The sequence below is a fragment of the Schistocerca gregaria genome, chromosome 6 (assembly GCF_023897955.1).
Source record: "Schistocerca gregaria isolate iqSchGreg1 chromosome 6, iqSchGreg1.2, whole genome shotgun sequence".
Lineage (NCBI taxonomy): Eukaryota > Metazoa > Arthropoda > Insecta > Orthoptera > Acrididae > Schistocerca > Schistocerca gregaria.
This window is the reverse complement of record NC_064925.1, coordinates 157,864,763-158,008,941: the sequence shown is the minus strand read 5'-3', so window position 1 is coordinate 158,008,941 and position 144,179 is coordinate 157,864,763. Positions and strand designations below refer to the sequence as shown.

At 41.4% G+C, this 144,179-nt stretch overlaps 2 protein-coding genes, 1 non-coding gene and 1 pseudogene across 3 annotated transcripts in view; 3 read left to right on the top strand and 1 right to left on the bottom strand.

The window, feature by feature from the left end:
* The window catches only part of LOC126278194 (digestive cysteine proteinase 1), a 73,507-nt gene extending 46,318 nt beyond the window's left edge, over positions 1 to 27,189 (top strand). Inside the window, exons 9-11 of the mRNA XM_049978109.1 lie at positions 7,079 to 7,210; positions 21,208 to 21,397; positions 26,378 to 27,189. Of these exons, the coding sequence (XP_049834066.1) occupies positions 7,079 to 7,210; positions 21,208 to 21,397; positions 26,378 to 26,562 (507 nt within the window). The 3' untranslated portion in view covers positions 26,563 to 27,189. The remainder of the gene's footprint in view (positions 1 to 7,078; positions 7,211 to 21,207; positions 21,398 to 26,377) is intronic.
* Positions 27,190 to 52,722: 25,533 nt separating this feature from the next.
* On the bottom strand, positions 52,723 to 139,574 carry LOC126278197 (protein ATP6V1FNB-like). Its single transcript, XM_049978113.1, has 3 exons — positions 139,198 to 139,574; positions 112,463 to 112,577; positions 52,723 to 53,453 (listed from the first exon to the last, which is right to left on the bottom strand). Exons 1-3 carry the CDS (start codon positions 139,435 to 139,437, stop codon positions 53,194 to 53,196), a joined length of 615 nt encoding a protein of 204 aa, XP_049834070.1. The 5' UTR covers positions 139,438 to 139,574; the 3' UTR covers positions 52,723 to 53,193.
* On the top strand, positions 120,983 to 121,057 carry Trnas-uga (transfer RNA serine (anticodon UGA)). Its single transcript has one exon. It is a non-coding gene; the product is annotated as a tRNA-Ser (tRNA).
* LOC126279757 (U6 spliceosomal RNA) lies at positions 132,901 to 132,999 on the top strand (annotated as a pseudogene).
* Positions 139,575 to 144,179: the final 4,605 nt, after the last annotated feature.

Sequence of the window (144,179 nt, the reverse complement as noted above, 5' to 3'; positions counted from 1 at the left end):
CCTACAAGCTCTGCATCTGAGGATGAGGTGGAGATTCTGGCGTCCACTGAGGACCTCAATCTCACCCGTCCCTCAGACGCCATGGAAAGCACTATCACAGGTGTTCAGTTGGAGGCAGCAGGTGACCCAGCGGCGTTATCTCCCTTCCCAGTACCGTCACGCCTTTCTCAGCCATGGACAACACCATCCTCCAGTGGAACTGCAGCGGTTTCTTCCACCATCTAGCTGAGCTCCGCCAACTTATCAGCCTTCACCCTTTCCTCTACATTGCTCTGCAGGAAACTTGGTTCCCAGCAATGCGAACCCCCGCCCTCCGTGGCTACTGGGGTTATTATAAGAACCGGGCTGCTTATGAAAGGGTGTCTGGTGGCGTCTGCATATATGTCCTGAACTCTCTTCACAGCGAGTCTGTACCTCTCCAAACACCTTTAGAGGCTGTCGCTGTTCGGGTGTGGACGCCACAGGCTGTTTCCGTCTGCAGTCTTTACCTTCCACCGGATGGTGATGTCGCGTAGCATGTCCTGGCTGCTCTGATAGCCCAATTGCCGCCACCTTTCCTGTTACTGGGCGACTTTAATGCCCATAACCATCTGTGGAGTGGGTCAGTGGCAACAGGTCGAGGCGCCATCGTTGAGCATTTATTGGCGCAGCTCAATCTTAAATGATGGCACCTTCACACACTTCAGTGTGTCGCATGGCACATACTCCGCCATTGACCTTTCCATCTGTAGCCCTAGCCTCTTACCGTCTGTCCAATGGAGAGTGCATGACGACCTGTGTGGTAGTGAACACTTTCCGATCTTTCTGTCACTGTCACTGCCACAGCGTCAGTCTTCTGGGTGCCCTAGCAGATGGGCTATGAATCAGGCTGACTGGGACTTGTTCTCCTCCACTGCCGCTATTGAGCCTCTCTCTAACTATGACATTGATGCAGTGGTTCAATCGGTCATCACCGGCATCGTTACTGCCGCCGAATCTGCCATTCCCCGTTCTTCTGGGTCCCCTCGGCGGCGGACTGTGCCTTGGTGGTCGCCTGAGATTGCTGAAGCGGTTAAAGCTCGCCGGCGGGCACTCCAGCATCACAAGCGACATCCCTCCCTCGAACACCTTATCGCCTTCAAACGGCTGCGTGCGTGAGCCCGCTGCATTATCCGCCAACGCAAGCAGGAGTGCTGCGAGTGGTATGTGTCCACCATTGGCCTCCATGTCACTCCATCGCAGGTCTGGACCAAGATTCGACGCCTCTATGGCTATCGGACCCCTGTCAGTGTCCCTGCGCTCTCACTGAATGGAGCGGTTTGTACTGACTCAGACGTCATTGCAAACCTCTTCGCAGAGCACTTTGCTCTGAATTCCACTTCTGCCAACTACCCCTTGTGCTTCCGCTCCACTAAAGAGCGGATAGAACGTCGGAGTCTTTCTTTTCGCACCCACCATCTTGAATTGTACAATGTTCCATTCAGTGAGTGGGAATTTCACAGTGCCCTCGCTGCTTGTCCTGATACCGCTCCTGGGGCAGATAGCATCCACTCTCAGATGCTGAAACACCTTTCAGTGGACTGCCAGCGATGCCTCCTCGACCTTTACAAACGTATTTGGGTTGAGGGTGAGTTTCCGTCGCAATGGCGGGAAAGTCTTGTCCCCATTCTGAAACCCTTTAGAGGTGGAGAGCTACCGTCCCATTAGCCTCACCAACGTTCTTTGCAAGTTGGTTGAACGGATGGTGAGCCGGCGCTTGAATTGGGTACTGGAGTCTCGGGGCCTTCTGGCTCCGTCTCAGGGTGGGTTCCGTAAAGGCCGCTCCGCCGCCGACAATCTGGTGAGCCTGGAGTCGGCCATCCGTACTGCCTTTGCCCGCCGTCAGCATCTGGTCGCTGTCTTTTTCGACATGCAGAAGGTGTATGATACGCTTCATGGATGGGGTCTTCGGGGCCCTCTGCCGATCTATATCCACAATTTTCTGTTGTATCGTACCTTCCGCGTGCACGTCGCGGCCTCATATAGTTCCTCCCAAGTCCAGGAGAACGGTGTGCCACAGGGTTCTGTTTTTAATAGCCATTAATGGGCTCACTGCGGCCGTGGGAAATTCTGTCTCCGCTTCCCTGTATGCTGACGACTTCTGCCTTTACTAAGCTCTATTGGCATTGAAGCTGCTGAACGTCAGCTACAGGGTGCAATCCGCAAGGTGCAGTCTTTGGCTGTAGCGCATGGTTTTCAGTTTTCGGCAGTCAAGACCTGCATTATGCATTTCAGCCGGCGACACACAGTTCACCCGGAGCCGCGGCTTTATCTTGACGGCGAGCTTCTTCCAGTGGTAGAGTCACATAGGTTTTTGGGGGTGGTTTTTGAAGCCCGGTTGACTTGGCTGCCTCATATTTGGCAGCTTAAACAGGCGTGTTGGCAGCATCTAAATGCTTTGCGATGCCTGAGCCACACCAGCTGGGGTGCCGACCAATCTACTCTCCTACTGCTTTACCAGGCGTTAATCCAGTCCCGTCTGGACTATGGGAGTCTGGATTATGGCTCAGCATCCCCATCTGTGTTGCGGGTGCTGGACCCAATACTACACAGCGGGATACGACTTGCCACTGGTGCCTTCAGGACCAGCCCTGTGGACAGCATACTAGTGGAGGCAGGTGTCCCTCCCCTGCGGTTACAACGCCAACGTTATGCTGCCCATGTTTTTAGCTTGCCTAGGCACCCCAACTATTGTCTCCTGTTCCTGTAATCGGTCGTCCATCTGCCAGAACGTCGGCCTCGGTCAGGTTGTACGATCGCGGTCCGAGTCAAAGAGCTTCTTTCCGGGCTTAGGGTTCTCACTGTTCCACCTCCTTTCCGGGCCACATTGCGTATACCCCCATGGTGTGTTCCTTGCCTTGCGTTCGGCTCGACTTGGCACAGGGCTCGAAGGACCTAGTCCCTCCAGAGGCCTTCCGCCGCCGCTTTTATTCCATTCTGGCCACGTATCAGGGCTCTGGCGTTGTATACACTGACGGTTCGATGGTTGCTGGTTGTGTTGGTTATGCGCTAACTCTAGGCAACCATTCTGAACAACGCTCCTTGCCAGATGGCTGCAGCGTTTACACTGCTGAGCTGGTCGCCATCTTTCGAGCCCTAGAGTATATACGCTCCTGCTCAGGTGAGTCCTTCATTATCTGTAGCGATTCCCTGAGCGGTTTACGAGCTCTCGATCAGTGTTTCCCTCGTTCTCGTCTGGTGATGGCTATCCAGGAGACCCTGCGTACTCTTGCGCGTTGCGGCCGCTCTGTGGTCTTCGTGTGGACCCCAGGCCATGTTGGGATACCCGGCAATGAGAATGTTGACCGCCTGGCGAAAGAGGCAACCAGTACACCATCTCTGGACATTGGCCTCCCAGAGACAGATTTGCGAGCATTCCTACGCAGCAAAATTCTGGACCTTTGGGACACTGAATGGCGCGCCCTGCCCTCCCGAAACAAACTTCGGGCCATCAAGGAGGCTACTGGTGTGTGGCGCTCCTTCTCGTGGGCCTCTCACAAGGAGTCTGTTGTCCTCTGCCGGCTGCGCATTGGGCACACATGGCTGACCCACGGCCACCTATTGCGACGTGAGGACCCACCTTTATGTCGCTGCGGCTCCGTTTTGACAGTGGTCCACATTGGACTGTCCACTTTTAGCTGTGCTCAGGCAGTCGTTCGCACTGCCTGACACGCTCCCTGCACTTTTAACAGATGACTCTGCTATGGCTGACAGTTTTAAGTTTTATTCGGTCAGGGGGTTTTTATCGTTTAATCTGAGTGTTTCTGTTTTATTTTATTGTATTTTGTTGATTCTGGCCTTTGGCCTACGATTTTAAACAGAGTTTTTAATGTGTTCTCGGTGGTTGGCCTTTTCTTTTTTTTTTAAAATCATCCCTATGGTCGGCCAACCACTGCCACACACTGTGGTTTTACTTTGTTTTGTCTGTTCTTTGTCTGAGTATTTCTTGTGCTGTGTCGTCTGCCGTCTTTCCTGTTGTTCGTTCTCTCTCTCTCTCTCTCTCTCTCTCTCTCTCTCTCTTTCTCTCTCTTTTTGAAAAAGGGTCCGATGACCGTAGTAGTCTTGTCCCTTTAATCCCACAAACCAACCAACCTATAAAACTCACACTTCAACTTGCAGATGAAAATATCTGACTGCCTGGTACACAGCCAGGAGCTCACGGTCATCTGTACTGTATTTCCTTTCTGAAGGAGACAGTTTGTGTGAGTAATATGCCAGTGGCTGGCAGGCTTTGTTCATCCACTGCTGGAGTGCAGCCTCAATAGCTGTCTGGCTTGTATCCACAACAGCAGCTAGTGGCGCATCAACCTTTGGGTGCAATAAACGCTCTGTGTCAGGCATGCTCTTCTTTGCAGCCTTGTAAGCGGAGCACATATCTTCCCATGCACAAGAAATTTGCCATTAACATTATCAGCCAACAATGCTGCCACCAAAGGTTCTTGTAGCTCTGTTGTATGGGAAACATATCTCCTGTAAAAATTAAGCACACCCAAGAAATGTTGCAATTTCTTGACTGAGACTGGTCTGGGTACCTGTAGCATTGCTTCTACCTTCTGTCAGAGAAAGGGAGCCTGCAGCTGAGATCTTATGACCAAGAAACTTCACTTCTGGGTGCCCAAAATCACACTTGACTGTGTTCAGTATAACTCCATATTGTTCTAGTTGTCCAAAAATTTAAAACGGGTGCTGACGATGTCATTTCAGATTGGCAGAGAACACCAGGAATGCAAAGCAGAATGGTAGGCCTATAGAATCTATAAATCTCTGCCCAGTTTGAGCTGCATTGCATAAGCCAAAAGTCATAAACATGCTCACGTATAAGCCAAAAGGCATGATTATCGCAGTCTTTGGTATGTCTTCTACAGCTACACATATCTGGGTGTAAGCTTTTGTGCAGTCCAAGACGGTGGAGATAGTGACAACATGTAGTGCGTAACTGAAGTCCCTTAACAGCAATACAGAATATCTGTCAGGAACTAGTAGAGAGTTAAGTGTGCGACAGTCACCGCATGGGCACTAGGCTCCACCTTTCTTTGGCATCAAGTGCAGTGCCGAGGACCATGGGCTCTTAGATGGCTGTGTTATGCCTTCCCATAACATCAAATATAATTCAGCCTTTGCAATTGCTAAATAGCCTGGGGCCAAATGTCTAGACCTGCATGCCAAAGGGGGTCCATCACGGTGCACTGTATTATGTGGTACGCGTTTCAGGGCACTGAGTGGCCTGCTCAGTAGTAACTCAGCAATGCAGTGTACTCACCACATGAAGCCTGTATCAACTTGGCACTGTAGACTGCTGTGCTGCAATGGAAGCCAGTGACAGTGAAGCTGGTGATGCTGCCTGCCTACCAGGCATTCATGACATCGGGTAGTAGCCAGTAGTGTGCCAGGTCTGCTCTTATGATGCCCTCTGTGATGTTCGCGAGGGTGAAATCTTGCAGTCCAAGGTTACCACCAACCACTGAATGCTGTATATTGCAGTTTAAGAGTTGTTTGCAGCTGTCAGATGGAATGCAGTTGACAGCCCGTAACAATGCAATGACATTCGAGGCAGGATGTATACATCTGACCCGGTAACTGTTAAGAATTTCATGTCTGAACATCTGTCAGTGAAAAACAGGCTCTTCGAGGATGTCTGGCAATCGGTTGCCTACTGCCAACCACTGACATGGTGATGAGCACCTCTTCGCCTGATCACCGAACCGGTGTTGGTACAAACACATCTGTGTGTCATTTGATTGAGTTGTATTGTCCTCTACTGTTTATAGCGCTTTCACGTGATGACAGTGTACTAGCTTGGGTACACAATATTTTGCTACAAGTGTGTCACTGCTCATACCATTGGTGTGGTTGTTACACAGTTATGATACCACGGCTTCATTGACCTGAGTGGGTACGATTGTGTCTTGAATGCAGTCAGCTAGCTTTGCTATGGCATCCAGCAGCATGTCCATCTGTGAGGCGACAGTTACCTTGATCTGTGATCTGTGGTGGCATGTGCCTACTCCATGATGTGCATACAAAGTTATCTGGCACTGTGCCTGTGTCAACTGCTGCACAGATGATGCAGGTGCTGTGATAGCTTCCTATCACTGATTTCTTTCTATGTTAGCACTTGCCTTATGTGATCTTCCTGGGAGGCAGCCACACATCGTATCAATTCTGTCTTGATCGTCATGTATGAATCCAGAACAAGTACTGTCGTAATGATGTTCTGTACCTTGGCTACAAGTCTGTGGTCCAATTGACTTACGATGAGGGCGGACTTAGTCACGTCAGCTGTTACTCCTGAGCAGCAGACACTTGCCTCTGCTTGCACAAACCAGAGGACGGATTGTCTGTCCAGAAAGGTAGCAAGCAACTGCTAATCTTGAAATGGGGCACTGTTTGACCATTGCACAATTCATAGAGACTCTGGCGCAGTACTGTTCCTCTCAATCACCCATGTAGTTAGTCAGTTTTATCCAAAATTCAAAGACGCAGGACAGGAAAAATGTATTGTTTATTTTTCACAGTGATAACAAACAGAGAAATTCCATACCACGGTGTCTGAGATTAGTCGAGTAGAACAACAACAACAGAGCATAAATTTAAATCTGAGAGTAAATGTGAGCATGGAGAAATGAATTGTATATACAACACAGCATTCCTGGTGGCCAGGCTTGGAAATACACAACAGTGATTCAATTGGTATGCACGTGTAACACCTTAGCATCACTGCACAATACTGCACTTCACGTGAACCTGTGAAGGTTGATGTGTAGGGAGCTACACTTTCATTTTATGTTTCGAATAATTTCAGATTTGCTGCCAACTGATTATGTATAGGCTTAAGATGATGATGATGATGATGATGATGATGATGATAATAAAGTCATGGTGGTAATTGTGAGCCATACCAGGATACTCAAGTTCATAAGAACACTCTTGACTAGAAGTCCAGCACACAGTTTTCGTTTAGTAGGAAGTGAATACGCTGCTGTGCAGCAAAGAACTCATTCCAGTTACAGTAGAGGTGATGAGCAACGTTTGGCTTTTAAATAACAATACTATGTTTCAGGCACTGATAGACTGTAGTTGGGGTTATGGCAACAATGGCTGCGATGGTGGTGAAGATTTCCGCTCCTACCAATGGATGATGAAACATGGTGGACTTCCTACGGAAGATGAATATGGGCCATATCTAGGCCAGGTAAATATTACCAGTCTTTCACTAAAAGATTTTTGTATTAATTGCAAATATTTTCAGATTTTTTCCTCGTTGTCTGTGCAGTTTGAAATATTGTAAAACAATAATAAGTGTTATAGTAAAAAACATGGTTTATAGCACTTTTGAAATATACAGCAGTTGTCTGAGCACAAGTAAAAACATCACTACACCTATGTGTAGCAAATGTGATAGCTAGGAATGGTTCGCCACTTCCCTCCATCCTCCCCACTCCCCAAATCACAGTATTATTTTAGTCCTCAGTTTCAAGACAAGAAATATGAAATATCCGGCAAGTAGTATTTTAGCTGTAATTATTTCCAAACGGTGTGACCAAACTACTTAGTGAGATTACAATCAAAGAGTGAGGATAGCAAAATACTAGGAAACTAATGTTTGTGTACATTTCAAAACATTAAATAGTGACTTGTCAGAGTACAACAGAACAGTTCTGAGAGGCATCTCTTGTCTGTGTACATAAACTGAAATCACCTGCTTGCTTCCGTATGTATATTTGTGCAAATCTCAGGAACTACTCTAAGGATTTTGATCCTGTTTTGACCAACAGATTCATGAGTAGGCTTGTGTAAATAATTTATAAATATTTTGTGGAAATCGTGAATTATTAAGCATTAAAGTACCTGCTGTTGTGGAAACAATGCCATTGCCACCTAGTGGTACAGCTCGAGAGAGGAGCAGCGACTCGGGAGCAGGGAATTTTGACTAACAATCGAACTCCAGTACGAATCTCTCCCCCCCCCCCCCCCCCCCCCCACCAACCCCCCCCCCCCCCCCCACACACACACACACACACTTTTGTCTTTTAATCTAACATTCATCTCTGTGATGTGGAGATTTAACAGAAGTGAAATGAGGTTAAATCCCACATTACTCTGTAGGTATCCTTTTTCTTAATTGGATAACTGATTACAGGCATTCAAGTTGCCAAAGTGACATCCAGTTTATTGCAATTGTTTCAAAGCTGTGTGGTTTCAGTTGACTGAGACTGCAGCCGTGTGTGTGTGTGTGTGTGTGTGTGTGTGTGTGTGTGTGTGTGTGTGTGTGTGTGTGTGTGTTCATTGTTAATGAAGGCCCTTTAATCGTGAGAGTCTTTTTGTTGTTCCTATCTGCGACTCAGCATCTCCGCTGTTAGTGAGTTGCAACTTTACTTTTCATAATATTGTTTCAGAACAGTTACATAGTGGAAAAAGAATGCAAATCCAAAATCTGTGGTTTTATATTTTTTATGCAAAAAGTAAAACGTTTTCTGAAAAACTACTTCAGCATAGGATGCACCTTTGCTTCATTTACACAAAATAACAATTTGCCAGCAGTGTAGCAGATAACTCAACTTTCAGCTTCCTGCTTTCCTTGAATCAAACATGGATGTGAATAAGATTCCTTGCACGATAGGGCAAAAAAATCTGTCACAAATGGTCCACAACAAAGAACTGCAGCCATGAGTCTTAACAATGAATCGGTGGGTACTAAGCTTTACTAGAAGGGTGCTGTCATCAAGTGTTTTCTTTTTTGTTTTATTTTCTTTGTGGCCTTCAAACCTGGTCCTCTCAGCCAGCCTCAGATACATGATGTGCTACAAATAAAAAAAAAATATAGGCTATCTAGTCACATGCTTGCACCAATTATCCACATGGAATATTTATGTAGATAGTAAATTAATTAATTACATCATGATCTGCTCAGAGCCATTTGATTTGAAGTCTACAGAAAAATCAACACTTCCCCCCCTCCCAAAAAAGGGAGGAGAGAGGGAGAGGGAGAGACAGAGAGAGACCACACCAAGGGGGAAGACATCATAACAAACCAAAATGTACCTTGAAAAAGGCCTTATTATGGAAGCTGCTTTGTTCATTTAACAATTTATGTGCATTTCTTTTATTTTTTTCCTCCAAGCACTAAATGTATTCTGGCAGCATCCTTTAGAAGCCTACTAACAGGTATCAAGGTATCGGTGGATGTAAAACACTATGATTAGTTTCTCCTTATTAACTGCGTACTGGCTGTTAGTGACATAGTCTCATTGTGGGTTGATACTCTAGACTAATTGACAGATGCTACTGAAAAGTTGAATGCATTTCAGGATTGAATAAACTCTATAGATGGGAAAGGAAAAGAACAAAAAAACAGCATTGATCGTTCTTTCCGTAAGAATAAAACAGAAGTAGTCTTTCATACTGAGATTCAACTTCAACCCAAAATTCGGCATAAACAAAAATAAATACTCAGTCATGTGAGCATAAAATAAAATGTGGTGCCTGGTGAAAATTTTAAGTTTGTCAGGCAGGCAGCTCCTTTGTGTCCGCTCTGAAGAACACTGTAACATAGATAGTAATAAAACTGCTTTTGGTTCAAGTAGCATACACTAGACATCATTAATATGTAATCATTCTCTTAAAGGATGCCTTTCTGATACTCTTAAAGATCTTGAAATGTTGTCTAAAAACAAAAATGTCCAAAGTGTTCTATTCTGTTTTTCTTTCTTTTAAATATGTCATGTAATGTTGACATGCTAAGAAGTTGAAAATCAGTAATACCATTTATGTGATCTGAGGCTCAAATACAGTTAACAGAACATCATTTTAAAGGTGATTACTGTTTTCTCCTAAGACCGCAGGCCTAGACTGTTTATACTTTAATTTTCCATGGGTCAGTTTATAAAGCAACTTCAGTGTGGAATACATTAACTATTTGAGTGTTCATTAGGGCTAAACATGGGTCCAGACATTTATTCAGTTCGCATGGCTCCTGCCATAGTGACTTAGTGGAGGTTGAGCTTCATTCCTCTGCTAAATACTTTCGTAACTCAGTGTTGCATTAAAACATGAACAAGGAATTCTTCATTAAAATTCTGCACTTGTTTAATTTTGAACATATAATTTCTGTTTGCTCTCTTTTCTTACACCACCATTCATATCCTTATTTTGCTGCCTTGTGGCCTCAGCACTTTTTGGTGGGTTCCTCCAAAGTTCAAAATTCTTGCAAAGCTACAACATGTTCTTTACTTTCTACAACATCTCCACTTTTGTATAGCAGCACAAAGTTAAAATACTTTTTCTTCTAGTAATAGTGGAATTTATTCTCTCTGTGTTCAAGCTAGAATGGCCATTCACATTTCTCATCATTGCACCTTTTCCTATAAACTGCGCAGTAAATCCAGACATGGTGAAATTCACAATCAGTTTAGTTTGTAGAACTGCTGATATATCTTTAGTTTTGAGCCAAGTAGGGGGTATCAAGTTATAAATGCAGTTGCAAGGAATCTACACCTGCATCTATACTCTGCAAAGCCACCTTAAGTAATGTGGTGGAGGGTGCTCGTATATCGCTGCTGCTCCCCCCTTTTCCTGTTCCAGCCACCACCCTCCTACTCCCAAGGGGCTCACAGCTCTCTTATGAGATCGTGTGTGGTGCACATGGGGTTCTGAGCTATTGCAGCCCTTGCTTCCTTACCAAGCTCCATTCCCTTCCGCGTGCTCCTTCCTCTCTCTTCTCGCTCCTTACCCTCTGCTCCCTCCTTCCCATCTCTCGGAGTTGTTGCTTATGTTGGCATGGCTATCCTTGTGGTTTTGGCTGTCTCATATGCTTTTTTTCCCTTTTTTCTGGCATTTTTGGTCCCCCTTTGGGTGTGATCTCCACTTCTAAATTTTGTCTCCGTAGTATGAGCTAGCCAGGGAAGAACACCTTGCTTAATGTCTCTGGTGTGTGACCTCACCACCTCTTCCATCTTTTCCTCAATGCTGCTGTTCTTCAAAGCTATATAGCCAGCACGGTAGTGTCTGCGTGGTGGGCTCATTATGTACCCTTTTTGTTGAGCTGCTTGACAGCACAGGATTCACACTTGTGATATCTGGGCTGCTACCTCCCTGTGTACAAAGGTGGTTTGGAAAGTTCTCGGAATCACCACGAGAGGTCAGCGCTAGCGCGAGTTGTTCACGTGATATTCATTGGACTGTTGGCTGTAAACACGGGCGACGTCAGTGCTCTTGGAAGAGAGCTGTGGTGGTGATGTGGCTCTATTGTTGTTCCTGCATAGTGATTTGCGAAGATGGAAAAAATCGACACAGGGGGACTCTGCTCCTTCATATTCAAGTGGACAAATGAATTTAAATTTTGTCAGAAGATGATCCATGCAATGGTCAGCCAAGATGAGTCACTACTTCAGGAATCTTTGTAAAAGTGCATTAAATGGTCATGGAAGATCGCTGATTGGAAGTGCATGGAATTGCTCACACTTGCCAGATGTTATCTGAAAGAGTTTATCACATTTTAACTGAAAAATTAGAAGTGAAAAAATTATCTGCAAATGGATGCTGCGACTCCTGACACTGGATCAAAAACGCGTGAGAATGGGCATATCTGAAAAATGTTTCTGCCATTTAAGGAGAAGCAAACAAGATTTTTGTGCTGGTTTGTGACCACATATGAAACTTCAGTGCACTGCTATACCCCAGAGACAAAACAACAGTCAAAGCAGAGGGAACATGCTGATTGTACACCACCAAAGAAAGCAGAGACAATTTCTTCGGTGGGAAAGGTCATGGCATCAGTGTTCTGGGATGTAAAAGAGATTCTGTTTGTCGATTATCGCCCCACTAGACAAACAATTACTGGAGAATACTATGCTAACCTCCTGGACAAATTGCAACAAATGATATGCAAAAAAGGCCAGGTTTAGCAAGGAAGAAAGTCTTCTTCCATCAAGACAATGTGTGCTCACACACTTGTGCTGTCACCATGGCAAAATTACGTGAACTAACGTATGAATTGTTGCCACACCCACCTTATTCATCTGATATGGTTCCGTCAGACTTCCATCTCTTTCCAAAATTGAAAATTTTTCGTTATAGACAAAGATCCACTTCAAAAGAAGAATTGATAACTGGAGTTGACAACTATTTTATAGGCCTGGAGGAAACTCACTTTCGAGATGAGATCAAGGTGCTGGAACATCCTTTGACCAGTGCATTAATCTACAAGGAGACAATATTGAAAAATAAAAAGAAGTTTCAGTGATGTAAGTAATTATTTTTTTCTATTCCATTCTGAGAGCTTTTTAAACCACCCTTATATGTCCAGGAATGGTTGCTTGCCATCAAAACCCCTGGCTGCGGCTGGCCTGCCAGGTGGCCTTAGCTGTGGCTGTTAGGCACCCATGGGGAGAGCTCCTGGTCAGAGTGGTTGGATCAGAGTGGACACTTTATTAAGCTCAAAAAAACTAGCCGTTCCTCTAAGGCCATCTCTTTAGTTAGGAAAGGATATTTTAATGCCGGTTCATATGACCCGGCGGCCTTCCCTTCCCCAGCTACCACTCAGGAGGAGGGCCACACTCACCGGCTTGGAGTGAAATCATTCCCTACTACCTGGGCTGCAGCAGTACTGACTGGTTCACTTTTACCATCACCAAGCCGTTATTTTTCATGGAAACTATCGAAGACAAGTTTGGCGAAGAGGTCTCACTGGGTAAGATGTGGTTGGGTTCGCTGTTATTCAGACCTTATCTTGCTGCCCAATCTGTGTCCCTTCGTGCGACCATCTTGGCAACTTTCCCAGTCATTGAATAGGTTCAGGGAGTCATTTTTTGTAGGAAACTTAGCCTTCAAATTTTCAGTGTTTGTGTTTTGGGCAATGTCTTCGCACTATAAAGTGCGCCCTTTATACGATGAATGTAGACATCCACTCCATGAGGGCGCATCCCCCTGTATTTCACAGCCCGTGTGTGTTAATTGTCATCTCATGACCATCACTTACCATGATCACTGTGATTGCATGTTTTATAAGAAGGAAAAGAAGATACAGGTGTGTATGTCCATTGATTGTTTATCTTGCCGTGAGGCTCATCATAAATATTATCAACTTCACCCTGGTCTATGGTATCTGACTTTGTCTTTGTTACATCCTGTCCCACTCCCTCCTCCTCACCCCAGTCACACTGCTTTCTTTTCTTCCCTTCCCCTGCGGTTCCTACTCCCCTCTTTTACCCGCCCTCTCCCTCCACCCCCTTCTCAGTGCCACTTCCATTACATAGCAGGAGAAGTTCCCCCCATCTTTGGCACCTGTTAGTCACTGCGGACCCCCTCCCGGGTCTCTCCCCCTCACCAGCTACAGCTGTATCTACATCCGCAGTTATACTCTGCAAATCGTCCCATTGTACCAGTTATTAGAGTATCTTCATGTTCTGTTCGCATATGGAGTGCAGAAAGAATGATTGTTTAAATGCCTCTGTGCATGCAGTAATTATTCTAATCTCATCCTCAAAATCCCTATGTAGGCGATATGTAGAGGATTGTAGTATGTTCATAGAGTAATCATTTAAAGCCGGTTCATGAAACTTTGTTAATAGATTTTCTCAGGATAGTGTACGTCTATCAGGAAGATGTCTTCCAGTTCAGTTCAGTCCAGTCCAGTCACTATCCTACGGATTAAACAAACCTATGACCATTCATGCTGCCCTTCTCTGTATATGTTCACTATTCCATGTTAGTCTTATCTGGTACAGGTCCTAGGAACTTGAGCAATGTTCTAGAATGGGCCACACAAGTGATTTGTAAGCAATCTCCTTCGTAGGCTGATTGGACTTCGCCAGTATTCTACCAATAAACTGAAGTCTACCACCTGCTTATCCAAGACGACCTATGGGATCATTTCCTACATAGTGTTACACTCAGGTTTTTGGATGAGTTGGGCAATTCCAACAGTGACTCATCGGTATTATAGTCATAGCATACTGTGTTTTTTTTTCTTTTTTTCCATTTTGTAAAGTGAAAAATTTTACATTTCTAAACATTTAGAGCAAGTTGCCACTCTCGGCCCCACATTGAAATATTAACAAAATCTGGCTGAATATTTATGAAGGTTTTCTCAGACAGAGATTCATTATAGATAACTGCATCATCTGCAAAAAGCCTGATTTTACTATGACCTGTTGTCTGCAAGGCCATTAATATACAACATGAACAGCAAGAGTCCCAACCCACTTCCGTGGGGCACACCTGAAGTTTCTTCTATATCTGACGATGACTCTCCATCCGAGATAACAATCTGTGTCAGATTCATTAAAGTATAGGGGGTGGATCTCGGGCCACACATGGACAAATACCTGTTGTCATAGGTAGGAAAAGTAAGTCGTGTTTTTTTTTTTTTAAGGATAAATCCAGACAACAGGTTCCACTGCCTAAAGAGTATCTCCAGCAGTTTTAAAAAAAACTGAAACAGTCACTTACAAGACAGATTTTAACGCGTCAAATATCACACTTACCAGATGTCATAAAGAAAAACAAGCCATTGGAAAGTGTAACATGGGGCATTTCATCAGACTTAAGGCTTCCATCAAAACATGCAATCAATAAAAACTAAAATAAAACTATTAGAAGTTGAGCTCCAATCTTTGATCTGCACAGTAGTTTGGATTACTGAGCACTGGTGTAGAGAGACAGAAATCCAACATGTAGTATTACCATTGTGTGAAAGGGCAAACTCTTACTGCAGAACTACTTCAAGGAGTGGAGGATCATGCATTTACAGGGTGTATATGACCCGGGAGATACGGGAAAAACCCGGTAAATTTTCATCCGGGAGAAAACCGGGAAAAACCCAGGAATTGTTTAGAATTCTGGGAATTTTTCATTGTTTTAGTTTTTTAAATTCTTGTGATTTTGACAGGTAAGAACCAATACTCTAACAAAGTATGTTACTGTATCCTGCTACTGCAGAACAATACTGCAGCAACAAAACATGAACAGGCAGGGGGGGGGGGGGGGGGGGGAGGATAGAGAGAGAGAGAGAGAGAGAGAAGAAAAGAAAACTTTAGTAGCAAAGGAAATGAACCATATACAACAATAAAACAGTGCTCATACAAGCGTCTGCTGACAGCAAAGTGTGTCAAAGGCTTTAGGAAGACTGAAATGCTTCATAACAACAAATTGACTCCGATGAGCGTGATGTGACAACTGTTTAAATTAGATTCGTTTGAGCAGTTGCGAACGGGCTCTTGTGCATGCGCAGTTGAGTCATGTATGAGTAGTATCTTCTCCTGCTTCTGGTTACAAAAGTGTGGCTGGGCGTCACTACTTAATTGCCCCAGTTTGGAAATAATAGTAAATCTGGGGCTGATGTACACAGCAGTCAGAGTTGTGGTGGGGAGGTGGGTCGTCTCCACATGACCTGTGTTTACGTTCAGTGATTTTGTTGCTCTCACTTTAAATGATAACAAAATGGATTTTTGTGGCTGGGAGCTATCAAATGAATTAAAATACGTTTGCATAATTACAGAAGACCAAAATATGTTGTTAGTTTCAGATATTATTTCCACCTTTCTGACAGTCAAGTATTAATCGCCTTGCAGAACAATGAAGTTTTTTTTGCCGGTTTGCTAAAGATATTTGGCTTTCATTAATCTTTCCTGCTTAGTCAGTCAATTTATTTGAAACGAAGTACACTCCTGGAAATTGAAATAAGAACACCGTGAATTCATTGTCCCAGGAAGGGGAAACTTTGTCACATTCCTGGGGTCAGATACATCACATGATCACACTGACAGAACCACAGGCACATAGACACAGGCAACAGAACATGCACAATGTCGGCACTAGTACAGTGTATATCCACCTTTCACAGCAATGCAGGCTGCTATTCTCCCATGGAGACGATCGTAGAGATGCTGGATGTAGTCCTGTGGAACGGCTTGCCATGCCATTTCCACCTGGCGCCTGAGTTGGACCAGCATTCGTGCTGGATGTGCAGACCGCGTGAGACGACGCTTCATCCAGTCCCAAACATGCTCAATGGGGGACAGATCCGGAGATCTTGCTGGCCAGGGTAGTTGACTTACACCTTCTAGAGCAAGTTCCCTTGCCGGTCTAGGAATGGTAGAACGATGGGTTCGATGATGGTTTGGATGTACCGTGCACTATTCAGTGTCCCCTCGATGATGATCAGAGGTGTACGGCCAGTGTAGGAGATCGCTCCCCACACCATGATGCCGGGTGTTGGCCCTGTGTGCCTCGGTCGTATGCAGTTCTGATTGTGGCGCTCACCTGCACGGCGCCAAACACGCATACGACCATCATTGGCACCAAGGCAGAAGCGACTCTCATCGCTGAAGATGACATGTCTCCATTCGTCCCTCCATTCACGCCTGTCGCGACACCACTGGAGGCGGGCTGCACGATGTTGGGGCATGAGCGGGAGACAGCCTAACGGTGTGCGGGACCGTAGCCCAGCTTCATGGAGACGGTTGCGAATGGTCCTCGCCGATACCCCAGGAGCAACAGTGTCCCTAATTTGTTGGGAAGTGGCGGTGCGGTCCCCTACGGCACCGCGTAGGATCCTACGGTCTTGGCGTTCATCCGTGAGTCGCTGCGGTCCGGTCCCAGGTCGACGGGCACGTGCACCTTCCGCCGACCACTGGCGACAACATCGATGTACTGTGGAGACCTCACACCCCAAGTGTTGAGCAATTCGGCGGTACGTCCACCCGGCCTTCCGCATGCCCACTATACGCCCCGCTCAAAGTCCGTCAACTGCACATACGGTTCACATCCACGCTGTCGCGGCATGCTACCAGTGTTAAAGACTGCGATGGAGCTCCGTATGCCACGGCAAACTGGCTGACACTGACGGCGGTGGTGCACAAATGCTGCGCAGCTAGCGTCATTCGACGGCCAACACCGCGGTTCCTGGTGTGTCCGCTGTGCCGTGCGTGTGATCATTGCTTGTACAGCCCTCTCGCAGTGTCCGGAGCAAGTAAGGTGGGTCTGACACACCGGTGTCAATGTGTTCTTTTTTCCATTTCCAGGAGTGTATTTAATTTAACACTATTGGCTAGTTTCAACTGTTCGCTGCATCTCAAGTGCACGTATGGCATTATACTATTATAAAGAACCAGACATGGGATAATATGGTATTGGTACTCCAAGAAAATTTACATACGAGTGTGCATTTTAAGCCGAATTATGCATTTTGGTATGGTTCACGAAATTCCGATGCTTTTGAAGTATCCTCTGATGTCTTGTTTCTTTTATGTCATAATGTAAGATCTTTTAATGTTTTACATGTACGAACGTATATATGGGCTTCTTACGTCGACATACCTGCGTGAGCACGGTGATGCCCGTTATCTAGTGCTCTCTTGCAACTGCTGAAACAAACCTATTTGTAACAGGTTGCGGGAAAATATTGCGAACGGTGGTTTGAAAAGTGTTACATTCAAAGCAAATTTCCTTTTGCGCGAGATGAACCATGTGCGACAATGTACGACGAATTTCTTAAATCACATAGTGTTTGACTCTGATTTAAAAATCAACTCTTTGAGGATGACCATTTACAAAAATTTCGAGCCCAGAAGATCAGACATTTACGCTGTTATTAAAAAATTTACTGGCACATTTGTTTGATGTGTCTCAAAGTGTAACACCTGCAAAAAAAATCAACATTATATGTGGAAGTTTAACTTTTCTTCCAGCTTATTAATCTTAGAGACCAATATTATATGTGAATGCTACATATATTAATTTAAACCATTAACTTTTATTATTTGTATGTTTGCGCTACTTAAGTGTGATCTTGCTATTGGCTGACTATGCTGTCATCAGTTGGCGACATCATGTGACATGAGCTATGACTGGCTTACAAAAGCCCATCATAATCTCGATTTCAATGTTTTGGAAAGTGACATGCGTTGTTTCGCGCAATTCAAATTTATACCTTTGTAATTTGAAAATATGCAGTACATCGTGCTGCACATCAAAGGTCTTTTTCCCCCCCCTTTCTTTTTTCCTTTCTTTAAATACTTACTCCCAAGCTATGCATAGCACAATACTAACAACTCTTATTCTTTCTGAGCTCAACACCTCACTCATTATGGAGGGAGGCTGACTCAGTTTTTCAGGGTAGCAATTGGGAAGTTGCAGTACAGGAAATGGCCCAGAGATCACCAATGTGTGTGTGTGTGTGTGTGTGTGTGTGTGTGTGTGTGTGTGTGTGTGTGTGTGCAGTGACTGATAGTGTGGTATGAGTGAACAGTGTGGTATTACAGTATTAAATAATTTTTTTTGCAAAAAAATCTAATGATTATCTCTAACTAGAGGTTTGTAAATGTATGTGTATACAAATTAGCTTATATTTAAATTCGTTTAAACTTGTAAATACGTTGACATGTCCTATATCCTTAAAAAATATATATATAATAATTTACGGATGAATAAAGCTGCTGCTGCTCCTCCTCCTCCTCCTCCTACTACTACTACTACTACTACTACTACTACTACTACTACTACGATCGTCAGTATAAACCCGTCCAGGCAGTAGCAGCATCACCTGGTGAGAAATGACTTCTAGTTACACATACGCACGGTGCGTGTGGTATATCAGTGGACATGCTGCCCGTCTGTAGAATGGGGAAGGCGTGTGATGTATCCGAGTTTGACACTGGGCAGATTGTGATGACCCAGAGGCTTGGCATGAGCATTTCGGACACGACTTGTCAGGTATTCAAGGAGTGATGTTGTGAGCGTCTTCAGCATGTGGTGAAACACATCCAAACATAATGGGGCCAGGCAGATGTCGGACATTGTAGGCTGGGCAGATTGGTAAATCTGGACACATGGTGAACTGTATTGGAAATAACATCAGACCTTAATGCTGGGCATAGTGCAAGTGTATATGAACACACAGTGCACCAAACACTCCTAACAATGGGCGTCTGCAGCCTACGACCCGTGCATGTGCCAATGTTAACACCCTGACATTGGCAACCACGACTGAAATGGACACATGACCATAAGCACTGGACTTTGGTGGAGTGGTAGAACGTTGCATGGTCTGATAAATCCTGATACCTTCTTCACCATGCTGGTGGAAGGGCACAAATCTGTCATCTTCAAGTGGAACATTTTCTTGACATCTATACTGAGGGATGGAGATGAGCTGGCAGCAGCTCCATTATTTTCTGGAGAACATTCACATGGGCATCCATGGGTCCAGTGAAGCTCGTGTGAGGCATGATGACTGCCAGGAAATATCACACACTGATTTGCAGACCACATACACCCCTTCATTACGATCATATTTCCCAATGGCAGTGGCGTTTTTCAACAAGAAAATGCATGTCACAAGTCCAGGAGTGTGATGGAGTGGTTTGAGGAACACAGTGTCGTGTTCCAGTAGATGTGCTGGCCATCCAACTCACTAGATCTGAACCAGGGATGTGATAGAATGTGGCGTCAAAGCTCATCGCCCCTTGTGGGAATTTACGGGAATTAGGTGACTTGTGTGTTCAAATATGGTGCCAACTCCCTCCAGCAGCCCACTAAGGCTTCATTGCTTGCATGCCACAACACATTGACGCTGTTATCCGTGCCAAAGGTGGACATACCAGTTGTTAGATTGGTGGTCGTAATGTTCTGACTTATCAGTGTATGAGGTAAAACATGGTTTAATTAATTAAAAATGGAAGAAACTTTCATTATATCAATTTTTTGCTGTGAGCGGATGTTCCCGCACTGTAATGACCCACTCAAAGTATTTAACAGCATCGTTGATTCAGATCCCAGCCAACCACCTACTCGATTATTAATTGTCTTGTAGACAACTGCCTCGTTATGAGAATTGTACTGTTAGTTCTTAATTTGGGTCATTTTCTTGACAGATCTTCAATCTGTTATCGTGTAGCTCACTATTTAGTTTGTTACAGCTGTTCACTTTGATGCATGACAGTATGACTTATCATTGTGTCAGCTGATGCAGTAATGAAGAAATAGGTATGGGCTCACAATTATTAAACAGCAATGGAACAATACAAGGCAATATTGTTTTTATGCTTAGGTGTGCCCACTCAAGGATTTGGAGAGAAAGAAAGAAAGAAAGAAAACTGACCCATGGCACTTAATGTGTAACCACCAAACAATTACAAAAACTTGTACCCCAAAAAGCAAATCGCACAAGAGCAAAGTGGAAGACGTATTTTTATGCTCTGACAAGGCCATTAAAGCTGCAGAGTTTTAGAAGAGAATTAAGATGACCTTGGTTGGACAGTGAAAGGAAAAAAAGGGATGGCAAGAGTGCGAACAGGCTCAAATGTTGCCCACATCTGTCATTATTGAAAAATGAAGCAACTTAGCTGGCATTTGCATTTCTTTATTAAAAAAGTGTAACTAAACTTCCAAAATGCACTCCGGTTTTTTTGTTTCTGAGGACAGTCAAGCACACTTGTTCTTTCTGAATGTCAGTTTTGAGAAGTCACATTATATAAGTTGCGTAATAACAATTTAGATCTCATTTCATTTTGGTCTGTTTCACTTCCTGTTTCTTAATTATTTTTTTTTCTGTAAGAACCAGGAATGAAGTGCATTAGCATATAAGGCATGCCTACTGGTCAATAAAAAAAAGAAGGGCTGTTGAAATACTGATATCTTGTAACCAGCAATTCCTTTATTTGAGACAAGTGTAAAGGATCTTTGTAGACTGTCCTCCAAGCATTGTTTGCAAACATGCTTGCCAGTACTGCTTGTAAATTTTGTGTTCCCCCATTTCTCTCGTTGCACCTTTTCATGTAAGCAAATAAATTACACATTCCAAAAGTCAAGAATTTATAATGTTCTGTCTTCTGTATTCATCAGTGCAGTTAGTGTCAGGAAAGATTATTTAGTACTCTGGTCTTGTTTTAATATAATACTAATGAAAGTATTCCAATTATTTTATAAAAACTTAGAAGAAATTAATGTGAAATTTCTTGTTTTGTTCCAAAAATATGCTACTGTGTTCTGAAATGTAAAAACATAAATTTATCACAGTATAAATAACTATTATCCGTGATGGATCTTCTCAGGAGCAGAGCAGAATACAAAATGTTTAAAAAGTGTTTCCAAGAGGTTTTTCCTCTGAAAGAATGCAATGTGTTGCTTGTATTCATGACAAAAAAAAGGATGTCTTCATTGATACACATCTATTGGTTTTACTGTTTACAGGATGGATACTGTCATGTGGATAATATAACTCTCACTGCCAAGATTACAGGCTATGTAAATGTTACCCCAGATGATGCAAATGCATTAAAGGTTGCCTTACTGAAACATGGGCCGATATCTGTTGCTATAGATGCGTCCCATAAGTCATTCACATTTTACTCTAATGGAGTATATTTTGATCCAAAATGTGGTAAGTAATTCTTTATTGCGTGATTCTTCATGTTCTTCTGGCATATTTATTGATTGAACAGTCCCACACAGGTACTGCTGCTTCATAGTGTGCAGCTGGCACCATATTTCAGCATATGACATGCCACCATCATCAGGTGCACTGACAAACCGACCTGTTGGGGGTGCATACCCGAGCCTTTTACCCAGAGCCCCTCCCTATGTGGTCCATGCCCTAGAGCCCTTGTTGGCAACTGATGAGGTGACAGCATCTCCGCAGGGACAATCGTATCAATTGGGACTAAGACTACAGTATCAACAAGGCTTCACAACCAGCACTGGGTCTAATTAAAGAGACAGACAGGGCATTGTGTACACCCACAGTACTGCTGCCAGGCCCCCTGCTTTGTGTCACTGGTCACAAATACTGATGAAATTGCCTTTTCAGCCCCTATGGAGAGCATCCTGTAGTGGGAGAGTGTGTAAGTTGGCCATGCACCCCAGGAGGTCAGTTTGTCAGCATACATGATGATGATGATGATGATGATGATGATGATGATATGCCTGATTGCTGAAATTTTGTGCCCACTGGACATCATGAACCAGCAGTACATTTATAGTTTAATTTTATAGGCTAATACGTACATCTAGCACTAAACACTTGTAAAAAAAAAAAAAAAAAAAAAAAAAAAAAAAGGTTTTTAAAGATTTACTGTTCAGTTGTTTTCTGTTCTTATTGTAAGAGTTCAAAGAAGGATTTTCTCTTGCTCAAACACCTTTGTCGCTCACATGTAGCATCTTATAGTGACAGGATTTACAGCTCCAATATAGTTTTAACATGTTTGATTTAAATGCTAGAAGTCACCTAAGGATGGACAAAAGCAACATCTACACAATTCAGTTGATGGTAGGTAGTGTTTCTTGTAACTTAACATACATTCTGAGATAGCTTGACAGTATGTCAGGTATTGTGTTTCTCGTGCAGTTATCAAAAATACGTACCTGTTCTCAAATGTTTATAGTAGTTGCTTTTTAAGGATTATCTCAGATCATAATTATGGATACTAGCACAGCATTCCGTTCCTGCTGATGCATGCTTTGTTTGAGAAGGGGACATAACATTAAATCTCAAGTGTTCTCAAAATGTATGCCTTGTTCTAAAAGTTAGTACTCTACTAGTTTGCCTGAGTTGCAGCACTGCAACAGCTTTTATCTTTATAGAGATGTAGGTATTTCATTGTTAGGTACGGTACATCATGTAATTTTGAATGGTGAATCATAACTATTGTTGCTTTTTACAACATCTCGAAGCTTTTTTATGCAAATATTGTAACAAACATCTCAATCATCTGTGAAATAATGCAAAATCAATTACTGACATTACCATGTTCAGCATAAGTTGAACACAAATGTGAACGTTGCATTGTATATTCCTCTGCATTTTTGGCAGCTCATTGGAGCTATCTTGCCACAGAACATAATTGTCGTGTACGATAGTTGCGGTACATTTGTGCTGCAGCCTCGCAGCTCTCATGTTGCCTTACAGATGCTTTTACTCCCACCTACACTGCCATTCCCATTGCTGGGATCTCTGCCAGGTTTGAGCTACAGCTGTAATATGACTGTTGTGGTCTTCAGTCCAGAGACTGGTTTTTTGCAGCTCCCCATGCTACTGTATCATGTGCAGGCTTCTTCATCTCCCAGTACCCACTGCAACCTACATCCTTCTGAATCTGCTTAGTGCATTCACCTCTTGGTCTCCCTCTATGATTTTCACCCTCCGCACTGCCATCCAGTACTAAATTGGTGATCCCTTGATGCCTCAGAACATGTCCTACCAACCAATCCCTTCTTCCAGTCAAGTTGTGGCACAAATTCCTCTTCTCCCGAATTCTGTTCAATACCTCCTCATTAGTTATGTGACCTACCCATCTAATCTTCAGCATTCTTCTGTAGCACCACATTTCAAAAGTTCCAAACTATTTATCGCCCATGTTTCACTTCCATACAAGGCTACACTCCCTACAATTACTTTCAGAAATGACTTCCCAACACTTAAATCTATACTTGATGTTAACAAACTTCTCTTCTTCAGAAACGCTTTCTTTGCCATTGCCAGTCTACATTTTATGTCCTCTCTACTTCGACCATCATCAATTATTTTGCTCCCCAAATAGCAAAACTCCTTTACTACTTTAAGTGTCTCATTTCCTAATCTAATTCCCTCAGCATCAACCAACTTAATTAGACTACATTCCATTATCCTCGTTTTGCTTTTGTTGATGTTAATCTTAAATCCTCCTCTCAAGACACTGTCCATTCTGTTCAACTGCTCTTCCAGGTCCTTTGATGTCTCTGACAAGAGTGCAATATCATCGGTGAGCCTAAAAGTTTTTATTTCTTCTCCATGGATTTTAATTCATATTCTGAATTTTATTTTCTCTCCTCTACTGCCTGCTCAGTATACAGATTGAATAACATCGGGGATAGGCTACAACCCTGTCTCACTCCCTTCCCAACCACTGCTTCCCTTTCATGTCCCTCGACTCTTATAACTGCCATCTGGTTTCTGTTCAAATTGTAAATAGCCTTTCGCTCCCTGTATTTTACCCCTGCCACCTTCAGAATTTGAAAGAGAGTATTCCAGTCAACATTGTCAAAAGTTTTCTCTAAGTCTACAAATGCTAGAAACATATGTTTGCCTTTCCTTAAGCTAGCTTCTAAGATAAGTCGTAGGGTCAGTATTGCCTCATGTGTTCCAACATTTCTATGGAACCCAAACTGATCTTCCCCGAGGTTGGCTTCTACCATTTTTCCATTCGTCTGTAAAGAATTCACGTTAATATTTTGCAGCCGTGATTTATTAAACTGATGGTTCAGTAATTTTCACGTCTGTCAACACCTACTTCCTTTGGGATTGGAATTATTATATTCTTCTAGAAGTCTGAGGGTATTTCACCTGTCTCATACATCTTGCTCACAATATGGTAGAGTTTTGGCAGGACTGGCTCTCCCAAAGCTGTCAGTAGTTCTAATGGAATATTGTCTACTCCCAGGGCCTTGTTTCAACTTAGGTGTTTCAGTGTTCTGTCAAACTCTTCACTCAGTATCATGTCTCCCATTTCATCTTCTTCTACCTCTTCTTCTACATCTTCTTCCATTTCCATAATATTCTCTCAAGTACATTGCCCTTCTATAGACCCTCTATATACTCCTTCCATCTTTCTGCTTTTCCTTCTTTGCTTAGAACTGGGTTTCCATCTGAGCTCTTGATATTTGTGCAAGTGGTTCTCTTTTCTCCAAAGGTCTCTTTAATTTTCCTTTAGGCAGTATCTATCTTACCCCTAGTGAGATAAGCCTCTACAACCTTACATTTGTCCTCTAGCATCCCTGCTTAGCCATTTTGCAATTCCTGTCAATATCGTTTTTGAGGCTTTTGTATTTCTTTTTGCCTGCTTCATTTACTGTATTTTTATATTTTCTGCTTTAATCAATTAAATTCAATATATCTTCCGTTACCCAAGTATTTCTACTAGCCCTAGTCTTTTTACTTACTTGATCCTCTACTGCCTTCACTATTTCATCTCTCAAAGCTACCCATTCTTCTTCTTCTTCTTCTTCTGTATTTCTTACCCTCACTCGTGACAATTGTTCCCTTATGCTCTCCCTGAAACTCTGTACAACCTCTGGTTCTTTTAGTTTATCCAGGTCCCATCTCCTCAAATTCCCACCTTTTTGCAGTTTCTTCAGTTTTAATCTACAGTTCATAACCAATAGATTGTGATCATAGTCCACATCCGCCCCTGGAAATGTCATTAAATTTAAAACCTGGTTCCTAAATCTCTGTCTACTATTATATAATCTATCTGAAACCTTCCAGTATCTACAAGCCTCTTCCATGTATACAACCTTCTTTCACGATTCTTGAACCACGTGTTAGCTATGATTAAGTTATGCTCTGTGCAGGATTCTACCAGGCAGCTTCCTCTTTCATTTCTAACCCCTATTCCATATTCACCTACTGAGTTTCCTCCTCTTCCTTTTCCTACTATCGAATTTGTCACCCATGACTATTAAATTTTCGTCTCCCTTCACTACTGCTGTGGGCTTTGTGTGTTTGTTTATTAATTTTAGACCAATTTTAGACACTTTGTGGTTGGTTTTTATCTTGGCCACAATAATCCTGTAGCACTACAGCAACAAAATGTCCCTATCAATGTGCTTCATAAAAATGATCGACATTTAGACAAACAATTAACCTCAAAATTCATTTTGTGCAACTTAAAAAGCAATGGAATAATATGCAGTAAAACTCCTTAATACACTTCCAGAGGGGCGGGCAGAAAGTGAAAGTTGTGAGAGGGAACAAGCTGCAGGAACAATGTTGCGTTCGTAGGGACTTTATCAGCATACAATATGCGTGATGTTACAGAGATTTCACCATTCTTAAAGGAAAGTATGGAGCAAACTCAAATTAATTGTATTTATACAGTTCCAGTGCAGGTACTTGCCTGTGCATTTTAATTAGAAATGCAATTAAAAGAAGAGAAATTTATTGTTATGTGTCCATGTTATGTTATTTGCAAGAGAGGATTTTACATGGCTTCTTTTTCTTCCACCCTCATGCCCAGGCACATTTCCTCACCTTTCAGTCAACAGTAGCATGCTAATATTTCATAGTGTAATTATTCCACCATGCAAGACACTACAAAAAATATTTGTCAGTTTTGAGTGAACACAGATCAACTACACTAGAGTTTCTTTAACAAAATAGCAATATGCTCAAAATTAAGATTCTCATGATTGTTTTCTTCTCTTTTCCACTTCATTTCGTTCGGAAGATTTTTATTTGGCTCTCATTTGTTATTTTGGCAGCAGTATTAACAGTATGTAGTATTATCTTTCTTTTTCTGCTAGCAAAGTAAAGAATTGTGTGATAATGTTTCGCATGTTTTCTCCTTATAATTTCAGCCTGTCTCTGTATGTGTTTGAAATGTTTCAGGTAACACTCCAGATGAACTTGACCATGCTGTCCTGTTGGTTGGTTATGGAGCACTTGGTGACAAAAAGTACTGGCTTGTTAAAAACTCGTGGTCAACATATTGGGGAAATGATGGTTATATTTTGATGTCTCCCAAAGAGAACAACTGTGGTGTTATGACTTCACCAACATATGTCACAATGTAATCTAGTGTGATGCTTAATAAGGAAAAAAGTTGATGTTGGATGATTTGTTCAAGCAGACACTTGAGCAGTAGACACACTGTAAAGCAAAGAGTGATTCGTTATAATGTGCATTATTTCTGTTAGATATTAATCACATGGTTCTTTATCTGTAATGTGAATCTGAAAGGTGGAGACTATTAAAACTGTTCTACAGACTTTTATGTAAAAGAGCCGGCAATCACATGTAATATAACTAGCTTAACATTAAAAAGCTATGCAAATTTGAGTTCCTAAAAGGTGGACATTTCAAATCACTAGTGTCTGAGAAATGTTAACATAATATTTTGTATTTAGTCCTGCGTGGCTGCTGGCATATACAGATCTGTGATACAAGAAAAGGAAACTGTGATTATTTGATATTTTTTTAACTGTTTATTTTTGTTTATTTTTTCTCAGCCTTTCAGAAGGTTGCTGAAGTATTGTGTGTGTTGTTATACAGACACTTCACTTAACATGCTTGGGTTCAATCAATTAGGATTATGTCACTTTTTCTACAAGATGATTCTTTTCGTTTTTACAATTTCATTTTCACTGACATTGTATGCTAGCTTCTTAAGTAGTGTGATATTAAAATCACTTGAACCCTTATTTTTGTGTGTGTTGATGAATTTAATATAGTAGGAAATTGTCATGTAAATTGATGTGGAAATTGTGAATCTTTGTGTCATTGTGTTATCCAGATTTTTTTGTGTGATGTCAATTTTACAGCTGTAGGAAAGAATCAAGTTGAGGAGTAGAAAAATTTCCTTATTTATAAGTAAAATTCTGAACTAGCAAGGGGACTTAAAGGTATGAAATGCTCCAGTATAAAAGTTCAGTGCATTAATCTAAGCATAAACTCAATGCATTATAAGACCTGCTGCCATTTAATTTTGTCTAGCAAGTACAGTAGCCACAGATTCTAAGTATTGTGCAGTAACAACAGGCATTCACTTCTAAATCAAATACTGGAACAAGGTTTGTGTACTCTGGGGCAACTGGGAAATCAGTGAAAATGCAGGAATCTTTTCATGTGTGATAAACCCGAAATATTTCAGATTTTTAGTTTTCAGTTAAATTTTTGTAATTTTGACTGGTAAGACCTGGTAGCCTAACAAAGAATTTTACTTTAGCCCACAACTGCATAATAATACTGCAGCAATAAAACATAAACGAGAGAAAACACCAAAATAAAACTGCAACTGCAAAGAAAATCTACATCTACATCCACACTCCGCAAGCCACCTGACGGTGTGTGGCGGAGGGTACCCTGAGTACCTCTATCGGTTCTCCCTTCTATTCCAGTCTCGTATTGTACGTGGAAAGAAGGATTGTCGGTATGCTTCTGTGTGGGCTCTAATCTCTCTGATATTATCCTCATGGTCTCTATCAAAAGCTTTAGGACGAAGCCTACACAATACTTCATAACAACAAAGTGCGTTTGGTGAGCATGTCATTACACAAGTTTACATCTCTAACAGGTCTTGGGAAAATATTGAAAATGGTGGCTTGAGAAACGTTACTTCTAAAGTAAATTTCCTTTTATGCTAGATGAATTGTGTTACATGGAGAATGTGTGATGAATTTTTTAAATCAGTCTCATTCAAAAATGACTTAAATGACTCTCATTCAAAACGTAACACTTTGAGGACTAGCCACTCAAAAACATTTTGGCCTGGAAGACCAGTCATTTATGCCATTATTTAAAATTTTACTGGTACATTTGTATTTGATTATCTTAAAGGGGGACACACTAAAAACAGAGCAAGCTTCAAGGTAGTTTTTCATATTTATTTTAGTTCTTTCAAAGATTAAAAGTTATGCAATAACAATGGCAAAAAGTATAATTATCTTATAAAAAAGTGTAGTAAGTTCTTGAGTAATTTCACACATAATTGGCTTTTCTATGGAAAAGTCAAAGTGCTTACTGGAATATGTATTCAGCCTGGTAACCCACAAATTGTCCTGTGCACCACAGTGAAATTTATAATCATACTTGTCAGAAATATTCAGTTGCTGCAATTTATGCTGTGCTCGTAGGACATGCCTAACCAATCCCTCAGAAGAAAAAAAATCAAACACTTTTTGATGACCAATAATATATGTGAAAGCCTAGCTTTTCTTGTAGCTATATCGTATGTATATTAATTTTAACCATTAACATTTCCTATTTTTGTGTATGCACTACTTAACAATGATGTTTCTGTTGACTGACTGTCACATGTCCTAAGCTCTGATAATCTGATGTCATTGGCTGGCGAGATCGTGTGACATGAGCTGCGACACTCTATCAAAAGTGCATCGCACATCTCAGTCTCGATTTCAGAGCTTTGGAAGCTAGTGTGCTGTATTTGGTGGAATTCACATTTGTACTTTTGTACTACAAAAATATGTACACGGTGCCATACATAAAGGATGCTTCCAATACTTTTTTCTCCTGGTGGGCTTTGTTTCCTAAAGTGACAGGAAGTTCTAAGTTGGTATAAAACCTTTACTATTCGAAGGATTGATAAGTTTTACAGCACCAAGGGTGATTATATTGTCACTTAATACATAAGAAAATGTATCTGCACGCAACGTATTTTAACCAGGAAAAAGTGTGTTTTTAACTAGGAAAAATGCGCACACACCCTGTGGTAGACCCCGCGGGGGCTCGCCACTCTTTGGCAGGTTCGTGCTTGGGTATCACGGTGCAGAACTTTATCGCTTCCATGCTGCATGTCTATCCTCTTGCTATTCTTTTTCCCCTCCCTTGGGGAACATGTCTGGGGTATTACTGGGAATGTTCTGCATTCTGTTGCTGGCCTGTGAACAGTCTCAACTTTCTTTTTGGCTCTTTTTCTTTCTTTCTTCCTTTCTTTGTTTCTGTTCTCCTCTCATTCCTCCACTTCGGTGTTTGAGGATCCTCTTTTTTTTTCTTCTTCCTTCCTGTGTGCTCCTGAAGGCCAGCCCACGTGTCTGGCATGTAAAAGGTGACTGGGCAATGCGTAATTCCCAGCCCCAGGTTGACAGGTAGGGTTCGCGCATACCCTCTGGTACAGGCCAGGCCCAGGGAGGGGTGACTGCATGAGCTGTAACCTTCCCAGATTACCCATTGGTCCCTCTGTCAGTTGTTTGGGAGGTGCGACCTGATGTGTGATCAGTTACCTAAGGCGGGTTGCTCCCTTGTGTAAGGGGGCCCCCCATTTGGAAGGAGTGCACCATCGGAGACGCTGGCAATCGTGGGGGATTTCCTCATGATGAGTCACTCGTCCTCTCCATTGATGTCGACAAAACGAAAACGTAATGAGGGTACTGATTTGAAGACTCTTTTCATGGCACTGCGGTTCTTTGTTGTATCACTTACTGAAGATGGTCAGTCCTTCACCACGGTCAGTCCGTTTATTATTCAGAAAGGTGTTGATGCCGTTGCTGGCTGTGTGAAATCCTGCTCTCGTTTACGGAATGGCACTTTGCTTTTGGAGACAGCTTCTGATTCTCAAGCACAACTACTTTTTGCTGCCTTGCTTCTCCACGGCTACCCTGTTCGTGTTGAGGCACATAGAACTTTGAATTCGTCCTGTGGTGTAGTTTACACTGGGCTGCTTGACGGTATGACCGAGGCTGAAATACAATCTTACCTTTCTGATCAGGGTGTCATTGCCGTTCATCATGTTATGAAAAAGGTAGATTCTTCCTTGGTCCCCACTTGCGCTCTTTCCCTCGCCTTTGATAGGGTGGTGCTGCCGTCCAAGATTAAAGCAGGTTGTGAAATCATCACAGTCCGGCCATACATACCAAATCCGATGTGCTGCTACCAGTGTCATTGGTTCAATCACACTAGAACACCCAGCCAAATGCGTAACCTGTGGCAGGGAGGCACGCGAGGGCAAATGTCCGCCGCCTCCTCCTCCTCCTCCTCCTCCTCCTCCTCCCCACTGTATCAACTGCAGTGGCGGCCATGTTGCCTCCTCTCGGGATTGTCCCATGTATCTCGTCAAGCGAGCTGTTCAGGAGATTCAGGTGAAGGAAAAGGTGCTTACCCAGTAGCTCACAAGTTACTGGCTAGCCGCAAACCCTGTATTCCCCTGTCTGGCACTTATAGTTCAGTTCTTGTTAGCCCTCGCTCAATGAGGGACATGGCTACACAGACATGCAACCTCAGATTTGGCGTTGAGGGTGTGAAGTCCCCCAGCGTCAAGGTAGCATTACCGTCCCCCCGTCTTGCTGTGCAACAAACTGTCAAACTGTCGCCTCATGAGTTGTAGCTACCCATTACACAACCAGCAGGCAGGAAAGGCCAGAAGGGGTACTTCCGGGAAGACTTCCTCCATCCCTCCAGCCAACCAACACCCAAGTCTTCCTCTAATCAGAAGGGCTCGAAGATGTCCGCTAAAGACAAATGGTCTTCCCCTTCACCAACTCAAAGATCCTGCTCGACAGTGTCGCCACACGGTTGCTTAGCCCAGCTGGCCTCTGTCTCGCTGGTGCGCAGCACCAACTGTTTTTCAGCGTTGGACTCCACTGACTGACTGCACAAGCACGCCAATGCTTGTGTGGACCCCATGGAGCAGGATCCTCCTGCTTCTGTGCCCTGTAGTAGTGACTCTCCACCGGCTGTCCCTCGGCGGACACTGAGTTGACACCCCTACATCTCTTCCTTCTCATGACTGTCCTCCAGTGGAACGTTCACGGCCTTCGGTCCCACAAAGAGGATTTACCACTTTTGAGCTTCCACATTATTTACCAATTCGTTTTGACCTTCCCCTTGAGGTAGACATCCCATCTCATGGGGGTGTCATGCTGCTTATACAGGATGACCTTCATAGTCAACCCATCTCCCTGACTGCCCGTCTTCAATCTGTTGCTGTTCGCCTCTTCCTTCCCCACATGACTTTCTCCCTCTGTACCATTTATGTACCTCTGTCTTTCGATGTCACCAGGGCTGACACCTTTCAGCTTATTGGGCAGCTACCTCCACCGTTTTTGCTGCTCAGTGACTTTAATGTGCATCATCCCCTTTGGGGTTCTCCCAGGGCCTGCCAGAGAGGTGCCCTATTATCCGACATTCTTAACCAATTTAACCTCTTCTGCCTTAACACTGGCGCATGCACTTTCCTTTCTGACTCCTCGCACACTTATTCCCATTTGGACCTACCCTTGCGCACTGCCCAGCTTGCCTCATCTCGAATGGTCCGTTCTTTCTGATGTCTACTTGAGCGAGCACTTCCTGTGTGCTCTCTGTCTGCTGAATCCTACCCCATCCACATGCATACTCAAATGGTTGCTTAGTAAGGCTGACTGGCAGCTTTACTCCTTCTTGGTGACCTTTGCGGAACAAGATTTCCTCAGTTGTGATGACCAGGGGGACTATCTCACAAACATTATCCTTACTGCTGCAGAACGTTCCTTTCTTCACACCTTGTTACGTCATGTCCCAGTCCCTTGGTGGACTGAGACATGCCGCCACGCAATTTGCACACGGAGAAGTGCTGCCCACATTTTTAACTGCCACCCTACAATGGAAAATTGCATTCATTATAAACAGGTGCATGCAAAGTGTCGTTGAGTTCTTTGGGATAGCAAAAGAGCTAGTTTGATTTCATTCACTAGTTCTTTTACCGGTTCCACGCCTTCCTCTGTTGTGTGGGCCAACCTCCAACGGCCCTCTGGAACCGAGATCCATTTCCCCGTTACCGGGCTGACAGTAGGTGCCGATGTCATCGTGGATCCTGTTGCTATCTCCAACATCTTGGGCTGCCATTTTGTGGAAGTTTTGAGCTCTTCCCATTATCACCTTGCCTTTATTCATAGGAAACGAATGAAGGAGGCTCGGGCAATACCCTTCTCTTCTCCGAATCATGAGTGCTACAATGCTGCCTTCACTATGAGGTGAGGGAGCTAGATCATGCTCTCAGTTTATCCTGGTCCTCTGCCCCAGGACCAGATGCTATCCACATTCAGATGTTGCAGCACCTATCTCCTGCGGGCAAGTACTTTCTGCTTAACGCATACAACCGCGTCTGGGTTGAGGGCACATTTCCTGGACGCTGGCATGAAGGCACAGTCATACCCTGCCTAAGCCCGGTAAGGACAAAAACCTTCCTTCCAGCTACCACCCCATTTCTCTTACCAGCTGCGTTTGCAAGGTGATGAAACGTATGATTCCTGTCCGGCTGGTGAGGTGGCTCGAATCTCGCCATTTACTCACGAATGCGGAGTATGGATTTCAAGCGCGGCATTCTGCAGGTGACCATCTCATTACTTTGTCCACCCATGTCATGAATGGTTTTCTGCGGAAATCCCAGACTGTGGCAATGTTTTTCGATTTGGAGAAGGCCTACGACACCTACTGGAGAACTGGTATCCTCCATACTCTTTACATGTGGGGCTTCTGTGGACGCCTGCCCTGTTTTCTTCGGGAATTTTTACAAGACCGAGTTTCCAAGGTGCATGTGGGGTCTGCTTTGTTGGACACCTTTATTCGGGAAAATGATGGGCTTCAGGGTTCTGTCCTGAGTGTCATCCTCTTTGCTACCACCTTTAACCCTATCAAGGCCTGCCTTCCGCCAGGTGTCTCCAGCTCCCTTTCTGTCAATGATTTTGCCATCTATTGCAGTTCTCCATGGACCTGTCTCACTGAGCAGCGTCTTCAGTGCTGTCTTGACCGTCTTCACTCCTGGAGCATTGCCAATGGCTTTTGCTTTTCCACTGACAAAACCATCTGAATGAATTTCTGGTGGTTCAAATGGTTTCTCCCACCATCTCTACTTCTTGGGGCTCTTGCCCTTCTGTTCTTTGACACTTTTAAATTCCTGAGTCTCGGACTAGATAGGAAACCCTTTGTCCTCCCAGGTCTCTTAAGTGTCAGCCTACTGTACACAGTCCTTCAATGTCCTCCATGGTACCTCTTGGGGGTGCTTATTGAACCACCCTCCTCCGTTTACACTGGTCCCTTGTCCGTTCGAAACTTGACTGTGGCTGCTTTGTTTATGCATCTGCACACCCATCCCTTTTACGCCGTCTCAACACTATCCACCATCGTGGCATCCGTTTGTCCACGGGTGCCTTTTACACCAGCCCGGTTCAGAATCTGTATGTTAAAGCTGTTGAACTACCACTGTCCTACTGCCATGACTTTCTCCTCAGCAGGTATGCATGCCGTTTGTCTGACATGCATGGCCACCCTTCCTATGCCTCCTCCTTTGATGATTCCTTAGATCATCAGTATGGGGCTCTTCCCTGTTACCTCCTGGCATCCGCTTTCGCCACTTGCTATGGCGGTTTAACTTCACACTACCTGCAACTTTCCCCATTGGTGTGAAACCCTCACCACCTAGGCTCCATTAAGCAGCCTTTGTTAACCTTGGCCTTCATTCACTTCCTAAGGACACTACTCCAGCCTCAGTCTATCACCTCCAGTTTCACGACCTTCACAAGGAACTTAGCGATAGTACCTTTATATACACTGATGACTCTCTGACTGACTGTGCAGTTGGGTGTGCATTTGTCATTGGCACCCATGTCTTTTGATATCAGCTTCCGGCCCACTCCTCTGAATTTACAGCCGAGCTTTTCACCTTGTATCAGGCCGTGGAGTACATCCAGCAACACAGCCTTCTCAATTGTGCCCTCTGCTCAGGCCCACTCAACTCCCTCCAAAGTCTGTGCACTATACACTGCTCATCCCTTTATGCAGTGGGTCCAGGAAAACTGTCATTTGTTCACTCTTGGTGGAGCCAATGTCATGTTTCTGTGGGTCCCTGGTCATGTCGGTCTGCCAGGAAACAAGGCTGCTGATGCTGCTGCCAAGGCTCCAGTCCTCTTACCTCAGCCTGTGAGTACCTCTATCCCCTCCGATGATGTCTGCGTTGCCTTCTGTCAGGCAGTGGTGTCCCTTTGGCATCGACAATTATCCTCCCTTCATGGGAATAAGCTTCGGCTTCTTAAGCCTCTCCTGGTGCCTTGGATGACCTCCTCTTGGCCCTCCCGCCAGGAGGAGATTATTTTAACTCAGCTGCGTATTGGGCACTGCCCCACCACTTTCTACGCATTGCGCCCAAATTTTAACTGTCCGCCTCTACCTGCCGTAATGCCCTTTTTTACTAATTTACGTTCCATCTTGGGTTTGTCATCTGATTTATCAGCTGTTTTGGCAAACGACGCACGGGCTGTTGCCCGCATTTTACTTTTTATCTACCGAAGCAATATGGTGAAGGCCATTTAATTTTTAGTTTTGTATCTCCATTTTTTATGGTTTTTTCCCCACTTGCCTTGTTCAGATGTCTCCTATTATTTCCATTGGGACTGACATAGTCGTTTCCCTTGTCTCTGTGTTTGCGTTCTATAGTTTTGACTTGGTACGTATGACCTCAGTTGTTTTTTGTGCCCTAAAACCAAACAAACAAATCAACCCTATGCAAATGTTCTAAATGGGTATGGAGAAAACACTCTGTGATAGTTTGCAAGTAAATGCGTAACATTTATGGGTGAACGTTTACACTGACTCAAAACTATTTTCGGTTGAATTCATAACATTTTCCTATTTAATTACAGCCACCAAAAACAGAAGAAAATCAAGTTTCTGAGTGTAAATATATGTTTTGAAGAAAAAAAGAAAAAAAAACTGCAATGGAATGGTGCACAAAGCTCCAGTATCCATAACAGAATAGATAAAGTAATAAAGGAAAGGAAAGAGAAGTGCATTGGTTGATGAGGGGGAAATGACACCAGCTTCCGAATGATGTAAGCTACAAGATGTGTAAGTGCAAGAGAATGTACTCGTGAAATAGCAAAACTTGAGCTAAACTACTGTCAGAGTATTAAATACAGCTTTATTATATCTACTGATAAAATTATACACACTTCAAAAAAAGTTTTGTATCACCTCAGTTAGAAAGAGTTCCAGAACCTGTACAGAAAATTGGAGTAGAGATCAACATAAAACATCATTTCAGCCCTTTTTATTGCTCGTGAAAGCCACACTTAGCGAGACATTCACAGGCGGTGGTCCAGATTGCTGTACACATCCTCTTGCATTGATGCATGACTGTCTTTGGCACGACATACTATCCACACGTTCATCAAGGCACTGGTGGTCTAGATTGTCTCACTCCTCAACGGCAATTCGGCATAGTTTCCTCGGAGTGGTTAGTGGGTCATGTCCATAAACAGCCCTTTTCAATCTATCCCAGACATATCTGATTGGGTTCATGTCTGGAGAACGTACTGGCCACACTAGTCGAGCGATGTCGTTATCCTGGAGGAAGTTATTCACAAGATGTGCACGATTGGGGGCATGAATTGTCATCCATAAAGACGAATGTTTTGCCAATATGCTGCCGATGGGGTTGCACTGTCATTTGGAGGATGGCATTGACCTATACATCCGTCCGGCGCCTTCCATGACCAACTGTGGTGTACGTTGGCCACACATGATGCTACCCGAAACTGACGCGACACTCATCGGTGAAAAGAACATGATGCCAATCTTGAGCAGTCCATTTGGCATGTTGTTGGGCACATCTGTACCGTGCTACATGGTGTTGTAGTTGCAAAGGTGGACCTCGCCATGGAAGTCGGCAGTGAAGTTGCACATCTTGTAGTCTATTGCGCACAGTTTGAGTCGTAACATGACATCCTGTGGCTGCACGAAAAGCATTAGTGAACATGGTAGCATTGCTGTCAGTGTTCCTCTGAGCCATAATCTGTAGGTAGCGGTCATCAACTGCAGTAGTAGCCCTTGGGCGACCTGCGGGAGGCATGTAATCGATAGTTCCTCTCTCTCTCTCTCTCTCTCTCTCTCTCTCTCTCTCTCTCTCTCTCTCTCTGTCCGAACAACATCGCTTTGGTTCGCTACGAGACGTCTGGACACTTCCCTTGCTGAGAGCACTTCCTTGCACAAAGTAACAATGCAGATGCGATCGAACTGCGGTATTGACCATCTAGGCATGATTGAACTACTGACAACATGAGCCATGTACCTCCCTGGTGAAGGGGGGAAGCAAGCAGATGGCAGGCGGACACACATTCCTGGGCACAAACAGACTCATTGATTTTTTGTGATATTACAAATATCTTTTACTGGCTACTAATTTTAATTTTAATACATGTCAGTAGTTGAGACTGAATACTGTATTTACTTACAAAATGGTCTGTAATTGTAAAAGGAACACAGACAGATGCTCTTGGACGGAAGAGAATACACACTTAGCTGTGAAGGCTTTTCAAAAAATGGCATGATGCTGGCCTGAGCAGCTGCAACCTTTTCAGTTTCACACTGTTCATTAAGATGATGGGTTATTAGCAAAATTCTGGCAGCATACAATTTTTCCCACAGAGCAGAACTGCATTTGGTAGAACACCTCATGAAACCAGACTCCATTGGAGATGGGTTAATGTACAAAGACTTGGGCAGTCTGGCATATTGTTATGCATTTGTAAATTGGATAAAACACCCATTTAATAATGACTTACAAATGGCAGGTAAGGATTGGATTCAAGGACTTTTTAGTCAACAAAAGAATATTGGTCTAAGAGTTTTTGAAGGTCTTTCACATGCTCAAACAAAAGAAATGATGAAAGAGAAGGTTGCTGTGTTTTACAACAATCTACAGAAATGTTAGATAACCTGAGCTTGTGGAAAAAATCCTCAAACATTTACATCTGTGAGGAGACGGGTTTACAGCTCATTTACAAACCAAAAAAAGTTATGTCACAGCATGGTAAGAGCAACATTGTTAGCCAAACTAATTACAGAAAAGGAGAAACATTAAGTGTAATGGCATTTATTTCTGCTACAGATCAGTATGTTCCACCTTTCATTGTTATGAAAGGGTTATGCTTCCTGTTACAAAAGTAATCCTTCAGAGAGTGGCTACATTAATGGGAACAGTTTTCTCAGTCCTTAGACCATTTTATTAATGTGAAGCCTCCTGAACTCTTTGTTCTCTTTTTGGACGGCCATAGCTCTCATTGTTTACATCCTCCAACTCTGGAGGAGGCTATAGCCAACAGTGTGCATCTTCTGTGTTTGCCCCCTTACAGTACTCACAGGCTACAGACCCTTAATGTCTTTTTCTTCTCTCTGCTACACACATTTTACAGTGATGGGTGCAGGGTGTATACCAGAAGAAATCCAGGGAAAGGCATTACTGAAGTGACATATGGAGCTATTTTTGCTGAAGTATGGAACCATGCAGCTACAAGCTTCAATGCCTCATTGTTTACATCCTCCAACTCTGAAGGAGGCTATAGCCAACAGTGTGCATCTTCTGTGTTTGCCCCCTTACAGTACTCACAGGCTACAGACCCTTAATGTCTTTTTCTTCTCTCTGCTACACACATTTTACAGTGATGGGTGCAGGGTGTATACCAGAAGAAATCCAGGGAAAGGCATTACTGAAGTGACATATGGAGCTATTTTTGCTGAAGTATGGAACCATGCAGCTACAAGCTTCAATGCCTGTGAGATTCAGCCGGAATTGCTATCCTGAGCAAGTTTTTGCTCCTGCTACTGTGTGTGAAGACCCCACTAATTCCACAGTACAAAATCTTGACACTAGAACAGCAGATCCACAAGTGATAACTGTACCAAGAGATAATTGGGTGGAGGAACTGCAGGCACAATTAACAACAGGTCACCAAAGACACTGTGAATGGGACAAGTAGCTTCAAGGACCTCAGTCCTATGGCCATTGGCTTTGGGGTCTCCCAAAAACAAACAGATGATGGGAACACAATTCGTTTTGACAGTTCCTACTTTTATTACTGATTTAAAAGAGAAAAAGGCTAAGAGAGCAAACAAGAAGGTAGTGAAACATACGAATATGATACCCATAAGAATGATGTGTGTAAGAAAACTATACAGATGCAGTGAAAAATTGGGTGCAATGTTGTGTGTGTTTCAAATGAAAAGGATCCCTGTTTTGCTTGCCAGAACTATTCTAATGATGAAAGTGACTAAGAAGTCAGGGGTTCATCTCCACCTGTAGTTGGTGGGATGTTGTGGCCTAAGAGATCCCAATGCTGGACACACAGACATGATGTTCTTGCAGGTATGGCCAAATGAAACTATTGTGTAATGCAGAAATCCCCTGCTTAAAAATTATGAGGAGGACTTTGTGATGCTATACATTGTCCAAAGTACAGGAAACCTCTGTGAAAATGTCTATGAAGAAATTCCAGTGATCCACTACGTCCATAACTTCCTCAACCAACAGCAAAAATTGATGTGTAATGCTTACACTGAAATCCGTAAAGCTCCTCCACATTGATAAAGAGATGTGGTACATTCCCGACTTGCGGAGGCCTAAATTGTTTTTATGCCATGCAGGAGCGATGTAGTCTTCAAATGCAGGGATGATATGTATTATCCCTTGTACTTAGTGTCAGTGTATGGAAGGATAGCAGTTGTTCATAGCTTATTTACCTCCTCTCCTGCATTGTATCCTATAGTTCATTAGCGCATGTCAGAGGGTGCAAGGAGTTTACTATTTTAGTGTGAAATACTGTTTTCAGATGATCAAGTCTGGCTGCTAAGTTTTCAGCATCTGATTGGGTAAATGTGAGCCCTTGAGAATACCATTACGCTGTGCTGAATGGTGGTGATTGTCAGCGTTTAGAGTGGGTTTAGGGTAAACACTATGTCCTATTATGCTGACTTCTCTACTCCTCTTTAGGTTATGTTGTAGCAAGTCTGCCATTTTGTTTTTCCAATGTGGCCAAAACACAAATGTGTTGTCTACATAGTGAAAGAACCAAGCTGACTTACATGTAGCTGATTTTAAGGCTTCCTATTTGAAGTGTACCATATAAAAGTTTGTGTCAGTGGTGGAAACAGAGTTGCCCGTGGCTACCACATTAGTCTGTTTATAGTAGTCTTCATTAAGAAGAAAATAGGTAGAGGTAAGAATGTGCCTAAATAGATCTGCCATCTTGTCATTGAATTTCTTGCCAATCAGGTATAAACACTTAAAGTGGCACCTGTGGAAGAGGGGAAACTATGTCAAAGATGACAAGAATGTCAGCGCAGTGAAGTCTGAAATGCCTGTGTATGTAGGCATGACAACCAGCAAGCTGTCTGCCCAAATGAATGGCCACCAACGAACTGTGGCCGAGAAACAAATGGACCACCCTGTTGCTGAGCATGCAGCCAAAGATGATTGCTTCTAGCCTGTGCCATATGGATCCTTCACACCAACACCAGCTTTTCTGAATTGCGCAGGTGGGAACTTTCCCTGCAATACATTCTACGTTACCATAACCCTCCTGGCCTCAACCTTCATTGTCCCTGTCCTCACCCACCCAGCCCCCTCCCTGCTCCTATTCCAGCACTACACAGCTATCATTTTGCCACCACACCCAGTCTCTTTATTTCTCTCCTCTTCCGCTACTTCCCCCACCACCAACACCTCTCCCCTCCCCTCCGGCTAAACTGCAGCACTTCGCTGTCCGCCACCCCCAACATACTATCCCTCCTCCCCACACCACCCCAGCCTACTCCTTACCCCCACCTGGTCACCACTCCCAACATGCTGGTGCTGCTGCTCGCAGTCCCCGAGACTGCGGTCGTGTGCATGTGCATGTGCATGCGTGCCCGCAAGTGTGTGTGTGTGTGTGTGTGTGTGTGTGTGTGTGTGTGTGTGTGTGTGTGATTTTTTTTTCCTTCTCTAATATTGTTACATTCCATCCTGGATTTTCCATTGTTTGATTAGTTCTTTATCTTCTTTAGGTATTGCAAGGTTGTCCCCATCTGTACCTGAAGTGTCATCTTCCGTGGTCGCACATGGTTGAGAATCCAACATGTCTCCCATATGATCTCCTCAGTTGTTTGGAAGGAAGTCTAGTAGCAGCTTGTTCAACATGCTAATGAGACAGTGGATGGGTGTAGGAGCAAAGTTGAGACCCTTCTCTAGCACTTTTAGGGCATCCCCCTGTAGCCAAATTGGTTGAGCTAGTGCCACCACAAACCAAAGATGACTAACATCAGAAGTTATTGATAATGACATATATATTCAGTGGGTAACATAACATTAACTCATCCCTAAGTTTTCTTGACGAGGAGGAGAGTGGAAGTCCATGCAGAATTTGAACTAAAACCACCATCTGTATTTATAAAGTTATTTGCTAATTTAATTTCAATTGATTCCTTAATAACTCTATCTCAGTGTCTGGAAGTGCATGTCAGAAAATCCATGTTATTATATTGCATAGGATGAATGATGCAAAGACAATGTCCTGCAATGGAAACTTTTCTTGGCTGTTGTAAGCATGTGTAATGCTTTAGTCCATTGCATTGCTTCTCAACAGCCCTGATAGCCTGACCAATATAATAAAAAAAATTTATTCAGGTGTTCTAAAATGTCATTCAAATTCACACTGCCATGAGGCCAAACAACAAAAATATCATTTAAATATCTGAAAAAGTATGCAAATTTCAAAACTGCTGTCTCAGGCACATTCCTCAGTCTCCCGTAAACAAATTGGCAGTAATAGGTGACAACAGACATCCCATACATCTTCACCTGTCTGCTCATAGTACTGTTTATTGAATAAAAAGTAATGGAAGGCAACAATCAACTGTAAAGAATCAAGACAGATGAACATGAGTGAAAAGAGAGACCACATCAAAACTTACTAGAATATCAGAGTCATCTACACTCATTCCCTGTTATCAGTGTAAGAGATCTGCTGAGTTCTTAATCTGATGCTCACACCGACCTGCTATAGGGATCAATAGAGTAGCAAGGTGTTTTGCTATATGATATATTGGAGCACAATTGGATGAAGAGGAACTCCTTCCTTGTGGACCTTAGGAAGGTCAAATAATTTAGGGGTCTGCGAGTAAAATAAAAGTATTTGGATCAACTGTAAGTGAACATAATGCAGCGCTTTCAGCTGCTGTGATATTACTCTTGGGTGGCCATGCCCAGTCAACACACTAAATGCCTCCCTCCTAGCCTCCTCTGCAACTCAAGAGGTAGTTCAAAAATAGCCTGTTCAACAGAACTAATGAGATCAACCATTGGAAAACACTTGGGCACTGGTGCAAAACTTAAATCCTTCCGTAACACGGATAAAGTTGCATTGTCGAAAGCTTTCTCCTCGAGATTTATCACAGAACGTCAAGTTGTGGTATTACACTCTAGAGTCACGCAAACGTTCAGACATCACCAAATGTCGGGCAGTTACAGAGTGAAATTCCCAGTCAGACTGCGACCATGAACATTGTTCAGCCAATCCCAAGAAAAAGCAGAAATTTTTGAGACAACCATTAAATGAAGCCCAAACAATTCCTTGGAAACAAAATCCATCTGTCAATGAGTGCAATGGGTCCTTTCATGAACAAGAGCTGGGTCAGCACATTGCTTGATGCAAATGGTGGCAGCAGAATTAATGATACACAACATGTTCTGTTGAACAAGCTGTTTTTAAACTACCTCCTAATGTTGCAGAGGGAGCTGGGAGGGAGGCATGTCATGTGTTGACCAGGCCATGTCCATCCAAGATTAACATCACAGCAGTTGACAGCATTGCTTTACATTCACTTAGACTCGATTCAGGTGTAGTTATTTTACGTGCAGACAAGGGCAATGCTACTGTTGTTTCAGATATGCAGGATTACATTCAAAAGATGCAGTGTTTACTGTCTGATTCAGCATATCACAGAATCAGTGCTGACCCCAGACCCCATAAGAGGTGTTAAGAGAAAAACTAACAGCCTTCTGAAGAAAAGCTCCTATTCTAAGTCTTAATTCTTATTGTGCTGTTCCTTCTACATTATATAGCCTTCCAACCTTCCTAAGGTCCAAAAAGAAGGGGTTCCTCTTCAACTGATTGTGAGTAACATTGGTGCTCCATCCTATCTTGTAGCAAAAAAACCTTGCTACTCTGCTGACCCCAATAGCAGGTCGGTGTGAGCATCACATTAAGAACTCACCAGATTTCTTACATCGATTAGAGGGAATGCATTTGAATGACTGACATTCTAGTAAAGTTTTACGTGGTCTCTCTCTTAAATCATCTTCCTCTGTCTGATTCATTATGGTAGACTGAGGTTAGATTTGGTGTCGAATTAACAAACCTACTTCAACATGGGTTGACTTCCACCTACTTTTTATTCAATGACCAGACTACAACCAGACAGATGGAGTTGTGACAGGGAGCCTGTTGTCACTTATTGTTGTTGGTTTGTTTATGAAAGACTTCAAGGAAAAAGTCTTGGAGTTAGCAGCTTCAAAATCTGTGTTTTTTTTTTTTCCGACATGTAGGTGACACTTTTCTTGTTTGTCTCATGGCAGTGTGAAATTGAACGACTTTTAAGAACACCTGAATTCAATCCACCCAAATATTTATTTCACAATGGTCGTAGAAAAGGATGGTTGTCTTCCCTTTCTTGATGTATTGGACAGGAGGAAGATTGATGGTACATTAGGATGCGCCATTTATAGGAAGCCTACTAACTGACATGTATCTGCAAACTCACATGTATTTGCAGTTATCACCATACAGCTCAATGTGAAGGGGTACTACATTCAAAATTGTAAAGGTTTTTGTGGTCACTTGCTGACAGACAGCCTGTTTGCTTCTTCTCAGGTTCTTTGGCTGATATTTGTTTCATGATTTTTCTGATGTTTCACTAGCATGAATGGCTGGCATTATCAAAACTTCATCGCCCATTGCTGGTGGTTGTGTGGAGTCAAGCTCACAGCTGTAGATTATATGTAACTGGTGCACAAACATCCAAGGGCTTTTCTGTTGCCATTTCCACTGCCATTCTCCCTTTGCTACCTACACCATGGGAATCCAGGATCCATTCACTTTAAAGCTTTCATCGTTATTGCTGAAGCTATTGTCATGTGTGTGCCATTCTATAGCTTCTCTGAACAAGTGTGTATGTAGCTCTTCTCTACAGCAAGAACTTCCATGTTGGCGAATTTTACTGTGTGATGGGTATTACAAAGTGTGTACTCCACCAAGGCCAATTTCTCCACCTACCCCAACCTGCAATATTGCTTATGCTTGGTGATCCTGATCTATATTGATCATCCAGTCATTCCAAAAGAGACCTTTCTGTATGTACATGGTATGCGGTATATTCCTGACATTGCAAGTGGGAACTTTTCTTCTTTGACAATTTGAGGCACTTTTGATCTTGTTTGTCAATTTGTGAATAGTCTTTATGTCATGTTTGCAAAACGTGTGGCCAGTACTGTTCATCACCTTTGGTATGGCAGAAAGTCCGTTCCCAATATTTCTTTTTCTGATGTGTCACTCTGTCAAGCATTTGACCTGTAACTCTTCTTATGTAACTTGTGGAGTATTCACTGCTCGTCAGACCATTTTCTATGTATTGCATCTCGCATCTGAGATGCTGTGGCGCATGTTACAAGTGTATTAATATTGCTTCTTTGCTGGCTTGGATGGTGATTTGACAGTTTTTGCAGGTATTGGTCCTTGTGTGTTGGTTTTCAATATATGCTGTGTCCCAGGTTTCCACCACTCCTTATGACCAGTGCATCTAGAAAGGATAGCTGTTGCTCCCTTTCTACCTCCATGGTAAATTTTATGTTGCCATGGAAGCTGTTGAGATGTCTTAGGAATCTCTGAGCTGTTCCTCAGAATGGCTCCACACAACAAAGTATCATCTATGTACCCACACTACACCTTAGGTTTAAAAGTTGCAGAGTCCAGTGCCTGTGCTTCAAAATGTTCGATGGAGAGGTTGGCCACCACTGGAATGGATGGACTACCCATGGCGACGCCTTCCAGCCGTTCGTAGCAGTTGCCATTTCCCATGAAATAACTTGTGGTGAGATGTACATGAAAGAGCTTGGCGATGTCTTGCAGGAAAATGGAACCAATGTACTTGGTAAACAAAGAAGCAGGGCTTCTGCTTTGGACAGTTTCCTCTGTATGTCTGCTGAGAGAGAAGATGCCTGATTGACCGATTTGTATCCTATCTGATCTGCTGCATCATACTTCATACCCTGGTCCACATGTCATCTTGTGCCCTGAGAGTTTGTCAGCTGAATTAGCTCATCCTGAGGTCATCTTTCATCAGAAAGATTATAGTGAAAGACAGATCGGATATGTGTTGTGCTATTGACCAACTGTGCACCGGGTGAGTGATGATAGTACCAACGTGGCACCAAAGTCTATGGCCATTTTGCATTACGCAGGGAGTATTTCGAACAGGAATGGTCATAGTTTGTGGAAATATGATGTTAAATGTGTTTTTCAACATTTGTCTAAGATCAGAGGCCTTTTAGGTTCTGTAAAGGATGATCTTGGTTTGTGTAAGGGGTGTGTCTACCATATTCCTCCCAGTCGAATCGTACGTGATCCTCCCATGTTATATATTGATCATATTATCAGGAATGTGGAGGACCTGTTGAAATGTCGATGATTGTCAGTGATGTCACCTGGCTATATTCCCGTAATTTATTTGACCTCTGTATATGTTGGGAGAAATTCCTGCCTCATAAGGTTAGCTTATTTCATCAAAATATTAGAGGACTGAGTAATATGGTAGAAGAGCTTCTAGTCTGTTTGGAGAATGAAGGAAGCTCTGAAAAAAATAAGACATCCTGTGCCTATTTGAGCACCACATAAGCACAGGGTTAGTCAAGTCACATATAAAATATTACACTTCAGCACCTTACTAATGCTGAACTAATAAGAGAAAAAAGAAGAGTTGTTCCATATATTGTGACAGACCGCAAGTTCAAAAGTACTGAAACGTGCAGATTTTGTAGTGATCAGTACAAAGAAGTGTGTGCTTTTGAATTAATACTGAAAAATAGTTCACTCGTAACTGTACATATACAGAAGTGCCAAAGAAACTGGTATAAGCATGCATGTTCAAATACAGGGGTATGTAAACAGGCAGAATATGGTGCTACGGCCAGCAACGCCTATATGACGAGTGTCTGGTGCAGTTTTTAGATTGGTTACTACTACTACAAAGGAAGGTATCAACATTTAAGTGAGTTTGAATGTGGTGTTATAGTCTGCACATGAGCAGGAGTATCTGTGAGATAGTGATGAAGTGGGGATTTTCCCATACAACCATTTCATGACTGTTCCATGAATATCAGGAATCCAATAAAACATCAAATTTCCGACATGGCTGCAGCCGGAGAGAGATCCTGCAAGAATGGGGCCAATGATGACTGAAGAGAATCATTCAGCATAATAGTAGTTCAACCCTTCTGCAGACTGCTGCACATTTCAGTGCTGGGCCACCACCAAGTGTCAGCAAGTAAACAATTCAACGAAACATCAGTGATATGGGCTTTTGGAGCCAAAGGCAACATGGGACTGTTGATGACTGGAAACATGTTGTCTGGTGGGAAAAGTCTCATTTCAAATTGTATCATGTGGATGGATGTGTACGGGTATGAAGACAACTTCATGAATCCATGGACTCTGCATGTTAGCAGGGGACCGTTCAAGCTGGCAGAGGCTCTGTAATGGTGCGGGGCATGTGCAGTTGGAGTGACATTGGACCCCTGTTAAGTCTAGATGTGACTCGGACTGGTGACACATATGTAAGCATCCTGTCTGATCACCTGCATCAATTCCTGACCATTTTGCATTCCAGTGGACTTGTGCAATTCTAGCAGGACAATGTGACACCCCGCATATCCATAATTGCTACAGAGTGGCTCCAAGAACACTTTTCTGAGTTTAAACACTTCTGCTGGCCAGCAGGCTCACCAGACATGAAAATTATTGAGCATATTTGGGGTGCCTTGCAGTGTGCTTTCATAAGAGATCTCGACACCCTCATAATCGTACTGATTTATGGGCAGCCGTGCACGATTCATGGTGTCAATTCGCTCCAGCACTACTTCAGTCAAGTCCATCCACATTGTGTTGCAGCACTGATGCATGCTTGTGGGAGCCCTACATGATATTAGGCAGGTGCACCAATTTCTTTGGGTCTTCAGTGTTGATCCTAACTGGGAAATAAATGGACTTTTTATGAAGAGTCTGGCTTCCTTTCAGTGTTATCTTTCAGACAGCAACAAACAATTAAAAATTTGTGCTGACTTCAATGTAGATTTTTTTTTAAGGGTGCTAATAGGAAAAATAATCTGGAAACTTTATTTGGATCCTACAATTTGATCTCAGTAATTAACTCTACAACCTGGGTGGATAAAGACAGTAGGATCCTAACTGATAATACATTTGAAAATACATTTAATGTATTTCATAACAGCTATAGTCACCACAGTGCTTTAGGAACTATGCATTGTAATCAGGATAACACACTATTGTATTTATCTGCTAATACTGGGCAAGTGACTTTCAAGTACATCTGCATGGTTGATGATAAATGGAAGTTTGGAACTGGCCGTGAACCATGCATGGTTAGCCAATGTTAAGCCTACTGCTCATGATAAGTGGGAAATTCAGGTTCGAGTCCCAGTCCGGCACCAATTTCATTGTCATCATTCCATTCTATAGCTGATGGTTGTCCTTATTCGCAATTGTGAATTCATTTAATGCATTATCATTTTGTCTGTCATCCCCAAAATTACTCTACATTTCATTGCTTGATCTTTGCTTTTCCATTCTTATACCCTGGTGTCAGTTTCTGCTGCTTCTTTAGCACATCAAAAGCATTATCCCATACTTTCCTGAGGCAACAGTCCAAGTTACAGTTAATGAGGTTACCTGTGACCTAAATTCAGTAGATTCCATCACAGTGGAATTCCAGATGTTGGGGGTATGTGTTAGCACCTTTTTGTGGTTGAAATTTATGCAGTGTCCCATTTCCAAGGACTGCTTTGTGATTGCCGACTTTCCCAACTGTCTTATAGGTATGTGTGCTCTTAGTTTTCAGTACATTGTTCTTCCACAAATCTAATAGTTTGGCCTACGTATGACAATATGCTCTGGAAACATGTCAGTGTGTAACATGCAATGTATTTTAGTTACATACTATTCATATGTACACTCAGTTCTTAGCTATGGCATTCTTTTTTGGGGAACAAACACACAAAATATGAACACAATTTTCAAACTCCAGAAAAGCCATAAGAATAACAACCAAAAATAGTACTTGAGCTCATTGTAAAGATCTGTTAGAAACACTAGGGATTTTAACTGCTCCATGTGAATACATTTACCAGTCAGTTGTACACATCAAAAATAACATTGGTAATTACTGCACAAACAGCTCTACCCATGACCATGAACAAGAGCTAGACTCAACTTACAATTACCAAGAAAAAATAAACATAAAACTCAAAACACCATTTTCTACAAAGGAATAAAACTGTGCAATAAATTACCAACAGAGATTAAGAAATTGCAAAAATACACTTATTTAAAAAGGTAGCTAAGAAGTACCTGTTATGCAATATATTTCGTACATTGAAGGATTACTTAGATCAAACATAGTAGGTATTTGATAAAAAATGTTATACAAATAAATAATAATAATAATAATAATAATAATAATAATAATAATAATAATAATAATTATTATTATTATTATTATTATTATTATTATTATAAAACATCCTACATAAAACCTTCACACTATGTTTTTTCCTTCTTTTTTCCTTTTCTAGAAAAACTTACCCCCAAGCTATGCGTAGCACAATAGTACCACTTCTTCATCATTCTGAGCTCAACATCTCACTCATCATAGAGAGATGCTGACTCAGTTTTACAGGATAGCAAATAGGAAGTTGCAGTACAGGAAATGGCCCAGGGATCACCAGTGTGTGTGTGTGTGTGTGTGTGTGTGTGTGTGTGTGTGTGTGTGTAGTGAGTGAAGTGTTAAGAAACAATGTGTGCATAATGTGTGCCGTGAACTGATGGTGAAATATGAGTGAACAGTGTTGTATTACATTATTTAATAAGTTATTTGTAAAAAAAGTATTGTATACCAGGAGTAAATCTAATGATTGTCTCTAACTAGAGGTCTGTAAATGTATGCATATATGAATTAGCTTATATTTAAATTTGTCTAAACATGTAAATACTCTGACATGTCTTATATCCTTGTAAAAAGAGATCTACGGTTGAATAAAGCTAGTACTACTCCTACTTATTTAATGGCAAGAGACTTAGTGATGAATTTTTATGGCACCAAAATGAAGAAAAGTAAGATATTGTGCCAGAACAGCCTGAAAAATTGCAGTTAAGTGTCAAAAAGCAGCAACAAAGCAGCACTTCATTGATATTGATAAAATAACAAATACTTGCAAAACTTTCAAGATAATGAGTCAAAACATTCAGTGTCTCAAGGTTAAAGTATTAGAATTAGACATTACCATAAAAAAAACCTTTGTACATATCTCTTGTAAGTTTCCATCAGAATATTGGTGCAGGGTCAGTGAATTAAGTCTTATAAATACAAGCAGGGATGGCTAGAGGACAAATGTAAGGATGTAGAGGCTTATCTCACTAGGGGTAAGATAGATACTGCCTACAGGAAAATTAAAGAGACCTTTGGAGACAAGAGAACCACTTGTATGAATATCAAGAGCTTAGATGGAAACCCAGTTCTAAGCAAAGAAGGGAAAGCAGAAAGGTGGATGGAGTATATAGAGGGTCTACAAAAGGGCAATGTACTTGACGACAATATTATGGAAGTGGAAGAGGATGTAGATGAAGATGAAATGGGAGATACGATACTGTGTGAAGAGCTTGACAGAGCACTGAAAGACCTGAGTCGAAACAATGCCCCGGGAGTAGACAACATTCCATTAGAACTACCGACGGCCTTGGGAGAGCCAGTCCTGACAAAACTGTATATTGAGGAAGCAGTAAAGGAAACAAAAGAAAAATTCGGAGTAGGTATTAAAATTCATGGAGAAGAAGTAAAAACTTTGAGGTTCGCCGATGACATTGTAATCCGGTCAGAGACAGCAAAGGACTTAGAAGGGCAGTTGAACGGAATGGATAGGGTTTTGAAAGGAGGATATAAAATGCACATCAACAAAAGCAAAACGAGGATAATGGAATGTAGTCAAATTAAATCGGGTGATGCTGAGGGAATTAGATTAGGAAATGAGACACTTAAAGTAGTAAAGGAGTTTTGCTATTTGGGGAGCAAAATAACTGATGATGGTCGAAGTAGAGAGGATATAAAATGTAGACGGGCAATGGCAAGGAAACAATTTATGAAGAAGAGAAATTTGTTAACATAGAGTATAGATTTTACTGTCAGGAAGTCGTTTCTGAAAGTAATTGTATGGAGCGTAACCATTTATGGAAGTGAAACATGGACGATAACTAGTTTGGACAAGAAGAGAATAGAAGCTTTCAAAATGTGGTGCTACAGAAGAATGCTGAAGATTAGATGGGTAGATCATATAACTAATGAGGAGGTATTGAATAGGATTGGGGAGAAGAGTAATTTGTGGCACAATGTGACTGGAAGAAGGGATCGGTTGGTAGGACACATTCTGATGCATCAAGGGATCACCAATTTAGTACTGGAGGGCAGCGTGGAGAGTAAAAATTGTAGAGGGAGACCAAGAGATGAATACACTAAGCAGATTCAGAAGGATGTAGGTTGCAGTAGGTTCTGGGAGATGAAGAAGGTTGCACAGGATAGAGTAAGATGGAGAGCTGCTTCAAACCAGTCTCAGGAATGAAGACCACGGCAACAACAACAACAAATATAAGCAATTTTGAATTAGCATCTCATTATTGCTCCAGTGTTTGTAAAAATGGTGGAGTGTGCATATACACTAGGGCTGGGCTGCAATATGAGATTAGATCTGAAACATACCATCTAAATATCGAGAAACACTTTAAATCATGTGCCATAGAGCTAAAATCTGAGGAGAAGCATAAAAATCTAACTGTCATATCAATATACAGGTCACCAATAGGGATAAAAACATATTTTTTAAAAATTTTGAAGCAGTGCTAAACATTTTGTATAACAATGAAGTGAACTTAATTACTATGTGGAGATTTTAACATCAACTTGTTAATTGAAAATGAAGAAAAAACAGCAGTATCCTAAACAGCTTTCACATGAAACCACTCTTCATAGACCCTACTAGAATAACAGAGTCATGGTCATCCTTATTAGATAATAAGATCCAAGAGTATTGCCCCTGCTTGCCTCGCAGAAATGCAAAGATGAATGATACAGATTTAGAGTCAGCGATGTTGAGGGAAAGCTGAACTCAATAAAACTTCACAAAGGTGCACAACCTGATTCAATCCCTATCAGAATCCATAAAAAAATTGTGGCTGATTTATCCCCTCTTTTGATCTTAATATACCACAGGTTCCTCAAACAAAAAATTGGGGTAATATTTGTGCAGAGCAGGGATGGAATTTGCCATGTGAGCAGTGTTCTTGCTTGTATGCCATAGTTCTCACGCCAGGTTGCATACTTTCCCCAGTGGCGTGCCAAGCTAGTGTGAGGATGGTGAAGAGGGGGAAACTGTGAAAGTGCCTCATTTAAATGTAATGCAGTTGCACTGCATACAACTTGGGTTCCCACTTATTGAAAACATAGATAACAAACAAACAAAATGTTCAGTATTATTTAATTGTTTTTGGTGTTCTGAAGATTATATTATATCTGATATATTATATCTGTATCTGGTACACAAGGACAGGAGTGGAAAATTTCACAGATTTTTCTCAGGTTGTCACATAATCATTACTTACTTAGTCTCAAAATAGAAAAAAAAAGCTTTTCACATATGCGTGCATGCACACACATACATTGATCAAAATATTTTACCATATTTGTTGCAATCTCATTCAAGAGATGGGGAATCCCTTCCTGAGGAAAACAATGTGGACCTCCCAGACAGTTTCAATGTAAAAGAATTTGTCTTTTAATCCAGAATTACATTGCATGTCAACCTATTCCGTCTGCACATAACTAGGGGCACTTTCAATTCAAATGGCAAATGACCTCAAAAACAGCTTGAAAACAGATGCAAGACTGGGAGTATCCTCAAAATGTTTAGAAAACCATCCTTGTAATTCTTTCAAGGCCACACTGAATTCTTCAAACCTCGCATTTTCTTTAATGCCAGTTAACTAAGGGAAATGGATGATGTTTTTGCCAGAAATTCCCCCTTTCACAATGCAATTTTCTTTTTAAATGCATCCTCATCAAATCAGAAATAAGTTGTTTTTCACTGTACAATGTCATATTGTGCACAGTGTGCAGTCAAACCACTTGAAATATGGGGTCATTCTAATTTTTGTTCCTGCTCTCCTTTTTCCTTCTCAAATTCAAAACTAATGGGCTTTAAATCAATTATTGTTCCAGGCATGCCCCCTTTACTTAACCAACATACTTTGCAGTTTATATATAAAGTCTCCATACTCTACTCAGTTCCATCAAAAACTGTTGCAACAGACAGTGGAATAATGCATGAGTCTTAAGAAAATTTACTACCACCCATTTCATCATTTGCCTCCTGACTGAAAATTTAGCACAAGGTGCTTTTCGATGTCTGGGACAATAAATCTTCTCTGTCAATCATATTTTTTTGCCATTTCATCATCAACTGAGTCTTTAAAATTGTTTCTACATAGTATAGCAGATGGTATCTGAATGTTTAACTGAATGTTAATCAGCAGTTCAGCAGTTTTTTTTATGTGGTGGTACTTTTAATGTGTTACAGTGATTTCATTTAATCATAAAATATAAGCAGTGTAGAGTATGTTGTATTTAGACCTGTAGCTTGCCTCAGAAATCAATTGGGAATTTCACTGATTTTGTGGAATATACCAGTGGCACTGGAGGTAGGTGTAGTATCAATATATGAGTCACTGTTGTCAACAATAGGAATAGGCACTTGCTGGTACAGTATATTAACAGAGTTAGTCTCTTTCCAAAAGAGTCACTTAGCTAATGGGAATCAGTTGTCTTTTCCTCCATATGGTAATTAATTTTTTAGTACCAAGTTTTGATTATTAGCTTTGGTTTCTGTTTATGTATTCTTAATAGTCAGTGTGATAAGTTTTAAGTACTTTTAACTGTAAATTGATTTAATAAATGAAGCAACTTGTATAATATAAATTTTCTGATGAAAGTGTGTTGATTGCTACTCATTTTAGCTACCAAGGCTGTAGGTTTAACAGATACAGCAACAAATAAACAAGTAAATAAAATAATACTGATGCAGTCATCCTGGAATTCAAACCAGTATGTGTGTTTCATTTATATTTTTATTGGAACTGCAAGTGAAAAACATAAACAAACAAACAAACATTACACAAAGTGTTTCGGTTATTCATTGGTAACACAACCGTTATATAACCTCAGACACCAAAAGAAACCATAGACATACACCCCATGACAGAACAGACAATATGAAAATTATTAGTATAGCCTCAGGAGGTGTGAAACTGGGAATCTAAAAATGAGTGTTCATGGAGACTTGTTTACTTGCCAAAAATTAACCTTGTGTTGATCTCAGTTCAGCATGAGACATGATTAAGTTCATGTGTGGTGACCTTTTAACCTGAAAGGGAACATAAAGCAAGGATTCAGTCCACTAAACAAAAGTTAGGAACAAGAATGTGGTGTTGGTACAAATTTTGGTATAACAGGAGCAAACAGTATTCAGTACATAGTGGAGAAAAAGTGGCATTGAGGGTTGGGAGAGCAATAGACTAGGACTAGAGTTCGGCACGTTCCGGTGGTTTAGTAGTGAGTGGCCTCCGGAGTCCAGGTGGGTCTGGCCGCACGTCCTTCCTGCGCAGTGCAGCACGCCGTGGCTGCTCACTCCTCGCACACTCTGGCCGGTTCAGCGCCTGACGCATTGCTGGTGCCAGCCAGCCGTAGCGCTGGTTCACCGAGGCAGGGTAGTAGTACCGGTCAATGGGTGAAACCTTCTCCCGCAGTGACAGGTACTTCAGCCTGCCGTCTCTTGTTGGCCCTGAAACACTCACATGCCATTAGGGTGATCCACAGTGGAGTTCAACAGAATAGGAGACAACATCACTGTCAAAACAGATGAACATCCTAGGTTCGATTCTGGGATGGGGCACAGTTTGTTAAGGACATTTTTAACATGCATTTCATTCTTGCCATCTCTGTTTAGATCAAGGGGGAGTGGGGCAGATGGAAATTACAGACAAACAAATGATTACAATTCTAGAAAAATTGGATGGTTAAAAGAGCTTTACAAATTGACTAAGTCAATAATGCGGTCATCCACATCTGGTCCCTATGCAAGCAATTATTCAGCTTACCACATACTGACAGAGTTGTTGGATGTCCTCCTGAGGGATATCACACCAAATCTGTCTGATTGGTGAATTAGACCATCAAAATTTCGAGCTGGTAGGAGGGGCCTGCCCATAATGCTTCAAATGTTCTCATTTGGGGAGGGATTTGGTGACCAAGCTGGACAAGGGACGGTTTGGCAAGTATGAAGACAGCAATAGAAATGCTCACAGTGTGCAGGCAGGCATTATCTTGCTGAAATGTAAGCTCAGGATGACTTGTCATGAAGGGCAACAAGCACAGAATACCATTGATATACTGCTGTGCTGTAAGGATTCCACAGATGAGAGCCAAAGGGGTCTTTGTGCTTGTCAAATCCTACCTTGGCCAGGAATGTCACTGGATCTCTCCCCAGTTCAGAATGTTCAGATCATTATGAGCAGGGCCCTCCAACCAATAGGGATTTTAATGTTCTAACCTGCCAAATGGTCAGAATTTGGCACAGTATCCTTCAGGACTCCAATAACTCTGTCAACCAATGCCAAGCCAAATAAGGGCTTGCATAAGAATCAGAGGTGGACCAATGTGCTACTGAATTGTTCAATTTGTGGAGCTCTTTCTCTTGAATAAATCATCCAGTTTTTCTGGAATTGTAATAATTTGTTTGCCTGTACATGTATGTCACATCTACAGATTGCCATCCTATTCGGATAATTCCTTCATTGTGCATCTGTTTTTGTTTTAGAGTGTATATCATTTGAAAAGCACTTGTGTCAAAAGTTGAAAAATAAATCAGTCATAGTCTTTAGTTTATGAACACTAATAACAACAAACTTTTTCAACTTTGGAAACATAATAATTTACATAGTACAAAATACAACATATACTAACCATTATTACTTTTCAGCTGAAAAGGGGGACCGCTATCTTTTTTGAACATTTGATGAAAATTAATTGTCAAGGACACAGGATATTTTTTCATCATCATATTATGTGAAAGTCAGCACCTGTTTCTTTCATGCACTGTTTATTTTACATACATTTTACACTTTTATACCTTATCACAGTTAATGTAGAATACTTTCTAAACAATTTACAATAATTTTGAACAATTCAGTAAGTACTGATGTTTAAAAAAATAACATAAAAATCTATGTACAAAATCTTTAAAGTGCTTTCTCAAAAATCCAGGTACCTCTTAATTGCATAATACATATATTAGGAAGCCAAATTTTTACCAAATGTATATCACATGATGGATGTAATGCCAGATATGTTCAGTTCTGCACATTACATGTATTAACATGAAAAATATTATTATTCCTTCCTTATATTCTAATTTTCAGAAAATTTGTCCTAATTAAAAATTTTCTTTCTCTGCAATTAACCTGAAGCTACAATAATGTTTGTATCTACCAGAGAGATATAGACAACTGCAAGCTGCAGAAAAAATTTGTGTAATGCTTTATAGCATTCCAAAAAACTCAACTTACTGGAAATTGTGAATAAAATAAATTGCACCTCAGAACATTGTGACTGGAAGAGCAAACCTCTCAACCTCCTGCACCTGTATTCTGTCACCAACAAGCAACTGGTCTTTCATGTTAGAGCTACATTTAATGCTTATCATCGAATGTGTCACACACAAGATGGCGGCAAATAGTAATGGTAAAGTTCTTAGCTTACGTAAAAACTCTTGTTTTGACGGGGAAAAGTGTAAAAAATGCGGAAAAGTACTGAAAACCGGAATCATGTGCTAGGAATGTAATAACTCATATCATTTTCGATGTGCAAAAGTGGACTCATCTCTGAAAGAAAATAATGAATTTATAACATGCTGGAACTGTAGTCAGTGCCGCGTTCAGAATTCAGATAACAATCATAAAGCAAAAATTTGTGAGTGTAGGTGTGAATTATCTGTACTAGTCGGCAGTATGGTAAGTGAAATCCAGAGCCTAAAGGCTGAAGTTACTCTCTTAAATAAGAAGTTGTGCGAATTTGAACAACAGAGCCTGGTGAATGAATGTAGGCCTAAACTAAAAACCAAGGAAAGCTTTCCTGCCGTTATTACTCAAAACAGGTTTCAAATTCTCGACGAAATAGTGGAACAAGAACAAGTTCAGTCCGTGCAAACTAGAAGTAATCCTTCAAGCAGCAAAAAAACTGTCAGTGATAAGTTCAGAAAACACCAAGTCCCAAACTCGTGCGCAAAACTTGAAACTGAACGTAAACAAACCATCCAAGGAAATGGAATCTGTGAAATTACACGCAAGAAATCGTCCCTAGAGAAAAACAGAAGAAACGACTACAATCAGAAACACAAGCAGGGCCGGATTCTATTATATGGAGACAGCCATGGACGTGAAATAGCGCAAAACATCGCAAATATGGAAGACAACTTTGCAGCGGTAGGCCACATCCAGCCTGGAGCCCTTCTTTCTGCTGTAGTGAAGCCGTGCCTGCAGGGTTGTGACTCCTTCTCATCCAATGACTGTGTCATTATTATGGGAGGTTCATATGATGTAGCAAGAAATCAAGCAAATGATGCAATTAGACATATGAAAATGGTACTGGGTAAGTTAAATGACACTAAAACAATTGTCAACATTCCACAGAGGCATGATCTTATGAAACAGTCTATTGTGAACCGGGAAGTTCATAAAACAAACGACAGGATTAAAGCTCTATATTAAAGCTCTATGTAGTAAATTTCAGAATGTGTCTCTAGTAGATGTCAGCTATCTAGAAAGGGAGCTGCACACATCTCATGGTCTGCACATGAACAGAAGAGGCAAAAAGATTGTTAGTAGCAAAATTATTGAGGCAGTCAGGCGACATTGTTCACAAAGTGGTGAAAAGAAGTCCATTGCCATGGGGTGGTACAACCCACCTCAACAAAATCTGCCACAACACCAGCCACCGCTGGCAAGCCAGGGAAACTTGTAAAGCCTGCTGGCCTCATTGCTTGTCCAAAATTATCCTCTAAGGTCCAGCAGGTAAAACTCAGCCTTAAAATCATACACCAGAATCTTGGTAGTCTTAGAAATAAGCATAATGATATAGATGTAATTTCATGGATTGACAAACCCGATATATTAGTTGTAACTGAACATTGGTACAATGAAGCTCTGATTAGCATTAGTCAACCATTGTGTATGAAATTCTGCACAGCCTTCATTAGAAAAGACAAGACTGGGGGAGGTGTAGCAATTTTCACTGTAAATGAAAGTAATTTTAATGTTATTGATGTGAGTGCCTTCTGCTTGGAAGGAGTCTCAGAATTTGCTGCAATAAACCTAAAATGGGGTAGAGATAACATAACAGTTATCGGTGTTTACAGGCCACCTGCAGCAAATACAGATACCTTTTTTGTAAATCTTTCTGACTTGCTTGTATATATAGACACAACATTTTCTGGGCCAAATGGTCATGTAAATATTATAGTTACAGGGGATATAAATATAGATTTATTAACAAATGATGTCAGCACCAAAAAGTTACATCGTCTGTGTGATGAATTTAACCTGACCCCCCACTCATTTGGGAACTCACTAGAGAAATTGGCAGTAGTAAAACATGTCTTGACAACATAGACCCACCTATCCCACAGTGCATCGGTTTTAAAACTAGCCATCTCAGATCACCATGCAGTACAGCTTAAATTGGAGCTCCATGAGGCCCCCACTGTCACTACAAAGCAACAGAGTGTAACTAAAAGAATAATGTATAATGACAACATAAACAGACTAAACTGCATGCTGTTGTTGTTGTCTTCAGTCCTGAGACTGGTTTGATGCAGCTCTCCATGCTACTCTATCCTGTGCAAGCTTCTTCATCTCCCTGTACCTACTGCAACCTACATCCTTCTGAATCTGCTTAGTGTACTCATCTCTCGGTCTCCCTCTATGATTTTTACCCTCCATGCTGCCCTCCAATGCTAAATTTGTGATCCCTTGATGCCTCAGAACATGTCCTACTAACTGATCCCTTCTTCTAGTCAAGTTTTGCCACAAACTTCTCTTCTCCCCAATCCTATTCAATACCTCCTCATTAGTTACGTGATCTACCCACCTTATCTTCAGTATTCTTCTGTAGCACTACATTCCGAAAGCTATTCTCTTCTTGTCCAAACTAGTTATCGTCCACGTTTCACTTCCATACATGGCTACACTCCAAACAAATACTTTCAGAAACGACTTCCTGATACATAGATCTATACTCGATGTTAACAAATTTCTCTTCTTCAGAAACGCTTTCCTTGCCATTGCCAGTCTACATTTTATATCCTCTCTACTTCGACCATCATCAGTTATTTTGCTCCCCAAATAGCAAAATTCCTTTACTACTTTGTGTCTCATTTTTTAATCTAATTCCCTCAGCATCACCCGATTTAATTTGACTACATTCCATTATCCTCGTTTTGCTTTTGTTGATGTGCATTTTATATCCTCCTTTCAAGACACTATCCATTCCGTTCAACTGCTCTTCCAAGTCCTTTGCCATCTCTGATAGAATTACAATGTCATCGGCGAACCTCAAAGTTTTTACTTCTTCTCCATGAATTTTAATACCTACTCCAACTTTTTCTTTTGTTTCCTTTACTGCTTGCTCAATATACAGATTGAATAACATCTGGGAGAGGCTACAACCCTGTCTTACTCCTTTCCCAACCACTGCTTCCCTTTCATGCCCCTCGACTCTTATGACTGCCATCTGGTATCTGTACAAATTGTAAATAGCCTTTCGCTCCCTGTATTTTACCCCTGCCACCTTTAGAATTTGAAAGAGAGTATTCCAGTCAACATTGTCAAAAGCTTTCTCTAAGTCTACAAATGCTAGAAATGTAGGTTTGCCTTTTCTTAATCTTTCTTCTAAGGTAAGTTGTAAGGTCAGTATTGCCTCACGTGTTTCAATATTTCTACGGAATACAAACTGATCCTCCCCGAGGTCCGCATCTACCAGTTTTTCCATTCGTCTGTAAAGAATTCGCGTTAGTATTTTGCAGCTGTAACTTATTAAACTGATAGTTCGGTAATTTTCACATCTGTCAGCACCTGCCTTCTTTGGGATTGGAATTATTATATTCTTCTTGAAGTCTGAGGGTGTTTCTCCTGTCTCATACATCTTGCTCACCAGCTGGTAGAGTTTTGTCATGGCTGGCTCTCCCAAGGCCATCAGTAGTTCTAATGGAATGTTGTCTACTCCGGGGGCCTTGTTTCGACTCAGGTCTTTCGGTGCTCTGTCAAACTCTTCACGCAGTATTGTATCTCCCATTTCGTCTTCATCTACATCCTCTTCCATTTCCATAATATTGTCCTCAAGTACATCGCCCTTGTATAAACCTTCTATATACTCCTTCCACCTTTCTGCCTTCCCTTCTTTGCTTAGAACTGGGTTGCTATCTGAGCTCTTGATATTCATACACGTGGTTCTCTTCTCTCCAAACGTCTCTTTAATTTTCCTGTAGGCAGTATCTATCTTACCCCTAGTGAGATAAGCTTCTACATCCTTACATTTGTCCTCTAGCCATCCCTGCTTAGCCATTTTGCACTTCCTGTCGATCTCATTTTTGAGACGTTTGTATTCCTTTTTGCCTGCTTCATTTACTGCATTTTTATATTTTCTCCTTTCATCAATTAAATTCAATATTTCTTCTGTTACCCAAGGATTTCTAGCAGCCCTCGTCTTTTTACCTACTTTATCCTCTGCTGCCTTCACTACTTCATCCCTCAGAGCTACCCATTCTCCTTCTACTGTATTTCTTTCCCCTATTCCTGTCAATTGTTCCCTTATGCTCTCCCTGAAACTCTGTACAACCTCTGGTTCTTTCAGTTTATCGAGGTCCCATCTCTTTAATTTCCCACATTTTTGCAGTTTCTTCAGTTTTAATCTACAGGTCATAACCAATAGATTGTGGTCGGAGTCCACATCTGCCCCTGGAAATGTCTTACAACTTAAAACCTGGTTCCTAAATCTCTGTCTTACCATTATATAATCTATCTGATACCTTTTAGTATCTCCAGGTTTCTTCCATGTATACAACCTTCTTTCATGATTCTTAAACCAAGTGTTAGCTATGATTAAGTTGTGCTCTGTGCAAAATTCTACTAGGCGGCTTGCTCTTTCATTTCTTAGCCCCAATCCATATTCACCTACTATGTTTCCTTCTCTCCCTTTTCCTACACTCGAATTCCAGTCACCCATTACTATTAAATTTTCGTCTCCCTTCACTATCTGAATAATTTCTTTTATTTCATTGTACATTTCTTCAATTTCTTCGTCATCTGCAGAGCTAGTTGGCATATAAACTTGTACTACTGTAGTAGGTGTGGGCTTCGTATCTATCTTGGCCACAATAATGCGTTCACTATGCTGTTTGAAGTAGCTTACCTGCATTCCTATTTTCCTATTCATTATTAAACCTACTCCTGCATTACCCCTATTTGATTTTGTGTTTATAACCCTGTAGTCACCTGACCAGAAGTCTTGTTCCTCCTGCCACCGAACTTCACTAATTCCCACTATATCTAACTTTAACCTATCCATTTCCCTTTTTAAATTTTCTAACCTACCTGCCCGATTAAGGGATCTGACATTCCACGCTCCGATCCGTAGAACGCCAGTTTTCTTTCTCTTGATAACGACATCCTCTTGAGTAGTCCCCGCCCGGAGATCCGAATGGGGGACTATTTTACCTCCGGAATATTTCACCCAAGAGGACGCCATCATCATTTAATCATACAGTAAAGCTGCATGTCCTCGGGAAAAATTATGGCTGTAGTTTCCCCTTGCTTTCAGCCGTTCGCAGTACCAGCACAGCAAGGCCGTTTTGCTTAATGTTGCAAGGCCAGATCAGTCAATCATCCAGACTGTTGCCCCTGCAACTACTGAAAAGGCTGCTGCCCCTCTTCAGGAACCACATGTTTGTCTGGCCTCTCAACAGATACCCCTCCGTTGTGGTTGCACCTACGGTACGGCCATCTGTATCGCTGAGGCACGCAAGCCTCCCCACCAATGGCATGGTCCATGGTTCATGGGGGGGGGGACTGCATGCTAGCACAAATAAAATGGTTCAAAAATAGTAGCTTTTCATATGATACCTTTGCTGCTGACTTCTATTACTTCCTTGATACCACATGCCCAGTTGTAATCACAAAAATGAAACAAACAAAAAATATAAACAAAAATATTTGGGTAAATAGTAATGTCACTGAAGCGAGAGAAAAATTAAAACTACTCCACAGTGCAATGCTGAATAATAGAGAGATTCCTGAGGTAAAGGAAGCCTTCAAAATATATCAAGCACACTATAAGGACTTACTCTCACAGACCAGGAGCAACTATGTCGCAAATAAGCTTCAAAACTCACACAACGTAACTGCTGGCATCTGGGCAGTCATAAACAGTTTTAGAACCTGCAATGACAAATCCTGTATGGACTTTACTATTAACCACAATGGTATGCTCATAAAAGACCAACTGGAAATTGCAAATATTTTTAATGAATATTTTTCTTCCGTAGGGGAAGTCATAAATGGCAAACATAAATACATGCACTACAGTTTTAAAGGTAATACATGTGACCATAGTATATATCTAGCCCCCACAAACTGTGCAGAAATAATGGGCATAATTAGCTCTCTAAAACTCTCTAATTCAGCTGGGCATGATGGCCTAAATACTAATGTTTTAAAAGCCTGTAGCCAAAATGTCTCTGTACCTCCGTCTGCAGCAGTCAACAATATAATAGAATCAGGCACCTTTCCAGACAGACCCAAAATAGCACAGGTAACACCCATTTTTAAGAAAGGTGACAACAACAAAATAGAAAACTACAGACCAGTCTCAATCCTCCCTGTCTTTTCCAAAATAGTTGAGAAAGTTATATACAACAGGATTATAAACTTTCTTAACAACACAACCTGATGTTCAAAAATCAAAATGGATTCCTAAAAGGTAAATCAACTACCAGTGCAGCTGCTCAACTAATTGAAGAAGTGATAGGGGGTATCGAAAGCAAGGAACATGTGGCAGGTGTATACCTAGACCTGGAAAAAGCCTTTGATTGTGTGAATGTTGACATCCTATTAGACAAGCTATGCAAAATGGGCATTAGAGGCACTGCTTATGACCTAATAAAGTGTTATATGAGCAATAGAAAACAATTTGTTGTACTTAGAACGGTAAGTGGTGTCTACTAATCTGAGATCACTTGCATAAAATATGGTGAGCCCCAGGGCTTGGTGTTGGGCTCCCTTCTGTTCTTGATCTATGTAAAAGATATTAAATACTGTACTATAAATTCCAAAATTGTTCTGTATGCCGATGACACGTCCATTGTATGTAAAAAAGGAATCATGTAAAGAACTAGAGGCTGAGTTCAATAATGTGACAAAAGAAATTGTTCAGTTTTTTAATGAATGCCATTTAAATGTAAGCACCAGTAAAACATGTTTGATGGAGTTTAATAAAAGTAGTTTGAATACTGAAATTAAATTATACATGGGCAACGAATTGGTGAAGAAAGAGTCTAGTGTAAAATTCCTTGGCATAACAATCCAAAGCAACCTGAAATGGGACACACATATTGACTCCCTAGCAACTAAGTTGTCAAAAAATATATTTGCAATCAGTACTATTAACAAGTTCTGTAGAGACAACGTAGTCCTAAAGACTGCATACCATGCTCTTTTCTCCTCTCACTTGAACTACGGTATTGAAATTTGTGGGGCAACAACCAAAGCTAATCTAGATAAGCTACTCATTCTTCAAAAATGGGTTGTGAGAATAATCTGTGGAACAAAATATAGGGAATCTTGTAGCAACTTGTTTCCAAAAACAGAGGTGTTAACTGTTATAAACACATACATTCTAAAAGGCATACTGCTTGTGAAAAGACTGCACCCAAACACTTATTCAGATTTCCACCAATACAATGCTAGAAATAAAGAAAGATTTTACATTGGCAGCCACAGAACAGCACTTTACGAAAGGGGGCCTCAGTACGCAGGTATAAAATTAGCTAATGCACTGCCTAGTGCATTCATGGCTCTTCCTACAATTAAACTGAAACATCAACTTAAGAAATTTTTAGTAAAACACTCTTTCTACTCATTAGAAGAGTACCATACTTATATGAAGAACAACAAATGCTTTGTGAAATTATGTGAATAGAAATCAGTAAACATCTTATTGTAATTTTGTTGTAAATGAATGACATATTCAGAAGAATGTGTCTTGCATATTGTACAAATAACTTTAATCATTACTGTTTCTTTGTACATGTGCAGTGTAGCATTCGATGTTGAATAAAGCTATTATTATTATTATTATTATTATTATTATTATTATTAATATTATTAATATGTACACCACAAATATCTGTAGCACTTATGCAACAGACTTTCTGTAAGACAGAAACCAATTCACCAGAGCAGATGCTGGACGTCAGCAGTGTTGCCAACATATATAGAATATATCCCAAACAGAATCACTGGAAGAAAAAAAATTTCCAGTTTTTTGCAAAATAATAATGATTTTCTGTAATTGACATACAGGGATGTGGCAGTGTACATGGCCCTAACTCCAAAATTTAGTATCTAGCAATCATTTTTTATTCTAAACCTAATAATGTGTATATCAGTGTAATAAGAAAAGTGTATAGAATTTAATAAAGTTTTACAAAATTCAATTTTTTTGTCACTCAGAAGTACCCTGTGGCCTTAAGTCATCTTTTTTTCTTAATGAAAGGTCTTTCCACCTATTTTTATGTTACATTATTCTGTACAAGTTCATTAAAAGTTTGGGATTCAATACATGTAAAAATATAAATGGTTTTGGTAAACTGTTCTCCCCTTGGGTCTGTACATGCATCAAATGTTGGTGTGTTCACACATTGTCACTCCCCTTAACCCAGTAACAAATGGTGAAAGTGATAGTCTGAGATATCATCCATTATACAAGAAGTCAGAAGTTACTACAAAATTATGGAAGTAGCAATGATGGAATGGACAAAGCAATGTTCATAACATTGGTTTTTGACAAAGTATGTGTGGTAATCTGCTGAAAGTTAAAATTAGGGAAATTTTTGCCAAAAACACTGACAGAAAAAAAATTGTGTAACCAAGAAGGAGATGTCCAATATAAACAAAAGTTGGTAGGCATGTTTCTACATCTGAAGGATGACGGTTATTCAAATTTTGCACCAGTTGTAAAAGTCATGAGTATTAGTTAACTTTGAGATTGGCCTTTGTAAGTTGACAGTCAAAAATGCATTTAAGGCAACAAAGATGGCCTTGTCAACACTTCACTGAGGTAGAATGGGGTTGTGCAACAGGGCTACAAGAAGCTACATATTTATGTGCCCCAGGAATTGCATGACAACAACTTTGAACTTCATGTACAGTTCTGCCACTGGCCACAAGAGAAATTACAGGATGATGCAGATTTTTTGCACGCATTCTATTTAGCGATGAAGTGTCAGTAATGTAAACCAGCACAATATGCACTACTGGGCAACGGAAAATCCACGATGGTTGCAACAAATGGAACATCAGCGACCTTGGCGGGTTAATGTATGGTGCGGCATTATGGGAGGAAGGATAACTGGCCCCCATTTTACCGTTGGCAATCTAAATGGTGCAATGTATGCTAATTTCCTATGTAATGTTTTACCAAAGTTCCTACAAGATGTTTCACTGCATGACAGAATGGCGATGTACTTCCAACATGATGGATGTCCAGCACATAGCTCACATGCGGTTGAAGCAGTATTGAATAGCATATTTCATGACAGGTGGATTGGCTGTCAAAGCACCATACCATGGCCCACATGTTCACTGGATCTGATGTCCCCGGATTTCTTTCTGTTGAAGAATATTTGTCATCGTGATCCACCGACAATGCCTGACAACATGCGTCAGTGCATTGTCAATGCATGTGCGAACTTTACGGAATGTCGTTACATGTATTGCCAAATGCATTGACGTTGATGGACATCATTTTGAGCATTTATTGCATTAATGTGGTATTTACAGGTAATCACACTATAACAGCACGCATTCTCAGAAACGATAAGTTCAAAAAGGTACATGTATCATATTGGAACAACCGAAATAAAATGTTCAAACGTACCTACGTTCTGTATTTTATTTCAAAAAACCTACCTGTTACCAACTGTTCATCTAAAATTGTGAGCCATATGTTTGTGACTATTACAGCGCCATCTGTCACAAAGCAAAAAAAAAGTGGTCCAACTAAGACATTCATATTTCTTTACACACTACACGAATATGTGATAAAAATGGGGGTTCCTATTTTAAAAAATGCTGTTGATATCCGTTTGACCTATGGCAGCACCATCTAGCAGGCCAACCATATCGCCATCTGGTTTCCCCCTTCAAGCTAGACAAGTTTTGTTCTTTGTAGTTTTTTCGTTTGACGCTTATTTCATGAGATATTTGGCTCGGTCACGATCAATGGACCACCCTGTATAGCATACTGGCATGACTACCAGAGCACCATCTGTGGGTACCTTTTAATGGTGAACACTCACAGCCAAAAGGCTCAATGTGGTGCAAACATGTGAAGCGACTAGGTAATCATGCCATGGAGCTGCACTCGTGCTTCCAACAGCCAACAGAGTGAGTTTGAAAGGCATCAAATAGTGGCCTTCCGAGTGTCAGATAGTCCTTTCAGTGAACTGCTAAACAAGTTGGATGTACTGTGACAGTTGTGCAGTGATGCTATCAGTGGTCATATGAATATTCTCACACACACAGATGAGGTCCTGGATGTCCATATAACACAGATGCCTGCCACATCCATCATATTGTAAGAGCAGCAGTGGAAGATTCTACAGCTACCATAGCAGAGATAAGAGGGCTTGTGATCCAAGTTGTGTCAAAACGAACTGTTGCAAACTGGTTATTTGCAGGCATGCACACCTCTAGCCTGTCTTCCACTCACACCACAGCATCAATTTGCATGGCTCGACTGGTGCTGTCGATGATCACTTGGAAGATGGAATGATGTGTCTCGGTCTTCAGCTCTGAAAGTAGATTGTGCGTGCATGCAAGTGATGCTCACTAGCATGTATGACTTAGCACTGATGAGCACTGTCTCTTAGAGTGCATTCATCAAAGACACACTTGTCCCACCCCGGGCCTTATGGTCTGGGATGCAATAAGCTACAACTCTTGTTAACATTTGGTATTTCTGGAGTCGATACTAACCAGTGCCCAGTATGCTGTTCTTGCAACAGGAGGGTGATGTGTTGTTTCAATAGGATAATGCTCACCCGCACACTGACTGCGAAACTCCACATGCTCTGCAAGATATGCAGCAACTTATCTGGCCAACATGATCTCTGGATTTGTCTCCAATCAGGCATGTGTGGGCTATGATGTGACAAGAAGTGACTCGTGCAACCTGTCAACCAATGACTCTTACAGAACAGTGTGAAGAGGTTGAGAAGGCATGGCATAACGTATCCCAGGATAGTATTTGCCATCTGTGTGATAAACTGGATGTACCCGTGTAGTAATATGGGTGTTTCAGCATGGACTGATACCTGATACCTCAGAGTTGCGTGTGCTATTGATCTGTAAACATTTCACATATTCCAAATGCACTTTTGCAATAATAAATCTTGAGGAATTGGAAGCCTCTACAAAGTGTACATTTCTTCTGTCAGTGTATGTTATCTAGACAAATGTAGTCCCAGAAATTCATTTGTCTGCATTAATTACTTTTTTGTGCTGTGATCATTTTTCATGTCAGTGTATTTCAAAACATTGACATTTATTTACAAGAGAAACTGTATACATGTAAACAATATTTAGAAAGCAATACATAGTCTTTTTACCTTATCCAAGGTGTTTTCCTTCTTTATAAATACCAGTAACATCAATACAGTTGAATTTTTCTATGTTAAATTAACTCTTCTTCTTCTTTCTTTCTATTCTTTCTTTCTTTTTTTCTTTCTTTCTTTTTCTTTTTTCTTTTTAAGTGGAAATTGGTGCAGTATAGGCTTTCTCTTTGTCCACATACTGCAAAACATGAATCAATTTTCACTTTAAGCTATCTGGCCTCTTAGGGGAGAACTATCATAGGAAAAATACACAAGTCCTCATGGAACCTTTGCAATGTGTCACCAAAACAAACCAAACAAAAATACAAAGATTAAGAAGAAACAAAAGCACAGAATCCATTACTATAATATAAGTGAGTGTGGTGAGAATAGGTTAACTTCCAATGATGATGCCACCACCCCTTCCTTCATCATTATCCGTATCAAAACTTTCTTCCCATGTGTCTAAGCACAATCTAACTTCTGCACCATTTCAGTGTAGTAATGTGTTCATTGTAAATAAATATTGTAGTAGTTCTGTTATATGTTTATTACCTTATAAATACAAAAAAACATTTTTTTTAAATTTTAAATTCAGTGCATTAATGTGATATTATTAAATGCATGTTTGCAAAATGATTCTTTGATATAGTGTTCATTATAAAAAATGACTATCATTCCACTTGGGACCTGTGGAAGGTACATTAGTTTATTTGTTTCAGTTGTAAATATTTGTCATGCATTATTGTTTTTCTGACACTACGGATCAATTGGAATGGAAGTAAATCTAATATAATTTAATCTGTGTGAATGATACCATTTGAAATGCATGAGGGACTGTTTTGAGGTTATGTTTCATCCAATGTGGATTGATCTGAAAGCTGGAAATTGATCCTGATGTATCTACTCTCTTGGTGGAGGTTCAGCTTACAAGGATGGTTTGTACATGGTACACTCTTTGGCCTCAAGTATAAGTTGAGATACACCTGGAGTTAGCAGTCAGGGATGACATGACTTCACAAATAAAGGAAGACAATGAGGTCATTAGAGACAAAACACAAGCTCAAATTGGGGCAGGCATTGGACTATGTCCTTCCCAAAGAAACTTGCCTTAAGTGATATAAGGACATCACAGGAAACCTAAATCTGGATGAGTGGACAAGGATATGAACTGCTGTCAATGTCAGTATGAGTCCAGTGTCCTACCTGCAGTGTACTGGGACTAGGACACCATGATGAGTGCTGTTCTGAGGTCAGGAGGCCGATGGTGCAGCACCCCAGGTACACAGGTTTTCTGACATAGAGGGTAGATACCTGGCTGATGCCTGAAGAAGTTAATGAAATACTATTACAATATTAAAAATTTATGGTCTGCAAAACACAACAGTTGATGTTACAATATTTGTGCAACCACTATGGCCAGGGCTTGTGGTAGTGTACAACAGTGAAACACACAAACACACAGGTGAATTCTCAGCACAAAGACAGTGGCATGTGTGCCAAGCATACGTGATATCATGAGGCTGGTCACCTTGCCTGCATTAGCGCTCAGTCATGTCTAGACCAAGTGCAATAGCACAAGACTTCTCAGAGACAATGACCAGGGTACCCATAGACCATCATAGAACACACACAGGGGAGACATATACCAGTTCTGCACATATGTTTCACATGCATCATAAAGATTTGCATTCTGTGTCTAGAATGAACTTGAATTACAAATTTGAAGAGAGAAATGCTCAGTCATAACGTTTTCAACTAGTACATTTTTTATGAGAAAGAAGAGAGAGCTACCATTGTGAGGGCTGTTCAAAAAGTTCTGGAACTTTGTCCACAAAGTTTTTCTACACTTATCTTTTACTTATTGTGTATGGTCTCCTTTGAAATACTCTGCCCAACAATTGATACACCACTCCCAATACTGTTTCCACTTCCAGAAGCAGTATTGATACACCTCTTCCTGCTAGTTTTCTTTTACCTCATCTATCATTGCAAATTTTTATCCTTTCTATGGGGTTTTTAACTCTGCAAATAAAAAAATGTCCACAGGGGCCAGCTCTGGTGAGTATGGAGGATGAGGCAGCACAGTGATTTCAATTTTTGTGCAATAGTCACACTCCAAAAGGGGTGAATGCGTGGGTGCATTATTGTGATGCCATGGCCATGAATTGTCTTGCCCCATTTGAGGCTGCTCTCACGTTTCCTTGCAGGTATCACAACACATCCCAGTAATACCACCCATTAATCGGTTTATTCCTGTGTCAAGAATTCCTGATGAAGTAATACTTTGAAGCAGAAAAAAAAATCAGCTTGGCTTTGATTTTTGACCTGACCTGACAAGCTTTTTTTGGTCTTGGAGAACTTTTCCTGACCCATTGTGAAGTTTGAACTTTGGTCTCAACATCATAACCGTATACCAATGTATCATCACCAGTTATAATTCTCTTAAGAAACATCTCATTCTTATTTGTGCGGTCCAAAAGCTCTTCACAAATGTGAGGCAAAGGTCTTTCTTGTTATGACTCAAGAGGCATGGGACAGACTTGGTAACAACACAATACATCCTTCTGCAACCTCTCAAACAGTCAGTCTTCAACTAGTATGCAAAATTTTGTGGAGGTTCCTGACATTAATGTCGTTGGTAGATGTCAAAGGGTGTCCTGAATGAGGGTCGTCGTTAACATCCATCTGGCCAATTTTAAATTGTGTGAATCATTCGTAACATCAAGTATAGCTTAAGCACTCATCACTGTAGGCTTCCTGCATCATTTGTTGTGTCTCTGTAAAGGTTTACCTCAATTTAACACAATATTTGATGCAGAGGCGTTGCTCCTCTAACTCTGCCATCTCAGAATTCACAAACTGTGTGACACATTCTACTCAATACAGCACTGATTAATAACTAACAAACATACAACACTAAAACTCCTGACAGCTGCAAATTAAACACAAACGTGTATAGGAGTGCCAGCTCCATTTTGCTCCAATACACCATTGGCACGAATTTATGAATGTTCTGGAATTTTTTGAACAGATCTCGTATTTTCTAGCAAGCATGGCATGGTTGCATCTGCCCTGATGCAGAGTCACTGGTGAGCTACCACTGCTAGCCACAGTCCCAGTGGGATCAACCAATGGTAGCTAGTGGATCCACCACACGACTCCTTGGAGGTAGGGGCTGAATGCAACCATAAGGACAGACAAAGTATTTCCCCGCCACTCCCTCAAGGTCAAACTCACCCCCACCATCTCCCAAACCCTCCCCCCCTTAACCATAGGAGAATTTTGAGACAGAGAGCCCCTATCAGAGGTGGCTGACTGTAGGACAGGAAAAGGACTTCCTCATTTCTTCCCCCACACCTTTAACAAGATGGCAGAAGCAGCACAATTATATATGTGTAACATTAAGACATTTTAACATAGCATCAATTTTATGTAAATGATTATGGCATTTAAACAGTTACATTATATAGGTGTTTAAATCAATTACTAACACCACAGACCTCAACACGCACACCATCCCTGCTGCTCCAAATGCCCCCACTACTGCCAAGTGTTTGTGTAGTGTTCAGTGCTATAGCAAGAGTGGGATTGACATTTGGTTTTGTTAAACAAAGAGAAAGGATTTTTTAAAACATTTACAATGAAGTGAGGACATTTGGCATTTTTATTCAAGTGGTAATAATGGAGCAAGAATGTTCTTATTTGACCATTATGCTGGAGTAATATAGATACTTTTATTTGAACACTATAATACTGAAGCAGTGACGTTTTTATTTAAACATTATAACATGTTACTTAAACCATTACACTGCAGTTTAAGATTCAGACATGCTTGAAAGATTGGGACTTATGTGAGGAGAACTAGCAGCTTGTACAGGACTGACCACATCCTACCCTTTCCCTACAGTGTTGGAGCACTGAATCAGGCAATGACCAGTGTGCAGCAGCTGGCATTACCTCCCTTCCCATCCTCACTATTGCAGGCAGTGCATTCTTGTTGTCTCCCACCTGCCTCCCTGCACGAGGATTGCCATATGCCACAGACCACACCAACCCACAGTGTCACCTCTCTGGCATTACTTACAGCAGGTCAACAGGACTCCAGGCAGTTACCTGCATCCCCCATCCATTGCTGTCTCTAACTTGCACATGTGAGAGTCCTCCAGATGTTCTATTGGTGCCAGAAAAAATTTCCTCATTGAAACTGATAACCAAATATACACTAATTCCCATGCTTCATCTCTAAAGATAGACAGTTTGCAGGTGTTCCATGCTGTCCCGATGCTGAGAACCAGACAATATACATGTTCCCATGCAGTAACCTGACTGCATATGTGCAGAAGATGAGGGACTACTGCACTCTTCACTCTTTCTTCCAAACAAGTCTTGACCCACATGCTTCGGTATATTGTGTGTGTGTGTGTGTTTTGTATTGTTTACAAGAAACCAAATGACATTATGTCCCATTGAAAATGTCCTTTTAATTGTGGCTTGATGAAATAATACGAAGAATGAGTGTAACATGAGTGTGAAGTTAAAAATATGTATAGGTGTTACAGCTCAATCAGTAAAGTAATCATTTTAAGCAAAAAATACCTGATACAAAAAATAACATACCTCCATTACCATACTCCCTAACTGACTGTTAACTAATGACCACACCTTTTGTTTCAAGTCACAATGCATATTTTTTAAGTTACCTACACTAAAATACAAAATAATTTATTTATGAACAATAACTCAGAAAAGAATATTTTCAGTTCCAAATGAGCAGCTGGAGAGTTAAACCATGAACTGTGCAGCACTAAAGTAGCAAAAACCTACACTATCAAGGTACTGACAATGAGAGCAGACAAGTTTATGTATGTATGTGTGTGTATTCGTTTTTTAAACTCATTATTGTCATTGTCATTTCAGGTAACATAATCAAGCACCTACTGCCAAAATCATCACAAGGGGGCATACCAGAGGTGAAAATATAAATTTTCAGCACATCATACAGTTTACATGCCAGCGACAGTAAACATGTTATGGTCAGAATGGTGCTGGATTGTGAGGTCAACCCAGGGATGGTTTTCAAAAATCCTCGATATTGCAATAGTAAAGTTACATAAATGGAATCATCTGTGTGATAAGTCAGAGCTAATTACATCCATGTTCATCTGAAATTCTCAGACTTACTCAGAAATATTATGTAACCATACAATCTGTGCCAGTGATTTTCCATGAATGGTGATATATAATAGAAGCCTGATACAGCATGGTCTGATATACTGCAGATTCAGATATAACATGATATAAGGTACATACCCCAAAATAGAATATCATTTACAAATGATTTTTGAACTCTCAGTATATCAGCCTTTGGTTTGTCTAAATATATAAGGATTGTTGCTGGACAGCATCTCTGAATACACATCTCTCAGTTAACGTTGTGATGCAGTCAACTAATGGACTATACAACAGTGCTTGGCAATAAAGGAAATGAGCGCAACCATCTGGAAGATCATAAATTATTCATTAATTGTTTTGATTTCTGTGTGGTTGTTACAATGTCACAGAAATGGAAAGTGTATACTGTGAGTGATAAACAAAAATTATTGGTTGTGTGAAGAATGGTGAAACTAAAGCAAGTTTATCATTTGAGTGGAAAGAAGAGAATGAACTCAGAAGTTTTGCAAACACAGTTGAAAGTGATGTGGGAATGTACAGGAAAAGGACTAAACTAGGAAAACACAGTGAACTTGACAAATGGCTTTGTAGGTGGTTTTTAATAAACAGAAGTGAAGGTGTGCCACTTTCTGGGCTGACTATTAAAGCCCAAACTGAAAATTTCACTTCAGTTTGCATGGAAACAAAGGTCTTACAGTTTCTGTTGGATGATTGTTAAGACAGAAGAGTTGCCATGGAATTCACCAAACGGCCATTGAGAAGTAACATTTTGTGACACTGAATCTACTTCACAGTTAATTCTACACAACGTAAAGGTAGATTAAAATTTAAATGATCATCAAGTGTATAACTGTGATGAAATAGAGCTTTATTATTGTTTCCAACCAGAACTCTGAATACAAAAAAAAAATCAGGAAATAGGATGTTTTTGAAAATGAATAATGACAGAATACCCTTCTCTTCGCCACAAATAAATTAATAAATTGGGCAGCCATAAGCTGAAACCTCTTTGTTTAGGTAAAGGTTCTAATGTTTTCTTGGGTGACAAGAGACAGTGAGGAGTTGGGTTGCATGACTCAAATGTTTCTTCCAGTTGACTTATACATTGTGCGTGCAGTTGATCCTCTTCTTTGGGTCATCATCAGCTATGTCGCTCTCACCACTTAATTCTTATCGGAAGACTGTATCAGGTTACAGGGGAATAATGTTAACCAACTCTCTATTCTTGAAATAAATCATGTACTCATAGAACCTTGTTAGTTCAACAACACTGTATTTTCAACTATCATCCCAAAGTAACAATTATTCTGTTCAAACTCCAGCAAGCCATCTGGTTCCAAGATAAATATCAGAATCAAATAAACACTCATACAATTACATACATTCTGCCTCACACAGAGCCAAGACATGAAGTAAGAGTCTCTATACAATATAAGCTTCATCTGTCTCTGTAACAATCCTCATGACACCTCAAACCACAGAACATTACACAGACACTCTTTGACTTCTTAATATAAATTCCAAGACCCTGTTGCTAACCACTTTTCAGGGCCACTCATCTGACGCAGCTCCTGGCTTCTCATGGCAGCTGTCCCTCCTGCACACACAGATATGTGTGGTGCAGTAAAAAGGCTCTCTCACCCTCATCATTAAAATATCGGGTGTTCGAGACGGTGAAGAGCCAAGTGTTTCTAGAATTTACCCTGAAATTCTCGAAGTACTACAAGGTAAAAGCCCAAGATGTTTCAATCATGTAAACATGTCATCATTACAATTCACTTATAGGCACTCAAAGAATTCTTAGATTACATGTGACATTTTACCAACTAGTTTCAAGAATAGTTTGTTCCATCATCAAGAAAGAACCTACAGTCACTTAAGCTGAGACAAGGAGCTCTACTAATCTTGATCACTGTCCAGCTCACCTGCCTGTTGATGTGTTACAGACCCAAGATGGAAAAATAAAAACTTTGTTTTTGCCAAAAATCAATGGCATTAATTCAGCTGCTGGATCAGGGAATCATACAAGCTTTTAAGGCTCAGTATCTCTGTGAACTGCTCACTTCAGTAGTAAATTCAGATGAGAAAATGGAAATGGTTTTGAAATCTGTGTTGTATATTCAGTAGGCCCAGCTTTGAGAAGTATGTGTCCAACCACTATTACAAATTGCACGAACAAGTGTTTCACTGAAGAAAATGCAACAGAAGGACATTGTAGTGACATAGATTTCAACATCTGTGACTTCCAGTCTGTGTGTAATGTTCTATGGTGCAATATTGATCTTGAAGACTTGAACCATTGAGTAGTCATCAACAATGAATAACAAATTTCAATCACAGATGACAAGGACATTATTGAAGAGAGTAGTGAAAAGTTGAGGATGAGGATGGTGAAGGTGAAGAAAGTATAGATGATGTTCCCAGTACACTTGAAATAATGGAGATACAAGTAAAATGATTACGTGGTGGAGCAACAAAGTGAGCCAAATCAAATCGAGTTGCTGCACCTGATGAGCACAAAACAATACACACTAAAGGCACTAAAGAAAATGTGTGAAATGACTCACCAGAGATAGCTAAATGACTTCATTAAAGCAGTAAAATAATGATGTACTGTAGCTGGCAGGTAGTGTTGTAAATTAGCATTCTGTATTTGATAGTGTACCTCATATACCACATTGACACTTGTGTTATTGTTTGGGTGATGTTTGAATGAAGTTTGCCTAACTGCTGTACCATACTTGACAAGTTTCTGAAATTTTTACTTCTGATGTTCTTTATATTTAAATACAATATAGTAGAGTATGCATAACATTGCATTATGCATTCTTCCTAATTTTCCATGTACAGTTTGTCATTATGTGGCTCACTATTGATATACTGCAGGTATGCTATAATGTGGCAGTAGACATTTAGGAAATTAATGTAGGCAAGCTATATTGTTAATTGTACCCTTGATCAAAGAAAAAAGTGGCAACTGTATATGCATAGCTTATATAAAAATCTATGTACTTTGTGCATTAGAGTCTACATCCTGTGCAAGAAGTCACTGCACAACATTCTCATGCATGCTCTGCATCCATATTTAGCAAATGTACAAGTGCACCATACCTGATGTAGTCATAGAACTACATTCTTATTTAAGCTTGTCCATATATCCAGCTATTAATAAGAGTTTATAAATAAAAAGTGCTACTCGTGCGCTTGTTTCTTCTCCCTTTATAAGATCCCGTGTATGCTCATGCAAACACATACTCATTACCATGGTTGCTGGATGGGCAAAACACCATATTCACAAGGACTTCTTAGGAACTGATTGATACTGTGATACTATGGAAGAACAAAGTCTCAAATGCCTCACAATGAAAACCAAAATGATCAACAAAGTCTTCTGGGGTTTCGCTCAAGAAGAAAAAAAAAAAAAAAATACTCTGACCATTGAATTTAATGAATACATATGTTGCAATGACCGATGGAACGGAAAAACAGAAAATATGAAAAAACCCTCCATCACCTGCTAGATATAAATACCAGAGCAGAAAACCACAGTAGAACTTCATGCATGAAGTAACAGTTGTAAGCAAATGGCTGTTGATAGGAAACAGAGACTGAAGAATTAATAGAACCTCCACCTCGACATCTGCATCTACGTGGATACTCTGCAAATCACACTTAAGTGCCTGGCAGGGGTTTTATCAAACCATCTTCACAATAATGATGATGTAAATAAAATAGAAAGAAACTTCCACTTGGGAAAAATATATCAAAAACAAAGATTCCAAGACTTATCAAGCGGGAAAGTGCCGGTAGATAGGCACAATAAATAAAACACACACACACACACACACACACACACACACAGAATTTCTAGCTTTCACAATCGACGGTTGCTTCTTCAGGAAAGAGGGAAGGAGAGGGAAAGACGAAAGGAAGTGGGTTTTAAGGGAGAGGGTAAGGAGTCATTTCAATCCCGGGAGTGGAAAGACTTCCCTTAGGGGGAAAAAAGGACAGGTGTACACTCGCACACACACACATATCCATCCGCACATCCACTTACACTGCACGAATTACTCCTACAAAGAGTGATACAACAACACAGATAGCAAGTAACTACAAATATATGAGAAGGTTATTATATCAAATTATTTTGGTTTAACTTATGTTAAATCTCCCTTTCATTAATCTGTTGCACTATGAGAAAGTTCCTGGTCACTACTTTAAAGTTAGTCAGATCACATTGTTGTTCACTTAGAGTCAAACTTTGTTCAAAAAGGGGAATGTTTCAGGATTAAAAAAGGAAATGAGTTTACAGTATTTTATGAACCCACAGGTTAAACCTTAAAGGTAGTGAGTGACTTTCAACATCATTTTATGAATTGCATGTAATTAATATTTGCCTAACATAGTATCTAATTTATAAATTTCCACTCCATCTCATAGTTTTGTTTCCTACCATAATGAAGTGAGTAAATAAAGTATAAGTGAAATTAATGCTGGATTAATTTTCTAATGTCAATATCTGGATTACTCTCTAGTTTTGAAATGATATAGCAGGGCTATTATCATTATTTTCACTAGTTTTGAAACAGCTGATCTTGTCGTTTTTCAGAAACCTGGCACATTTGATGTAATAAAAGTCATGTGGATACCGAATCAAAAGAATTTTGTGGTCACCATGCTGTAGATGGCAAGAAATGAATTATGAAACACATGGATTTTTGGCTGGGACTATAGAGCAACTTTCAGTTTAGGTAGAGACCACCATGGCAAACTTTTTGGCTGCAGGCATGAAGATATCTCTGGAGTGTGCTCAAAGAAGTATAGAACACTTTTAGTTGTGTGTATGATGGAAAATGTTGCTCTTTACTGACAATCTGTTTAAGGACACACAAGAAAGCCTTATGTTATAGGATCTCTGGTCTAAAACCTAAACAAATAAAGATAGTGACTGGAGGACTTACCTATAAACAAATCACTGTAATAGATTTGGTCCATCCTTATCACAAGTGTTTAAACTATTTGTGCAGTTCTAAATGCAGCACCATGAAACTGAATCAAGAAGGCACTGACCCACATGGCAATGGAAAGATCGGGCAGTGCCACACCTCCAGGAAGGTAGAGTTCAGCATTCCCTGTTTACTCTGACTTAACGAGCCAACCATTGCTCATTGGCCCCAGTTCAGTCACAGTCTTCAAGGGCTTCAGTACTGAGTAATAAGAAAATGATACTTAGTCTGTGGTCTGTGCGTAGTAATAGAGAGTAAATGTAATTGCATGTAGGAGGCACAGGAATCCACTTCATAAGGAAAAGTTAAGTTACATTACTTTACTTCTTAGAAATAAAAGTGTTCTATTAATCAGTATGATATATACAGATCATTTTGGATACATGCCACTGGTCATCACAACTTCTCTCCTTCCTTGTTTGTGTCAGTGCTGACTGCCACAGTAGCCAACAACATCTGGTGTTGTGGATTCCACAGCCAGGACTGCCTTCGCTCTTTGCTTCTCTGTCACAGCACATCACTAGTATTTCTCTCATTTCTTTCAGAGGAGCATTGCTACTGATTGTGTTCTTTCTTGCAGATTAGCTGCAATGCTTCCACTTTTTTTGTATTTGCCTTGCCTCTAGTTGTTTTGTTGTGGCTCTCCTCTCAATAAAATAGCCTCTAACCTGCCTCCCACACCACAACCTCCAGTTGCTGCTGGCTTTGATCTAATGCAATTAATTCAGTGTCAGAACCACCAAATGTCACAGTTGATGATGGCAGTCCAACAGCTCATTAATGCACAAGCCTCTGCTGCGTCACCTCCGCCACAACAGCTAGCCACATCCATGGCACTATCTCCATGCATTCCGCCATTCCGAGCTTTCAGTGAACAATAAGAGAAATGGAATGAGTGGTATGCTCAGTTCAATGCTCGTTGTGCTACGCATCAAGAGCAGAATACTGTGAAACTTTGTCAATGGCTGACACAGGAGTTTTCTTCCTTGCTCAGAAGTTATTTCCAACTCGTAGGCCGGAGTTGTTAGTTTTTGAAGATTTTGTTTTCACCCTCTTAACATATTATGAAGATCAAGTAAAGGTTGCTGCAGCTTGTTACAGGTTCTTTTGCTTATGTGAAAAGCCAGAGCAGACATACTGTGAGTGGGTCACTGAACTTAAGAATTTGACATGACAGTGTCATTTTCAATGTAGCTGCGGACAGTACCATAGTGATCCAATGAGTCATGATACAATAATGTACAATGTGTCAGACAGTAGGATTTATGAACAAGTTCTCACTCTGATACTACTTTGAAAAAGTGTTACAAATTATTGAATGTAAGGACTTGTTTGATGATGCTGGGGAAAACTTTGAGATAACTCCCATCTGCAGTGTAACATGACTGATCAGTGTGCACAAACAGGCCACTACACTACGGACAGAGTAAACAAGTACCAACAAGAGGCTCTGCTATGAAATCAGGTCCCTGCTGCTTTTCCACACATAGAAGACAAAAGTGCCCCTTAAGGGATGCAGCTTGCTTTACCTGTGGAAAACCAGGTCATGTCCAGTCTGTGTGCTTACAACAGAAAAATTCACTATCGTAAATGTGAAGCACCTTCCACTCAGTGAACGTAGCTTTTTATAAACCAGCTACCAGTACTAGCAATGACCAAATTCAGGCTGTGCCTTCACCTCACCCTATGCAGTGCAATGACTATCAAACAAACTGTTTGTGAACTTAGTCATTGGCGGATGCTGTGTGCAATTTCAATTGGACACTGGAGCTTCTGTTACATTGTTTAATCATGCCACTCATGAACAGTTGTGCTTGCCACAGTCAACAAAATCTCACATTGAACTTACTGTGTATAATGCTCAGAACATTCCAGTGTTTGGTAAATGTAGTTTGCATGTTAAATTCCAGTCTCACACTAGAACAGTGACATTTACAATTTTGCATTTGTGAGACTGTCGAAATAATTTTGGGTTAGATTCACTTGATTTGTTTGGTCTTCATATTCAGGATGACATCCTTTCTGTTTCTGCTTTCAATCCAAAACAGAGTACAATTCATTTGATTGGTTCATATTCAGGATGACATCCTTTGTGTTTCTGCTTCCAATCCAAAAGAGAGTGTAACTCATTTGATTGAGGAGATTCCTGATCTATTTTCTGAAGGACTTGGCAGAGCAAACAATTTCGTGGTGCACATTGCAATGAAGGACAATGTGCAACATAAGTTTTTCTGGGTATGTCCCGTCCCTCATGCACTTTGAGACAAAGTTGCAAGTGAACTGAAAGAATGGCAAGAAAAAAAGGTGTTATTACTCCAATCCAGGTTAGTCAAAGGGCCTCTTCCTTCTTACCAAATCCACTGTGAATCCACAAACACTTATCTACTACCTTGCCCTGATGAATAAATGGACTGGCTTCGTGCAGGCCACTTGTTCTCAAAAATTGCGTATTTGCAAATTCTGTTAAATGAGGAGATTCAGAAAGCGATTTTTGGTCAACATACATTTACAGTTGTTCAGATTTTTGTGCTTGTCCTTTGGCAGTGCTTCCGTGCCTGCCATATTCCAATGCTACTTAGAACAGCTTACTGCAAAAGTTCCATTCTTAAAATTACTTGGACCATATCATGGTATCAGGACATACACTGAAAGAACATATCAGTAATCTTTGTATGTTTTTTCAAGAACTTTCAGTTGTGGGTTTGAAGTGTCAGCTGGACAAATGTGCCTTTTTTCCAAACTGAAATTGAGGACTTAGCCCAAGTTCTTAATAGCCCAGGTATTCATCCAATTCACTCACATTTGCTAGCCATCCAGAGCCTCTCTGCTCTGTGCAACATGACAGAATTGCAGTCAGTTCTTGTGAAGATGACATATTGTATCCTGTTCATACCCAATGCAGTCCAGGTTGCTTCTCCATTGCACCATTTGTGCTGGAAGAATTTGCCTTTTGTTTGGATAAAAAAGTGTCGGGATGCATACCGGAAACTGTGTTGAGTGACTTATTGAGTGACAGATAACTTGTTGATTTCGATCCCACTAAACCTGTGGTTTTGGCAATTGATGCTTCTTCACATGGAATTGGATCTGTGCTTTTGCACAGATTTTGTTCTCAGGACAGGCCATTTGATTTCGCTACCACATTATTGACCAAGACTAAATGTAACTATTTCCAAATTGGGAAGGAAACACTTACTATTATCTATGGCATGACAGAGTTTCACCATTATCTGTTTAGTTGGAAGTTTTATATATAGACAGACCATAAACCACTTCAGTCTTTGTTTCATCCATCCAAACCTGTTCCACTATGCATGGCCCAGGAGCAATATTGGGCTTGGTTATTGTCACAGTATCAGTATGAAATATTGTACTGGCCCATGTCAAAGCATGCAAACTGATGCCCTTTCTCTCCTTCCTGTTGGCCCTGATTCTGAATTTGATGTTGCTACTGCATCTTTTTGTCAGGTTTATGCGCAGGACACTGAACTACAAACTTTTCCACTGCACTATAGGAAATTTGCACATGCTACAGAAGCAGACCATGAATTGAACCTTTTGTTGTGCTTTGTCAATACTGCTTGGTCTCATTCAGTGAAGAATGTTCAGAATTCTTTTGTGTACCAATACTTTGCTTGTTGGCATAGCCTCCCCATCCAGCTTGGTGTGATTTTATTGCAAAGTACTCTGGACAATTGCGTGTGCTTATTCCTAAAGCACTGCAAAAAAGTGATTGCTCCACCAAGGACATTGGGAAACTGTACACACAAAACCGTTAGCATATTGGCACTGTACTTGGTAGAGCATGAATGCACACATTGAACAAATGATGTAACAGTGTCACACTTGTGCTGAATATCTATTGGCCCTGCCGCAAATGTTTTTATCTTGGCCAAAGTCTCAATCACTGTGGCGATGAGTGCATATTGGCTTCGCTGGTCCCTTTTGGAACACTTGTTGGCTTAATGTTGTGGACTCATTTAGCAAACATCTGTTTGCTGAGCCCGTAAACTCGACTATATCACATTGTACCATTCAGGCTTTGTCATCTATTTTATGCTTGGAAGGTTTGCCTGAAGTGTTGGTTACAGGCAATGAACCATAGTCTACAGCTCAGGACTTTGAATGGTGTTTCACAGCCAATGGTATCACTCACCTTACCAGTGCTCGGTTTCGTCCCCAGCAGAACGGAGATGCTGAATGATTTGTGCACACATTCAAGCAACAGATGAACAAACTACATGCCTCCCACACAGGAGAGCAAATGATACTGCTGTTCTTCACAACATACTGCTCCTAGCCGCGTGATGTCCGATGACTGGAGAGCTTCTACATGGTTAGCACCACTGCATGCTGCTCCAGTTGCTCCACTGCAACACAAGGCACCTCCCACACTCTGCAACTATCACTTTGTGCCTAATTATTCCATTCTTTCCACAATTTTTTGTCGCACCAGGCAGTGGGAGAGAGGGACAATTGTTCGAAATTTGAATGCACACATATAATTCAAGCTCCCACTGGGCTGCTGCACCACCATCAGAACGAGATTCTTGATTGTTGATTGTGTGATTCTTCTGCAGATTTTCTGACCCAGATTCACATCACCAGGATCTTGCAGCTGGTGCAGCTGCCCACAGGAGGCCTCTTTCGTACCATGTGAGGAACCGATGGAGCTGGACCCACTGCCTTCGCCACCACAGCAACTCAATTTCCTGGCACACCTCTGAGCACCTGCCATGGACCCGGTACCATCATCGTTGCCCTCTCCATTTTTCGTTGGACCGGCTCAGCAAAAGGGTGGGCATCTTTTTGGAGATTTTCCAACCAACATTCCCTCGGAGCACAGGATGGATGTCAGGGCATGGCTGGGGGGGTTCAGTGTTGACACCAGTTGCGGCTCCTGGTTCCTAATGTCATCCAGCTTCCTGCCTGGCCCCATTCCTCAACACTGCTGTCATAAGTTGGTTCCATAAGCAATGGTGCAGCACTCTGTGGGGGAACAATGTGCAGTCCTAAAGCATTGACTGCACACTGACCAGTACAGTATCGTGAAATGGCATCAAGAATGTGCTGACCCGCATGCCAATGGAAAGAGCAGGCAGCACCACACCTCCAGGAAGACTGTTCAGCAAACCCTGTTAATGCTGACTTAACCAGGCACCCATCGATCATTGGCCCCAATTTGGTCTCAGACTTCGAGAGCGTCAGTACTGAGTAACAAGAAAACGATATGTAGCCTGCATTCTGCGAATAGTGATAATAAATGTAATTGCAGGTAGGAGGCACTGAAAGGCAGGAAGCCACGTCATAAGGAAAAGTTAGGTTATGGTTCTTTCCTTCATAGAAATAATGTCCTATTAATCAGCATGTGATATACACAGATCATTTTCGACTTCTGCCATCGGCCATTGTAACTTCTCTCTTTCCTGGTTTGTGCTGGCCGTGACTCCCACAGTAGCTGACACAGCACTTCTTACAACTTCACTCTGAAATAAAAACGCAATGGGACATCCACAACTGGAAAGTGACAAAGATGATGCCATTAGTGACCAAGATGATGCCATATATAGCCTTTGTTGAGTCTGCACTGTTGCCAAGAGTTGACTTATTTCAGACTGTTTGTTAGTTTTACTGGAACATAGCGGCCTTGTTCATTAAGTCAGTTATTTAACTACAGCCAACATATTTTTCCAGAGAGAATCAGGAACTGTATTGATATTTAAAATAATTCTCAGTTGTACATTTTTAATTACATAATGTATTTCGGTCGCTCTGGTTGACATTCAGATCTGAAACAAAGTAAAACTAAATAGGTACTGTCCAAAATTTTACAATAAATAGAAAAGTGTTGTATGTAAATGTAGAATTTAGCCAAGTAGTTGGATGAGCAATCTGCCTTGTTGGTTCAGTGCTTCATAATTAGAGTTCTGTGGTTTCCAGCTGCAGTCAGTGTTTTAAATAGGTATCTGGTGGCGGTAGGAGAGAGGGGAAAGGAAGCAAAGAGGGGGAGTGGTAGGAATGTCATGGGTTTAACAAGGGGGGTCTTGCTAAAATTCTAATAAGTCTAATCATGCAAAAATTCTCGTTCAAATGTTCAGTAGTGTGGAACAATGGGTGTTAAAGAAGCATAAAGAGTTATCAGCAAGGCAGATTAAAGCCGCCCTGTGGTCATTATGAGTGACGAATGTTATGTTAATAAAATAGAACAATTTTTCTCTGAAAAAGGATTTAATGAAGTGACCAGAGATTCAACAAAAAAGTTTCATGCACATCTAAAACACAAAATTCAAAACTCTGACTTTTTGACAGGGAAAGAAAAGGCATACAATCATGAACCTGCAAACTTCATAAGTGCACACGTAGGTACAGCTTAATAAAAAGGATAAATTTATGAGGCTTATATTCAGCACCAGACATTCCTGATGCCCCAATAAATGTTACATAACACAAAGGTTAAAAACGATATACACATATTATGAGCAATGTAGTTTAAAAAATATGTACTAGTTTGAGGACAATGTTAAGGATACAGTCATACTAGCTGATTCCATATTTTCATCCCTAAATGTGGTGAATTTACACACTAACATGCCTGTCCGTGAGACATTAGAAAGAATTAAGAACAATTTTATAAAACACAAAGAATGGGTACAAGAGAAATAATTGTATTAATGAAGGTTCTAGAACTGACGTTATCCTATAATTATTCCACATTTGGCAGCAAGAGATACCACAAAGCAGAAGGGAAATTCTCTAGTGGCATTATGACTGAGATTTTCCTTAATCATTTGGAGAACCAATTTTTTACTAATAATCCTGCAGTAGGCAGCAAAGCTCTTTATTATTACCGCTATGTTGATGATACCTTCTTTTTTTTCCCTTCTAAGTTAAAGGAGATCAAAGCGATGTTAATTACATAGCAGATAGAACAAATGCTATTCACCCAAAAATTAGATTTACAGTTGAGCATGAAAACAAAGGATCCATCAACTATCATGAAATTATGGTCACGAGAGAGGTGAGCAAATACCTTTTTAGTGCACACAGAAGACCAACCTGTGTGGACATTATTATTGACTCTAAGTCAAATCGTTCACTGATTTAATGTGTGGCCAGTCTGTTGCAGTCTTCTTCTTCTTCTTCTCCTTCTTGGTGTCATAGACTCGTAGTGCTTTGGCTGCTCCCTTGCTTCTTGAACCAGTTCTTCAAAGTAGTTGATGCCAGTCCATGTCTTAATATTCTGTGACCACGATTGCTTCCTTCTACCTGGTGGGCGCTTTCCTTCTATTCTGCCTTCTAGAATTAATTGAAGAAGTTCATACTTCTTTGCTCTCATAATGTGCCCCAGGTACGATGTCTTTCTTCTTTTGACCGTCCCCATTAGTTCTCTATCCATCCCGGCTCTACACATCACTTCAGCATTGCTCACTTTCTCAATCCATGGTATTTTTAGTAATCGGTGCAAGAACCACATTGCTATTACTTCTAATCTCTTTACAGAAGCTGCTTTAATTGACCAAGTTTCCACTCCATAGAGTAGGACGGGTATAACACAGCAGTGTACCACCCTTATTCTCAGATGGAGAGGCATGTCTGTGTATATCAGCACATTTTGTAGCTTTTGGAACATTTCTTTGGCAATCCCACAGCGAATCTTAATTTCCTCATCACAATGAAGTTTCAAGTTTATCACAGAGCCTAGATATTTAAATATATGCAGTTCTGAACAGAGAAGATGAATTCTTGACACAAGAACCTAGGTAAAATCTACATTTATGTACAGTTCTTTTCTACTTATTGTAAAATATTAGACAGAACACATTTAGTTTTACTTTGTTTTAGATCTGAAAATTATCCAGAGTGATCTATACATGTCTTGTAATTAAAAATGTGCAACTGAAACTGAAAATTGTTTTCAGTTAGTTGTTTTCTACATCTGCATCTACATACATACTCTGCAAGCCACCATATAGTCTGCGGCGGAGGGTTATCTGTACTACTACTAGTCATTACCTCTCTACTCAGGAACAGAGTAAGGGAAAAACGAGTAAACGAGTATCTACATGCTTTTGTACGAACCCTAATCTCTCTAAGCTAATCCTGGTGATCCTTACACGAAATGTACATTGACTACAGTAGAATCATCCTGCAGTCAGCCAAAAATGTCGTTTCTCTAAATTTTCTTAATAATGAATTTAGAAAAGAACGTCATCTTCCATCCAGTGATTCCCATCTGTGTTTCCAATGCATCCCCTAAATAACTGTATGTTGTTTGAACCTACGGGTAACAAATCTAGCAGCCCACCTCTGTCACGGTCAGTGCAGCTTCCCCCGTTGGGGGTCCGAGTCCTCTCTGAGGCATGGGTGTGTGTGTGTTGTCCTTAGTTTAAGTTAGATTAAGTAGTGTGTAAGCTTCGGGACCAATGACCTTAGCAGTTTGGTCCCATAACAACTTACAAAAAATTTCCAATTTTTTGCCCTCCTATGAACTGCTTCAGTGTCTTCCTTTAATCTGATCTGGTTCAGATTCCAAACACTCTGTGCTTTGGTAGCTCAGTTGGTAGAGCACTTGCCCGCGAAAGGCAAAGGTCCCGAGTTCGAGTCTCGGTCGGGCACACAGTTTTAATCTGCCAGGAAGTTTCATATCAGTGCACACTCCGCTGCAGAGTGAAAATCTCATTCTACTCTAATAATACTCTACAATGGATCGCTAGCGTCATACATGCGGTCTCCCTTACAGGTCAACCACACTTTCCTAAAATTCTCCCAATAAACCGAAGTCGACCATTTTGCCTTCGCTACCACAAGTAATGGGACAAAGTTCATACGGCTCCACTCTCCATTGTTGCCAGATGTATCCAAAATAGCAGCGATGACATAATCCAAGATAGCTGATTTTGGCAGCAACATAGGTCAATTGAGCTAACTCCACTAACCTAACCTCCCCTCCCCCAGAAAATGGTGGGAAGTTCAAATTCCATCAGGACAATGCAACACACCTAAGAAAATGGCGGGAAAATAGGTCACTTGGGGTACCTCCACTAACCTGTCATCCAACCACCACCTCTTCCTATGGATTGGTGGAAAAGGACTTGGCCGTGTTGGAGATAAGTCTTTATTATTTTGCGTGGACTATTTACTTAAACAATTAGAGGCAGTACAGTAGGTCACTTGGGCTATCTCCGCCAACCTAAGTCATCCGACCACCACCTTGTCCCAGCAAATGGCGGGAAAAGGACTTGTCCTGTGCTAGACATAAGTCTTTATTACTTTGCATGCACCAGTCTTCATTTAAACAATTTTATGCAGTACAGCCATACAGTGTGTTCACCATGAGGTCTGGACTCCAACTGACCTAGTACAGAGTACCACCAGCAGAGAGCACTCTCATCTCTGACGTAATCAAATATGGCGGCCATGATGTCAGCTGATGACGCAAGTACCGTTATCCAAGATGGTGGTGAACAGTGTGTTTGCCACAAGGTCTGGGTCTAGTACACAGTACCACCACCAGAGCACACTGTCGTCCATTCTGTTCCGTATTCCAAGATGGCGGCCATGACATCAGCCAATGACGCAAGTACCGTTATGCAAGATGGAGGAAAACGGTGTTCACCACGAGGTCTGTGCCTAGTACACAGCACTACTGCCAGAGGGTGCTCTCATCCGTGACATAATCCAAGATGATGGTCTGGGGTGGGGAAAATGGTGGGAACTAATAGGAACCCTTAATCCAATCATGTGTTAGATTTCAGCCAGTAGGATGGAAGTATCTGGTGACGTCATTGGAGGGGGTATAGGGGTGGCTCAGCAGCTCTGGGACCTCAGACTTGCTCAGTCAGTCAGCAACATCAGAAGAAGAAGAAGAAGAACCATGAAGCGTGAACAGCAGTCACAATCCAACATGGCCATGCAGAACAGGAGGAAATGGAAGAGTAAGTATCCCATATCACATCTTTCTGTGTGGTGAGCATTATTATTATTACTATTATTATTCACTGTTTTATTGTATTGGTCTATGTCTGATGCTTCCTCATCTTTGTTCAGCAGTAGCCCTCGACACATCCAAGCCAGCAGGGCCGAGCGCCAACATACCAATCTCTGCTACATCCGAATCTGTAGCAACCTCAGCTATCATCCTGTCGAGACCTGCAACTACCTCTAGAGCTGTGGCGGTAGAAACCTCCAGCATGTCTGAACCTGTAAAGGCCTTGTGGAATCCTGTAGCACATTTAGTCCACTTGTGGGAACAGAACTAGAAGCTGCTGTTGTCCATCCCACTCATCGATTTGTGTGATGAGGACACACAATCTGCCTCCCCCCCCCCCCCCCCCCCGCACACACACACATCAAACACTGCTGCTAGTGGTCCTAAACAACATCAAGATGGAGGATAGTACTGGTCACTGATGTACGACCCATCCCAGCAGAACATCCTTGTGATAGTGCAACCAGAGTGCAGATGCTGTGGATAAGAGGGCATCGAGTGTACCTATGTTTTTCACTTCCTCATACAATTTAACTACCAGTGGAATGAGACATGTGAATGTTGGTATAGAAGCACATCATATCTGGTGCTTGCATGCGAGAAAGTAAATTGAAAACTCTTTGCCTTTACAAATTTCTGCTTGTGTCTGTGTATGTGCAGATGGATATGTGTGTGTGTGTGTGTGTGTGTGTGTGTGCGTAAGTCTTTCCGCTCCCGGGATTGGAATGACTCCTTACCCTCTCCCTTAAAACCCACATCCTTTCGTCTTTCCCTCCCCTTCCCTCATTGCTGATGAAGCAACAGTTTGTTGCGAAAGCTTGAATTTTGTGTGTATGTTTGTGTGTCTATTGACCTGCCATCACTTTTGTTTGGTAAGTCACATCGTCTTTTGTTTTAGATATATTTTTCCCACGTGGAATTTTTCCGAAAGCGCTGGCAGGTCGATAGGCACACAAACAAACAGCTGCTCATTTGAATGAGGTTGTTTCAATAATCTCTGAGCTCAGAGAGAGAGGTATCATCGAATAAGTATGGAGACCGTAGTTCGAGAACTGCACAAACCAACACACAAAACATACCCCCATAGGCATGTTATGATTAAAGGTTTGGATGATTTATGGCAAGCTGATCTTGTAGATATGAGGGAATATTCACATGAGAATAATGGATTCAAATATATTTTAATGGTTATTGACACATACTCCAAATTTGCCTGGGCATTACTGGTCAAAACAAAAATGGGTAAAAATGTTGCAGATGTTTTTGAGCATTTGCTACAGACAGGGATGAATTGATGCACAGACAACCTCCAAACTGATCATGGTGTGGAGTTCTACAATAGGTATTTCAAGACCGTTATGCAACGTTACGGAATACATCACTACTCAACATTCACTCGCTTGAAGGCAAGTATCGTGGAGCGTCTGAGCAGAACAATAAAAGGTGGCATGTGGATGTGTTTTAACCTTTGCAGTTCATACAAATGGACAGAAATCCTCCCAGAAATAATTGCTCAGTATAATTGAACCAAACATACCACAATAAAAACGAGACCAATCTATGTTTGTGATAATGGACTCATGGATACAGTGTACTATCACATTAAAATGCTGGATCCAGGCAGACAGAAATTTAATGTAGGTGATTTGGTGTGTATCTCAAAACATAAGATGTCATTTGAGAAATCATACCTAGTGAACTGGTCAACTGAGACCTTTACAGTTTCAAAGGTGCAAAGAACGAATCCTAGAACTTATATATTGAAGGATAGTAAAGGTGAAGAATATGCAGGGTGTTTCTACACCGAAGAGTTGCAGAAAAGCTCAGAACCAGATGTTTTTCATGTGAAGAGAGTCATAAGATGATGTGGAAATCAAGCACTATTCAAATGGCTTGGTTTTACTGCTACACAAAACAGTTGGATTGATGCCAATGATTTGTTATATAATGGGAGTGCATAGTCCACAACCACCGCATTAGCATAACATTCCTGCTAGGAGACGCATTAGAGGAGGTGGTGATATTCTAGACAAACTGAAGTGGAATGTGGACCTGGGACAAAGCTTCAGAAACACTTGGCGCACGGTGATAAGGGGTTAATCTGCTCAACGAAGTGTGTACAGAATGCGACATTGCATAATCTGCAAATAAAGATCTATCAAGTCGTCACAGTGCAGATAGGACTTTAGCTAATAAGGCTAAGGTGATACAGAGAAGAGGAGATATGGGTATAGGTCAGCGCTTCGCAGCATTTGCACCTGATAAAACCACGAAGGAAAAATTAAGTTGGGTTTAGGAGTGATGAATTTAAGGGGGGTAGGATGTCAAACAGGCCGACTTGGAGCAGGAGAGGCACCACAGACCATTTTAATTTCTGCTGTCTATACTTTTACAAATAAATTCATAAAACTTTGTCAGCATGACCAGGAAGGATTGAGGACTAACACTCATAGCAGTGGAAGTTCAAAAACGTAGCAAAATGCCTCTTTTTTACATGTGAAATTTCATCATTTTTTCACTTACTACTGGCTGCATTTGTTTCTGTAGGTACACTTTTCTTCCTAAGTAAGAGAGATTCTTCAATGAATTTTGCACAGCATACAAGCAGTACTTACAGGTGTATGAAACTCTAGAATTTTCCATATCTATTAAAAACTGTGGTAAAAATTGAGATAATTAACTATAAAATTTGAGTTTTTTCTAAACATGAAGTTTAAAATGTAACAGTTCATTCATTTTCTCATAAATTAAATAAACTCTAGAGTTTCATACATATGTAACTATAGTTTGTATGCTGTGCAAAATTCATCGAAGAATCTCTCTTACTTAGGAAGAAAAGTGTACCTATAACAACAAATGCAGCCAGAAGTAAGTGAAAAAATGATGAAATTTCACTTTAAAAAAAAAAATGTATTTTGTTGCATTTTTGAGCTTCCACTGAACCCTTCCTGATCATTCTTTCAAAGTTTTATAAATTTATTTGTAAAAGTATAGACAGTGGAAATTAAAATATCCTGTGGTGCCTCTCCTGCTCCAAGTCAGTCCGTTTGACATCCTACCCCCTTAAAGTGAGTTATGAATGTTGCACATTGTGCACTAAACAAGAAGAAGGACAAGGGCGGTACGCAAGGACTTTGAAGAACTGTATCCAGACAGTGATGTATGCAGCTAACAATGCAGTGAAGCAGAAAGATGCGGGAAGAAGAAGAAGAAGAAGAGGAGGATTGGTTGAAACACCTCGAGTTCTACCGATACCCAAGACATCTGGTGGTTTTATTCTGTTTCTCAACCTGGCCCTCTCCACACTATCGATGATAGGTTCCCTCGCTGGTGGTGCTGCAGCTATCACTCAAATAGTCAAGAATGCACAAAACTCCCAAGCACAGTTAGAAGAGGCAAGAAGACCTAACCGCATGATGGAAGCTGCAGCCATCGGAAAAGGACTACACTTGAAACCGTACAGGAAAGGGCTTTGTCTATTCATAAATTAAAAAAAAAGCCCATTAGCGGTCCTACTAGACTGAGCACTCACAGATACTGATCTTCTTAATTTTGTTAGAAACAAATTCACGATCCCAAATTCCGTGGTGGTGGTTTATGCAGGATTCATTACCAAAGACTATGTGGAAAAGTGGTGAATGCGGTATTTGCGCATTTAGATGTTGCTGGAGTCCCTGGCACCCACTGGGTATCATATGTTATGAAAAATGCGGATACCATCTACTATTTTGACTCATTTGGTGACCTGCAATACTTCACTCACAGAAGACGTGTGTTCTACAATTGTTGATGCTATAAGGACTTTAATACATACCTCTGTGGATATTTATGCATCATGTTTCTCTCAACATTCACAAAGAAGAAGAAGAAGCATGCTGTATAAGGAAGAGCTTTAAACATTCCTTCATCAGTTGAGGTTCAGGTGCAATGTCATATACTTTGACGTTAAAAGAATGATCATCTGTATTGCGTGCAAATTACTTTCCGCCAATTGATTTGAGCATTGCTGAATGGAATATAGGATTGATTGGACTGGAGATGTACAACAATATCACTAATTTCACTGGGACTAACAACAAACTGCATCTGGATATTAATGGTGAGAAAGATATTGTCGAAATAGAACTGAGTGCATACGATATAGATGATTTAAACGAAGTCTTAATACAGTCTGGAAAAGGTATTGAACTACATGCAAACATTAATACACTTAAATCTGAAATAAGGACTGTAAATGGAGCCATTGACTTCAACCAGAAAGGTTCAATAGGCCGCCTGCTGGGTTTCACAAAAGGACAGGTTTTGAAGAAGGATCCAAGTAACTTTCACAAGTCTGATCAGACTGTGGACAGACTTCCCATCAGCACAATTCAAGTCGAGTGTAACATTGCGTCAAACTCCTATCTCAACGATAGTCTGATACACATTATTTGCAGATTCTTCCCCTCAGTTTGAATGGGGTATAAGTTTGTTGACACCCCTGCCAATGCAATACACCTTCCAGTGACAGCTCAGGCATTGGACTATTTGGAGCAGTGTGTTGTGGACCAGAATAATCGATTTGTTGACTTTCGTGGTGAGGAAATTGTTGTATGATTACATCTAACACAGGATGGGCCTACAGTATAAAGTGCACGCAATCCACAGCATTCCACTTCACTATCGAACAGCAAAGTGATAACACGTGCAAACTATGAGTTTATTAGATCAGTTGGCTTGAAACCGCGCAATGACATGCTCACTCAATACAATCAGTCCAGTAGAGTATGATGAGAAAATTGTATGCTGGAATACTTCTCTCATAAACCTTGCGCTTCAACCACATTTAACAAGAATGATGAAATCAGGATTGTCATCCAGCACCAAGATGCACTCACACTTCCATGCAAGAGTTTCATATATCTAGAGGAGTCATTCAAGAAAACTGATGGCAGCGATACAGTGGGATCCAAGCTTACAAGTAATGCTTTAGCATACCTGTTCCAAGAGATATGCTATGAACTCAATGGATCTGAGATTGACCGCACACACAATGTCGGCATAACATCAATCCTTCAAAGATACATCTCTGCATCACCCACAGATTTGCGTAGTTTAGAAAATGCAAGATGGTTCATAGACGATCCAGAGGATAGAACAGTTGCAGAGTATAAGCTATTTACTGCATGCATACCTCTAAAAATGCTTATGAGATACTTTGAGGACATTAAACAAATTATTATGAATGCTAAACAGGAACTCATTCTGGTGCAGAGTGCGGCGGACAATAACTCATACATTCAAGGAGCTCAAGAAGAGAATATGATCACAATCAGCAAGATAATATGGAAAATGCCTCACATAAGTGTATCCGACAAGGAGTGTTTGAAGCTTTTAAAAGTGCTTAATTCTGGTACGTTTCTGCCACTGACATTTCACTCGTGGGAGGCTTTCGAGTACCCAATGTTACCGACTGTGAGCAGACAAACATGGGCTATTAAAACATCCTCCCATCTAGAGACACCTAGATTCATCATGCTTGCGTTTCAGACTGATAGGAAAGGTAATATAGCAAATGATTCCACCATGTTCAACAACTGCAAGTTAACTACTGCCAAAGTCTACCTCAATTCAGAATTCTACCCATATGACAATTTACATCTGCAGTGAAATCAAAATGTATACAGTCTAGCTTATTACTTGTATGCAACATTTCGTGCTTCTTACTATGAAATAACTGAAGGAGAGGGACAAGGGTGTCTACTCACTCCGTGTAAGTTCAAGGAGCTTTCACTGATCATCGTAATAGACTGCTCGAAACAGAACAAGATAATTAAATCTGGACCTATAGATGGGAGAATTGAATTAGAATCATCAACAAATTTACCAGAACACACTGCCGCATATGCTCTAGTTCTACAGGACCATGTGATCAACTACATCAACTACTGCCCGCTTACTGGTGTTGTGCAACAAGCTGTATAAATGAATAGATGCTGCATGATACCTAGAGCATTTCACAATGACGTCTCAAGGTGTGAACATCATTGCGGGTGCTCAGGGTTTCTATGATGGTGGATGTAGACAGTTTGTATTTAAATATGTTGTGTTTGTAGTGTATACACAAGATGCTGGAATAATAGAGACAGTCTCAGCAAACATTGAATCACCAGGATCTTTCAAGTATGTGAGGTGTGCTAAGGCACTGAAGAGTGCACAGTGGTTAACACATTTCTACCATGGAATTCACCGGGATGATCCTGGCATACCCTATAAACATATGGTGACTGCGTTTAAATTATTCAATCACATGGATACCGTTGTCTACGTGAAGGGGAAGGAGAAGATCTCATGGATGCATCAAATCTTTAAGTTTGCCACTATTCAAGACCTAGAATTCTACAGGTGTCATTCTTTCCATCAACTCAAGAACAAGTATCAATCAAGTGTTGCTGTATCTGCTTATGAAAATGTAAAATTACTTTTAAATGGGATGAGAAATAAATGAATTTTTACCTCAGAACCTGTTTCCGCTTTGACGATGTACAATTTTTGAACCACATGCTATGTCTGTGCTTTTCTTCAGGCACAGGAGATATAATTTTAGACATGTCTGCTGTATATCTTAGGAAGCAGAGAGGGTCACATGCCCCCTGCTCCCATAACCCAATTCGTGCTGCATGGTGGGCTTAATTCCATGTAACCATTCTATATATTTTGTTAAACTTCACCTCCTTAATAGCACTCATCTTCAGCAAAGCTAATGTCATTTGAGACATGCACAGCCTTTATATATATATCTAGCTTTCACAACCAACGGTTGCTTCTTCAGGAAAGAGGGAAGGAGAGGGAAAGACGAAAGGATGTGGGTTTTAAGGGAGAGGGTAAGGAGTCATTCCAATCCTGGGAGCGGAAAGACTTACCTTAGGGGTAAAAAAGGATAGGTATATACTCTTGCGCGCGTACACACACACACACACATACACACATACACACACACACACACACACACACACACACACACACACACACACACACACACAAGCAGACATATTTAAAGGCAAAGAGTTTGGGCAGAGATGTCAGTCAAGGCGGAAGTGCAGAGGCAAAGATGATGTTGAATGATAGGTGAGGTATGAGTGGCGGCAACTTGAAATTAGCAGAGATTGAGGCCTGGTGGATAACGAGAAGAGAGGATATATTGAACGGCAAGTTCCCATCTCTGGAGTTCAGATAGGTTGGTGTTGGTGGGAAGTATCCAGATAACCCGGACGGTGTAACACTGTGCCAAGATGTGCTGGCCGTGCACCAAGGCATGTTTAGCCACAGGGTGATCCTCATTACCAACAAACACTGTCTGCCTGTGTCCATTCATGCGAATGGACGGTTTGTTGCTGGTCATTCCCACATAGAAAGCGTCACAGTGTAGGCAGGTCAGTTGGTAAATCACGTGGGTGCTTTCACACGTGGCTCTGCCTTTGATCGTGTACACCTTCCGCGTTACAGGACTGGAGTAGGTGGTGGTGGGAGGGTGCATAGGACAGGTTTTACACCGGGGGCGGTTACAAGGGTAGGAGCCAGAGGGTAGGGAAGGTGGTTTGGGAATTTCATAGGGATGAACCAGAGGTTACGAAGGTTAGGTGGACGGCGGAAAGACACTCTTGGTGGAGTGGGGAGGATTTTATGAAGGATGGATCTCATTTCAGGGCAGGATTTTAGGTTGTTGTATCCCTGCTGGAGAGCCACATTCAGAGTCTGATCCAGTCCCGGGAAGTATCCTGTCACAAGTGGGGCACTTTTGGGGTTCTTCTGTGAGAAGCTCTGGGTTTGAGGGGATGAGGAAGTGGCTCTGGTTATTTGCTTCTGTACCAGGTCGGGAGGGTAGTTGCGGGATGCGAAAGCTGTTTTCAGATTGTTGGTGTAATGGTTCAGGGATTCAGGACTGGAGCAGATTCGTTTGCCACGAAGGACTAGGCTGTAGGGAGGCACCGTTTGATATGGAATGGGTGGCAGCTGTCATTTTTTCCATGTGGAAGTTTCTTTCTATTTTATATATCACACAAACACACACACACAAAAGTTCTGCTTTCGCAACCAACGGTTGCTTCTTCAGGAAAGAGGGAAGGAGAGGGAAAGATGAAAGGATGTGGGTTTTAAGGGAGAGGGTAGGAGTGTAGGAGTGTGCGTGTGTTTGTTTGTTATTTTATTGTGCCTGTCTACTGGCGCTTTCCCGCTTGGTAAGTCTTGGAATCTTTGTTTTTAATATATAAAAGTTTTGGAATCTTTGTTAGAAAGAAACTTCCACATGGGAAAAATATATTAAAAACAAAGATTCCAAGACTTACCAAGTGGGAAAGCGCCGGTACATAGCCACAATGAATAAAACACACAAACAGAATTTGAGCTTTTGCAACCGGCGGCTGCTTCGTCAGGAAAGAGGGATGGAAAGATGAAAGGATGTGGGTTTTAAGGGAGAGGGTAAGGAGTCATTCTGATCACGGGAGCAGAAAGACTTACCTTAGGGGGAAAAATAATATGTCTGCTTGTGTCTGTGTATGTATGGATGGATATGTGTGTGTGTGTGTGTGTGTGTGTGTGTGTGTGTGTGTGTGCGCGCGAGTATATACCTATCCTTTTTTACCCCTAAGGTAAGTCTTTCCGCTCCCGGGATTGGAATGACTCCTTACCCTCTCCCTTAAAACCCACATCCTTTCATCTTTCCTTTTCCTTCCCTCTTTCCTGACGAAGCAGCGGCCAGTTGTGAAAGCTCAAATTCTGTGTGTGTGTTTGTGTGTTTTATTCATTGTGCCTATCTACCGGCACTTTCCCGCTTGGTAAGTCTTGGAATCTTTTTTATACACAATTGGGATAAGGTTTTTGTAAATAACAACAAGAAAGATGTAGGGTAACTATTTTTTTCCTTGCTTTATTCAGTTCACATAAATACAATATAATATTGTTGACGTACAATATAGTATTCTTGATGTAAAATATAGTATTCTTGAGGTACAAATTGACTCTGCTATTCCAATGCAGAAATACTTTTAACTTAAACGCTACAACAGTAACAGAGGTATGATTTTTTTTTAAATAAATCTATGCTAAAAACTAAATTTGAGATACTTTCTTAACTATTACCTACTACTACTAGAATTAAATTCGACAGCCTCATTAGCATAGTTTTGACAATAATTTTGATGGACTGCACATGCTTAGAATCTAATTTCAACGCTCTACAATAGCAAAGGGTTTTTTTTTTTTTTTTACAATAAGAATTCTGATGGACTGTGAGCTATATATATAGACTCAAAAAAAAACTATTCTGACTTGGATGGCTAGTGGCAGGTGAAAAACTTAAAAGCTATTCTGTTTATATATATATATATATTAAAAAAAAAATGCACCTGGTGCGTAGATATATTTTTTTACAGTATAGAAATACACTGTATATCAACAAATAAATGAATATAAAACTTTTTTCTATTTTTGGCTTTTTGGGTTTTTAATATTTTTTGTGCTTTTTCCTTTCCTTTCACACACATGATGTGCATATATAAACATAAAATTTTATTATTTTTTCCATTTAATCCTTTTTTTTCCACACATTCTCTCTCCGTGATACATGTGTACATAGTACACACATTCTCTCTCTCTCTCTCTCTCTCTCTCTCTCTCTATATATATATATATATATATATATATTGTACACAAAAATATTTACATCACACACACACACACAAACAAAATTAATTACAATATGATAAAAGGGTCATACTACTACTCTGCAGACTCTCTCTCTCTCTCTCTCTCTCTCTCTCTCTCTCTCTCTCTCTCTCTCAGTCAATCAGAGACCCCCACCCCTTCTTTAGCTACAAGTGAGTAGTGTGAGTATGGGCGAGTTTTTGTCCCATCATCACAAATGACACTTTTATTGTCATGAGGCTACAGACTGATTTTAGACTGTAGAACAGGTGCACCTCGTGTCCTCTCAATTGAATACTGGTCTGCCGTACCACACGCTGTTGCTGTGGTGCAGCACTGTGAACACCACTGCACAGACACTGCAAATAGTCTTCAATAGAGAGGGCTTTCGATGCCTTGTGACGCACACCCTTAGCCCACCTCTGGGTGGCACCTTGCAGTGCATACATTTCTGAGTGTAGACCGACAAACTCCACAATCAGCAATCCACTTAACTTGTCCTTCATGAGACTGATAACCTTCTTGTTCTGCAGAATAATAGCATAAGGATTATTGGCCGCATATGAAGACATGTCGAATTCATTACCATGGCACCTAATCACTTCAAATGGATCACAGCTCTTCACCCAATAGATGAAGCTATCTGTATCCATATGAAGTAATTTAGGATCTGTGAAATCAGTTTTCGCAAACTCATAATGAAAGCTGTACATGTGGAGTTTGGATAGGTCTAGTATGCACATCCCCATATAAATAGGTTTCATAAGCTCTACAGCAGTCTTTGCCCTCTCCATAGCAACAAAGTTCTTATTGAATATGATGACCTGCTTAAAATTTGGTCTGGCAGTGCATTTTATTACGCCATAACTCCCATCGCATTCGGTTCTAATAAAAATGTCATGCGACCGCTCAAATTCTCCGTAGTTTTACTGAAAATTGAATTTTCATTAGTTTATAAAAATCTTTCTCAAAGTCACACATCCAGAAGCTCTCTGTCTTGTATTCAAATCAATATACTCCTTCAACCAGGGGGACTGCTTGAAGGAGATAGCCCGGGTGATTCTAACCAGCTCCACTCCCAAGCTGAGGCATTGCTGGAGGTTATGACAATGAATAATATATCTCCACTTATCCCCCAGCATTGCCATCAGTTTTGGTGTGGAGCCTCCTTACAGAACTAGTTGCTCTGGACGCAGCGGCAAATCGGTATGCACATCATGCAAACTATTAAGGTATGGAAGTTCTGCCTCTACCACAAACCCTACATCAGAATCAGCTGCCATACCCCCCCCCCCCCCCCCCCCATGGTATTTCCACCTAATCCTTTGCATTTGTCTTCGGCCACCCATCAAAACTCGACAATCAGCAGTGATTGCTGCATGGCATGCCCGTATTAGTTATTCACATCAAGGTACATCATATAACTTGAATCAAGGGATGCGTTGAACCTGTCACCCATCTGTGGGTTATTTGCCTTCGCATGCCTATGGACACATTGGCAAAGTCCCCCATGGATCCCTCACTCAGAGAAAAGAAGCATGTCAGGATTGGTCAATAATTTGATGCTGCACTTTGCTTTTTTGAGCATTGCATCCCAAGACAACCCAGGTGCCATGTAATAATAAAAGGCAGGATCCAGAGAATATGTGGTCATGCAAAGACTCCGGAATTTCTCGAAAATGTCCACAAGCATGCGCCCGTCTGTGTCTGTGTAAACCCGTGCATACTCTCCTAAAGTGGAAATATTGAATTCCCACCAGACTTTCACGGCTTGCTCATACTCTGCATTCATTGTAGCATCACCTGTGAGATTTCTGGAGAATGCAGTTATGTCAGGTAGCCTGGTTTCGTTGAGTTTCGCCATACTATCCACAAGCTCATATGGGAAAACCCGCTTCCTAGTTGCAAGTTGAAACTTTTCCGCTGGCTGGAGTGGCTGTGCGGTTCTAGGCGCTACAGTCTGGAGCAGAGTGACCGCTCTGGTAGCAGGTTCAAATCCTGCCTTGGGCATGGATATGTTTGATGTCCTTAGGTTAATTAGGTTTAATTAGTTCTAAGTTATAGGCGACTGATGACCTCAGAAGTTAAGTCGCATAGTGCTCAGAGCCATTTGAACAATTTTTGAAACTTTTCCTCGTCAGGAAATGCAGCTCGAGTTATATGCATATCCCCCCTCCGAGGTAGAGTTTCTACAAGTTTCTGGAGTGGTGCCTGCATAAAACTTAGCGTCTCAAGAAAGCGGAGTGTAATTCTTGACTTCATTCGTTTGGAGAATGAAATATACTTCTCGACACCCTGAGGTAGGACACTGGCCTCATATTTCTCTAAAACGAAACCAGCTATATCTTTAGGGAGCCTGATACAGCTAGACCCTCCATTCGCCGGACCATAGACATATATATTGATGACCAGGTGTAGAATTCTGCTGACTGCTTTAGCTGAGCCATTCACTTCCATCTCTGAAAACCGGCCCAATATAGCACTCAAGGTGGATTTACAAAACCACTTGCCGATTGATGTGCTCCACATTATCACGCCATTCTTTCCCCCAAAGATAATGAATACTCGTCTCTCCAACGACAGACTCAACTTTGGGGGGGGGGGGGGGGGGGGGGGTGATAATTCAGTGCAAAGCACAGCACTGCATTTAATGGCGAGGTACTGCGGATCATGACTACCTCCATTTCCACAACAGGAAGGCACGCAGTTAGAAATCCAGCAGGATCACGGTACCCTCCTGCCATGTTTTCGATCCTGGTGAATGAGATTCGCTCCTTAAAGGCGTCAGAAATCACCGAGTAATGCAACTGCAGTATGGTATCACTGACTTGATGTCCCTCACTAAAAGGATGGGGGAGGGGACTGCCACTAGCCACAGGATCTTCACTAATATTATAACTAGAACTATTCGATGGAGTTGGCGAGGTGGATAGGTGTGTGCACTGTAGCTCACGTGACGGTGCAGGAGGAGATAGTGATGATGAATTGAGCCACTGCGAGAGGGTGGCCTGTGGAGAGCAGAGCAATGATGTAGCGGCCAGGGTAGCAGCAGCTGCAGTGGTGGTGGCAGGGTGGGATGCGCTTCCCAGTGAGAGTAGTCCAAGACAGGGTCGCCCCCAGGTGTGGCAACTGTGGCTGCTGCGGCACGCGCTTCCCGTGCAGCAACTAACGGCGCCCATGTAGGAGATGCATGCCTTTCCGGACGCCACTTTGATGATAATGAGGATGGTTTAGCCGCTGCCGGTATGCGCACAATGCCGTGTTATCCATGACCGCTGTCCCAGATCGTCTAGAGCTGTTCCTGTAACAGGATGAGAGACAATTTGTTTATACCTAGTTACACTGAAAGATCACACATATGGATATTTTTCTATACTTACATAGTGCTGTTCTCGGTTATCCACAGCTGGGGGCTGAAAACAATTATCTGCTGTAGCACTGCTATGTCAGACATCTCCCAGCTCTGAAACTGCATCTCCAACTGCATCTGAAATTGTTTCAAGTGATCTACATTAAAAAAAAGTGTGAAGTAAGAAAACAAATTGAATGGCTAATATAGAAGAAGTACAAATTAGAATGAAAATTATACTCACAAGACAATTCCGACTGTGTATCGAACACAGGAGGCTGGACTTCTAGAGCCTTTTGCAGTCCAGCCCGCTCCTCATACTCGAGGACAAAATCTGCGAGATGTACTATAACAAGGAGACATAATTAATAGGCCTAAGGCGAATTTAACATAAACACGAAAATTTACAATCACAATAGAAATTATTTTTACTCACTTGGCAATCCCATATCCTAGACTCTATGTCTCTTACCACTACGCTCTGAGATGTTGTTGGAGTTAACTCTCTTCATCTTCGTAGGGATAAAAGAAATGGCGAACACACACACGAACAAATGAATGATGCGACGAACAACGGACGAGTGAGAAAGACAGTTGGAGAGCGATTCCTTATATAGATGTGATGATGAAGTATCACGTGATCTCAGTGGGTGTTCAACATTTTGGGGGGTGGGCTCACTAGCGGTCCTAGTGACTGAAAGCTGAACAAGCCAGATGCTTCCAGTACCTCGAGCAGAACCGAGTCTATGATAATTTTTCGATTTACAGCAAAAGAATTCATATTATGAGTGAAGGTGGTATTTGGAATACACACTGGATGATATTGAATTCAACCTCTGAACCTGAAGTCATTATGTGTATATTACGAACTCATCTGAGGAAACTGCAATTGGGTATATTCTTGATCAAGGATTTATTACATCTCGCTCAAAGTCTGTGAGCTTAGTGATTTTTTCGAAGTGAATGCTATATACGTGTAATTCTAGGTTGCTGGTACTAAGACTAGTGTTTGTTAGATTTAGGTTAGCTTCGTAAATGCTGAATCAAATCATTTAGAAAGTCCTGAGATGATAAAACAGAGAATTTTTCTTTTTAGTAATAAGGAATGGTGTGCAACAGAAAAGATGAAATTCTGGGCTATTTTGATTAACAGCTTATGTTAGGGCAGGAATTTTTCTATGGAGACATCAAGAAAGCGAACGTTAGGCATTCGTGGGACACTATACAATTTCCGACCTGGCTCTTATTTGTACATACCAGTAGTGATGTAACTTGAGAACTTTGTTAGAAGCGCGATGCGTCAGCTACATGTCACATGTGTTCCGTTAGAACAGCTAGCATATTTCTAGAACACGAGGGAAAAAACGGTGGAGCAAGTATCAGAGGTCAACATGTAACGGAAGGTGGCGGCTCAGGGGTAATTAGAATGAACTACCGTTGTAATATCTTTGTGGGTCAGAGGTTAAATTACAAGAACAAAGACGGCGAAGCAAGTTTCAGATATTCCACTTCTGCGATATTGGCGCTAAGTGTGGTACACAGGACACACTATGAGAACAAAGACAGCAGAACAAGGATCAAAGATCGCACTAGCATGGCAAGTCTGGGAAACATTAATTTTTTTTGTGGCATAGCATTCGGGCGCTCTCTCCTCGTCGCAGCCCCCCCCCCCCCCCCCCCCCCTTGCGTGTAGGCAACCCACGCATGAGATGTCACAGGGAAAGTGCTAAGGATGGTATTGCCTATACTACTGATGAATGCAGTTGCCGATTAATTGGTTTATCAGTACAGACTGTCCAACATGTCTACAAGATATAGCGTAGCATTCACAATCATGTAACAAGTCCTAAGGGAGTGGTCATAAATGATCCTAACCAACATCGGCCGGCGACGAGTGTCCTGCATTCTCAATGAAAATCAGTATCGAATTCGACAGGAACTGCTGTTATTAGTGAAGGCAACTCCGTCTCGTCCAGTTTCCGAGCTGAAGACTGCAAGGGAACGGCATGAAATGGACGTTTGGAGTCTCCGTAAAAGGCCATTGCTCACAGAGCCACTTGAAGCTGTATGTCTTCCGTGCGACAAAAAATCTGTACAGGAGCGAGTAGGATTCGTACGTTGAGGGTTTCGAACAAACTTAATTATGAGTAAAAATACTTCATCCATTCCGAGAATCAAGAATCTCGACGATTTCTGCCTGATGTCGACGTTGGTACTGGCATCATACCAGTCCTGGGAACTCCAAGACTTTCAAGAACGTTTTTCGTGTGATATATTTATAAATTATCAATTTTTGGATTTTGCCCTTTACTTGTATTGTGAAACTTTGCTTCCTGCCTAATGTGACCATTCTAGGTCAACGGGAAGTGCTCTTCACTGAGGTGAAAATGTCATGGGATAGCGATATGCACATTTTCAGACAGCGGTAGTATCACGTACCCAAGGTATAAAAGAACAGTGCATTGGTGGATCTGTTATTAGTACTTAGGTGATTCATGTGAAAAGGCATCCGACGTGATTATGGCTGCACGACGGCAATTAATAAACTCTGAACGCGGAATCGTAGCTGGAGCTACACGCATAGAATAATCCAGTTCGAAAATCGTTAGGGAATTCAACATTCCGAGTTCTACAGTGTCAAGAGTGTGTCCAGAATACCAAATTCAGATATTATCTCTCACCACAGACTATGCAATGGTCGACGGACTTCACTAAACGACAGAGAGCTGCGGCGTTTGCGTAGAGTTGTTGGTGCTAAGACACAAGGAACACAGTGTGAAATAACCACAGATATCAATGTGGGATATACGACGATGGAATATGTAAGGGAAGTGTGGCGAAATGTGGTGTTAATGGACTGTGGCAGCTGACGACCAATGAGAGTGCCTTTGCTAGCAACATGGCATCGCCTGCAGTGCGTCTCCAGGGCCTGTGGCTATATCGATTGGACCCTAGACGATTGGAAAACCATGGTCTCGGCCAGATGAGTCCCCATTCCCGTTGTAAGAGCTCATGGATGGGTTCGAGTGTGGTGTAGATCCCCGAAGCCATGGACACATGTTGTCAACAAGGCACTGTGCAAGCTGGTGGTGACCTCACAATGGTGTGGGCTATCTTTATACGGAATGACTGGGTCGTCTGAACCAACTGAAACGATCATTGACTAGAAATGGTTATCTTCGGCTACTCTGAGATCATCTGCAGTCATTCATGGACTTCGTATTCCCAGACAACGATGAAATTAGTGCCATTTCACTGGGCCACAATTGTTCCTGATTGGTCTGAAGAACATTCTCGACAATTCGAGCGAATGGTTCGGCCACCCGGATCACCTGACATAAATCCCACTGGACATTTATTGGACATAATCGAGAGGTCAGTTCAGTCACAAAATCCTTCACCGCCAATACTTTCGCAATTCTGGATGGCTATAGAGGCAGGATGACTCAATATTTCTGCAAGGGACTTTCAACTACTTGTTGAGTCCATGCTTCGTCGAGTTGCTGGAGTGTAGAGGACAAAAGGAGGTCCCACACGATATTAGGAGATACCCCTTGACTTTTGTCACTTCAGTGTATAGATTTTGATGACTGAGTTTGCGAGTGTCAGAGTAATAAATGGCCGTATCTTTTGATTTCACTGACTTAACTTTACATTTGGTACAGTATTAAGATACTTTAGACCTTAGTATGTGACATAAATTTCAACCTGATACGTCGACATGTTCCTGAGAGAAAGGGGTCTTAACAGACGGTTGGATAAACAAACAGTTGGATAACAAATAAAAAAAATCTTTCGTGTGATAGAGTTACAAATTAACAGTTTTCGAATTTTTTCGGTAACTGTACTGCGAAACCTTGCTTCTTTCCAAATTTCATTACTCCAGATCAACTGGAAATACCCTACAGGTTTTGATGAGTGAGTTAGTTTTTGAATGTCAGAATTTTGACATGTTGTTTGTTGTTGTGGTCTTCAGTCCTGAGACTGGTTTGATGCAGCTCTCCATGCTACTCTATCATGTGCAAGCTACTTCATCCCCCAGTACCTACTACAACCTACATCCTTCTGAATCTGCTTAGTGTATTAATTTCTTGGTCTCCATCTACGATTTTTACCCTCCACGCTGTTCTCCAATACTAAATTGGTCATCCCTTGATGCCTCAGGACATGTCATATCAACCGATCCCTTCTTCTAGTCAAGTTGTACCACAAACTTCTCTTCTCCCCAGTCCTATTCAATACCTCCTCATTAGTTATATGATCTACCCATCTGATCTTCAGCATTCTTCTGTAGCACCACATTTCGAAAGCTTCTATTCTCTTCTTGTCCTTACTATTTATCGTCCATGTTTCACTTCCATACATGGCTACACTCCATACATATACTTTCAGAAACATAACATCGGGGAGAGGCTACAACTCTGTCTCACTCCCTTCCCAACTACTGCTTCCCTTTCGTGTCCCTCGACTCTTATAACTGCTATCTTCTATTTTGACATAAATAACAGTATCTCTTGATTGTATTGACTTAAGAAGCTTCAGTTTCTTCCAGCTGAGTGATGGTCTGCAATGTAGTTCGACAAGTCGCGATTTTGGCCCCAGTGATACTTTGCTTCGCGTTAAGGGCACCGGAAACCCAATGAGGCGAGTAAACTGCATTGCATGGATGGTGTAGTTAAGGTCGGAGATGGTTCTGTGATGCTTTAGGGGTGTTCCGTACCACGATTTTGGGCCACTCACTATAGTAATTGTGGACACGAGTCAGGATTAGAGCTGTAAAACTACCATAGGCTACCGCACACTATCGTAAGTAAGCATAGACTATGGTAGTTTTCCTAATAGCTTTAGTCAGATAAGATCGTAACTGAATTACCTGCACATTAGGTGTGTTACACACCTATTGGACGTTACTTCATTTCGATCATTTTGTCTGCATATGTCATCAGTATCTTATTAGATTCCCCAGAAACCGACGCGGTGAGCTGTCCAGAAACGGAATGAGGGTGTGTAAAGGGCTGCATAACCTAGAAACATTTTTGTTTTACATAATTATCCTCCGGTGTGTTAGTTAGAAACAAGCAGTATTTATATCAATATTGAAATTTTCAATGTTTCATTGAGGTTTTATTCGAAAATTGTTGATCTCTAACGTGAAAGAGACAGTGCCGGGATAAAAATAAATAAGAAAATACAGGTTTATCATATAGCGATAGAAAACGCAATTTCCTAAAAAAGGAAAAATGTGAAGAAAAACGCAAAACGAAAACATTTCATAGCTTCAGTACTTCGTCGAGTTTACATAAAACATGTTCCTGTTATTGTTAAACAACTTTCTCAGTCATCAATAATAACAGGAAATTCTTGCCTATTGCCATGATGAAGAACGTTCCATTGAGTTCAAAATAAGAACAAAGATTATATAGATTAGCACGTTCCATTGAGTTCAAAATAAGAACAATGATTATATAGATTTTTTGTGTTTGTACATGTAAACTCCCCTAGCATCAAAAGTAATTGCTTTGGTTACATAAAACTGCACAGGTTACGTAGTCAACTAATTTTTATTACTTATAAAATGCAATCTGTATTTTGTACAGAAATAAAATAAACAATAGAGTAACGCTGAACGGTGTGCGATTGTAACTACGAGAAAAAAAAAGAAACGCGTCGGCTCCCAGTTTTTTACCCATTCATTTACGTTTCTTTCCTACCACTGCTACCAATACCACCCACTGTCCTACTACCTACTACGTTATTTATGTACTGTACTGGATCTACCGAACCGTAGTTTTGACGGAGAGCAACTCTAAACAGGATGTTTATTTCAACATTTTCGGCGACCAAGTGTTGCCCTTTGTGGTTATTACATGCCCCTCCATACCGCACGATGCAGCAAGGCAGAGGATGACACAGAGGCCGGTGGACATCCATTGGGCCTTCATGGCCTGGATGAAGAGCTCAATAAGTGTTGCCCTTTCTTCTACATCTTCATGACATATACGTAGTGGACGTATACATTCTGCACGTATACATTCTATGGACTGATAAACATTCAAATACCCTATTGCAGCTCGACTGGCCCTCTAAATCACCCAATCTTAATCACACATTAAATTTCGAGGGATATTTGGAATAGCAGGTGAAATGTGGCATCATCATCCCTGCAAGTTGTTTGATTTATAGGGGCTTTTCCTGTCTGGTTTGAGAATATCGAAGAACAAACAAATTATAATAATTGATTGGTGACTCCATCGAGTGCTGTGTGCAAAACGACCATATATGTAAAATTAAAAGGAAGATCAGCTTCTCAGTTTTGGTTATTGATAACTTGATACCAGTGTCTGAGTTTAATTTATACAGCACTAAAGATGATCACTATGTGATCGAAAATCGATTCTCCTATCAATAAAACATCAATATTTTGGCCAACGCTCACCTTCCTTTTAATTTAAATAATAATAAGAATGACAATAGTATGTGATCAGTTTATACAAACTTTGTGTGCTTGACAATGGCTTTTTGCATAAGGTCCATTCATTGTAAGTTTGACCGTGAGTGATTTTTCTGTAAATATTGCTTTATTGGATTTCGTAGATTGAATAATTCCAAAGCTTTGGTTCGTACTGGACCTTTGATATAATTTGTAACACGGAACCTTAGCCTTGCCAAGACGCCTTTTAACTGGAACAATAGCTTGCAACATAAATGAAACACAAGATTACATAATATCACAGTATTCACAAAATATTATACTACAGTAAATTACACAGACACTTACATTAATTCTGTTGCTGTGTGCAACTATGAGTACGCCTAATGAGACTGCATCTCATAGAATAATGGCGGTGTGCCAAATAATTATCTACAGCAGTGGGAGATATGCACGCCACAATCGATACAACCGCTTATACTGATTAATTCTTAAGTAGTCCTTTATTTATATTCTGAACTTATATCTACGTTTTTGCCATCAGCTGGATATGGCATACGTGATGGGGTGATGGACACTTTTCCTCGCTGAACTAAAACCATTATCAAGGACTAGTTGTGCCCAGCCACACTTCGCTGTGGCTTAATTTGCTTAAATGAAGAAGAAAGAAAAGAGAAACACAATCCTGTACTATGTATGGGATCTGGACATACATCCTAATCTCCTTTTACTCCCCTGTCTCTGTCCATCTCCCTCTCATCCTTTTTTTTTGCTCATCTTCTCCTCCTTCCCCCTCTTTCTTTCCATCATTTCCTCCCCCTCTCTATGTCCATCCTCTACTCCCCCTACTATTTCTCCATCTCCTACTACCCCCTCTCTCTACTCCTCTCTAAGTCCATCACCGTCTCCTCCTACCCCATCTCTCTCTCTTTCTCGATCTTCTCCTGTCCCTCTCTCCGTCAATCTCCTCCTTCCCGTTTTGTATGTCCGTTTTCTCCAATCCCACTGTCCATCTACTCTTCCTCTCTTTCTCTGATCTTGAGCTTTGTTTATTGTTATTGCAAATTCAGATTCTGAAGTAGTATTCTAATCATAAACCAATAAACCATAAAGACAACTTTCTTGTTTGCTAACAACGTGTCTAAACATTTATTACAGCAATGTGTAAATCAGAAAGGTGTGTCTTGAGATTTTTGGTAAGAATGATTTCCCTGTGTGTGTGTGTGTGTTAAAAATATACATGTATTGAAGAATTAGGCAACATGCCCACCTGAGAATTCAATTGGTCAAGAACATTCTGAAATTAACGATTTTGAGAAAACCAACATTTACATTTTTATAAAGTTGCCCCTTTTATTACGTACATATTACATATTTACCAGAGGGCCTTTCAGTAGGTATAACAACACGCGAGTGTTCGAAAACAATGTTGTGTCAAAATATGAAAGTAATCCATGAAGAACTTCTGGAGATATGAGATTTTGAAGAAACGAACATCTGAATTTGTACTTACATAGATACGTAATGTTCGTATTCACAAATCTCATAATGTTTTTGACCGAATGCTTTGAAATTTTGAAACAACGTTGCATTGAAATACAAGTGTGTTTTTATATACCTATTGTTTAATATGTGTAATACATAATTTTTTTATAAAGTTAATAACAGGGAAACGCCGTTACAGAAAGTCACAACGTTGCAGAAATAGGTACCTAAAACATGTCTGTATTGGAATGCAACGTTGTGTCAAAATTTCAAAGCAACTGGTTAAGCACTTTCGGAGATACATCAGAGACACACGATGTTGGACAAATGAACATTTACATTTTTATTTATGTAGATAGAGGTAGAATTGCAGGGTAGTAGCATGATGTCCCCTGGGAGTGTTTAACATTTTACGCTTATCATATGATGCAGTAATGAGAAGACGATCATTAGTAGGACCTATAAAGTGTTCAAAGTCTCATATTTTCTGTCCTCCTTTCACGAGATGTACTTCTGCATTTCACCAGGGTCTCTCTCTGAAGACCCACAGAGCTTCATGTAGAAATGATATACCCTTTTACCTAGCTCCGTACAAGCTCTATAGCTGCAATGGTCCAACAGTAACAGAATGACAGTGTGATCAGAGTAATACGTGACATGTTCTATATAATTTTATTGATGGTTGCACAGAAAGAAATGTTGCTGCTACAATATAATCAGACGAGTACAATTTTTGCAGTTATGATTACTTTGTAGTAAATAGGGGGTAATTATGTGTCATATGGGAGACAAGCACTCATGAAAGCAAATTTGTAGCCACAGCAACAACATAGCACGTAGTCAGTGTCTCTGTCACACTTGTAGGCAGGTTCGAATCCTGCCTCAAGAAATGGATTACAGCCATCTCAAAACAAAATGTACTCAGAATACCTAACACTTAATTGTTACATATTAACATCAAATGCTACAGTTCTTAAGTAATCGATTTTGAGTAGTCGGAAAAACATGTGATTGATGGACTTCACAGCAGCTTTATTGAGTGAGATGAGGGTCAGACCTGACAGGTTGCATCGTATTCTGAACTACACCAGAATTTCCCACCATGCTTTGGAATGGGAATTTGCATAGGTTTCATCCCTTATGTTCACTTTGTAGTAAATAGGGGGTAATTATGTGTCATATGGGAGACAAGCACTCATGAAAGCAAATATGTAGCCACAGCAACAACATAGCACATAGTCAGTGTCTCTGTCACACTTGTAGGCAGGTTCGAATCCTGCCTCGGGCATGGATGTATGTGATGTCCTTAGGTTAGTTAGGTTTAAGAAGTTCTAAGTTCTAGGGGACTGATGACCTTAGTAGTTAAGTTCCATAGTGCTTAGAGCCATTTGAACACTTGTAGGCAACTGAAGTATCTTTTCTAGCGAAATGAGTGAAATATGGTGTGCATGTTCTACTTTACACGTGCCTAAGTTGGAAATCGACTTACCAACACCTTTTATTAGCGCTGTCCAGATGATTACACCACAGGAAGTTGATGTGAAGAATAATCTCTGCAATGGCAACTATAATTGTTTATTGATTGATTCATTTATTTATTCATTTGTAGAACAATATACATTATATGGGTGTCGTCATATGTTTGCACAATGTTTCTTATTAAAATGAACGTGTCTTTTACAGTATTTATAGTTCTTATACTTAGTCCTACTTTCGCAATCATGTCATAAATTGTTAGGTTGGACAGTGTTCATGAAAGTTAGGCTACTTTCTCTAGTTATTTTAAATATTCATTTGCAGTTTAATAGCTATTATTTCCTAAATATAGCATTTGGTTACAGGTGTGGGGATCATTTACATGTTTACTTTTTTGTGGCAGTCTATTGTATGTACAATTTTATCCCATGGTATAATACCAATTTTGAGTTTTTGACTTATTGCTTCTCTTTAGATGGAAACAGTGTCTGGATTTGATTCTATGGTATTCCATTGTACTGTTTTTGGTGAATAGATTAAGATTTTTTCTTATTTACATTATGTTGTGATAAATGTACTCAGACAGAACCAGAATTTATAGCCTTTTGAACAATTCTTTAAAGTATGCCCTGTTACTATTATTCGTTATTTTTAATACAGCTCTTCTCTGTATCTTGAAGATAGTCTGATGTTCCCAGCACTTATTCACCAATACATTACCCCATAACTAGGGGTTGAAGGCATATATCCGAAATACGCTACTTTGAGACATGAAGTATTGCATTCTGGCTCAAGGATTCTTAGGGCATAACATGCTGAGGATAGCCTCTTGGCCAAAATCCTCACCTGTTCTGTCCATTCAACTGACGGTCTACATTCAACCCTAAGAATTTGCTACCAGTTACACAATTTAGTATATCGTTGTTTATTTTCAATGCAGTAGCATTGGATTTTTTATTTAGACGGAAGTTTATACAATTTGTCTTTTTCACTTTTTAAGTTACTCTGTTCTTTAATGACCAGTTATGGACGTCTCTAAGAGCTTAATTAGATTTTTCTAACTGTGTTAAATTTTTGTTTGTAATAACTACGGTACTCTCATCAGCAAATAGCATATTTTCTCCGTGCCTGACACTCTGTGAAATATCATTTACATACATAAGGAAGATAATTTGGCCAATAAACTGCCCTGGAGGGCGCCTACATTAAATATGTTTCGAATCTGATAAATCTTTTACTACTAGTCTTTTAGAAACATATGACATTTCAATTCTTTGCACCTGGTTTTCCAAGTAAGACAAGCTAGTTCTTTACCATATCTCTTATCCATAATAGTTCTAACTTGCGTAATAAAATTCAGTGGTCAACTGCGTCAAATGCCTTTGACAGTTATAAATAAACGCCTGTTGCGTTCACGCCCTTGTCTGGTGCTTCGAGTACGACTTCAAGTAAACTGTAGTGTAGTTGACTGTGTGTCTCTTGCGGACCTGAAACCGATTTGTTAATTGCAGAGAAATCTGTATTTGTTTAGATACTACAATAGTTTTTTTTCATTATCGTTTCTATGGTTTTGGAAATGCAAGATAACAAAGAAATTGGTCTGTGGTTTTCTACATTATCTGTATCATCATTTTTAGTGCTCTTTGCAACTCTTTGTAACTTGTAAAAGAAATGTTGTGTACTTCCTATTTTACTTCCCCCTAACCTGCAGAAGCAAGTATGATTCGTTTGCACATGGCGCAGCACGACACTGTGCTAGGGGAAGTAGGTCTGCTAAACGACGTTGCCACGTTGCCAACCTATCGGCTAGCAGGTCGATCAGTGCTTGCAGCGACTTTTCTGTGAATGACTCTCTCAGAAGGGGCAAACAAACAGAGAGGTTTAAACAAAAAAGTCAAAAGTCAGCTGCACTCTTCCAAGTGTTTCCCATATGGATTCTCTGCGTACAGATCGCGAAGATCAGTCTTGTCTCTGTTTCTTCGCCAATCTCCAACTGTCAATTCACCGACTCCATACTCAGCAGCAATATTTTTCAATATTTCTCCTTTGTCTAGTGTTTCCATAACCTCCAGTTTCACATTCAACGGCACAAATTTCCTCTTACTCCAGCCACTCATTGTAATGTATAAATTAAAACATTAAGAAAACCCACAGTTACACATGAATAGTACACGGTACATACATACAATTCTTTAAAATTAATGTGACACATGTGGGCTTATTGCAATACAGATGTTAGTACACAACCAACAGACATACACGTACAGGTGGGCTCATTACAATACAGATGTTAGTACACAACCAACAGACATACACGTACAGCAAGGGTGTACTGTATTGTTAGTTAGGCGTAGTGATTTTAAGCACCACTGTTGCTGAATAGTCACAAAAAAGTGGTAACAATAAGGATGTTACAATTGATTGTCAGGCGGTACCAATCAGTGAAGGATCGTCAAAGAAAGAGCAAGTGCAACCCTCGAAACCTAATGGAACCTATCCATCTGTAATAGAAATGCATCAGAAGTCTGGGGCCAAGGTTATTTCTATTCATTGTGAACGAAAACCATAAGTGGGGCAGTTTTACCGGTATTTTACACGGAAAATTGAAAGAAAGTTCAAAATTTGGTACATTTGAAAGTGCGTAAAACGTATGAAAACAGGTTTTTACTCTTGTTTTATGTAAAATTTTAATTTTCTTAAAATCCAGCTCGAATTACACGGAACCTCGAAATACCGGGGCTCGAATTCATGGGGGCCTACGAAATTCCTCGATGCCTTAAGTGAAGGCCTATCAACCGATCCCTTAATTTAGTCCAGTTGTGCTATAAACATCTTTTCTTTCCGAGACGATTCAGTACCTCTTATTAATAATCTGGTCTACCGATCTAATTTTCAGCATTAGTCTGTAGCACGACATTTCAAATGCTGTTCCCTTCTTGACCTTTGCTATCTGTGCTACCTATCTTTCGCAGTCATAATGCAGTGCGAGCACCACCAGCGCAGCGAAATTCACTTGTAGTGCCCAAAAGAGCAAATCATTATTAAAATTATTGACTTGTAGCGACACTCTCCGGAGTTATGTTGTTCATGAAGGCGATCTGAAGTTGGTCACGCACGGCAAAAACCGGTTACTTAATACGAATATTGTCTCTGAAATCATTCACTGCAAACAAGACTGCAATAGGGAGAATGGTACACTAGAAACACTTACTGATATTTCTAGTTTCTCAGTTGCTTACTAGGACAGGGAAACTAGTCCCATCACAGCCGAGTCGTTACCTGTGTACAATAATTTCTCATGGTCTTCTGGAATTGGCCGCATGGTATGCAGTGTGCAGCGAGGGTCGGTGCTAGGGAGCGGAGGAAGTTTCTGAGGCACCAGGTAAGTCTCTATCTGAAAGAAACAAAGCTGGTAAGGTTTGTTCATCCTCTGTGATCTCGTTCTTACAAGTACGTTCTTCGCTCAGCTGAGACGGGGATAGAGCTTTCAGCAGAGGGAGTTTGTGTAGTCATTTTCTTTTATGTGGCATCACATCTAAAGCATTTTATTAGGTAAGGAAAGCAGTGGCGTAGCGTGGCTGTAAAGGTTGGGGAGACTCTACATTTATTATAGGGAGACAAAATAGTACAATAAATAACAATTTAAACAAATGAAACAAAATGCATCAAATAAAACAACAACAACAACAACTACTACTACTACTACTACTACCACTACCACTACCACCGCCACTAATAATAATAATAACTAACTTGTTCAAAGAACGATGACAAATTTGTAGAACTCCAGCAGCAAGAGAAGAAGCACTTATATTTTCTTGTACATAAGTGCAATGAGCCATTTCTTTCCACGAATGAGTCTATAACTCGGTCTACAAAGATCTAATCACTGGGTAGCTCTCCAAGTAGTGTCTTTTCTATTACTAACGTGCTCAAACACGACAGCCGGGTGTTGGACATTGAATTCCTTAAATAATTCTTCACTCGTTTAAGAGTACTCATGCTTCGTTCACTGCTTGCTGTAGTTGCGGTTAGGGTCAAAACCAAACGCAGGAACTTCGTTGTTTCTTGATAAACAGAGTCTACATCATTGTTGACTATGTACTTTAAGAGGATTCTTGGAAATAAGTGTTTTTTTCACATCAATGTATATGTTACACAGTACATTTTCAAGTTGTTCTTGTTTGAATAAAGGGTACTGTTCTAATAAGTGAATCAGTTTCAACTTTGCGAATTCTTTTTGATAGTTCGGGAAACACTTTTCGTTCAAAAGTTCACAAACTGAATTTGGGGAAACTCTTGAAATCTTCTTTCCATCTGAACAATTTGCAAATCCAGTATCTCGTAAGTTAGTGCCCTGAGAGATGTCTTTTGATTGTCACGGAATGATAAGTTGCCATTCAAACACAAACTGCATTTAATGCATTCATCAACGAATGTTCCCGTTCTTAATTGTCGTAAGTTACTCAAAACAGTTCTTATTTCGTCGTGGCAAGCAGTTATACTGAGAGATTTTGACTGAAGAACATTAAAGAAATGAACAACATAAACAAAGCAAGTAGGCAAACGTAGCCTCATCCATCCGTCGTTTCATTCTCACAGCACAGCTCAAAGATTCTGGGTTTCACTGAGAGTCTGCATCATCAATTGTATAATTAAAAACACTATATAGCTCTTAGAAATGACTAGCTATTGTTGAAACTGCCCTTGAATGAAAGTTCCAGCGGGTGCTGCTTACATGTGGCAGTTTAAATCCTTTCTCAGTTAGCAATACAGTTCGTTTTGATGATTTGCTGAAAACCGAATGGAATGCAGTAAAATCATTTACAAACATGCGTACTTGTCGTAGGATTTTGGAGGCATGTAACAGTACCAAATTCAGTTGGTGTGCATAACAACAAACAGCGCATAGGGACAGAACTGCTTCACCAATTGTTGTAGTCCTCTTTCTCTGCCCGCCATTACTGAAGCGCTATCATATGTTCGACTAACCACTTTTCTTTCCACATTCCATTCTTTCAATACTGCATGAATAACGTTTGACAAACCTTCAGCAATTTTATCTCTAGAAACATCGTAAAATTCAACGAATCTTCCCTCAATTTTGTCTGCAATACAGTATCTGAATATTATACTCATTTGACTCTTGCATGACACATCTAATATTTCATCAGCTTGGATCGAAATGAAATTGCAGTTCTGAATTTTAGATCTTATTTTCTCATTATTGCCAGAGTTATCAATTCTATTACATCATTCTGTACATCTGGAGAAGTTCCTTTAAAGGTTGAGGATGATGACAAATGGTTTTGAATTAACTGCTCTCCTTGAGTCAGTAAATCCAACATTTCCATATAGTTACCATTGTAGCTGGCGGATTCATGTGCGCAGCTCGTGGTCGTGCGGTAGCGTTCTCGCTTTCCACGCCCAGGTTACCGGGTTCGATTCCTGGCGGGTTCAGGGATTTTCTCTCCCTTGTGGTGACTGGGTGTTGTGTGATGTCCTTAGGTTAGTTAGGTTTAAGTTCTAGGGGAGTGATGACTATAGATGTCAAGTCCCATAGTGCTCATAGCTTTTTTTTTTTTTTTTTTTTTTTTTTTTTTTTGATGTTTCATCTTCTCGATGGGCGCGAAAGGCTAGTTCTTGTTTACAAAGAAATACAATTGCCTGAATAATACAAGCCAATGCTCTCCTGTTGGATGCAACTTTTTCGTTGAATTTATTGGTGTCAGACGAGCGGCTTCAGAAAGGGCGTGCTCAATTCTACTTTTGCCCAATAACTGAAATGATTCTTTGATCTGCAGTACACGATGTTGTGAAACGTGTTCGTATCCTCCCGCATTTGGTGTTTTCTTCAGCACCATAATGGGACTACAACCCAACCACGAAAAACTTGTCTATCCCTAACACCACCTACTCTGTGCTTCATTATTGGCACTACACCTAATGATAGGTAACGTTCTCCATAGATTTGCTAACCACAAACCCTTCCATCGGACTGCCACGAAGTACTGCGTGGTTAATCTCTCCAAATGACTCGTTTGCAGTAATCCACAGTTCAGTAGCGTTGCTCTTGACACCATTATGAGCGTCGCTTAATATAGACTACGGAAGTGTGTGGGTTATGAGGAGCTGTTCGACCACTCTACTCCAGTGTTTTTAACACTCTACACGCAGTCATTGTGTTAACTGGGCTGCTGGTAGCACTATGGAACTCACGAGTGATTGCTTCCACTAGTTCATGCGATTTCTTAGAACCACCTTCCGTGATGCTCGATGGTCTCTGTCCGTCAGTATGTGAGGTCTGCCTGGTCTTGGTTTCGTTGTGGTTGTTTCTTGTTTTAGAAGAGGTGAAATCCTGATGAATTTGTTACTCAAGCGTCGCCCGCTTTTGAAGTAACTGAGCTCACCTTGTCGAACCATTCTGCTGTTACTGCTTCTCTACAGGGTTCCTATTTTGTATCTTTCCGCCATTGTGCCGATCGTTTCGGTACTCAATAGCACCGAATGGTCTAGTACTTGCATTAGAGTCTCTGTATTATTCAGTATGCATTTCGATAGCCTGATAACTTAAATTCTCTAAAAGCAAAGTAATTACAAATTCATTCTTCTGTTTTTACATCTCTAAATCAGTAGAAAAACAACAACCACCGCACATAAGATCTTTGTGTCGTTTTTTTTGCTTGCATACATACAATCTCGCGACCTTGACAAATTTAAAACATTCTTTAAACTTAACTATTCTTTCGAAACTGACCATGAGTGAGAAATGTGGGAGCTGTTATAGGGTAGTGAGTAGAGGGATTTGTTGCCAATCTTGTAGGAAATATTTTCACTGGGGGGGATGCAGTGGGGAGAATGTTGGGAGAACAGAAGAGGCTCTCTCCTGGAACTGCAGAGTATGCAGTAGGAACATCTTGATTGGGGAGCAGGAAAGGAAAATCTGTGCCCTTCAGGCACAGTTGGAGGAAGCAAGGAAGGAACTGATAAGGATCAAGGGAAATAGGGGGGAGGAGGGTGGTTGGCAACTGGCAGCTGGTAGGAGGATAGGAAGAAAGAGAACGCGATCTGATAGTTTTATCATCAACACCAAAAACAGGTATCTGCCACTGCCAGAGTTAAGTGGAGAAGAGCCTCAGGTAGAACGAGGAGCAGGAAATGTGCAGCACACTTCAACCGAGGCCAAGAAGCCTAGGAATGTACAAAGTGTTAGGAAGAAGAAAGTGCTGCTGCTAGGTAGTAGCCATGGGCGAGGTGTAGGCCCTCAGTTACAGGAAAGTTTAGGGGCAGCGTACCAGACCACCAGTATCTTCAAACCAAATGCAGGGCTAAGTCATGTGATAGAGGACCTAGGGTCTTTATGTAAGGATTTTACAAAAGAGGACCATGTAGTGATAGTGGGTGGGGCGGGAAACAGTTTGGACAGGGACGGGGCATATGAAATAGGTGGTGACCTGGACAAGATAGCTTCCCTGACTCATGGCACCAATGTACACTTTGTTGAGCTGTTCCGGCGTCATGATCAGCCACGCCTTGATGGAGCTGTGAGGCGAATCAATGTGGGGCTGGGGATGGCTCTGAGGATGGCCAACTTTGCTCATGTTTCTCTGGTGCCCGTCGGGACTATCAACAGATGGGGTTTCACTAGGCATGGCCTACACCTAAACAGGACTGGGAAGGGAAGATTGGTACAGCTGATTCATGAAAGTATAGGGGGTGGATCTCGGGCCACACATGGTCAAATACCTGTTGTCATAGGTAGGAAAAGTAGGTCTTTTTTAGGATAAAGCCAGACAACAGGTTCCTCTGCCTAAAGAGTATCTCTAGCAGTTCAAAAAATACTGAAACAATCACTCACAAGACAGATTATAACACTTCAAAAATCACACATACCAGATGTCACAAAGAAAAACAAACCATCGGAAAGAGTAACATGGGGCATTTCACAGACTTAACAATCCTCCATCAAAACATGCAATCAATAAAAAATAAAATACAAGCATTAGAAGTTGAGCTCCAATCTTTGAACTGCACAGTAGTTTGTATTACTGAGCACTGGTGTAGAGACACAGAAATCCAACATGTAGTATTATCATTGTATGAAAGGGCAAACTCTTACTGCAGAACTACTTCAAGGGGTGGAGGATCATGCATTTATATCAGAAAAGGAACACAGTTCAAATCTAGACATGACCTCAGTACAGTAAGTGAAGACAAACACATTGAAATATCAGCTATTGAATTATCAGGGCTCGATATCACCAAGAAATTAATCATTTTGTGTGTGTATAGATCTCCCAGTGGTAGTGTGGACACTTTTTTCAATAAATTAACAGAAGTTCTAGATAAAGTCTCAAGTACAAAGGTCAACATAATTCTGTGTGGGGACATAAACATCAACACTAATATCATAAATGAATCCAGCAGCACCTTCATAAATATCCTTCAAAGTTTTGGCATGTCCCTATTGGTCAATAGTGCAACAAGGGTTACTACAATGACTGCATCAGTAATTGACCATGTGGCCACAAATATAGACAGGGAAAAATGTGATGTAGCTGTAAAAGATCTCGGACTATCAGACCATCTCTGTCAAATAACAACAGTAAAATCAGGCATCGAATCATTCCCTAAACTACAAGCCTATAAACGACATCTATCAGAAATCAAAATAAAAGATTTTTCAAAAGAACTAGAAAAACAAAGCTGGGATGAAGTGTATAAGGAAACCAATGTGAATATGAAATTCTCCAAATTCTCCACATTGTTTAAATTGAACTTTGAAACAGCATTTCCAAAAGTATGCATTACTGTATCAACATCTCACAAAAACAGATGGATAACAGCAGGTATTAAGAAGTCCTCCCAAACACTTAAACACCTCAGTTCCATGAAAAAGATTCACAATGATCCAGAATTCTTAAATTTCTATCATAGATACAAAAAGATTTATAGGAAGGTGCTGATTGCTGCAAAAAAGTCATTTAATGACAAAATAATATATAATGCAGAGAATAAAAGCAAAGCAGTCTGGGATGTTATAAAAAAGGAAACGGGGAGAGGCAAACAAACGCAGAATAACATACTGCTAAGGGAGGGGGATAAGGTAATAAATGATCCACAACACTTAGCAAACTATGTAAACGAGCATTTTTCAAGTATTGCAGAGAAGTTACAGCAAAAATTCCCCAAAACAAATATAACACCTGCAAAAATTGTTGCACTAGATACAATGATGTTACTTCCAACCACAGAGAATGAAGTCAATAAAACTGTTCAAAAGCTAAAAAATAAAAAGTCAGAAGGCTTAGATGATGTACCAATGTGTGTACTGAAACAATGCATAGGGATTATACAAGGCCCTTTAACAAATATAATAAATGAATCCTTCACATCAGGGACATTTCCAGAGCAGCTAAAACAGGCAAGAGTTGTACCTTTGCTTAAGAAACGTAATGCAGAAGACATAGAAAATTACTGGCCCATTTCCCTGCTGTCAGCGTTCTCAAAAATAATAGAAGCAATTATGAAAGACAGATTAATGAATTATCTGAATAAATACAATCTTTTAAGCAAATCACAGTTTGGTTTTCGAAGTGGCAAAAATACGGAGTCAGCCATAGTAGAATTCACAAAAGTTGTACTTAATGCTCTTGATAAAGATGAGTGTGTCACAGGCATATTTTTGGATCTTTCTAAGGCTTTTGATACAGTCGACCACAAGATTCTATTAAATAAATTAGAAGCATTAGGAATAAGAGGGGTAGCTAATGACTGGTTTCGATCATACCTAACAGATAGGGTACAAAGAGTAGAGATAACACATACTTCAAATAGATCTAAACATTTAGTAAAATACTTATCAGAACCAAAACATATTAATATAGGGGTTCCACAAGGTAGCATATTAGGACCAATACTATTCCTGATATACATCAATGACTTTCCCAGTAGTGTTACTCATGGTGAGAAAATTCTCTTCGCTGATGACAGCAATATTATAGTCACTGAGAGAACAAGAGAACTCCTTACCGAGAAAGCAAATGAAACTCTCAAGGAAGTTTACGATTGGTCAATAAGCAACAAATTGACATTAAACATAAAGAAAACTAATGCCATGAACTTCAGTTTGAAGAGGAAAAATGACAATGTTAAATTAAATGTAGATGGCACCTCTATAGACTGTGTAACAAATGCAAAATTTCTAGGAATGAATATTGACTCTCAGCTGAAGTGCTGCGAACACACAAAGGTACTTGCAAACAGAATGTCATCAGCATGTTATGCCCTTAGAATTCTATCATCTGTGTGTAACATGCAGTGTCTTTTAGTTACATATTATTCATATGTACACTCAATTCTTAGCTATGGCATTCTTTTTTGGGGAACAAATCCACAAAATATGAACACAATTTTCAAACTCCAGAAAACATCCACAAGAATAATAACCAGAAATAGTAGTCGAGCTCATTGTAAAGATCTGTTCAAAACACTGGGAATTTTAACTGCTCCATGTGAACACATTTACCAGTCAGTTGTACACATCAAAAGTAACATTGGCAATTACTGCACAAACAGCTCTGTCCATGACCATGCAACAAGAGATAGACTCAACTTACATTTACCAAGAAAAAATAAACATAAAACTCAAAACAGCATTTTCTACCAAGGAATAAAACTGTACAATAAATTACCAAAAGAGATTAAAGAAATTTCAAAAATACACTTATTTAAGAAGGCAGCTAAAAAGTACCTGTTATGCAATACATTTTATACATTGAAGGATTACTTAGATAAAGCAGAGTAGGGGTTTGATAAAAAAATGTTATACAAACAAATAATAATAATAATGATGATTATAAAACATCCAATATTCCACATAACACCTTCACTTTATTATTTTTCTTCTTTTTTCCTTTCTAGAGACACTCTCCCCTCAAGCTATGCATAGCACAATACTAACACCTCTTCCTCTTTCTGAGCTCAACATCTCACTCATTATGAAGGGATGCTGACTCAGTTTTTCAGGATAGCAAATGGGAACTTGCAGTACAGAAAATGGCCCAAGGATCACCTGTGTGTGTGTGCGTGTGTGTGTGTGTGTGTGTGTGTGTGTGTGTGTGTGTGTGTGTGTGTGTAGTGAGTGAAGTGTTATGAAACAATGTGTGTATAGTGTGTGCAGTGACTGATAGTGAAATATGAGTGAATAGTGTGGCATTACATTATTTAATGAGTTATTTGTAAATAAATTATTGTATTCCAGGAGTAAAATCTAATGATTGTCTCTAACTAGAAGTCTGTAAATATATGTGTATACGAATTAGCTTATTGTAAAATTGATCTAAGCTTGTAAATACTTTGACATGTGCTATATCCTTGTAAAAAGAGATCTACGGATGAATAAAACTACTACTACTACTACCGTTCGGGTCTAGAGAACCGAACCGCTGTTGTCGGTTCGTGTCGCGCCAGCCAATCAAAAGCAAGCGGTCGCAGATCCGCGCATGCGCACTGCAGTGTGCACAGCGCCACGAACACAAAGCGGCTAGCAGACGAAACAGGCGCATTATTAAAACAGTTTTAATCTGCCAGGAAGTTTCATATCAGCGCACACTCCGCTGCAGAGTGAAAATCTCATTCTGGAAACATCCCCCAGGCTGTGGCTAAGCCATGTCTCCACAGTATCCTTTCTTTCAGGAGTGCTAGTTCTGCATGTTTCGCAGAAGAGCTTCTGTAAAGTTTGGAAGGTAGGGGACGGATACTGGCAGAAGTGCAGCTGTGAGTACCGGCCGTGAGTCGTGCTTCGGTAGCTCAGTTGGTAGAGCACTTGCCCGTGAAAGGCAAAGGTCCCGAGTTCGAGTCTCGGTCGGGCACACAGTTTTAATCTGCCAGGAAGTTTCATATCAGCGCACACTCCGCTGCAGAGTGAAAATCTCATTCTGGAAGGCGCATTATTCTTCCAGGTACCGAAAATTGCGTTTGCTCTGCCATAATGCATGACGCCGCATTCCATCGAGCTGACGTTCCGCCTTCATCGCCCTTGCCTCCTCCTTAACAGTATCAGGCGCAGTATATCCATTTCCATGATTCTGAAATGCATAAAAATTTTTACTGTTTCTCTGACCGCATGTTTACATGCATGCATAATAAAGATAGCGTATTTGACTGTATTCTGCAGATTGTCGTAAATACCGCGTTATGTCATCTTATTCTCATTCATATTGACATCGTGTTTTCGATTTTACGTTTCGGAAAACGGGTTAGGAATAGTGTGTAGTACCACATTGTACTAATACATCTATAAAAACACCCGAAAAATTGATTCTGAGGGTCTCAAAGAATAAGAAGATAAACAGAATGTGGTTATGAGACGCTCCTAGAGCTCCAAATGATTAAGTAGCCCACTTCCCTATACGCTGTGTCAACGATTTGGGTCTTAAAACAAAAATTGAAAGAAAAAACCGCATTTTCGAGAGCTCCCGCAGTTCTTCGAAGTTTATAACATGCATCTCATAAATGAACATGTTTCGTATATGGTACTACAGTCTAAAAATATTACAGCAGAGATCTTTCATCACTGTCTACTGTGGTTGAGGATTCGATCGCAGATAAATACTTGTGACAAGCGAGATTATGAAGGTGACTGCTGCTAGTTACATTCCCAGTAATTTAAGTTGTGCTCTTAGACTCCTGTCTAACCACATACTCGGAAATCGCTACATATTCGGAAAAAAATGAATTATTTCTGACAAGAAAAAATATAAAGGTCACTGTCGGTTGTTTCACTCATAGGAATTTCATCTCCAACAATTTCATATTTCGTACTTAAAACACACAGAAATCACGAAATCATTACTAAGGAAGTGCGCTCTTACACTTAAGTAATAACGAATATTGCAGAAAAATCTTAACTTACACGAATAACAATGTCTCAGAACGTATTGCATATATGAAGAAGGATTATTTTTTTTTTTTTTTTTTTTTTTTTTTTTTTTTTGCATCCCGCCATGCGCAAACATGGATCTTTTGCTATCGCATTCCCGCGCGCTAACCACTTTTTTTTTGTTGGCAAACACTCTATCCATTTTTTTTTTCAGAAGAAAACAAATACTCCAATTATACTGGTTTTTCCTTCCAGTAAACTCAAATTAGTCTCCTTCGTCTTGATGGCGAAGAAACAATCTTTTGGAACAAAAAAAAAGTTTCTCAAAGCCAAAATCAAATTTCATTTTCCTTTAAGAAGAAATTATGAAGAATAAACAAGGAAAAGTTATATTTTTTTATTTTTAATTTTTTTTAATAGACAGTCGTCGTGCGACTTGTAGTTAAGGACCAGTTCTTACAGGAGCTCCTGAAGTGTCTCCGCCTACAGCAGACCAGCTCGTCCAAGCGTGTCTTCTCATTGCGTAGGCGTGGGCTCTGGGTAGCAGATCTATTCAGTTCGGTTCGGGTAATAAGGTTTTCAGCTTCTCAGGGCTTGGACGTTTCAGCTACGAGGTGGGTCATCGAAGGTGCTCCGTAAGAAATTGGAAAAATATTGCTTATAGCGTGGGTTGCATATCAGGACGCAGTGTCGTTCGTTGAGATAAGTCCAATATCTTAGCGTAGACTTGTCGCCAGAAGTAAAAAGATAGCAGATCGTGTTGCCACAGATCCAATTCACAGTGTGAGTTTTGGCAGAGGGGTAGAAAGTCTTATCGGGGTATAAAAGCATGTGGACGTCAATCTGAGCTGGTGTCTGTCGAGTAAGAAACGCCAAAATTCGCCGCGCAAGTGTCCAGACGTCGAACGCTGTGCCACAGTGGAACCGGTGGACATCCGTGTCATCCACTCCACAGTGGGTGCAGAGGGATGAATCGGCGAGATGGATGCGGTGCAGACGATCTCGGTTAACTTGTTGGCCATTCACGGTGATGTACCACGCTGATTGAACGTCTGATTCAAGAAAACGCGCATGGATCGCCTTCCATATGTGTCGCCACACGTACTGTGGATACTTACGTTCGATGGGGTTGGACGGGCGGCACTGTTGTAACAATTCGGAGACTGTTTTGGTGAGGTACAATCGTGTAAGTGGGAAGGACCGGTAGACATAACTGTACTCCAGGAAAAATCATTGGATGTAATAAAAGGGGGTTGGAATGGTCGATACCAGTACTAAGGCTGACAAGGAGGCCGGTGCAAAGTTGTGAAGCAGGAGGATAGTAAGGCTCTGCGGGCAACGATGCCAAAGTTTTAGTTGGGAGCTGACGTATAGTGCCTTGACACGAGTCGGCACGTGGACGAGTCCCACCCCGCCACGATCTCGTGGCAGTGCAAGGGATTCATACCGCACCTTGAATAACATCCCCGAGCTGACGAAGGAGCCGAAAGACATCAACAGTCGTCCCGCCAGGAGATTTGGGTCTGTTAGTACTTGAGCCATGTGTGGTATACGGGAAGCATGATACATGTTCACGTATTGCGCGCGTTGGATAACGTCGAGAGCTCGTAGCCGGTGATCTGCGAGATTTGCTCTGATTGTCTGTAGCAAGCGTCTACCACTGATAGTCGCTGAGCGGCGCAGGTCTGCTGCGAAATCAAGTCCAAGACACCGTATGGTGGCGGCAACGCATCTCTCCGGCAAGCCCTCACCAATGAGCAGGACCTTGGATTTTGACACGTTGAGGCAGCTCCCCGACGCTTCGCCGTAAGTCGCCACCCATGTCAGTGCTGCTCGTACTTCATCTTCACTGCGCAGATATAGCACTATGTCGTCTGCGTAGGCTGTACAACAAAACCGGTGGCCTTGCACGGCCATGCCTTCCAAACGTTGGCGCATGCCCTGGAGCAGGGGTTCCAAGGCGAAAGCATACAAAATCGTGGAAAGAGGGCAGCCTTGTCGTACAGATCGTGCGGTGACCACGGACGGTGAAAGGCGACCATTGTACATGATTTTACAGGTTGCACTACTCAACAGGCGCATAACCACTGTGACAATACCGCCAGGAAAACCCATATGCTGAAGAACTGCCCGTAAATAGAAATGGTCAACACGGTCGAAAGCCTGGCTAATGTCCAGTGAAGCCAAGGCGCCAGGGAGACGTTGATAATGCGCCAATGCTATCATGTCTCTGTAACGGCAAAGGGCCGTACGGATGTTGTTGTCGCCTCCTAGGGACGTCTGGTCGCAGGATGTGACGTAACGTGCGACCTTCTTAAGTCGCGATGCCAATAGCCGCGTGAATATTTTCAAGTCGCTGTTGAGCAAAGTAATTGTCCGATAGTCCTGGACCCTCGATAAACCGATTTATGTACGGGGATAATAATGCCATCTAGAAATGCGCTTGGGACCACTGTCATCGGTGACATCAGCTCTTGTCCGATTGCCGTCCACGTGGAAGCCAACAAATAGTGAAAACTTTTATAAAATTCGATGGGTATACCGTCAGGTCCAGGAGATCTGTTATCGGAAGCCACCTTAATAGCATCTACCACTTCATCTGGAGTTACGTCGTCTTGGAAGTGTGTTCGTAGTAAGCTGAGCGACTTCCGTGATCAGTGCTGCAGAATGCGGTACGGCTGCGTATAGCCCGGCAAAACGAGCATGGAGAGCACGACCGATGCTTTGTTGGGTGTCGTGCTGGCGCCCTTCCACATCAGTCAGAACTTGGATCAGAGCTCGTCGTCGTCGTTGCCGTTCCTGAAGGAGGTGGTACATCAACGGAAGTTCTTGAGGCATTCGATTAGAAGCTCGAGAACGGACTACAGTGCCTTCCAAGTTACGCCGCATGATCAAGGAGATCTGCGCCTTCGTGCGACGGACCATCGACTGCCAAGCTGGCGAGAAAGGCATCATCGCACAGTCACGTAGTATGGTGTAGTAGAAGTGCAGGGTATTAGTTTGCCACGCCTTAAATTCCTTCCCATAACTCATCAGTGTCTTCCTGAGGGTCGGCTTTGCACAGGAGAGGCACCATGATAAGGTGGAGTCTTAGGCTTCTCGACGATGGCGGCAACGTGCCCACGCTTCTTCGACCATACGGCGACAGTCTGAGGAGGTCAGGTGAGCGACATTGAGTTTCCACAGACCACGACTATGCCACACTTGCTGTCGGGCGAGGGTGACGTCACGCATCATGGTCTGAAAAGGCCAAAGGCCACACTTCCGCATGACGTGTGCCATCAGCAAGGGAGCGAGTAACGTAGATGCGATCTATGCGGCTGGACGAGCGAGAGGTGTAGAATGTATAGTCCGGTTGAATGCCGTGGAGCTTCTTCCAAGTCTCAACAAGTCGTAGACGGTCGATGACCACTGAGAGAGATACACAAGGTGAATGTCGCGGGATTGGTCCGCGGGCTCTTGTGTCAAGTTAAAATCCCCACCGGGTACCAAATCGTCCTGCGGACCTGTGAAGAGGGGTGTGACGCTTTCGGCAAAAAAAAGTTTGTCGGTCATGACGGCGGCCAGTGCCGGACGGAGCGTAGATATTAATAATAAGCACGCCGGACAGTGTGAGGGCCATACCTCGCGCAGTGGGGAGGTAGATGACGTCCTCTGCAGGGAGTCCGTCGCGTAGCAGGATGGCGACGCCACTACCGGTGTCGGATGCGGGGGAAACATGGGCGTTGTATCCGGGGGGAACTAGGAAGTCAGCCACAAACATCTGTTGTAACAGTGCTATATCAACACCCGCAGAGTAAATAGTGTCTCTGAACATTGACATTTTATGGGGGGCACGAATGGTGGCAAGATTCATCGTGGCGATAGAATATTGCTGTGTACGGCCATCCTCAGTATTTGCAGAACGTGCGGTAGAATTAGCCGGCAGGTGGAGACCCGCCGGTGGTGCCGCAGTGGTGATAATTATTGGCGGGGCGCCAGCCTTAGTGTCGCCGTGGTGGACTCCTGTGCAGACACGCTGGCAGTCTGTTCCACTTCTTCTTCAACGTCATCGGCCCAGGAAGCTGACGACGTGGACATGTGTCGGTCACGTACTGCCGGAACGGTTGTTGTGGATTCCGCATCATGAGTGGCAGGGGGACCGCCGTTATCATTCGTTGACGACGGCGAGGACACGTCCCTGGACGGGAGAGTAGGCGTCACAGGAGGGGCGCCTGTTGCTGCCACATCGCGTGACTGGCCGCAATGTGGGAGATCACCGTCAGACATCGGGTCGACATCTCGCGGGGTCGTCTGAGAAAGGGCGTCATCGGAAGGCGTTCGTCGTCGTTCCCTGTGTTTGCGAGGCGACCGCCGTTTTCTGATGTGGCCTTCTGAATCAGAATGTGGTCGCCCGTCATCTGACGCCGAACCTGTCTGGACAAAGGCAGACGTCGGCACGACACCGAGGTCGACGTCCATGGTTCCAACAGGAGCATCGGTTTCGGTCTGCAACCCGGACGGTCCTGAAGCGAGCACTGGAGGCGACGCCGTGCTGGTGTCGTCGGCGCGTTGTGCTGCGGCGGGTGGCGTTGACGATGCTGCTGGCGCATCGAGAGTGGCACGACGGTGTCCTGTGCAACCTTGGCGTAGGTGATGGGTAAGGACGTGACCGTCGAAGCCTGGGTCTCTTCACGTAACGGCGTCTGTATTAAACGGCGGTGTAAACATTCGGAACGTACATGTCCCTCCTGGCCACATCCTGCGCACGTTCGTGGCTGTCCATCGTACATGACGATGGCCCTCACACCACCAATCAGCAGGTACGATGGGACATGTTTCGTCAGCTCAATTTTTATTTTCCGGGCGCCATTTAGTACGGGGTAGATGGTAAATGTTTGCCACTTCTCCGCGACGTGACCCAAGACGGTGCCATATGGTTGGAAAGCGGCAATGGCCACATCCTGAGGTACCTCGAACTGGAGCTCAAACACCCGCAATGTCCGGAGACCGAATCCACCATGGGCGACTGTCACAGCACCAATATGTCCATCAGAATGTTTAAATTTCAGTCCGGTGGCATGAAGGTGAATTATGTCATTGCAAATTTCCTCCGTCGACATCTTCATGTAGACAACACTTCCAGTGATGGAGAAATGTATGCCGATTACGTCCTGGTGGTTCAAACGTGGATCCACACGTATAAACTGTTCGACTTCGAACGCTCTGGGTCGTGGATGGTCGGCCTGAAACGTTACTTTGATCGTTGCACGGCGGTATGAGTGCGCCATGGAGTACGTTAGTACTGGACTCGATAGACACAAACACCGCGACAAGGAAGTACACACCACCGAGAGCGGAGCCGTGGACGGCGCTCGGCGCAGCTCCGCACGCTAACACGGCAGTGAGCCGACTGTTTTAGTTCAAATGGCTCTGAGCACTATGGGACTTAACATCTATGGTCATCAGTCCCCTAGAACTTAGAACTACGTAAACCTAACTAACCTAAGGACATCACACAACACCCAGTCATCACGAGGCAGAGAAAATCCCTGACCCCGCCGGGAATCGAACCGGGGAACCCGGGCGTGGGAAGCGAGAACGCTACCGCACGACCAAGAGCTGCGGTCACCACTTGGCCAAGCCCAACAACAGACATGGAGTGCTCATTTGTTATAGTATTGTGTAGAGCTGACTTCGTTGCCAAACGGTGCTGCGTAAGTCATAAATGCGTGATAGTTTGGAAGGTTTCCAATATCAAGCTTCACATGATTACTTTCCATTGTTACTTGAACGTTGTAAACACGTTTCGATAATTACTAACTAACCTATTTGTGGGAAAAAGTACAAAAAGGCACTAGTAACTTCAGTTCACCCTCATGTAATATACGTAAGCAGAGACAATGTCTTGATATTTAATGATCTTTAAACTATTATTTGCACAAAAATAACACAGTAACAACCTAACCTAACCATATTTCTAACAAAGGAAAACAGTCTATTACGAACTCACTTTCCAACTGGATGCGTCCGCTGGTGATTCTTTAGTAACACAATCACTAAATCCAAAGCTAAAACCGCTAAATATGTTTAAAATAACAAATTATAGGTGAACATAAACCACAGTTCACCGATCGACAGGGCCAGACCGAAAGCAAAAACCACTCGGTACAATTGTCGTAAAATCGGTGGGAGGACCGTTCGGTAACAAGTCTCAAAAGCTTACTGAATAGGATACTCGTATTTCGATAAATAACCGAAAATGACGTCACTACCGAGACTAACCTACTACACCGGCCGGTATGTACGATACAGAATAGGGCCCCTAGCAAGACAACACTTCTCCCAACTTGTCTTATCCTGGCAGGTTCCCCACTCGTGAAATTATGTAGGGATGTTGTTGTTGTTGTGGTCTTCAGTCCTGAAACTGATTTGATGCAGCTCTCCACGCTACTCTATCCTGGGTAAGCTTCTTCATCTCCCAGTACGTACTGCAGCCTACATACTTCTGAATCTGCTTAGTATATTCATCTCTTGGTCTCCCTCTACGATTTTTAACCTCCACGCTGCCCTCCAATACTAAATTGGTGATCCCTTGATGCCTCAGAACATGTCCTACTAACCAATCCCTTCTTCTAGTCAAGTTGTGCCACAAGCTCCTCTTCTCCCCAATCCTATTCAGTACCTCATCATTAGTTATGTGATCTACCCATCTAATCTTCAGCATTCTTCTGTAGCACCACATTTCGAAAGCTTCTATTATCTTCTTGTCCAAACTAGTTATCGTCCATGTTTCACTTCCATACATGGCTACACTCCATACATATACTTTCAGAAACGACTTTCTGGCACTTAAATCTATACTAGATGTTAACAAATTTCTCTTATTCAGAAACGCTTTCGTTACCATTGCCATTCTACATTTTATATCCTCTCTACTTCGACCATCATCCGTTATTTTGCTCCCCAAATAGCAAAAGAACTTTACTTTTTTAAGTGTCTCATTTCCTAATCTAATTCCCTTAGCATCACCCGACTTAATTCGACTACATTCCATTATCCTCATTTTGCTTTTGTTGATATTCATCTTACACCCTCCTATCAAGACACTGTCCATTCCGTTCAACTGTTCTTCCAAGTCCTTTGGTGTCTCTGACAGAATTACATTGTCATCGGCGAACATCAGGTTTTTTATTTCTTCTCCTTGGATTTTAATACCTACTCCGAACTTTTCTTTTGTTTCCTTTATCGCTTGCTCAGTATACAGATTGAATATCATCGAGGGTTAGGTTACAACCCTGACTCACTCCCTTCCCAACCACTGCTTCCCTTTCATACCCCTCGACTCTTATAACTGTCACCTGCTTTCAGTACAAATTGTAAATAGCCTTTCGCTCCCTGTATTTTACACCTGCCACCTTCAGAATTTGAAAGAGAGTATTCCTATCAACATTGTCAAAAGCTTTCTCCAAGTCTACAAATGCTAGAAACGTAGGTTTGCCTTTCCTTAATCTTTCTTCTAAGATAAGTCATAGGGTTAGTATAGCCTCACGTGTTCCAACATTTCTACGGAATCCAAACTGATCTTCCCCAAGGTCGGCTTCTATCAGTTTTTCCATTCGTCTGTAAAGAATTTGTGTTAGTATTTTGCAGCTGTGGCTTATTAAACTGATAGTTCGGTAATTTTCACATCTGTCAACACCTGCTTTCTTTGGGATCGGAATTATTATATTCTTCTTGAAGTCTGAGGGTATTTCGCCTCTTTCATACATCTTCCTCACCAGATGGTAGAGTTTTGTCAGGACTGACTCTCCCAAGGCTGTCAGTAGTTCTAATGGAATGTTGTCTACTCCTGGGGCCTTGTTTCGACTCAGGTCTTTCAGTGCTCTGTCAAACTCTTTACGTAGTATCATATCTCCCATTTCATCTTCATCTACATCCTCTTCCATTTCCATAATATTGTTCTCTAGTACGTCGCCCTTGTATAGACCCTCTATATACACCTTCCACCTTTCTGCTTTGCCTTCTTTGCTTAGAACTGGGTTTCCATCTGAGCTCTTGATATTCATACAAGTCATTCTCTTTTCTTCAAAGGTCTCTTTAATTTTCCTGTAGGCAGTATCCATCTTACCTCTAGTGAGATAAGCCTCTACATCCTTACATTTGTCCTCTAGCCATGCCTGCTTAGCCATTTTGCACTTCCTGTTGATCTCATTTTTGCCTGCTTCATTTACTGCATTTTTATATTTTCTCCTTTCGTCAATTAAATTCAATATTTCTTCTGTCACCCAAGGATTTCTATTAGCCCTCGTCTTTTTACCTACTTGATCCACTGCTGCCATCTCTACTTCATCCCTCAAAGCTACCCATTCTTCTTCTACTGTATTTCTTTCCCCCATTCTTGTCAATTGTTCCCTTGTGCTCTCCCTGAAACTTTGTACAACCACTGGTTCTGTCAGTTTATCCAGGTCCCATCTCCTTAAATTCCCACCTTTTTGCAGTTTCTTCAGTTTTAATCTACAGTTCATAACCAATAGATTGTGGTCAGAGTCCACATCTGCCCCTGGAAATGTCTTACAATTTAAAACCTGGTTCCTAAATTTCTGGCTTACCATTATATAATCTATCTGAAACCTCTCAGTATCTCCAGGCTTCTTCCATGTATACAACCTTCTTTTATGATTCTTGAACCAAGTGTTAGCTATGATTAAGTTGTGCTCTGTGCAAAATTCCACCAGGCGGCTTTCTCTTTCATTTCTTACCCCCAATCCATATTCACCTACTACGTTTCCTTCTCTCCCTTTTCCTACTACCGAATTCCAGTCACCCATGACTATTAAATTTTCGTCTCCCTTCACAATCTGAATAATTTCTTTTATTTGATCATACATTTCTTCAATTTCTTCGTCATCTGCAGAGCTAGTTGGCATATAGACTTGTACTACTGTAGTAGGTGTAGGTTTCATATCTATCTTGGTCACAATAATGCGTTCACTATGCTGTTTGTTGTAGCTTACCCGCATTCCTATTTTCCTAGTCATTATTAAACCTACTCCTGCATTACCCCTATTTGATTTTGTATTTACAACCCTGTGTTCACCTGACCAAAAGTCTTGTTCCTCCTGCCACCGAACTTCACTAATTCCCACTATATCCAACTTTAACCTATCCATTTCCCTTTTTAAATTTTCTAACCGACCTCCCCGATTAAGGGATCTGACATTCCACGCTCATCCGGTTATTTTTCCTCAGATAACGTAGAACAGTTTCTTGATCGAATATATAACAGTTTCTTGACCGAATGCACAACAGTTTTTTGACCCTAGTACAGAACGCTGCTTCCATTTCCAACGGAGTGTCAAGAAAATGAAAAACACTGAACACCAAATTATCAGATCTAAGCTGTAGATTTTGCTTGTGACACACTGTTCATTCACAGTATTTTGGAACCTCGTTATGAAGCAGTATTCACAGGTATGTAGCGTACTGAAAGAAGAGCAGTGAATATATCAGAAGGCGGTGGGTTGGAGAGGTCAGGCATAAAAAGTTCTTGAGTTCAATTTTCGTTGCTTGTAGACCTCTAGCGGTCCTAATGTTATGCATGAAATAAGCCGTAAGTCATGTCAAGGGTACACCATGAGCTCATTAAAAAATTATCGATCAAAAAACACAAAACATTTTGACAATTTGAAGTCATTTTTAAAAATCTCTGCATAGGTTTCGAGCCAAGCGCTCGGTTGAAGTTCATGACCAGAAAATGATAGCTACACGAATCCTTACTTGTTAAGATGAAATGAATAAGCACCAAATATGTACGGTAAGCACTGAACTTTTTGACTCTATACTAAAACGCTCAAGGAGCAAGATTTCACAGTATTTTAAGCAAAAGTTAACAGATAACCAGAACGACTTTTAGCAACAGACCATAACTTCAGACGATATGACGATTGTCCGGCTAAGTGTAGTTTCATGAGCACCACTAAAAATCTGTTCATTAATAGTAACACTTATCATGTATACATGTCCTGTGAACTGACTCGTTCCACGTCATTTAGATAAAAGGATCTTCCAAATGATCTATGGAACATGTCCCCAGAGACAAAACTGTAGTCAAAATAGTGCGCGCCCAATGAAAAAACAACAAAAAAAACAAACAAAAACTGCGATCTTAATGCAAGTGACTGAGTATTCTGTTCCTATCACTTCCTTAAGCACAGTCCTCATTGTGTAAACTGAGCAATTGAAATGGTGCAGACCACATCTCCTGCGTGATGGTGTTTGCACTAATCGGATTTCGTGAATTTTTCGGCTCAAGGAGAGTGCTTGATACAACCAGTCGACTTTCAAATGGTTCAAATGGCCCTGAGCACTATGGGACTTAACTTCTGAGGTCATCAGTCCACTAGAACGTAGAACTATTTAAACCTAACTAACATAAGGACATCACACACATCCATGCACTAGGTAGGATGCGAACCTGTGACCTTAGCGGTCGCGCGGTTCCAGATTGAAGCGCCTAGAACCGCTCGACCACGCCGGCCGGCATGCCTCGACAGAAATGGTGATTATGTCGAAAAATAGGTAAATGCCCAAGCTGTAAACTGATGTAAATCATTGTAGAAATAAACAGGTCAATGAAAAAATAGAGACCTTACTTTTGGGATTATCCACGTATTTGGTTTTTGTTAAGCTGATTGTGATGCCCTATCTTTCGTATTCCTCTTTTAACTTACGAAGCATGTACAAAGCATCGTCAGGGAACTAAACAGTTGTTGTTTTTGTTGTGGTCTTCAGTCCAGAGACTGGTTTGATGCTTCTCTCCATGCTACTCGCCCGCAGCTCGTGGTCAAGTGGAGTACTCGCTTCGGCGGTACATATATTACAATTGGATCGATACAGAGAAGGCCCCTGCGCAAGGATGAAACATAAAAAAAGATAAAAAGAAAAAGAGTGGCTACCGCTGCTGCATCTGCATCACAGTGTCCCGGGTTCGATTCCCGGCCGGACTGGGGATTTTCTCTGCCTGGGAACTGGGTGTTTGTGTTGTCCTCATCATTTCATCATCATCGTCATCATCATTCGTGACAGCGGCTAAACTGGACTGTGTAAAAATTGGACTGTGAAAAAATTGGGTCTTTTTGTATGGACGCTGATGACCGCGCTGTTGAGCGCCCTACAAGCCAACATCATCATCCATACTACTCTATCCTGTGCAAGCCTCTTCATCTCCGAATAACTGCTGCAACCCACATCCTTCTAAATCTTCTTGGTGTATTCATCTCTTGGTCTCCTTCTACGACTTTTACCCCCGACGCTTTCCTACAATACTAAATTGGTCATCCCTTGATGCCTCAGAACGTGCCCTACCAACCGATCCCGTCTTCTAGTCAAATTGTGCCTCAAATTCCTCTTCTCCCCAACTCTATTCAGTACCTCCTCATTAGTTACGTGATCTACCCGTCTAATCTTCAGCAGTCTTCTGTAGCACTACATTTCTCTTCTTGTATACACAGTTTATCGTCCATGTTTTACTTCCATACATGGCTACACTCCATACCAATACTTCCAGAAAAGACTTCCTGTCACTTAAATCTATACTCGATGTTAACAAATATCTCTTCTTCAGAAACGCTTTAGTTGCCATAGCCAGTCTATATTTTATATGTTCTCTACTTCGACCATCATCAGTTATTCTGCTCCCCAAATAGCAAAACTTATTTACTACTTTTAGTGTCTCATTTCCTACTCTAATTCCATCAGCATCACCTGATTTAATTCAACTACGTTCCATTGTCCTCGTTTTGCTTTTGTTGATGTGCATCTTATATCCTCCTTTCAAGACACTGTCCACTCCGTTCAGCTGCTCTTTCAGTTCCTTTGCTGTCTCTGACTGAATTACTATTTCGTCGGCAAACTTTAAAGTCATTATTTCTTCTCCATGGAATTTAGTTCCTACTCCAAACGAACCAAAAAAAAAAAAAAAAACTGGAAGTGTGCATCCAGAATACTGCAACCGCTTTGTCACCATGCACTGTTTCGTAAACATAAAATTTGATATTCAGATCTTTATAATAAAAGATGCTTTTCTAGACTCCTTGCTTTTTGTGGACAACCAGGTGATTTTAATTGGAACAGAAAATCACCTTCATCATAGGCCTAGATGTGAAAGTACCAAAAGAGTATAATCCAAATATCTGCTCATCAAAAACACAAGTGATTTCATTTAGAGAATGAGAACTAGTTAGGGACAAAATAGTCGTTAACAACAAATCAATAAAGCAAGTTAACAAATTTCTTTATCTTGGGTGTGATATCACTTAAGTATATATCAAATGATGATGTAAGTACAACGTTACAGAGATCACAGTCTCTGTGGTGGCGTCCAAAGCTAGCAGTACTACACCACTGTCGGCAACGCACGTCAATACCCCACACGTTAGCGAGGTCTCACTGCAATAAGCGCTTGTTATATTCCTGAGCTATTTTGAGTCCCAAACTGCTTTCGTAGGCTACCTGAATCTTCCTGTTGGACCTACTGCTCGCGCTCAGCATAGCTTTGATATTGGGAATTTCGATGATAGCTATGTTGTCAATGCCTTACAAGAAGAAATCAGTGATTCCAGTTCAGAAGGTGAAACTGATGATTCTGATTTTGGTCCAGGTTTCTGTATGGCTGAATAAATAAAAGGGAATATATTAGTGAAGCGTTCGAATCGCCTAAATGAACATTGGTAAAACAACTCAGGTAGTAGAACGTACCATAAAAAACCGTACCCAACACGTGTGTGCAAAGTGTGTTCCAATGTCAATAAGAAGCAGAATTGGAAAACGTACCGAAAAGAAACATCCTGGTGATGTCCAAATTGTGATGTAGCTGTCTACATGCTTGAATGTTTTAAACTGTACCCCACACAGACAAATTATGTGTAAGAACGGTATGCACAAGTTTTACTTCAGAATAAAAACGTGATTCATTATAACGGATCGTATGTATGCTAATTTTAATATTTCATAATAAGAGTTTTAAGATGGCATAAACTGTGTTTCATCGTTTCTAATGAAACATCATACATATTTATTGCACTTGCAGATACAGAGCTATGATTTTGGGAAAATGTGTTAAGAACTGCAGTCCAATAGTCATCATCAACGAAGCAATACCTACAACAACTTCACCATTTCCTTTACCGTGGATATACAGGGTGTTTCAAAAATGACCAGTATATTTGAAACGGCAATAAAAACTAAACGAGCAGCGATAAAAATACACAGTTTGTTGCAATATGCTTGGGACAATAGTACATTTTCAGGCGGACAAACTTTCGAAATTACAGTAGTTACAATTTTCAACAACAGATGGCGCTGCAAGTGATGTGAAGATATAGAAGACAACGCAGTCTGTGGGTGCGCCATTCTGTACTTCGTCTTTCCACTGTAAGCGTGTGCTGTTCATAACGTGCACGTGTGCTGTGGACAACATGGTTTATTCCTTAGAACAGAGGATTTTTCTGGTGTTGGAATTCCACCGCCTAGAACACAGTGTTGTTGAAACAAGACGAAGTTTTCAACGGAGGTTTAATGTAACCAAAGGACTGAAAAGCGATACAATAAAGGATCTGTTTCAACGGACTGGCAACGTGGCGGATGAATGTGCTGGAAAGGTAGGGCGACCGCGTACGGCAACCACAGAGGGCAACGCGCAGCTAGTGCAGCAGGTGATCCAACAGCGGCCTCGGGTTTCCGTTCGCCGTGTTGCAGCTGCGGTCCAAATGACGCCAACGTCCACGTATCGTCTCATGTGCCAGAGTTTACACCTCTATCCATGCAAAATTCAAACGCGGCAACCCCTCAGCGCCGCTACCATTGCTGCACGAGAGACATTCGTTAACGATATAGTGCACAGGATTGATGACGGCGATATGCATGTGGGCAGTATTTGGTTTACTGACGAAGCTTATTTTTACCTGGACGGCTTCGTCAATAAACAGAACTAGCGCATATGGGGAACCGAAAAGCCCCATGTTGCAGTCCCATCGTCCCTGCATCCTCAAAAAGTACTGGTCTGGGCCGCTATTTCTTCCAAAGGAATCATTGGCCCATTTTTCAGATCCGAAACGATTACTGCATCACGCTATCTGGACATTCTTCCTGAATTTGTGGCGGTACAAACTGCCTTAGAAGACACTGCGAACACCTCGTGGTTTATGCAAGATGGTGCCCGGCCACATCGCATGGCCGACGTCTTTAATTTCCTGAATGAATATTTCTATGATCGTGTGATTGCTTTGGGCTATCCGAAACATACAGGAGGCGGCATGGATTGGCCTCCCTATTCGCCAGACATGAACCCCTGTGACTTCTTTCTGTGGAGGCACTTGAAAGACCAGGTGTACCGCCAGAATCCAGAAACAATTGAACAGCTAAAGCAGTACATCTCATCTGCATGTGAAGCCATTCCGCCAGACACGTTGCCAAAGGTTTCGGGTAATTTCATTCAGAGACTACGCCATATTATTGCTACGCATGGTGGATATGTGGAAAATATCGTACTATAGAGTTTCCCAGACCGCAGCGCCATCTGTTGTTGACAATTGTAACTACTGTAATTTCGAAAGTTTGTCTGCCTGAAAATGTACTGTTGTCCCAAGCATATTGCAACAAACGGTGTATTTCTATCGCTGCTCGTTTAGTTTGTATTGCCGTTTCAAATATACCGGTCATTTTTGAAACACCCTGTATGTATGTCGAGAATGTTGTACGTACTTATAGATAATTTCTGTCTATGTTCATATAATTATGACTGTAATGATGAAAATATGCTTCTCCAGTTATCTCCAATGCAGACGACGATGTCTACTCGTCGTTACAATGTAGGACAACGAGTAGAGTATAAACAGCGGGAGTAAATCGTGCTGTTCTTATTCGTAGCTATCGTTTTCCGGAACGAAGAAAATGGAGAAGTCAAACAATAGCATAACAAGTAGAGGAGTAAATATCGACACAGATACAACCAACAAGAAACTGGTAAGGACAAGAACCAGGAAGCGTAACGTTTGGGTACTGACGGTTCGCGACCTAAACAGAACGGCTGGCTAAAGTGAAAATTGCGATACTAGCCTTCGGCTTTGACCAACGGCATAGTGAATATGTGTGAGACAACGTATATTTTTACTGCATGACGCAAAAAATACTTCTAGTTACAGCAAGTTAATAAGAGAAACGTTTATCAGAAAAAAAAGGACAGAGTATTAAAAAAGGAGCTCTGTAGATGGGAACTACGACACACAACACAATCTTAAAAAATAAAACATACGCTGTCTTGCGAAACAAGTGATGGTTGGTTGTTTGGTTTGGAGAGAAAGAGACCAAAGTACAGGATCATAAATCCCCTTTTCCACATACTAACAGGTTGCAGATTAAAACCGAACCCAAAAAAGTGTCTAGGAGAGTAAAAAGGCGGAAAACTAAGTGGGAGCCACAATGAAAGAGAAACAGAAAGAAACAAGACAGAAGGGGAAAAAGTGCACTAAAGTAATCTTTTCTTAAACATCTTGCACTGCTAGAAAGGAAACTGTGATGCACAGTATGAACTAAATATTATCCAGGTTCCCCGCTGTAAGGTACCAAGTGTTTCAAAATGAATATGCGGGTTTTAATGTTTTGTAGCATTTATTACATTCAATTTACAATAATAAATAATACATTAAATGAGAAAGCAAAGGGAAGAGCGTGGAGCGACCAAGAGTGACTCAAGTACGTGTTGAACAAGTGTAAGTCTTTCACGCGTAGCCCCAAGAAATCAGTTCGGAAGGCTAGCCGTGAGTTAGCAGTTCCATTGACGTCTGTGTAGAACTTTTCAGAGGACACTTACAATTACGTCCTTAACTTTTGCAGTTGTAACAAGCTCTAGAGCCAACAGACTACGGTTTACATGCCAGCACTTCAAAGGACATTTTACTACATGAAGATGAAGATTTTCTTAATGTTCAAATGTGTGTGACCAAACTGCTGAGGTCATCGGTCCCTAGACTTACACACTACTTAAACTAACTTATGCTAATAACAACACACATACCCATGCCCGGGGAGGACTCGAACCTCCGGCGGGAGTAGCTGCGCAATCCTTGGCATGGCGCCTCAAACCACGCGAAGATTTTCTGAATCACGTCGTCTTCAGTGATGAATCAACATTTCACCTAATTTGAAAAGTGAATACACATAATGTGCACATCTGGTGGTCAGCAAATCCCAACGAGCTGGTACATTTGCAACCAGCCTCCCCAAACTGAATGTTTCTTTTTTTATGCCATGTCCCGGTGACAAGTTCATGGGCCTTTATTTTCGGTGAAGCATCTGTAATTGATGTTTCTTACCATGATACCTCTTTTCTCAATTGGAAGAAACTGAACCATAGAGTCGGTCAGGATGGCCGACCGCTTCTAGGCGCTACAGTCTGGAAGGGCGCGACCGCTACGGTCGCAGGTTCGAATCCTGCCTTAGGCATGGATGTGGGTTATTTCCAAGAATGATTGCCTCTCGATGTCGCGGGGTCCAAACGATACATATCGATTGTGCGATCCTAAATCGATCACGCGACTCTGGTGGCAGGCGTTATGATCAATTATTTGTGATCGTCATGTTTATCTGTTTTCTGTCGTTCCCTTAGTTGCCATAAGTTACACACCTCCGCGAATTAAGAAAGGAATTGTTCCCGTAGCCTACACATCGCATGGACTTTCACATGACGACAACACCGACAAGTAAGGTAGGTCGTCTCCTTCGTAATTACAAGTATTTTTGTAAAGCTCTTCTTTTGTTGTTGCTGTAGTGACCCCTGTAAAAATACTCATAAGGCCCGTCACCTGAGTCTCGTGGCCGATTTAGGATCGCACGATCGATATGTATCTTTTGGACCCGAGACTTCGAGAGACAATCATTCTTGGAAATTACCTCGATTGCTCCTTCATTTGATGCATTATAATGGTACACTGATTGTAATAAATGCTACGAGGCCGACCCGAATACTCATTTTGAAAATACCCCGTAGTCTGCACAAGTAAGCTCCTGGTACATGCGCACTAATCCTAATGACATGGTTGCAGCGAACAAGGATGTTTACAAAACTTGCATGTAGAGAAAGTTGCGGACTCACCTTGCCAGGTCCCGTGAACCACGTCTCGAGTGGACCCGGTGCGAAGCCCTGGTACTCTAGCTCATTGAGCAACCGCTGTGTGGCGGGGGACCGCTGCTCGCCCGTCCGTCCGTACGCCAGGTCGCGGTATTCGTGCAACCAGCGCAGTGTCATCTTTGCTTCTTTGAGCACGCGCTCGCAGCCTAGCCGCTGTGTTTGCGCGTCGTAGGCGCCGCTCCACCGGAACTGCTGATTATACATAACTAGATTATAACAAAGAAAATGCCGAAAGACAGGAACAGCCACGTCATACGGCGATAATTTTGAAAACAGGCGGCGAGCACATGTGCGCGCGGTAACCGCTTTAAACAATTTACATCAGAGGTGCTCTTTGCACCAGAGAGGGTAGAAGGCCAGTTCTGTCAATCAAAGATATTCATACTAGCAGAGTTCCCTAGAGCTATATTCGTGTCTCAGCCACAGAGTAGAAAAAATCAGTGGAGTGAGCATTCAGCTGCGAACAGATTTTTTGTCGCTAATATACGTTTGATTACAAAATATTTAGTACACAAGTTTCAGAGCCATCTTAATAATTTGCATTCGATATCAGTGATGAACTTGGTTTGCAGCTTGGTTTGCAGATGAAAGCAAGGGCTTTGTATATAATAACGTGTACCACGATGACATTATGAAACTGCTTTCTAGTTCGCCAGAGTGAAAGTGCTCTGGAGAACATTGGATTTGTAGCTATGAGGCACCGAAAATTGTTAATTACACAATATTTTTGGGTACGAAATTATCCCGTTATTACTTTCTGGTATCATATGTATAGTCTTCGTTCACCCTTAGGGAAACAAAAAAATGTTTTAATCGCTTGTAATGATTTTAGATGTAATTTTATGTACTCGTACTAGACATTCCTATTGCGATTGCTTTAAAATAATGTTTTAGAGATATGTATAATTTGGAGGTAAAGATTGAGTCTGACGAATGCAAGTCTTATCCGCAGGCGAAAATTCCTCGAAATGTGAATACACTCACAACCATATTAAGTATTTTATCTAGTACTTCTCTCCGAAAATTAAGGACATATAGTTACATAAATTAGCCGTACAATAGTAATTCTTTATTACACTCCTTCTAGATATTAACCAACAGATTAAGCGTCTCTTACTAGTATAATTATAATTAAATCTATATCTACATACATACTCCGCAATCCACCATCCGGTGCGTGGCGGAGGTTACCTCGTGCTACAACTACCATTTCTCTCCCTGTTCCACTCCCAAACACAACGAGGGAAAAATGACTGCCTATATGCCTCTGTACGAGCCCTAATCTCTCTTCTCTTATCTTCGTGGTCTTTCCGCGAAATGTAAGTTGGCGGCAGTAAAATTGTACTGCAATCAGCCTCAAATGCTGGTTCTCTAAATTTCCTCAGTAGCGATTCACGAAAAGAACGCCTCCTTTACTCTAGAGACTCCCACCCGAGTTACTGAAGCATTTCCGTAACATTCGCGTGATGATCAAACCTACCAGTAACAAATCTAGCATCCCGCCTCTGAATTGCTTCTATGTCCTCCCTCAATCCGACCTGATAGGGATCCCAAACGCTCGAGCAATACTCAAGAATAGGTCGTATTAGTGTTTTATAAGGGGTCTCCTTTACAGATGAACCACATCTTCCCAAAATTCTACCAATGAACCGAAGATTACTATCCGCCTTTCCCACAACTACCATTACATGCTTGTCCCACTTCATATCGCTCTGCAATGCTACGCCCGAATATTTAATCGACGTGACTGTGTCAAGCACTACACTACTAATGGGGTATTCAAACATTACGGGACTCTTTTTCCTAATAATCTGCATTAATTTACATTTATCTATATTCAGAGTTAGCTACCATACTTTACACCAAACACAAAACCTGTCCAAGTCATCTTGTATCATCCCACAGTCACTCAACGACGACACCTTCCCGTACACCACAGCATCATCAGAAAACAGCCGCATATTGTTATCCACCCTATCCAAAAGATCATTTATGTAGATAGAAAACAACAGCAGACCTACCACACTTCCCTGTGGCACTCCAGATGATACCCTCATCTCCGATGAACACTCACCATCGAGGACAACGTACTGGGTTCTATTACTTAAGAAGTCTTCGAGCCACTCACATAGTTGGGAACCAATCCCATATGCTCGTACCTTAGTTAGGAGTCTGCAGTGGGGCACCGAGTCAAAAGCTTTCCGGGAGTCAAGGTATATGGCATCCGTCTGATACCCTTCATCCATGGTTCGCAAGATATCACGTGAAAAAAGGGCGTTTCGCAGGAGTGATGCTTTCTATAGCCGTGCTGATGCAGGGACAGCAACTTCTCTGTCTCAAGGAAATTCATTATATTCGAACTGAGAATATGTTCGAGAATCCTGCAACAAACCGATGTTAAGGATATTGGTCTGTAATTTTGAGGATCCGTCCTTCTACCCTTCTTATATACAGGCGTCACCTGCGCTTTTCTCCAGTAGCTCGGGACTTTAGGTTGGGCAAGAGATTCGCGATAAATGCAAGCTAATTAAGAAGCCAATGCAGAAGAGTACTCTCTGTAAAACCGAATTGGAATCCCATCAGGACCTGGCGATTTATTTATTTTCAACATATTCAGCTGCTTCACAACCCCAGGGATGTCTGTCACTATGTTCTCCATACGGGAAGCTGTGCGAGACTCAAATGGCGCTATGTTTGTACGATCCTCCTGCGTGAAAGATTTCTCACATGCTAAATTTAAAATTTCAGATTTCGTTTTGCTGTCTTCCATTGCCAGGCCAGACTGGTCAGTGAGTGACTGGATGGAAGCCTTCGACCCGCTTACCGATTTTACGTAAGACCAGAATTTCCTTGGGTTTTCAGCAAGATATTTTTCTAAGGTATGACGGTGGTAGTGGTTGAATGCTTCGCGCATCGCTCTTTTTACAGCAGCACGAATCTCTACTAACTTTTGCCTGTCCTCATTCTCCCGATCTTTCTTGTACCGCGAGTGTAACTGCCTTTGCTTCCTGAACATACTCATACATGAGAAGTATCTTTTCCATCTTTGACGAATTTCGATTTGCATCCGTAGCAGCGTCAATTTCTTGCTATTGCTCTTACTAATAAATAAATATGTGAAAACAGTTCAGATACTAGCAATATTAAAGCATCGCTCATCGCGCGAAAGATGAACAACAGCGTCATCCCAACCTCACGTGATTATTTGGAATTGCTTTCAGATATCAGTTAGAAAGCCATGACTTTACAGAATTACGACTTTAGAGACGATGTCGAACTTCATCTTCCTGAGCGTGCCGCTCAGAAGAAGAAGCGAAGTGCACACAATAAATATCCCATTAACTATACAGATAAATGCGTTATTATGAGCATTACGAAGAAACATAAACTTTCTGAAAGTTTCATAGCTTTTTTAATTTTTTTTCGTTCTTCTTTTCTTGCCTGACTACAACATTCGCAAAATGAAGTGTCGTAAAAAATGCTGGCGCTACTTGAACAAAAATTGACATTGTTTACTCATACATGCCGCTACTGACGATTAAAATAAAAAAGTACCTACTCTTTAAGTGCAAATTGATATGAAAAGGCGCAAGGGCATCTCCTATCTAAAGCGAAACAACACATCCGTATCTTTGGTAACTGAAGGAATATACTGCCTAAGCGCATTTACATTGTCACTCACAAAGAGACCTACTGCAACTGCAACAACGTACATCTCTCAGATAATCAAATATGTACTTATCAGGAAGATAATCTGCATTTTGAGTACCACATATGGGCTATCTTTAATATAGCGAGATGAGTACAGTGTGATGATTATTTCGGTAATATTCAGGGTGAACCAGAATTCCACAGACAAATTTCAGAGCTTGTTCAGGGATATGTTCGGAGTATTTTAATATAAGGGACACTTGGTCTCTGGCGGCTCACTACAGCTACTGCATTCCGTTTGGTTTCTTGCTCCAGTTAGTTATCCATCTGTTGTGCACTGAAAATAGTGCATAACAGTGCAAATATCGACGGTATGTGCTGCGTGTCTTGTTTCTATTTGCTCACGTTAACGGCTGTTGACAACAGTAATGTCCTCGTTAATCATAGCCTTCAAAATTGCATTCAGTACTGCTCTGTTCTGTCCAGCAGGGTTAAGTGGTGGTGGTGGTTAGTGTTTGACGTCCCGTCGACAACGAGGTCATTAGAGACGGAGCGCAAGCTCGGGTTAGAGAAGGATTGGGAAGGAAATCGGCCGTGCCCTTTCAAAGGAACCATCCCGGCATTTGCCTGAAACGATTTAGGGAAATCACGGAAAACCTAAATCAGGATGGCCGGAGACGGGATTGAACCGTCGTCCTCCCGAATGCGAGTCCAGTGTGCTAGCAGGGTTAAGTCTTCATTAACAGTGATACACAGCAGTATTGCCAACGGCCTTGCAGCAGTGGCAACACCGGTTCCCGTCAGATCACCGAAGTTAAGCGCTGTCGGGCTAGGCTAGCACTTGGATGGGTCACCGTCCGGTCTGCCGAGCGCTGTTGATAAGCCGGGTGCACTCAGCCCTTGTGAGGCAAATTGAGGAGCTACTTGATTGAGACGTAGCGGCTCCGGTCACGAAAATTGACACTGGCCGGAAGAGCGGTGTGATGACCACGTGTCCCTCCACATCCGCATCCAGTGACGCCTGTAGTCTGAGGATGACACGGCGGCCGGTCGTTACTGTTAGGGTCTTCCGAGACCTGTTCGGATGGCGTGTGAGTACATAGCATTACTATGGATAGGTTTGATGATGAAGAGTTGGTCGATATGCACCTCGTGTATGATTTCACCGAATGCAATGGACGAGCGGCATCACGATGCTTTGCTGAGCGATGCCAGCCAGCACCGACGTCACTCGCATCACAGTACAGCGTTTCGTCTGAGGATTATTGTACTACTCTGTGTTGTGTGTTGTTCGT

Bases quoted from the DNA above. Each gene is read 5' to 3' on its own strand.
- LOC126278197 (XM_049978113.1), bottom strand. From the start codon at position 139,437: ATGTATAATCAGCAGTTCCGGTGGAGCGGCGCCTACGACGCGCAAACA. The intron at 112,578-139,197 runs GTGAGTCCGCAA...TGTTTCTTTCAG, and splicing joins GGTTCACGGGACCTGGCAAG to ATAGAGACTTACCTGGTGCC. The intron at 53,454-112,462 runs GTAACGACTCGG...TGAGTGTTTCAG, and splicing joins TGAGAAATTATTGTACACAG to GGCCAACAAGAGACGGCAGG.